The following is a 116,790-nucleotide window of genomic DNA, read 5'->3' as shown; positions in this document are numbered from 1 at the left end:
GTCACTAGATATAGTTTGTAATAGTATGTTTGTTCTCGTGGGCATAGAATGATATTGGTCTTCGGGAAGTATTTGCAGTCACACGTACATACGTACATATCCATAGAGTATGATTATTGTACTGAAAACGACAAGCATAATATTGCTTTACTACAAAGAAATTGCTGTAAAACTCTCTTAGAAAGTTAAGAGGAATTAGATTCTATCGTAAGTTATAGCTAAGCATCTTCCTTTCGTTCAAAGGAAAGATCAAATGAAACATAGGGTTTAGGAGACGTTTCGATTGATAACAAGAGCATCTATTGACTTCAAAAATCAAATGCAAAACGACACATCAAATGTTGATGCATATAATTCATGTGAGATTATCGGAGAGGGAATATTTTAGCACCCTCCCATGAATTTTGGACTTTGATTTTGTGTCTCCCTAAGAACTTAGTTCATGCAATTGTCCCACGGATTATCAATTATGTCATAATTTTCTGTTAGATTCACACACGACTAATTTTAAGAGCATGTACATAAAGTTTTATCGCCACCAAGCATTGTCCCCGATTTTAGCCTTGGAAATCTTGTTAAGTAGAAAATACTAGAGGGAAGATTTTAAGATATGGGATATGGTGAAGGTGAATCAAAACAAGTCCTAGCTATGATCCATGGTTTCACGAAATTATTACTTCAGAGAGTAAAGGAACCAGAGGGCACATTTCACCCCAGTAAAATAAAAATAATGGTCCGTAAAGTTGATAAGTACTTTCTTGTAACGATTTAATACACGAGATTCCTATAGAGGCCTTTGGAACCCAGAAGACACCCAAAAAACACAAACTTTCTTGTAACGAAAATAACATTATTTTGCTATCTCGATTAATAATACAACAATATGTGAAAATGTTGTACTCCCTTTAACACGAAAAGTCTCTGTCCAAAACAGAGCCACTTCTTCACACCCAACCAATAATTAAACCCCACTACAATAGGCGCAGGCCAGAGTAGCTATCCTAAATTAATGACGAAATTAAATTAACTCTTTTTAAAATTACAAAAGAAATTTTTCTAAAAGAAAATCATACAAGAAGCTACCACCATCATAAATATCTCTGTCACTGTCACTCTGCTACTTTTCATTTTCATCGAGCCTCCCTCCACCGACTTTTCCAATTTCTCCGACTTGTATGGATACGTGCACGCATCGTAACCTGCCACCCAATTTTTCCACTTTTTTATTATTAAAAAAGAGAGAAGAAAAAAAATTAATTTTGCTAGTTTCAAGATGTCGATAAATAAATTAAAAATCAGGGAAAGCTTACTGGGATCAGTGGTGGTGATGAATCCAGTGTGCTTGAAGTCACAATTGTAATCCTGCGGCCCCACCGACTGGTAATAAGCGTTCATGACGTAAGCTGCGTGCGACCTCACGGTATTGGGCTGAAAGCAGGGCCCACCTTTTTGTATCGCCTTGCAGTCCACTCCGCTGCTGCACACGTAATCTATGTTTGCCTGCAACGCCGCATCAGAAACGTTCGATCTGGGCACGCACCACCTCTTCTCCGACGATGACGGTGCTCTTGCTCCATCGGACGCGGGACCCGATGCACCACCAGATGTGGGTCCGGGCGCCCCCCAGAGCTTGGTCCGGATGCCACGCCAGATGTAGGACCCGCTGCCTAAAATAAATAATTAACGAATGGTCATTATACATAAACAACAACGACAGCGATGACAGGTGAGCTTATGTCGTAGGCATTGTCAGAGCTCAGAAGCACAAACGCGGAAGCCGAATGATCCATTGAGTTAAGACAGAGCATACGACCTCCACCACGTGTCAAAAAACTATTGGCAGCACATGCGAATCAGAATAACTCTTCGATTCTTACCCGCAAAAAGACCAAAAACATTACTAAAATTACCGATTTACCTGTTGGTTTCGCAAAATGCCCACGTCGTAAACCGGGTTCAAGTCGGGCTTGAACAACCCGTAATTCCGCTCCGAAGTCGTGGGTTTCAGATTCTCATTGAACAGCGAGAAGATGTAAGTATCGAACGTCCGGTTCGGCATCAACGGCGTGCCTTTTCCCGAGCTCACGTGCCGCACGAGGTTCCCGTTATACGACGCCGCATTGTCCACATTGACATCGGGCTGGGTCGGGTCGCCCGCGGAGGGCCACCCGGTTTCCGCCACCACGATGTCCACGTCCTCGTACCCGACCTTCTTCATCGCCGAGAAAACCGCGTCCATCTGCGCGTCGAACATGTTGGTGTAGTTCATCCCCGTGGCGTTGTCGAAAACGCCTGCGTTTGGCTTGAAGAGCGCGTAGTTCAAAGTCTCGGGTACGAATCCGAAAAACGGGTACGGGTTGATCAAAAACGGGGATTTGGTCTGGCGGTGAAACTCGAGCATCGGAGTGAAAACGACTCGGTCGTAGCCGGTTCGGAATCGGCCCTGACTCGGTGGACCCGTGTTGGGTGCTAGTATGCCCAGAGAGTGAGGTGTCCCGACCTGGACGGTGGAGATATTAGCCAGCTGGAGAGCCTCTTGGAGAGACTTCATGGAGGGAAGCAGATGCGCGATGAGGTCCTTGTCCGACGTGGCGAGGATTTCGTTGCCGACGGCGATCCGGTTGATGATCGTGCGGGGGTGGAACGGCAGAATGTTAGCGGACACCCAAGCCTGAGCCGCGGAGAGCTTGGCGAGGGCTGGAACGTCTCCGTTTCCGACTGTGACGGTGACGGCGATCTTGGTGTCGGCGAAGGCGCGGAGCATGTCGGGGTTGGCGTCGAAGATTTTGACGCGGTCGATGGTGGTTTTGGTCTTGAGGAAGGTCGCGACCTGGGAGGGCGGCGGGAGGTTATCAGCTATGGTGCCGTAGTTGACGCCGATGGAGTAAGCGGCAGCTCCCATGACGTGGCAGGCGGAGACGAGGAGGAAGAGGAGGAGGAGCTTGGGCGGTGCGGTTGCAGAGGATATTTGCTCCATGTCTCTGATGCAGAGAATCTGAAAGGAGCGAGAGCTAGAGAACACCAGAGAGCATATGTTGAAAGTTGAAACTCGGAAGAAAGGTCTGTGTGTGGGGCCCGCTTAGTATGCTTTGCTTTATGAGTTGATAGGAACAGTTTTGGATTGTCCACAATCAGGTCAAGACTCAAGAGGGAGAGTTGATGAGCGGAGAGACGTGGGGGTAGTGGGGTCAATTCACAACTGCATATGTATTGGTTTGTTTGAAATTTTTGGTTTTTGTTTGCGGATCTTGTCAGTTTTGGCAAAGGTCCATCTGTATTCCATTAACTGGTTGTGATTATCATTTTAGCCCCAACAAAATATTTTTTGGGCAGGAAAAGAAAAAGGTTATAATTAGATCTTTTGGATTATATCTTACCTTGTGAAGTTTAATAGTGTTCTTATTTTAACCAAACAAAAAAGGGATTTTGATAATTTCATGTATGGGGAATAATGAATTGTAACGTACAAGATTTTAAAGGTTAAATCTTTTGGTAATGAAAATCATGTTAGTTTTATACCAAAAGTAGCTTTTACAGCTACAAATGGCACCATAAGTGCCTGATTAATTCACATGGGGGAAATTACAAACGTCATCAATTTACAGCTTATCTTAGGAATTTTCTATTGAGTTTGCTCACAAAAATCTGTGTAATTCACATGTTCATCACACACAAATTTTGGTATTTTGTTTTTTCTGCTTATACACTAAACTTTTGAATCAAGTTTCAACCTATTTCGTTAGGGGCTTTGATCTACCCGTGTAGGCTAGCATAGGCAGAATGACCAGCCCCCAAAAATGGTGAAGGCCAACCCGAGCAAGGAGTGGGCTCCATCAGTCTAGACAAGCCCTTAGGCAAGACTTGTCTGGACTGCTGTCTGACAAGCTGACCTAATCTTGACGTCATTGCGAGGTCAACATCCAATTTAAATAACAACAAAATAGAAAGAAAAATAAAATAAAAATTTTAGAAATATTTTTAATAAATACCTAGCCATATTCTTCACTTCCTACACCAAAACTTTATACAAATTCTTCTCCTCATAACTCATGTGAATAGTAATTGCTCTTGGGTTGCTGTGGCAATGGCGGAAAATCAACAAAAAAATTGCAAGGGCAGACACTATTTACATGAATAGTAGAAGCCATTGCAAAAGGCTTGTTGTGTTTCCACTCATTGCTATGGCAAAAGGCAAATACTATTCACTTAAATTTTATTTTTTTTTACTTAAACGATTAATTTGGAGAAGATTTTCGGTTTCCACATTTCAATATTTATTATAAAATTCATATCTAGTAATTCAAATGAATTTTTGGGATAAGATTTTTGATTGCCACGTGTCCATATTTATTATAAAATTCACCTCTCAAATTTTAGATAAGATTTTTTGGTTGCCACGTGTCGATATTTATTATAAAATACAAATCTCATATTTCAGATAAAATTTTCACTCTTTAAAATCGCGTCATCTGCCATCTCTATATTTTAAATCCATTTATAAAACCAGAGACTTAACTCAGACCTCTCACACCATATCCTTCTCTATCCTTTCATTTATCAAATTTTAAATTTCATAGTCCACTCTCAATGTCGAATATGAGGAGATGCTTGGAAAGACAAGAGCGATAAATTAAAGAAGGAAGGAGCAGACGAGCTGAAGAAGAAAGGGAGGAGGAATAAGATGATGAACAAGTTGCCATAGGAGTGGGTATTCTCCCAATAGGCCTCGGCTCCTTTTGGATTGGTGAGTCTTGATTCATCGGGAAATCTAAAGGCGAATCCAATGCCATTGAATCATGGAGCGGCATCTCGTTCAACACAACGGTCGGACCAATGGGAATAATTTTGAATCTCGTGCTTCGAATGTTGTACCTCGTTTTTGCCAACGCATCTCTCCATTTCTCCAACTCTTTATTCAAAATTTTCCACCTACTAAACAAGTCGTTTCCGTACGACCGAAACCCGATCTTTCACAAAATTCGGCATGAATTTTTCTCAACATATGAGAGAACTTCATCTCATAGCCCGTGTTCGGACCAACTTGGACCCAACACTCACACAACAAACCATCTTCCATAGTTGTCCATGCCCCTCTAGCTTCGATGGAAGATGCCATTTGTATTTCAATGCAAATGAAATTTAGAAAGTGAAGAAAATTTGGTGTGGAAAGTAAATTATATTGGAAGAAGGAAAAAATGTATGAAGATTTGATGTTGAAAGTGAAGAATATTAGTTGGTATTTATAAAAATAAAAATAAAAAATTAGAATTTTTTTGTTTTTTTTTTAAATTTTGATTTTTTAACCAAAAAAGGCAACTATTGGATTGGTGGACAAAAAATGATCGAACAACCTAGGACTTGCCACGTGGCTTCTAGCTGTTGGCGGAAATCAAGGTTGACACCCACCTGGCGTCATCGCACGGAAGTTTAATTTTTTTTTTACCATTGGCACATGCACCAAATTGGGTTTAAAAAAAATTTTTTTGAATCCAGCCACTGACGTTATGCTAGCATCAAGCTCTGACATTAGCAGCCCCCAAGCACGAGCACAGGCTCATTTTGTCTTCAGGCTTGCCCTGTTTGCTGGGACACACCTCCTGCCCGGGCCACACCTGTGCGCTGGAACGTCGAAATGGGCTTGGGCCACCTCCTACCCGGCCCAAACCCAGCCACTAGAAATGCTCTAACTCAAGCGGTTAAAAATATAAACTGGGCTGATCCGAACAAGTTTAACCCGTCCCCTTTCATCATGGGTGGGCAAAACTACCTTCCGATTCCGAGTTCCTAAAATGTTCAGCTAATTCTAATTCCGAAGAGAGGCAAGGCAACAAGAAACCGCAGGACAGTAATGTCTCTAACGAACGAAGCTTTGCTACTCATTCAGAAAATGGTGAAGAGCCCGCCACTAAAAGCCTTCTCAATTTTCAACTCCTCCACTCTCCAAGGCTTCCAACACACCCACCAATCCATATCCTTCATTCTCCACCGCCTTCTCTCCTCCAACATGCCAACACACGCCCAGTCTATCATTCTTCAAGTGCTCTCTGGTCGACTTTCTTCCCCATTCTTCACTCCCTCCTCTCTCCTCCACCATTTAACTCAACCCCACTTGAGCTCTAACCCTCTCTGTAGTTATCTGTTTGAAACTATCATCAATGCCCATGTTCAATCTCAGTTGCCAGAGCAAGCCCTTTACTTTTTGAAGCAGATGGTTGACCAGGGCCTCGTTCCCAGATCAAACACTTTTAATAATCTGTTGGGTTTTCTTGTTAAGTCAAAAGATTTTGGAAAAGCTTGGTGGATTTTCAATGAGTTTAAGGGTAGGGTTGAGTTGGATGTGTATAGTTTTGGGATAATGATAAAAAGTTGCTGCGAAGCTGGTGATTTGGATAGAGGTTTCGAGCTTTTGGTTCAATTGGAGGAAATGGGTCTGTCTCCGAATGTTGTTATATTCTCTACTTTGATTGATGGGTGTTGTAAGAATGGTGATTTAGAGAGGGCAAAGAAGATGTTTGGTAAAATGGAGGAGCTTGGTTTGGTTGCTAACCAGTACACATATACTTCGTTGATTGATGGGCTTTTCAAGAAAGGCCATAAAAAAGATGGGTTCGAGCTCTATGACAAGATGAAAAGTAATGGGGTTGTTCCTAATGTATGCACTTATAATTGTTTGATTAATGAGCGTTGCAATGATGGGAAAATGAGCAGAGCTTTGGAACTGTTCGATGAAATGCGTGAGAGAGGAGTGGCCTGCAATGTTGTAGCATACAACACCGTAATTAGCGGATTGTGCAGGGAAATCAGGATGTGGGAAGCTGAGAAGTTTTTAAATCAGATGATAAGGGAAGGTATTAGTCCAAACACAGTTACTTTTAACACACTAATTAATGGGTTTTGTAACCTAGGAAAGTTGGACAAGGCTTTGAGTTTATTTGATCAGTTAAAGTCAAATGGACAATCACCATCTTTGGTGACTTATAATGTTTTGATTCAAGGCTTTGCTAGAGCCCAAAATTCTGCAGGAGTTGCTGATTTAGTGAGAGAGATGAACGACAGAGGTGTTTGTCCTTCTAAAGTGACGTGTACAATTTTAATCGATGCCTTAGTTCGATCTGGTGACATGGAAAGAGCATTTCAGATATTCTTTTCCATGGAGAAGGCCGGTATGGTGCCCGATACTCACACCTATGGTGTCTTAATCCATGGATTATGCATGAAAGGCAATATGAAGGAAGCATCGAAGCTGTTCAAATCAATGAGTGACACTAATTTGGAGCCAAATGATGTCATATATAATATGATGATTCATGGTTACTGCAAAGAGGGTAGCTCTTACAGGGCACTGAGGTTGCTCAAAGAAATGAGAAAGAATCGAATGATTCCCAATGTGGCTAGCTACAGTTCCACCATTGTAGTGCTTTGTAATGATGGGAAGTGGGAGGAGGCTGAGTTTCTGCTTAAAGAGATGATAGAGTCAGATTTAAGACCATCAGTTTCTTTGTATAACATACTTTCTAAAGCGAAAGGTAATAGTACTGGTGAAGTTATGAATGTTTGAATGTGAATGAGAATCCCAATTTCTAAAACTTTCCATAAGATGGAATCGTATGTCTCGTTCATAAGACCCGGACACCTTGTTTGGTGACCCGGACAAGACCCATATGCATTGACTAAAGAGCTCCCTTGAGGTACAAGAAGTCTCACAGCTGTACAGCTTCATACTCCAATATCTTGCCTCACCCAGTAAGGATCTCAGTCTCAAAATTTCTTCTTTTTTTTTTTTTTTGGCTGAACAATTACATTGTTGTTCATGAGGTTCTGTATATCCCCTTTTTTTATGGGTTTGCATTTTTCTTCAGAGTTTGGCCTTTAGGTGCACTCTGTCAGTTAACTTAGGTTTCTCTCTCTAGGTAGTAGTAATTCCAAAAGGATGAAAGTTAATGGAAATATATGACCATAATACACATTGTTTGCCCTCTCTGTATTGCTCAAGTTTGTTTTTGCATAATATACATTCAAAGATACATATCTCTGTCATTTTTTTTCTGTTGTAATACATTTTTTGTCCATTTTTTTATTGCTCAAGTGTATGTAGTAGAAATATACATTGTAATTCAGGACGAATCGAAGCTAAAATTCTTTCTATTTGGGAATTGATGTCAGTTAAAAATTGTAGTTGGATGAAAGCCATAGGCCTTGTGCAAGAAAATCAGAACTTGAATACTTGGAATGCAATTTCATATTTCTCGTTGGCTACTAACATAATGCAAGAGGGGATTTACTTCTAAAGGTACGAGTAATATTGATAGTTACATGCTCTGTGTTTGTAACATCAAAAGTAATCAACTGAGAATTACAGAAATCCCCCTAATTAAGATACATTTTGAGCAGGAGCACGGCAAAGAGGACAGTTGCTTTCCGTTATGGCTAGCCATTGATCAATGCAGGACGTGTGATACGAATGTTACAAATAGCAAGCAACCGACACTCTTGCCCCTCCCTAAACTCCTCCAAACAAATTACACACTCAGGACTAGTAGTAACAGTATATGTGAAGAGGATTGACGCCTGCTGCGGCGGCTATACTGCAGCAATATTACGACCAAGATTTGACAGCGGTCGACCTGCTTCGAGATCATCGTGCCGTGCATCATCACTCGGAAAATGATCATTGGGCGTGCGGTCTTTGCAACAAAAAAAGAAGATCATGATTGTGAGGGGGCCTCCCATGGCGAGGGCAAGGGTTTAATAGACATCATCAAAAGCAGGCATGATGTCTATACGAGAGAGAGAGAGAGAGAGAATTATTGAAGAGCTTGTTTAGCTTAATTAATTAGGTTATTATGTACAAGCTTTCAGAAACAAGAATGAGTTTCTTTTAATTTCAGAAACAAGAAGTTTTTAAATCCAATTAGAATCAGAATTGTAGAGGTTTCTAACTGTAACCGAAAACAACGGCGGGGTTATTTGCCCGTCCATAAACTGTGCTTTTAATTATAAACATATAATTTCACTTTTCACCCAAAATCAGGTTATTTTATCTAATTTACGAGAAAAGAGAATCAAACCTGAGTGCAAGGGCGCGGACTCACTAACCTGATCAACTGGTTTAATCCACATATTTTAAAATTTTAGGATTTAATTGTCAGGTTATTTTAAATTCTAATTATCAAGTTTTGGGGGTAACATAAGATGACTATAGAAAATTGCATGAAATCGATTACTGTAGCTCAAAAATACAATAACAATAATATTTTGTTGAGACTGAATAAGGGAAATACTTTCAAATCCTACCACTATAATTATTCTAGCAAATAATCCCATTATATTAATATCATGTCATATTTCGACATCAAACTGTCCTGTATAGTCTTAATATTCATAAATAAAATACCAATATTCAAGGGAAAAGGGGCTAAAATTCTTTCTATCTGGGAATTTCTTTTTTTAGCACAAGCTATAGTCTAAATTACAAAGAGAAATGAGGTTTCTCATACACACTACAAAAGTATCATGGATGGATGATTCGAACCTTATACTACTGGTGTGCAAGTTTTGGGAATTGATGAGTTAAAACTTGCTTGCAGTTGGATGAAAAACCATAGGCGCTGTGCAAAGAAAATCAGAATTTCAAAACTTTCAATGCTATTCCATATTTTTATTTGGCTGCTAACATAATGCAAGAGTACATGACTGTGATTGAAATATTCTATCTATGATAAGAGCTTTGAACATCACAAGTACATAACTAAGATATATTTTGAACAGGAGCACGGCAAAGGGGACAGTTAGGGCCCGTTCGGTAATGTTTTTAGAGCCTGTTTTCTGTTTTTGTTTCCTGTTTTTCACAAAAACACGTTCCATCGTTTTCGTTTTCCCTCACAAAACGTTTTCTGAAAACAAATCTGACTTTGTGAACAAAAGTTGAAAATGAAAAAAAGTTGTTTTCAGTGATTTCATTTTCAGTGTTTTCCGAAGACACAAGAATGCATCCCATCAACAACTCTAGCTCTCTCTCTTGACAACCGATAAACCCACCAACAGGAACAACACCCATCTTCTCTGACCCAAAATAAACAGATCTGCAAATTAAGAAAAAAAAATACAGAGGAAGAAGAAGAAAAAAACAGAGACAAGAAGAAGAACCACTACATACCCAACTCAACCACCATCATCACCCAATCAAACCATCACAACCATTAATTAGTGGATCAAGAGAGAGAGAGAGAGAGATGGGTGGGTGTAGATTCATGCCATGGAAGGAAGGAGGAGTGGGTGTAGCCTGGGAAGGAAAGGAAGGAGAAAAGAGGAAGAAAAGGAGAAAAAAGAAACGGCCTGGGGAAGGAAAGGAAGAAGAAAAGGGGAAGAAAGTAGGAAAGAGGAAGAAAAAGAGAAAAAAGAAGCAGCCATGTGAAGGAAAAGAAGAAGAAAAGAGGAGGAAAGAGAGAAAAGAAGAAAAAGAAGAAAAAAAAAAGAAAAAAAGGAGATAAGATAGTTTTTTAGCTTAAATTTTTTTCATTGTTTACAATAATTTTAGCCTCTAAAAATATCAGATTACTAAAATTTTGAACAGGAGCACGGCAAAGGGGACAGTTAGTTTTCCTTTTGGCTAGCCACTGATCAATGCAGAACTTGTGATACGAATGCTTACAACTAGCAAACAACCGACATTTCTGCCCCTCCATAACATCTTCCAAGCAAATTGCACAGTCAGTTCCAGTAGTACCAGTATACGTGAAGACGGTTGAGGCCTGCGGTCGACCTGCTTCAAGATCAACATGACATGCATTATGACTCCGAAAAGAACCATCCCGGGTGCGGTCTGGCCCGCAAAAACCAATGATAATGAGGATTAGAAACACGATGATGAGAGGCATTGGAAAATCAAAAGCAGACATGATGTCTATACGAGAGAGAGAGAGAGAGAGAGAGAGAGAGAGAGATTTGAAAAGCTTGTTTACCTTAATCAACTAGGTTATTATGTATACGCTTTCAGAAACAAGAATGAGGTTCTTTTAATTTGAGGAGGCTATAAGCTACTACTGGCGACAATATATTTATAAGAAGTTTTAAAACCAAATTAGAATAGGAATTGGAGAGGCTTAATTAGTCCCCCCGTACTTATCATACATGGTTTCTAACTGTGACCGAAAAAAAGAAAAGAGGGTTTCTAATTTCGAAGAAGAAGAAGAAGCGTGGGCAAGAAGTTTCCAAAACCAAAATTGCACAGGGTTTGTATAGATAAAGACAAATCACCTTTATAACGGTGGGGTTGTTTGCCCGTCCTTCATTAAAAACATATATAATTTAACTTTTTACCCAAAAGTAAGTTATTCTAAGATATTTTTGTTTTTTTGAAATATAAGCGATAGTCTAAATTATTTTACATTAATCCAATTTATGGAAATGGAGAATCGAATTCGGGTGTAAGAGGAGTTTTGTATTCAGGGTAACTTGGTTGTAAATCTTCTGCATGTGGAAGAAAAATGGGAAATACTTTCAAATAGTACAACTAGTTTGGAAAAAAAAAAAAATCTATTATTATTTTAGCAAATAGTCCCATTATAGATATGATTTTATATTTCGATGACAACTAGTCCGACGTAGTTTTGCTTTGCATAAATAAGTATCAATATATTTTGTTGATTTACTATGGCAATTTGAGAACTTTGCAGGTGAGTAGACTCCCATTGACACATAAAAAAAGCCATCATACACTTCTCAATATACAAATTCTTACTTACGTTCATTAGTGGATGACATTTTTTAAAGTGCCAATAACAATTTCCCTTTGGTGAATATAACCTTTCGATATACAAATTCTTACTTACGTTTATTAGTGGATGACATTTTTTAAAGTGCCAATAACAATTTCCCTTTGGTGAATATAACCGAGTACATCATGAGTTCATAATTTCTCACAGAATTGAGTTGTAGATCACCTTCGGAAATTAAACGGCATCAGCGAAAAAAGACATTCAGAAGGACTCACCTTCGGAAATTAAATCGGCCAAAAAACACAATCACAAGGCGGCTACCTACATTTTTTGGGAAAATTCATTAGTTTTGGTTTCTGCTAATCTTTGTTGATGCGAAAAAATAGTGTTCTTTAGCGTTGCCCACTTCTTTACAAGGATGAAAGAGAGTGCTTACTAAAACATAAAAATCACATATGCCTATTGAATGAACTGTCAAACACAAAATTCTGAAGGGAACAGATATACATAGACATGAGTTACATGTAAAGAGAGAATTAACGGAGAGATGTTATATGTACTCCAAAATATGCTTACACCTCCATAAACTTGCAAACGAGCGCAAGTAGCTTAATGACTATTTTGGAGTGCCAATAACATTACTTAGAAAGAAAGAAAAACTTGATCAAGAGCAAATATAAGACAGTTTTGAATAGCTCTGTACCCAAAATGACTAAATACCAAAAAGCAATGTAGACTAGATCCGCTGTCATATGATATGAGTCCGTATGATTCAAAAGATTCCAAAAAGATCAGTAGGGAGGAAGTATGGAGAAAGATGATCTAATATTGGTCAGTGTAGTCTGTTGGCAAAAAGAATAACCATTTTTCGTGGTGCATCCTCGTGATATGGAAAGAGGGTTCAAAATATTTTCAATGAGAATGATCAATATTTTCGGGATGTGGCAGATGTGAATGCAGCTGCCCATTCTTGTGTAGTAGATTCAGGCACCTCTTTGTTACCAATAAAGGGTGTCCAGGACCCTGCAGAAGAGTCTGTAAGAACCCATACAACGTTCTCAGGCACATTGACAAAATCAAAGTTCAAAGCAGAACTCTTCGGCTTTGTGCTAGACTTCTTTTGTTTATGGCTTCCAGAACCCTCTACAGACTGACAGAAATAAGGTAAATGGAAAAAAACATCAGTAAGAAAAATAAAAGAAAACCTTTAACCACTGTTGGCCAAATAAGAAGTCATTTTTTACTCACTGTTTTGTCACCACTGGCATTCTCTGTTGTTTTCTTCCTTTTAATTGTTCCTGTTTCCAGAAAGTAAAGAACTTCTACCTTTGACCGAAACCGGCGGCCTGAAACTGGATCAACGTAATACTGGGCAAAACAGAGGATTTAAACCTTGCTCAGACTTGATTGCTGCAAAAGCAATCTTCAATGTTCTTATATTTTTGGGATTTTATTCATTTAAACGGAACTGATGCAAAGAACAGAACTGTAAAAAAAAAATTTGAAGATCAAGTAGCAATTAAAAATACAAGCATCTTATGCCACTTGCAAAAAATCTTTCACACAAAAAATAAGTGCAGTTTCTTTGTATAAAATCAATTGTTGAACTCTACCATTCCATTTAGTTGTTGAAACAAAACTTGCACACAGGGAAAACTAATCCACAGGACATAAGTCTTCTTCCTTTCTGGTTTCCCTACCCTTTGTCTTTCCTGGTAAATCTGACATGTAGCTCACTTATACCTTGAAGGTTTTCTTGAAAAAATGTTGTACATGCATTGGACAATTGTTTTTGTTCATGAGCCAGTGACTGGCGAAATTTGAACTACAGGGACACAAACTTGGGAATTTTCTCCCTTCTAATCATACTTCCCTAAAAAGATGCAGATTAGGGAAATCAATGGGGGAGTCCTAATGATGTTATACGTCAGTTAACTCTTTAGAAGCAGGATCAATTACACTTTTGCATAACTAACGTGTTCTGCACCACTTAATAACTTTTTGTTGGACCTTATTTTCCAGATCCAACCGTTGTAAGAGTACCCACCATGTATGTCAAACAGAGCATCTATACTAAATTTTTAACCTTCTTCATGGAATAGTTGCCGATCTTGCATCGAACAGAAACAATACGTGTGTGATAAGAAAATTATATCTACAGGTTAAATTGGGGAAACAAGATCCTATCACATGCTAATAACTGGTGCAAAATTCTATATATTTTACACTAGTGTCAACTGATCTTCTCCCCTCCCACTTTTATTAATACGTATTTGTTTTTGCAAGGAGTTGTACACCACTTCCTATATCAGCGCCACAAGTAATGTGACTTTTTGGGCAGTGGGTATTGATATACTTATCAATTACTAAAATAGCACCAAAACACCTTGGGGAAGAAAAACTATTAGACTTTTAATGTCAGTAATTACTAAGACATGATCCTGACCTTATACAAAATATTCATTCCAAATGCTATAACGAGTGCAGGGCACCATTTTCACTCACTCTTATTCAACAGAATGCACGGACCCCTCTATACAGCATTTAAATTTTTTTTCTTCCAACCATCGCAAACAGTGTCACTAGGACTGATTAAAATAAGACCTTGTGAACAGAACGGAAATAATGTTTTGAAAGCTCTGATTGTCCAAGAAATGCTAATTAGTAGCTTGAACCAGTAGGTGATTATTTTACCCCTAACCAAATTAAAAACAGAGAAAAGTGTTTCCTTTGGATAAAGCATAATAGCGTTATGCAACTGGGTTGAATTCCAAAACAAAGAATTTGTCCAAAAACAGTTGGTTTTCGGAAAGCAAACCACCAAAGAGTCCAAAGTGTGCGAGAAGCATTCTTGGCAGTGCAAACATCACATAAATGATACCCAAAATAGGATAACACTAATGTTTATAACTTCTTAGGAGTTTTAGACGAACTTGAAAGAACAACACTAAGCTTAAAGATAATGGATATGAAGATTTTCTTCACCAATTTACTGTTCTTTACAGCTACAAACTACATTGCGTACCCTGGAGCAGATTTGCAGAATAACCACTTTAGTGTGTGTGCAAAATAGGATGAAAGGTCATCAACCTTTAACCCTTGCAACAATATGGTAAAAGCATACCATCTTTAACACAAAAATAATTAGCTATCTAATATAAACCATAAATACCAAACCCTACACCCTAAACTGAAGTCGTTTTGGTTATTTACAAAATATCAGCTCAAAAATAAATAAGTGGATCCTATTTATTTTGTTTGACAATACGTTATTTAATACTTTTTTTTCTTCTCATAATGGGAGACAAAAATGGGTTTAAAACAGAGAATCTAATCAAATCTTATAGTTCCTTCTCTTCCTTCATTTCTTTCACAGAGTGACCAAAACGAGCATTAATCATCAACAAACCAACACTTACTAACATAAGAAATTTCTATTTCTGAGCTCATAGAAAATCTAACAATAATCTGTAAAACCGAAACTTACCCTATCTGTACTCCCAGCTGTTGCACCAGAGGCCCGAACTCTTTCTTCTACGGACCAACCTTGCGGCAACCAGTTCTCCAGAGGCTCCACAAACCCTTTTCGCTTGACTCGCCCGGCCCCACCATCTGGATTCTCCATACCCGACCCGGACGTAGCTGGCTCTGCACATTTCGATTGCTCAGGCGCTCTTCGGGGCTTTTGGGCTTCTTTTACGTTTTGACCATTGGAGGTTCTGGTGGTGGCGTCGATGAAGGAGCCCGGTCGGAGGAGAGGATCAGGGGGTATATCGGAGTTTAGGGTTCCAGCGCGATAGTCAGGATAGTTTGGGCGCCGATCGGGCGTGCTCCGAGTCCGGTTCAGATTTTGACCCGACGATTCGCGGACTGACATTGAGTGTCTGTATCTGAGGTCCTACTCTGTTGGACTGTTAGCTCTGTGTTGGTATAATGGGACAGGAGTTCGGATTGCAGGCTGGGCCGGGTCAAGTTTCAAATCAAGTCGGGCTAAGTTCGTGGGGCTTTTTGATGATTCGATTTCAAATGGGCTGAAAAAGGAGAGTCGGGCCGAATCCCTCGGTTCCCGATCAAATTTGAGGCTTTCGTACCCAACGCTTTTTATTTTTCCTATTTTTAAAATATTTTTTTAATGATTTTTCTCTTAAGTTTGACCTAAATAAATAAGTATTGCATAATGAGTAATTTCATTGTGCAACGAGAACCACCACATGAAATTAGGCATGAGATTTTTAACCATTAAAATGCAAAACTATTATGACTCTACTTCACTAACAAGATATTGTTTGCTTTTGGTCTAAGCTCTCATGGTTTTGTTTATGGACTCAAGCTTATACTATCTTGCTAGGAAGTCAAATACCCACATATATATATATATATATGAAACTTCACATTTCCCTCCCCAAGTGATGTGAGATTTTATATTGATCTTGCCATTTCTCATCTTACATCTTTTAGGGCTCACAGGTCTTACGATCCACCTTCCATGGGGACCAACATCCAGTGTTTTCGCTGGCACACTTCCTGTTAAGTCTAGCTTTGATATCATTTTGTCACGACCCTTATTCACTAGTAAGATATTGTCTGTTTTGGGTATGGCCCTCATGGTTTTGTTCCCTGGCTCAAGCTTATGCTATCTTGCCCAAAAGGCCTCTTGCTAGGAAGTACGTAGGGAGGAAAGGCCCAGGGGTGGACATGTGCTCTCAAATTTTCTTTGCGACAATGGTCTTACTAAAACCTTAGTGTGTATATTTAATAAAGAACATTTCCTTTGATTTTTTGCTAGTATTGATGATAAGTAGATAGTTAATGTTACATGCAAAATAATATAGTATAACAAATTTAAATTGGGAATTTTGTATCAAGTAAAAAGTATATTTCAATATATAAGGTGCCCTATGTATGAAAATTTTCTGGCTCCGCCACTGCAAGTGCTGAAGGAAACATTAAAATCCTAGTTATATTTAGCCACAAAGATAAGGTTACAAATAACCTCTAGGCAACGGAAGCTTTAAAATTAAATCTTTGAGCTTTAACATAACCAACCCCAAGTATCTTAAAGGCTTGGATTAGATTGTTCCTCTCCTAGACATTCTAGACTAAGAGAAAAAGAGAGTAGAAGTTTTACCCTTGAAGCAGTACTCAAGGTTGACATCCTTTAAGTTGATCACCTTATGGAAGACCTTTTTTATTCACCAAGTCACCAATGGAGGTGATCACTAACTTTTCCACTCCAAGAAAGATGGAGGATATGATGCAACTTAGGAAGGAGATTATGCTAGTGCTCACTTCCTAGGGTGGCCGATTTTGGCTAAGTGGGATGAGCTTGATGGTGGTCTAACTCCTCTCTTAAAATTAGTTAAAAAATACTTATATAGACTTGCAAGAAGTAGACCGAATTCCCTCTATGTAAAACAGGTCATGGGGTCTCTATTGGGCCTCTTGGGCTTATGTGGTCATCCAACTATGCCCACATGTCTTAACTAACCCAATGGGCCTTGAACTTGATGTTATAGTTTAGGCCCAAAGTACCATTTTCCCGCATTCTCTTAATTAATTCAATCTCTATTAAATTAATAAGTCTATGCACATCATATTTATTTCCTTTCATCTATCCTTATCGGTATACGATCCATTAGGTTCTAATCTGTAAGGTAGTGAGCGATTCAAAACTCTTTATTGATCGATTGTATATTAAAACTCCCTTTTAATTCTCTCTTTATGAGAACTAGATTATATCTTGTTTTCAGGGCTTCCATAAACCGTGAGTGATGTCTAGCAATATTTCATGGTTGTCTAAGCCAATATAGAATAGGGTTGTGAACATATTCAATTGAAATTACCATGTAGTACAGTTTTTCTCTAAAACAATGCTCTTGATCATGCTATTGGGGCATGTACTTCACGTCAAGCTCATAATGTGATTTATAGTCTCATGTGATTCATTAAAGCATGATCACAATCTCTATTATTGATCTAGCTCGTTGCTTTGACAAAGGACTTCTGAATCACATCTTCTGAGCATTATCCTCATTTACTGAAGGTATAGATCCCTTGTTGTATATTCACATGTCTCCATGAATTGATCATGAACCCTAGTCATATCTTTGGGTTATGCCCAGAGGAACACAACGATTCAACATGGTTAAGTGCCCACAACGCTTCTATGACATAACTCGTGGTGCCTCAGGTTAAGGAATTTACGTTATTCCGACTTGAGAGATCATGATTCACATGTAAGTAAAACTTTCATTCAAGTTCTCTCTGTTGATTGTGTTCAATGAACTCATTCTCAATTGAACACTCATATACTTATCTTAGTGTCTCCACACGAATGACTTGAGACCAGTCATCCTCATGATTAAGCAGATATAGTGAATGATGGTCTTTGCGGATTATCAATACTCAGTTGATTGTCATATGACCACAAACTCTTTAGGATGTGGACATGGTACAGAAAGGTCTCCTGAACTTAACTTCTTTAAGTCACTTTCTATGTCTCACGATCCATGAACTTGTTGGTTAAGTAAATAACTAAGACTATTACTCAAAACAATATCATGCCTTTAATTAATTAAGTGGAAATATCCTTAGAGTTTACATCTCATGATTGGCTCTAAGGCATGCTTCTAACAAGTGCTCACACATATATGACACTTCACATTTCCCTCTCCGAATGACGTGGGATTGCTCACTAATCTTACCCATTCTCCCCTTGCGTCCTTCAGGTCAACTACAACATTGATCGTCATGTTAGGTCGATGCTAAGACTCAACTTATCTTAGACCTAAAAATCATCTAAGAGATAACCGCAAAATTTTGAATGATTGGAGGTCAACAGCTAATTGTTCGTAGTTGGTGTAATTTATATACGTGTGTTATAGGAAACGATTTATCATGCTTGTTGTTGAAAAGTTTGTGCTTTTAGACATTGGCGCCTCAGCAGTTATGTATATGAGACAAAATGACTTTGAGACAGACACGTTTCAATTAAGATGCTTAATACATATGTTATCAAGTTGAACAAGTGATTTTGAAACCAGAGTCTGACATATGAAATAGATAATCAACACGGTTTTTATTAGATCAAATGTCTTGAGTAAATCTCAATGAAATTGACACACCCATTAGATATAGATAAAGATATAGCCAAAAGACGTAACATCCAAAATGGATCTTGGTGATGGGAAAATGCACCATATAAGATCTACTAAGAAATTAGTATGATAGCAAAGTGAAACCCCTTATTTTCTTTTTATGCACAAGAGCTAAGCTATAATCAACCCCATCCTTATATACAAATAATGATTGAGGGATCTTAACAAAGGAAAATGACGCCAGATAAGATCTACCAATAATACATCCCAAACACTGAGTGAAGCCTACTATAGTCAAGCCAGAATTGACACATCATTATATATCGCTGAGGGTGGACCCGAGAGTGGTAGGTAAAGTCCAGAAAAAACGCCAGATAAGATTTATCAAAACGCCAAATACCATATGACATGTGCCCCTACTTTTACCAAATTGTCCTTCTGGAGTCCTCGGTTGTATCTATAAAACTGACCTAAGCTATTCGCTAGTATGTGTGCAAACTCGCCGTAAGCTAATTACTGTAGAGTGTTCTAGGGCATTTCTACCAATTAGGTATTTGCTTCCATTGAGAGAGAGAGAAAGAAAAAAAGAAAATGGTGAACTCATCACATGCATCTGAAGGCCAAATGATGAACGAAGGAGGTATGATTATCAATAACCCTAAATTTTGATAATTTTTGTAATTATTTTTTACCTAATTTCGAGCTTTGATAGCGTTAATCGAGAGATTTCTCTTTAATGTATTTTCCTATGTAAATCATGATGAAGCATCTTGATCTTTTGCTTTTCATATTGTCTTAATTAAGGAAATGATTGAATATACATATATTTGATGTGTTTCGTATATTAGAAAATCAGAGGGAACATTTTTTCATTTCTTAAGCCCAAGGTATTTTTCATTTGATTTCTTTGCTTGTGCATGTTTTTCAAAAGCCCACAAATTGATAGGATGGACAGCCATGAGTTAGGACACAATCTACATGCCTACAAATTAATTTGAAAATGGTATAGTAAGTTTGACACACCCAATTTGTCTTATGGCACTCCAAATTCATTTGTATAATTCTTATACATAGTGAGAGTGGGGTGTGCCAAAAGTTAATATGATAGTGTAAAGTTGAAAGGAAAATAAGATATGTAGTTTTTTTAGGGCCCGTTTGATAACCATTTCAATTTTAGTTTGTAGTTTTTATTTTTTGTGCAGAGTATAGAGGATAAAATAGGGAGAATGAGAGTGAAGATGAGATTGAGAGGGAAGATGAGAGCGGAGGAGGGAGGAAGAAGTAACAAAAGTGAAAACAAAACTAAAAACTAAAATCTATTTGAAATTGTTTTCACTTTTACTACTCTTCCCTCCCATCCTCTCCTCTTATCATCTCTCTCAATCTCATCTTCACTCTCATTTTCCTCTATATTCTACCATAAAAAATAAAAAACTAAAAACTAAAACCTAAAATTGAATTGGTTATCAAACGGGCTCTTAATGAATAGTACTCTTTTTTTCTTTATACCATACCCCAAAAAAATTATTATTATTTTATAATTTTCCCTTATTTTATTTTTCCAATACTGGTTTATAAAGAAGTATATATATTATGTGATTTGTTGTACTTGATGCATTGTATGTAGCCTTACTGTATCTACATTAGTACACATTAGCAGTTTATATGCAAACGAATATAACAGTCCATACATATAGAAGGCACAAAAAGATGGAAATATTTTTTAGGTAATTATCTATCACATATTTTCATGTCAATAGTATAAACCGTCCATAGGCCATGGACCACCCAAGATTATATGACAAGTAATCAAAAGACTTAACCATTTTTTCCTTTTTCATTATTCCATTACTTGTTATACTTGTTACATTGCGTGTACAACGTGCCATACATGGAAGAGATTTTTTATGTTTAAGGTAATTATTTATCACCTTTTTTTTTTCTGCCAATTGTGTAAATTGTCAATTGTCTTTGAACCAACCTAACATGATGTGGCTAATGAAAACGTATAGACCTACATTTTTGTTGTATAAAAGGTATAGCACTACCTTCACTAACACACACACATTAGAAACTTTTCTATCACTTTCCTTCACTTTTCTAAGTTTTTTTCTTGAGCAAATTGAAGTCCGTATAAAGCTCTTGTAAGAAAATGAAGGATGATGATGATGATGATCTTATTGACTATGATGTTTGGACTTGCTGAACTCCAGTGTGCAGTGGCGTGTCATCTCCCAACCGAGCTCAATCAACTCAACAAGCTATACCGCAGCCAATAGAAGCTCAAATTGTAGTTGGTCGCTTTGACCTAAATTCATTGCCTGAGGAACGAGACGACCAACTAATGGCGGTGGCTTTTTATCAAGATCAACCACCATCCGCAACGGATCAAGATCAACCACCACCTGTGACTGATGAACATCAACCATCAACTGTGGTTGATCAACATCAGCCACCAGTTGTGGCAGATCAAGATCAACCAAGACCGAAACGCCATCGGGGAAGATTTAGAAACTCTGGTTCGAGACCAATCGAGGTTGAATGGCCTGACTGGTTGCCTTCTACGTGGAAGTTCATTGCCACAAAACGCAAACGTGGTAGGACTAAGAATATGATTGACAAGGTAATGAAACAAGTACTAGTACTCTTCTGATATTTTATAATCAATATATGTAATTGCTTTCATAAATGGACCAAAACTAACATTGGTCATGCCTTAACTTCTCTTGCAGCTGTATATAAGCCCGGAAGGACACCAGTTTCGGTCCAAGAAGCAAGTTCTCGATTGGATTAGAAGAAGTCATGTTGAAAATGATAACTTGTAATCAGAGGGTGTATAGCTTAGAAACAGACTATTTTCAGATTAATGCAGTGTTCATCTCCTGATCTGAGTTAACTCCTTAAGTTGGGATGTAATTGATTTCTTTTGTTGGTGCTTGCCTTCTAGCTTTTACTCAGACTGATCTTGTACCCTTGTATATTTTGTTGTTGAAATTGTACCCTTGTATCTTAGATTTTCTCTTTCAATTACATAACAAGGCTTTTCAATTTCTTTCCAGCAAACTTAATCTCAAGGTCAACTTCTGTGATTCTCACAGAAAAAATAAATATTTTTAATATGAATTCAAAGTGTGTGGCTATTAATACGGATGAAGAAAGCTTCTAACCTGTCTTAATATACTTTGTGCTTGTGAGCGAAGTATCACAATTATTTTTCTATTTGCCAAAATTTTTACACTGAGTCACTGAGTACAGATGGTCATGCAAGTGAGTGATACGGTGATGTGGATGGTGAGTGGTGCGCTTAGATCTAGACTTCTTCGAAGCAATTGTGGCTGAAGAAAGAACAAATCACGGCCATAGGTTCTCCTACCTCAGGAACGAGACCTTCTGGGTGTTAATCATAACAAAAACAAATTCGGCGAATAAATTAGGAGGCTCTCATAGAGTCATGGTGGTGCTCTCACAGAGTTATGGTGGTCAAAATGGTGGTCCAAGAATCTTGCTAGAGAAACAAGAACTGGGGTGATATACTAAATGAGCGGATAAAATTGGATGATGCACATGATCTTCGAAGAACAAAGATTGGTGATATCACTACTTGAAAGGCCTAAGAAAAATACATGAAAATTTTCAAGGAATGCTTTGGCAGCATGTTGGGTAGGTTTGTTTTTGAGTTCAGTGTTGTGTCTTTGTGAATGAAGTTTTCTCTATTTATAGGGAATGGTTGCCGCCCTAGAAAGAACCCCACTTCACGAGGAAAAACTCATGTGACTTGAAGACTTGGTCCAATGAGAATGAGTGGTGGTTGTCTACGGAAGTGGAATAGACACAGAGAGACATGCCTAGGGAAGTGAAGAGGCCTAGGGAAGTGGAATAGACACACATAGGCATGCCTAATGATAAGAATAACAAAAAAGGCTCCTCCTGCAGCCTTCTTTTCTTCATCAAAATTATTTTTATAATAAAAAACTAATGGATTGTCACAATCGTACAACAAATATATAATGTAAGTGCCTTATCAGTCGATTGACCAAAAAGAAAAATTAATTTGTCAGTCCCCAAAAAAAAAAACCAAGAGCTCTGATTTTCAATTTTAGCTATTAATCACGGTTAAAGAGAAGATGGGCAGAAAATTCTTCGTCAGTGGCAACTGGAAATGCGTATGTCTGTTATTTTATGATTCCTACTGTTGGATTTGATTCTGTGATTAAGCTGTAATTTTTGGTTTTTTTTTTCCTTTTTTCTTTTGTTGCAGAATGGAACAACTGCAGAGGTGAAGAAGATTGTCACCACTTTGAATGAAGCTGAAGTCCCTTCAGAAGATATTGTGGGTAAGTTTTAGACTTTAATTTGTTCTTGTAATCATTTACATTTCTTCACATAAAGTAATTGTACTTTCTTAACAAGGGATAGCTTTTTTAGTTGTATACTATATATTGTTGTTTTTTAAGCTCATGGTGTTGTGCAAGTATTTCAATGTTTGATTTAGTTGTGCTTTCCTTTTATTGCAGAGGTTGTTGAGAGCCCTCCATTTGGGTTTCTTGCTTTTGTGAAAAGTTTATTGCGGTCTGATTTCCATGTTGCGGCACAGAACTGTTGGGTTCGCAAAGGTGGTGCTTTTACGGAGAGGTTAGGTATGTTTGTATTAAACTGCTAGGCATGAAGTTTAGCGAACGAGTAATTGTTCACAAAATGACCAGTTTCTTGTTTGCTCAGTGCGGAGATGCTGGTAAATTTGGGCATTCCGTGGGTCATTGTTGGTCATTCTGAAAGAAGACTTATTCTAAATGAGTCCACGCAGTTTGTTGGTGACAAGGTTGCTTATGCACTTTCTCAAGGCTTAAAAGTTATTGCTTGTGTTGGGGAGACTCTTGAGCAACGAGAATCAGGATCGACAGTGGCTGTTGTTGCTGCACAAACAAAAGCAATCGCAAGTACTTGTTTGACACTGACAAAGCAAGATTCTCATATGTTCTTTGTTTTAGTAGTAGTTTATTTTTTATTTTTTGGTGATGTGCCCAGGTATTCGTTTTGTGATGATTTGAAGGATTTACATTGTCTGAATTTTCCTTGTCAGTGTCAAACTAGACAATGTAAATCCTTCAAGCTTTATACTTCTGTCTGGGTTTAAAGTTTGAAGGATTTACATTGTCTGAATTTTCCTTTTTCGCTTTTTCCTGATTGGTATGTGTACTAGCTGACTCCTGACTAACCCTTTCTTTTCTTTCAGAATGAGTATCAAGCTGGGAGAACATTGTTTTGACTTAGGAACCAATTTGGGCAATTGGAACTCGGAAGGTTGCAAGCCCTGCTCAGACTCAGGAAGTGTGGGATGGGTGAAGCATTGTATTGTTATGTCTTATATGGTTTCTTGTTTCAATGAAAGTTATCTTGTTTGTTCTTGTGAGTAAGCTGTAGCCTGGGTCTTGTGCAGTTATTTTTTTCTGAATAGTTACGACTTGTAGGAAAGTGAATTCGAACTTGGGACTTCCTCTTTAGAAGAGATGTGTGACACTTGTGCTTAAATTTGAAATTTATAGTAAAGGTATATGCATAGAGCAATCTTACAATTGAGAAAGTGACCGCTATAACATTGTCTCCTTTCCTAAGCTCAGTTAAATAGTTATTTCATGCGCCTTTCATTCTTCTATAAGGTGATAAATGGTCTTTTTTTCTTTCTACCTTATCTCAGTTACCTGTCTAGTTTCCCTTCAACTTCGGTCACTGATTCTTTTATGCTCATTTTTCTTTGATTAGCCGGAGTTCATCAAGTCAGCTACAGTAGTGAAGAAGAATGTCCGCCGTTGGAAACAAAGTTGGATTTAATATGCAACATTTATATACTTCTTTGAGCTATGAGAAGTGATTGGAATAGTCATCGCCAGAACGCGGATGACATTCAACGATTGATGTAGTAGAAACTGCACTTGCATATTAATAGTTGACAGTCATTCACGCCCAGGTTCATGGGCAACTATACCTAGCATATTTCTTCATTTAGATGTAGCTTGTTGAGCCATAATGTAATAATATACTGTTGCCAGCAAGGTCTTAAATATCGATAGTTTCGGAAATATCGGTGGTTCAAAAACACGGAAATATCGATGGAAATATCGGGAAAATATCGATATTAATAAAAATTGGATAAAAACCACGGAAATTGTGATAAATACATGGAAATTTTTAATGAAACTTTAGAAGAAGTTTATTTAGTCAATCATCTATTATTTTGACACAAAAAATTGGAAGGAAATGCATTGCATAGTGGTTTGAGTGATTTAAGTTGATTATATTGCGAGCTAACAAATTCTGTAACTTAGAAAATATGTAGTAATTAATGAAGAGAATTAAACACCCTCATAGTAATTTATTTATAATTTTTTAGTACAATATTTTACACTTTATAAATTGCATGGTAAAATACATGTGTAACCTTATTTCACATTATTCATTGGATATGGTACACGTTTTATATTTATTATTTATCAAAAATTGAAAAATAATTAAACCAACTTGACTTTTCATGAAAATTAGGCACTTTACCATACTTAAAAAATAATAGTGAAGACTGAAAATTAACTAAGAACATAAATAAATTTATCAAAGGAAGAATTAAGTAGTAAACAAAGAAAATAATTATAGAGATTTAAGTAATTAAGCAACAATTTGAAAGGGAATTTAGTAATGTAAGTACTTATAATGAATAATAAAATAATCAATAACATTAAATGGATTAAATAGAAAAGAAATAAATTATAAGGACATTTTAGAAAAAGTAAAAGGAGAGAGAAAAATTTTAAAAGAAGCAAAAATGGACAAAAATGCCCTTATTTATTTTTAGATTTCTAAGGAATCCAATACATTTGCATGTCTTTGATTTGTTGATTAAAGCTTTGGCTTTTTAGTGAAATTTTTTATGTCTAAAACCTAAAAAACCTTAAATTATATTAAGTAATTAAGTAACTGATCAACAATATAAAACAATAAGTAATTATGTTAATTTCTATTTTGAGAAACAGCTTGCATGTATTATAAAATATAAATACATATTCTATAGCTTATTATCACAAAGTGAATGCCAGCGTGGTGGTTAAAGTGGCTATAGGTTTCGGAATTGAGAGGGATTCAAATCCCCCTATGCCCGCATAAATATCAATTTTTCATACTGTGGTTGCCAGTATGCCACTCAAAAGAAAATTAAAAAAATATAGGCTACCATACAAAATATTAATATTAAAGGGTCTGATGCTCGACAATCAAACCCTACTCTCATCATTTTCAAGATCATCTTTAACCAACATAATATTCCTTCTGCGGGTGAGCTTTCTTTTTTTGGGTTAGATTAAACTTTTTATGACTCTTCTTCTATGCCTTTTATTCCAAATCCCCTTTCCGGATTGAACTCCAAAGTAATTAAAATAGAGTAGCTCAAAGTTGGAAGGAAATCGAGCAATAAAGGAAAATTCCAATTAAATGTCAATTATGGTGCTAGGAAAGGGGTGCATTTTTGCTCATCACCTTAACTCTAGGTGTACCCTCACCACCCCTCACACATGTCCATGGGTTTAACTATGGTTACTTTTTTATTTTTTATTTATTTGATAACATTATTATGAGAGAGAAACAATATTTCAATAAGATTTTTCCTGATTTACCCTTATTAACCTTGCAAACTTTCCACTTTTCTAAATTAATTAACAACTACCCAAATAAACTTTTCACTTTTCACGGCTCATAATTTTAAAAGTTGTGTATATGATCCAGAGATTGTTGAAGAATTTGAATCAAGTTGGGAAGCTTTACTTGATGATTATGGATTGAGAGGAAATAGTTGGCTAGAAAGAATATACGCATTGCATGAGAAATGGGCACAAGTTTATGGGCGAGACCACTTTTGTGCAGGTATAAAAACATAGAAATCCTATTCTTTTAAGTTTTTATTTTGTGAAATATGATTAATTCATGTTAAATTTTTTTCTAGGTATGACAACAACACAAAGAAGTGAAAGCATAAACGCATTTTTGAAAAAGTTTTTTTCTCGAAACATGGTCTCATAATTGGCAATGGGGTTAGCAACGTGGGTCTTAAGGTATTGGGGTTGTGCTCACATGAAAAAAGTGCATGAAAAGCATCTATGAGCCGTGAAAAGTGGAAAGTTTATTTGGGTAGTTGTTAATTAATTTAGAAAAGTGGAAAGTTTGCTAGGTTAATAAGGGTAAATCAGGAAAAATCTTATTGAAGTATTGTTTCTCTCTCATAATAATGTTATCAAATAAATAAAAAATAAAAAATAAACCATAGTTAAACCCATGGACATGTGTCAACTCTAGAGTTAAGGTGGTGAGCAAATGCACCCTTAGGAAAGAAGAAAGGCATATTGTTGGGATTTTCTAATTGATTGAGGAAGTTTGAAGCAATTATTTGTCTGTCAAGATTTGTATTTAATTTTATATTTAATTTTATATTTTGAAGAATAAGTTATTTATTATGATATTAATTTTCCTAATATGATTTTAGCTATGATTTTTATTATTTTCTTGTTAGTTAAGTTTATGAATATTCTAGAACCTAGGTTTCCTACGGTTTTAGGGTTTCTTTGTTTTTTATTTAAGGCAAAACTCATGGTGTTGTATTTGGCAGTTTATCATCTTATTTTCAATTAATATTTTTTAGGTTTACTCAATTTCTCTAGTGGATTCCAATTTGTTGGTGGATTCCAACATTGTTACTTGTAAGCCTCGTTTGGTTCATGGGAAAGGAGACTTTGGGAATGGGAATTCAATTGCTTTCCCATGTTTGGTAAGTCTAGGCATGAAAAATTGTTACCTGGCACATGGGAAAGTAGGGGGGAAAGTGAAGCCTCCTATTAACTTGAGTTTTGTTTTCCCTTCTCACGAGAAAGTTTAGGAAAATAAGCCAACATTCAATGCACAATTTTCATGACTATTTTGTCCTTATGAACAATTTAGAATTACAATGTATCATTAAATGCATTCTTTTTTTATTTGATTTAATATGGGTATAATTGGAAAATTATACAAACTTTGTTTTCCATTCATACTCAAAACAAACATGGGAAAGGAAACAAAGTGAAATCTCTTGGTTACTTTCCCGACATTACCAAACGTGGGAAAGGAATCTTTCATTCCCATTCCTTGGGAAAATGACATGGGAAGTGATTTCCCCTCAAATCCATTCCGTGAACCAAACGGGTAGGGTTGTCATTCGATCTCTTTATCCTTTATATATGGCTGAGTGAGTCGAGATTGAGCCTTTATGCTAAATCTTTAATAGTTTTCAATAAATAAACACAATATAATATAAGTTACAAAAGTAGAGAATGCACACATGATTAGGTAGACCAATGTGCTATATGTAGATCCAATCACACTGCCCCAATTATCAAACAAAGCACATATCACTAAGCAGAGAAGACTACAATTACTCATTTTAAGCCCAAAAAAATTGTCGACAATTGCACTTGGATTGGAAATAATGAGTGTAGTTCAATTAGGAAGTGGTGTAGGCCAACGTTTGAGAGAAAGCGGGAAGGCATTTGCCCAATGATGGAACTCACCACCAATTACAACTGTTGGCCTGATTCTCTCTCGTGAACGAAGTTCTTGTACGAAAGTTGCATGCTACAATATCTCCACTGAAATTTACATACAAAATATCCTCGTCGTTTGGGTCAAAAGCCCGCACCCTATTCGCACCACCCTCCTGCCTTTGCCTGCCATTTAGCAATGTCTGGATTTTTCGCAACCATTTCGTTCAAGTTAAGCTTTTTTATCAAACACCATTTCATCAATCTGCCAGCAATTCCATCCGCCTTCTGATCATCTTCTTCTTCGACTTATTTCAACTCCCAAACACACAAAATGCCACTTTCGTAAGGATCCTCCATTTCATAATGGCACATCCGCAGACGCCCCTGGCACACACCTAGGCACTCAAAACTTTTATAATGTTGTATTCGGGCTTATGAAATTGAACGAAACGACATAATTCATTGTTGACGACAATGTCACCAGTAGTAGCACCGGTTGAAATATTGTTGTTTGTGTTGTTGAACGGATCCACCCCAATAAGAATGCCACCATAACACAACCAGTACAACATTCCATTGTAAGTAATGCCTGCAGTACAAGCACATAAAGTAAAATTAAATTCTCAAGAGCTCGATATAAGTGACTCTCTCCATTCACCAGTCTCAGAAGAGTAGATTTCCATTGTGAACTCCAAGCAATTCTCTTGATCGCACGACCCTGTACCTATACTCAGCATTAAGCTTGATGTTATTAGAACTTGTTCGATTATCGACGAGTTCCTCATGGTTATAGTAGGGATGGTTGCACGTGAATCCCCTTATGAACTTGAGGAGTGGGAGGAAGAGCAATCCATTGCCTGGTGTATGGATTGCAAATGTAGTAATCTCGTTCGAAAGTGGTTGAGCACAAGATTAAGTCATTATATGTCCCTAACATGCGTGGCTCTATTTGTGTGATAAAAACAAGGAAGGAAACTGAGAGATAAATTGCATGATTTGCACTTGGTCAGAAGCGCAGCCATGACAAAATATTCCCAAATCAGATACCGTCCATATATCATATTATTGGTTTTGGAATAGAATAATATCGCATCCATATCAGCGTCTCTTTCAACCAATACATCATCAGTTGGGCATTTTTGCAGAGATACAAAGTGGAGGACAAAGTAAGGATCTGAGATTAGAGCAAGCCAATGTCTGGACACACACTTGCACTGAAAAATGATTTTACTGTAAGGAAGTCGACAAAGGATTTCAACCAACAGATGCTGAGGAAGATCATCAATATTCATATTTAGTTTACTATAACTTCCTCTGGTTGCAGATTCGTGATCGCAGTGAAAACATGTTGGAGACTAAAAAAAAAAATCAAGACTTAGAGCTCGGATTGGGAGTGATTCAAAAGAGAGTAAGTCAAGACTTAAATAGTAGAATCCGATAGGAAATTAGAAGGGGAAACAAAAAATTTGAATAGGAAACTACTTATTAGGTCACAATGATTATATAGCGAAAAACAGTTGTTTGCTTGTGATCCACGGCTTTGACTTTTAAACCCCAAATAAAGGCAAGGTTTGACTAAATAGACCATGAATCCCAACCCAAGAAAACATACAATGGGCTGGCCCGTATTGTACAAAATCAGAATATTATGGACTGGGCTGATACTGGATAGGCTCAACCCGACCCGATTCCTAAGTGCACGATGCATCTTCTTGTACCGGCACAGGCACAGTCTAGAACAGTGGAACTACAAATATATAAAATAAAATAAAAAGCAAGAGCCTTGATTTTCAATTTGAGCTGTTAATCAAGTTAAAGAGAAGATGGGCAGAAAATTCTTCGTCGGTGGCAACTGGAAATGCGTATGTCCCTGTTATTTTATGATTCCTACAACGTTGATTTGTTTTGGTGGGTTTTGATCGATGTCGCGTTTGTAAAGATATTTCAATTCATATTTGATTATTGACAGCAGACCAGCCCATTAGTATTGGAAATTCCCAGTACTAAGTTTGTGTGAATTGTCTGAAGAACAGTGGCTTTGGAGTTGATGAGTATCAGATTGAGTTGTGATTTTTGGGTTTCTTTTGTTGCAGAATGGAACGACTGCAGAGGTGAAGAAGATTGTTACCACATTGAATGAAGCTGAAGTCCCTTCAGAAGATATTGTGGGTAAGCATTTAGACTTCAGTTTTTGCTCAACTTGTTGTTTTAGTCATTTACAGTTCTTCACATGAAGTAATTGGTACTTTCTTAACAAGAGGTAGCTTTATTGTTTTATAATTTTTGTAAAGCTCATATTTTTGTGCAAATATTTCAATGTTTGATTTAGTTGTGCTTTCCTTTTACTGCAGAGGTTGTTGTGAGCCCTCCATTTGTGTTTCTTGCTTTTGTGAAGAGTTTGTTGCGGTCTGATTTCCATGTTGCGGCACAGAATTGTTGGGTTCGCAAAGGTGGTGCTTTTACCGGAGAGGTTAGGTATGTTTGTATCTAATTATCAACAATCCTGTCTATTGTTAAACTGCTAGGCATGAAGTTTGGAGAACAAGTAATTGTTTACAAAATGACCAGTTTCTTGTTTGCTCAGTGCGGAGATGCTGGTGAATTTGGGCATTCCATGGGTCATTCTCGGTCATTCTGAAAGAAGACTTATTCTAAATGAGTCCAATGAGGTAACAAGCGATCCAGTTTGATCTTTATTTCTTCACTTTCTTTGGTTGACTATCTTGACACAATCAATTATTGTTCTTGCGGTTCTCTTTGTCCATGCAGTTTGTGGCGACAAGGTTGCTTATGCACTTTCTCAAGGCTTAAAAGTTATTGCTTGTGTCGGGGAGACTCTTGAGCAACGAGAATCAGGATCGACAGTGGCTGTTGTTGCTGCACAAACAAAAGCAATCGCAGGTACTTCTTTGCCACTGACAAAGCAACATGTTCATTATTTGGTACCCTATGTTCTTCGTCGTATTATATTTTATTTTTTGTTTCTTTTTTGGGGTGTGCCAAGGCATTCCTATTGTACTGATTTGGTTCTAGGATCTCCAGATTATATTTCTGCCTGGTTTTAAAGTTTGCAGGATTCTCCAGACTTTTCCTTTTTCATTATTTTCCTGATTGGGATGTGTACCAGCTGACTAGCCCTTTCTTTTCTTTCAGAAAAAGTATCGAGCTGGGAGAACATTGTTTTGGCGTATGAACCAGTTTGGGCAATTGGGACTGGGAAGGTTGCAAGCCCTGCTCAGGCTCAGGAAGTAAGTGTGGGATGGGTGAAGCATTGTTATATCTTATTCTTAAAAGTTAAATGTTTTATTGTTTCAATGAAAGTTATCTTTTGTTTGATCAGGTAATGTAAATGTAGTGGGGAACATTTTCATGACTTCTTTTACAGTTGCTCACTTTCTTATTGTGATGTCTATGATAGTAGAGCTTAATTTGTATATTGTCTTCTCTGTACTTTTCAATATTTTTTTATTGAGGAACAAATGAATAATGGAATATTTTCTACTGGGGAACAAATGAACATTTTACGTTATGAGTTTACTCATGTGTGATAGCATTTGTAACCTTGTCTCCACTACGCAGCTCAGTGAAACAGTTGTGTTTCATGCGTGTGGCCTTCTTCTATATTTCATTAAGTTTTTGTATGAACAGTCTCATTTCTCATGAGTAGTTGTTAGTTTCCTTGTTACTATGTCAAGTTAGTTAAAGAGGTTTTATTAACAGGTCCATTTTGAGTTGAGAAAATGGCTTCATGACAATGTTGGTGCTGAAGTCGCTGCATCAACCAGAATTATTTATGGAGGTACACTTCAACTTTTAGTCATGAATACCATATGTGTCCTATATTTCTTTGATTTGGACAGAGCATAAATTTACGGACTAATCATCAAACAAAGCAAGTTATGTGCAAGTGTTAAGCCAAGTGTTAAGCCTTCATGACTTATCTTGTTATGAGTGAGAAACATAGCATGCATGTGGGGGTGGGGTGGTTTGCTATTGCAGTGGCTTCTGCCAGTAGTCTGGTTGTCTAAGTTGAGTCAACCGATTAGTTGGAATCTGAAATATATTGGTCTCCAAAAAAACAAAATATTTAATCCAAGCTCAAACCAGAACCAACCTTTTGTTAGTTGAGTTGCATCAACTATTGGTCTGAGATTCACTAAAGATGCATCCTTTCCGATTCTGAGTTGAGTGCTTATACTTCTGTCTTTAGTTCTACATGAATATGGAATACGGAACATAATCTAGTTCCAATTGAACATTATAATACCAATCATAGAGAGGAGAGAATCATCTTACATGATACCCTGGTTGTGTAAACTTATGTTTTAATCACATGTATCGCCTTTAGGTTCTGTAAATGGAGCAAACTGCAAGGAATTGGCAACACAGCCAGATGTGGATGGATTTTTAGTTGGCGGAGCTTCCCTTAAGGTGATAAATGAATATTCTTCTTTCTGGCTTGTCTCAGTTATCTGTCTGGTTTCTCTTCAACTTCGGTCACTGATTCTTTTATGCTCATTTTCTTTGATTAGCCGGAGTTCATCGACATCATCAAGTCAGCTACAGTGAAGAAGAATGATTGAGGTCAGAGAATGTCCATCTAGCTTGTTGCCAAACTCGAGTTATAAACTTCTGTTGTTAATACTTGTCAAAAAAGACTTGTACTGTATTATTACTTGCCAAAAAAATCCTTGTAGTTGTGTTGCCCAGCACATTCTCGATGTAATAAGTAAGAATTCCTTGGTACTGAGTTTACTTTCAATTAAGTGGAAATATGATTGTGAATTTGATAAGTCAAGTGGGGTTTCTCTTATTTTCTCTTTTTCTCCTTCTGATAAGTCAAGTGGTTGTTTGGTTCCTGGCTGAGGTCTAAAGAGAGTCATATTTGATATAAATTTTAAATTCAATTCTTTCTTGTTTCTCCCACTTTTCTTTTTCGCCTTTTTCTTCAAATCTTCAACCACTTTCGTCTCTCGTTTATTTTTATCTAAAAAAATTATTAATATTTTTGCACCCTCAATTAGTGGGTGCTGAAAGTGTAGAAGGCATTCTTTTCCGCCTCTTTTGTCAGAAATTAAAAAACCCTTGTCTTCTACCTCATCGGCATGGTTGGCCACTCCATGAGGCATGGCTATTTCAGCAGAGGTATGGGAGGCAAGTGTCATGCACATCGCATCCAGACACCTTTCTTTCTGTTTCTCATTTTTGGGTTGGAAATAGCAAGTGTCAAATGGAATTGTTCTGTTACTGCTCTGTTACTGCTATCCGAAGTCTAGTACCAGAGAAATCTCATATGATGGATGACGTTCAACAGTTGATGTAATGGAATCTGTACTTGCATCAACAGCTGAAGGTCATTCACGCTGAAGTGTTTGTGGGCAACCATACCTAGCATATTTCTTGATTTGTATATAGCTTGTTGAGCCATATATGCATATAAATATACTGTTGCCAGTATGCCACCCAAAAGAAAATTTAAAAAACTTAGGCTGCCATACAAAGTATTAAAGTAAGGGTTTGATGCTCGACAATCATACTCTACTTTCATTTTCAAGATTATCTTTGACCAACACAATATTCCTACATTTCCAGGTGAGCTTTCTTTTTCTTTTTATTTTTTTGGGTTAGATAAAACTTTTATGCCTTATTTATTTTATTTTTTTTAAAAAAAAAAATCCCCTTTCCAGATTGAAGTCTACTCTAGAGTCTACACTGAACTCTTTTCTTTTTCTTTTTTTTGAAAGAAAAAAAATTTAATAGAAGCATGATTAGGCATGACTTATATTAGACCAGTGTGCTATATGTTGGTCCAATCACACTGGACCAATTATCAAACAAAGTAGGCGTATCAACATTTTTCTGACAACCAATGAACCATAGTTTTTCATCAAAATGCACTTATTAAATGGATTACAAATTTATTTGATTCAATTCAATCTCTGTGCTTCATGTCAATGCCATTGACCTAATGGTGCATTATGTGGGTTGACCTGTGGTCATTTCTTTTATAATAATTCATTTAGAGATAAGATCGACCAGTACACCATTTACTAAGGTCTCAAAAAGATTCGTTTCAAGCAAAACTATCAAAGGTCGTGGCTCATTGCCGGTCGCATGAATAATGACTTTTGCAACACTGCAAAATAGCATAGACTGACTATTATTGTTCAAAATATTATGAGTTGTGATAACAACAGTTGCGTCTATGAATATAATGCAGCACCATTCAACACTCTCATTAATTGCATTACACATCAAACGTATGCTGCATGCACGACTGATGTTGCCATTTAATAAACCGTCAAATAGGCTGTTTATCGTAATTATTTACAAGAATATAGGTTTATGTATTTGTGTACTGTAATTTACATATACAATACATTATTGAAGACTTTTATGTCGTAAGTCTTATATGATTATCCTGTTTATATGTTGATTATCATGCTAAAGTCAATATCTTAGCACCACCACCAACCCCTATCTGCTTAGACCAACAAAAGGTACTAAAAGGAAAGCACATGGAATTGAAAGTGTTTGTTTGTTCCACTAGTTTGGTAGATCCCCATGTAGCAACTTCTTTGTTGGCTAATCACTAAAGCTGTGCCCTGGGTGTAAGCAAAAGATAACAATCACTAAGCTCAGATTAGTCTCTTTTTGCTTATTTGTTTTAACAACCAAGCAACAAAGGAAAAGCCCCGCAGTCCTTTTTCCACAAAACTCTCCCTCACAGAAAAAGTCAAGGAGCAGTTTGTAACATGTTTTGATAACTTGCAGTAACTTTCGACACAGTCAACATAGTTACCTCCTTTTTTGGGTTAACAAGTAATGACATAACTGCCTGCGTAATCTTGTAACATTTTTTTTTAGTACAAGAGATAACTTAAACCACAAGAAATGGATTTTTAACACACACATACACAATTAAGATGTTACTTGATTTTGAATCTAAGACTTTTGGTTTGCACGTCAATATCTTTTTTCACTGAGCTAGACCCCGTTGACCATAATCTTGTAACTTAAGATGTTCTTAGAAGAAGAAAAAAATTAAACAACTATTATTAGTGATGGCAAGTTGGAAACTATAACAAGACAATGATTTAGAATTAAAAAAGAAAGGGGTTAGTGGGTAACACCTTTTATGAAGCATGATCGTATTTAGTTTAGCTAATGGTGGGTACTAGGTTTATTGAAGCATAAATAATAGTTTAATTAGCTCGTACACAAAAAACTAAGGCACACTTTAGATCCTCCTTGAACAAATACAATTTCATATACATGCCCACTTAAAATAATGCTATGAGAATGTACGGAATCTGACCCTTGAACCCGTCAATCTCGTTTACGAGTTTACAAAATTGGCACCAACTTTGACAACTTCACATTCTTAACATTATTACGGTACATTATGATAATGGTGAAGAGCACCACTTGGGTGTAACGCATCATTCACCGTGTTTTGATTAACGGGTTTTTATCATACACATGTCATATTGGAGATTATTTAGATTTATTTTTATAAAAAATCAATTAAATTGGAGATCATTTATAAATCCATATGTGTCGGCTTTAGTAAGAATTAAAATCCTCATGATGAATTGTTCATTTAATTAATGATCTTCAATTTGATTGATTTCTTTTTTCAAATATGATCGTTAAACGATGGTTTAGAGAATGAACTACCCTGACTATAACATGTGTATAATAAATATTCGTTATTATATAATGTATCATTTTCATTCATCTCTATTAATTTAGGGTGCTTACTTTAACACACTCATTTTATAGAACTCATTTTTTTTTACCTCCAAATAATTTTCATAACTTAATACTTTTCCAACCTCGGATATGCTTTCTTATTACTCTTCTAATTTGGCACGCAAAACCTAAATTTAGTTTTTTTTTTTTTTAAACCAAAAAAGGCCTAAATTTTTCGACACCGTTTCAGACACGGGTGGCTCGGCTCTCAAGGCTTATACACGGCTGGCTCCCTCCCTCCCGCCAGCCGGCTTCTGGGCCATGCTCCATATTCGCGGTGTTATGTTTGCCACTTGGCAAACATGCCTCCGGTGGGTCCCAATTCAAGACTTTTTGTGCGAAATCCGAACGATGTGGTGGGACGATCACAGCTAAGATTTGCTGGGCATGTAGCATGTGAATGCGATAAAAGCAAAATCATGATGACAAGTGTGAAAAAAGTATGCATAACCAACGGCTGTGATTTGATCAGAGAAATCGGGACTTCAAATCGGGATTATGATTACGTTTACTACAAATGGAATGACGCCATATTTGGCCACGGAAAAGTTCAATTTTGGAGCAACCTAAAATTGCAAAATTGGTTTGGTACGTGTCTCTGCCTCACGGGATGTTTGGTCTCCAAGTCGGGAAGAGAAAAAGGAGGGCAAGGGCTCTTCCGACCTCAAATTTGGCAGTTTTTGCCACCAACTTGGAATTTCTTGCTTTCTAACGACATCAATGTCAGCGGCCATCCATGTACACATGCTAAATTCTTTTAAAGTAACAACTTTTTATCAATAAGTCATCAAACCAACTATGTGATGAAAGAGATATATACACAGTCACACGACGAATCATGCATTTTGTTTTTGCCTCGTAGGCCAAATTGCTATTTATATAAGGTTATATTCTTAATAGATACTATTCCTATTCGGCTCGCTTTTGTATAATTTACGTTCTTAAAACTTGTCCACAAATTTGTGCAGTGTGAAAACATGCCCATACTTAATTAGCCTTATGTGGGTTGGCTAATGTGTATGCATCAAACACATATGGATGCCGTACTGAAGGTTTTTTATTATGAGTGGTCAAGAGGATTGCTCGCCAGAGTCGCCCTCCAAGATTTTCATGTGGGTGAAGAAAAACCAATAAAGCTTAGAATACAACAACATTTTTCCCCCCTACCTCATGGTACATAAGTACATGTATGGTTGGGAGCTGCATGCCTCTGGTGCCATAAAATTTCAGATTTGAATTAGCAAAAGAAAAGGAAAAAAAAATGGAGTCACGCAATTATGATGATCTCCAGCACTTTACAGCCAAGTTATGTACTGTTTGCTTGATTGGATCACATTCTCGTGTGTGATTATTCCAATCAAAGTTGGTTCTGTTTTGTGTCTTGTGTGGTTTTTGTTTTGTGTTTTGGTAAGCGAGGTAGATGTTTTTTAACTTTTGATCATGCACGGTGTGTCTCACAATTATCACAAGAGATCCAATGAGTGAGGGCAATGTTCACAGGAGAACTTTCCACAATTAGCAAAGAGCATCCACTTTTTCCCGGTTAGATTAGATGGGGTAATTAGAACCACAAGGCTGATGATTAGAAAACCATGTACATGTGAGAGAGAGAGAGAGAGAGAGAGAGATTACATGATTCCAAGAACCAACGTATGGCATGGGCTCATACTTTAAAAAGTTGTGGCATAAGATTTACAGTGATTTCCTCATCATGTGTTAAATTAATCACTAACCACTTATTATAAGAAAAACTTTGTTCAGATAATCAGAGTTACTATTGCACTCTATAGAAGTAATCATAAATTCTTTTAGGACAAAACTTCCCTCCTTACTTTCTATTGTGACTTAAACACAAAGTGACATGTTTCCTTTCTGTTTTTTGATCAAAACAGAAATATTTTTTTTTCCCCTTGGTAACATGATCCAGTATTGGAAAAACCTTCATGAAGAAACTATGTCTCCAATTGTTGTATGTGGAAACTTTGGTTGTAAATGGATTATTAAAGTTAGAGTTGGAAAGGGGCCACAAAGACTTAAAGTTTTGACTAAGGAAGGATATTTTATTTTATTTTTAAATGGTTGAGAAAAATCAAAGTTGAAACAAAAAAAAATGGGAATTTTGTTTTTAGTTTTAGTTTTAGTTTTGGTAAAAAACTAGGTGTTCAATAAAAGTGAAAAAAAGAAGAAAGAATTATTTGAACAACTAAGAAAGAGAGGGCATTTGTTACTTTGTGATTGAGCCACAATAGAGGGTAACGAGTAGTTTCTCTTTATGAGTAAGCATGGAAGTACTATCCTTTTTTTAAGTGCAAATTTTGAAGATAGTTAGAAAAATCTATGTTTTTCTTATATATATATATATATAAAAAAGGTTCTTGCAAATTTTCCATGCAATGACTTTAAAATGTTCCCTTGGAGCCTTTCCTTAATTTAAGTTAGTTACTAACTAACTATTGTTAGAAAAACGTTATATCCATGGATATTTCAGTATAAAAAAGCAACTGTAATCATCACTTTTAATGGATAGAGACCAAACATAATTAAATAAACATAAACCCAACTTGTATATCCTACGTAGGACCCTATATTGATTTAACAAGTAATGGTATGTGTTGCCCACTTGAACTAAGTAATTAATCTTCAAACGTTAATTAATGTTATAGTATTTCATTTATTTTCAATACGAAATCTTATTTATTATGCGGTATCAGTTGATGTGTAAGATGTAATAAGGTAATGTTCTAATGATTGTGTATTTTTACGGGATAAGATATCCGTTAATTCCTACGTGTGCAAAGAAGGCTGGATTGAATCTAAATTAGAGAAAGAAAAGTAAACAAAAACTTGAATGGCTAAATGTAATTGCAGAGTCCAGAGCTGCTAAAAAGCCTAAAGCTAGCCAAGCCATCACTCATCTCATGCATAGAAGATTGGGCTCTTTGGAAACCAAATCCAACGGCTAAGAAAGGTAGCAGATAGCGAGAAGGCTTATCTGCTGTCTGACTTCACCGAATGAATGTAGAGCGAGAGAGATAGAGAGAGAGCGAAACCAAAAACCAGAGAGATACTAGTACAAAACGTTGAGCTGAAGAGCGGGACCAGCCCGCCATTAATGCAGTACTACCCACCTTCCTTCTCAGCCAACCCTCTCTCCATTTTAAGCATCAAACTCAAACGAAAAAAAGCTTAGTCAACTTGCTCTCCGCTGGGAAAGTTCTTTCTTTGAGCATCGTGGCCATTCGACCAACGCTAAAAGCATAAACCCATCTCACTCTTTCTTTGTCTCTCTGTGATTAGATTTTAGTTTTGGAAGAAAAGAGGTTGGTTTTCGGATTTCCTTTATGTTTGTGTTTATTTTCTGTTTAGATTTAGAAAGTATGGTTTTTTTTTTCGTTTAAAGAAAACTAAATTTAAGTTACAGTTAAAAAAACCAATCAAATTTGGGAAGTTTATCTTTTGTGGATGATACCCAACTTATTTTTTTGTTTGGTTTCCATTGAAAAGTTTCTGCTTTTACTCTAGATCTGTCTGGTTTCACTGTTCAATTTTGAAGTTCATTTCAAGTGTAGTCCGCTGATGCAATCTCTGATCTGCAGGCAGAGAATTCAGAAAAGGCGGTTGGTTTTCTAGGGTTGGTGTTCATGGGGGTCTGTTTAAGCGCGCGAATCAAAGCTGAGAGCCCTTGTAATACAGGTATATAGACTTCAAGGCTTCTAATTATAACCCATGTGGCTGTACTTTTTTGTTTGTGTAGCTCCAACCATTAGTGTAAGTTGATCTTAGGAAATTTTATGGTTTAAATTTTACTCTCTCTCTCTCTCTCTCTCTCTCTCTCTCTCTCTCTCTGGTGCGAGGGCAAATTGTGGTTGAGCTGTGTGTTGGGAGTTTTATCTAATTATAGGGTGCTCAGCTGGAAGTTGTTGATTTACTTGGTGGGTGTGGTTTCCTGGGAACACTAACCTCATTTTGATTCCGACCCTGTTTTGGAAATTAGATTACCTCGAATGGTATTTATTTTCCCATGTTTACTATGCTCTTAAAGAGTCTCTTTGGTTTACTTCAAGTTGCAACCAAACTTTAATAAAATACAGCCAGACAAAGAGAGGGGAAGTTAGAATTCCTTTAACTTCTCACTATTTTTTTTAGCAAATATGGTGCAAAGGATTGAGTTAAGCGTGAATGGGCAATCTTATTCATACCTTGGTGGTGACTGTAAATTGATTTACACTTCACATTTACATGTGCAGGTGTGAATTCAAAAATCGTCAGCACTGATGGGAATCTCAGCACAAGCAGCAAGGTCTCATCATTTTCAGCGCCTCCAACTCCTCGGAGTGAGGGAGAGATCTTGCAGTCTTCCAATTTGAAGAGCTTTAGTTTTAACGACCTCAAAATGGCCACCAGGAATTTCCGTCCTGATAGTGTGTTAGGAGAAGGTGGCTTTGGTTCAGTTTTTAAGGGGTGGATTGATGAAAACTCATTTACTGCTGCAAAGCCTGGGACTGGTATAGTTTTGGCTGTGAAACGGCTTAACCAAGAAAGTTTTCAGGGTCACAGAGAGTGGTTGGTGAGTTATTTTCTCCTGATTATTTGATGCGCATCGTCATACTTGATTCTTTGATCTTATGCTTTTAAGCAGAACCTCTTAAACATTCACTTAAGGTAGAGTTAGCTTACAACAACCTAGGCATGGATGCTTTGAGTTTCAACAAATTATCTTATGGGCGTTGGTGCTCTTAAGTGCCTACTAGAAAATCTTTTGAGTTTAGCAATTTGAAGATAAATGTTTACTCCTTTTCTGTTCAAGATTGACTTATTGTGTGCTTTTATTTGGGTTTATAGGCAGAAGTGAATTATCTTGGACAATTCCATCATCCTAATCTCGTGAAACTAATTGGCTTTTGCTTGGAGGATGAACACCGGCTTTTGGTGTATGAATTCATGCCTCGAGGCAGCTTGGAAAATCATTTGTTCAGGAGTAAGTTCTTTCAGTGAAAGCTCTGGATACCTTTGAAACAAGATGGTTTGAATTATTTATGTATTGAAAATTTAAACCGCTACTGTACCAGGGGGCTCTTATTTTCAACCTCTGTCTTGGAACCTCCGGATGAAAGTTGCCCTTGGTGCTGCAAAGGGGCTTGCTTTTCTTCATAGTTCTGAAACAAAAGTGATATACCGAGACTTCAAGACGTCAAATATCCTGCTTGATTCGGTATGTGACTACTGAAGGTGTTCAATACAATGTTATGATTACATTTTTATTCAATGGATTCTGGAGATCTTTTGACTTCACTGAGAGCTTCCCTGAGTATTTCCTTCATGTGTGATATAATTCCAGAACTACAATGCAAAACTTTCCGATTTTGGTTTGGCCAAGGATGGGCCAACAGGTGATAAAAGCCATGTCTCTACTAGGGTGATGGGGACCTATGGATATGCAGCACCAGAATATCTAGCCACAGGTATTGTAAATTTTATATTAATTTATAGTCCAAAACTGATTGGGAATCTTTAGTCATCTGTTTTCGTCATCTTTTTCCAGTTGCTTTTGACCATTCAACTTAGAATCTTTGCCATGTTCTTTGATTCATTATTCTTCATTTCCATATGCTAAAATTGACGCCTGTATCTCTTAATGATTCCATCTTTCACTAACTGAAGGTCATCTAACTGCCAAGAGCGATATTTATAGTTTTGGAGTCGTTTTATTGGAGATGTTATCTGGCCGGAGAGCAGTTGACAAGAATCGACCATCCGGGAACATAATCTAGTTGAGTGGGCTAAACCCTTCCTGGCAAACAAGCGTAAGATCTTTCGCATCATAGATAACCGTCTAGAAGGTCAGTATTCAATGGATGGAGCTTATAAGGCAGCTAGCCTTGCGTCACGGTGCCTATCCACAGAATCCAAGCTCAGGCCAAACATGGATGAGGTTGTAACAGCACTGGAACAACTGCAAGACAATGGAAGCGGTCAAGGCAATGCAAGCAATGGGCAGAGGATGCGCAGACGAAGTGCAGATGATGCTATCAAAGCAAAGCGTGCAGCAGCAGATGCTAACAAGGCAGCTAACGAGTCAAGAAATACTGTCGCTTATCCTCGGCCCTCTGCTTCCCCTCTTTATGCTTAAGAATGGAGTAAAAGAAAATGGCAAAAGCTGCAATATAGAAATGTTTGCCCAGTGACTGTACAGTTTATCCTGGCAAATGTTATTCAAATTTCAACCCTCCCTTTGACAAATTATTAGGTGAGCTTGTAAAATGAGCAATGCCACGATGTTGTGTCTTCTGAATCACCAAATTGTAACAGTAGCTTCGAAAAGTAGGGATGGAAGTGCTTTTGTATGACTAAATGTCCATTTTTCTCCTGCACAGGGTTGCATATGGTTTTATTTTTTGACCCTTTCTTTTATTATAGGTGGGTTTGTTTGGCGTCCTACCGGTGTGTGTTGTATTATGTCTCTGTTTCTTCCCCAGGAGGAAAGGGAAATAAATTGATGAGCCTTTTAATATTTGTTAAATTGCGAAGAGTTGTCAAAATAAGCACAACGTCCGTTGGATAGAGAGATTATATAAATTAAAAATTTGGAAAAAAAAACCCCCAATGCATGGTTAAATTGCTTGATTTGATGATTAACGCCACAAATTTGTGAGAAGAAAAAGAAGCAATGCATGGATTTCAAATGGACTCATCAAATCCAATGTAGTCCAAATTCTTTCTTATACATATACATAATTTGAATGGCCAAGAATTCTATAGTGAGGGTATTATATATAGTCCATAGATGAGGTCTTATTTATTAATCGTTAGATCAAGCTAACTAATTTGATCCAAACGGTTGTGAAATAGGACATCACCTAAAGGTCATATATAAGCCCTCACTATAGAATGGCAATCCCTACTAGCTGGTGATTTCTTGGGCTTAGTTAGGCCCAAAGACATTCTCTCTTATCTATACTGATTTAGGGCATTCGGCCCTCTTATGTATCCAAAAGAAATTGAAACCAAACAATCAAAGATAGTAGTGCTAAAAATTGTCGCTCTCTCACGCGCATGAGTAATACCTAACCGTTCGTGCATGCACGAATGGGTGATTTTCAGCCTTTCATGCATTGTGCGACCCACTTACATGGACGGTTAAGAGACCTAGAACCCATTTTGTGATGTGAGCTCATCTTTATTTTGAATTCTTCTTTGATTGTGCGCGACAAGTCACATCTAACACCCTACCAAAAACTCTTACATCTCCCACTAAGCAGAAATTATAAATATCGCCACATCTGCTTGTACTTTGTAAACCTAAATAACAGAACATTTTGGATTACAAAACACATTTAACATTGGATTGCCTCTATTCACGCTCATCACTAGGACGGTGATACTCATTACAGGGGAGAGAACATGAATTTGCGCCCCATTTTGTGTAATACAGAAAAGGATGCATGCCTCTAAAGTGCAGCCTCCTTTACAAATTATATTTACAACCATCTGGCAAAAAAGAAAAAAATGGAGAAGAACCTCATACCTCTATTAGTTTTGAAGAACAAGCATCTATTTTCTTCAATGTGAAGGTAGAAATGCACCCATCTTTCATTTCCGACAGGGAGCAAAGCAAATTGATGAAGCTTTTTTTTTCTTTTTTTTTTCTTCTGCCATAAACTTGGCTAATGGCTTAATCACCAAGTTCTTATCAACCCAGGGGTCCAGTTTCTCCAATCTAGCTTCCCAATAGATTTGTTTCTAAAGTTTACCATTTCTCTTATATCGAAAACCCTTTTTTTGTTTCCTTGTTTGGTAGTCTCGATCTCGGTCTCCTCCACAGTTTCTTCCTTCGCTTCTTCAGTTTCAATAACAGGTTCATGGACAACCTCATCTTGAGATGACAGCTCATCTATGATACTTCCTAAAACCACAACCACCTCACTCATTTTTGGGCGAGACTTTGGTTGTTTTGATAGACACCTGTTAGCTAATGATGCAAGTTTTTGAGCTGATTTGATACAATACTGTCCTTCAAGCCGAGGGTCCACAATGAGGTGGAATTTCTTTGAGTCTGAAACATAAGGCCTGACCCATTCCAAAAGCTTCTGCTCACTCCGTGGCAAATTTCTCTCCACCGCCCTCCTTCCTGTGATGAGCTCAAAGAGAACCACTCCAAAGCTCCATACATCACTTTTGGCAGTCAACCTCCCTGTTTGTACATATTCCGGCGCCGCATATCCTATGGTGCCCACAACCTATAAAAATGAATATTCATTGTAAGTAATGCACTGCGCATAATAGCAGACTTACAATCCGCAAAAAAAACACAAGCAAAGAAGTCAGAAGTTATCATTAATAGGTTCCATTTCAAAAGAGGGCCTATAATATTCAGACAACTATTTACTTTTTTCCAATGACTTTGTGATTGTGTCCCAACATGTTAAGATGATGATATGCCCAAATAAACTGTAAAAAGATAAACCTTCTCTGCTCAAAAGATAATACAACTTACAGATGTAGAAACATGACTTGTTCCCTGTGGAGGTCCCTGCCTTGCCAGTCCAAAGTCCGAAAGCTTTGCATTGAAGTCCTCATCTAGCAGAATGTTTGACGGTTTAAAATCGCGGAATATTAGCTGCACCAATTATAAGGCAGATCCAAATCATATTGACTAGCGAGCAGTTGAGAAAGTAACCTAAAGAAAATATAGGCCACCGAATATGAGAAAAGTGGCAGAGGCATTTACTTGAAGATATAATCTGTTATTAAAAAAAAAATCAGTAAATTTAAGTACACAAGGGAACAAGGGAAAAGACTACAGACAATTGATCTATATCTGTACTTTAGATAATGAAAACGTGAGCATAAATATGTATACGATCCAAACATGGAAACAAAATTCAGCGGCAATTTTGTTAAAACATACAAGAAGGTACCTGAAAATCCATTTCTTCATGCAGATATGCCAATCCACGTGCTGCGTCTTGAGCAATTTTTAATCTTGTCATCCATGGGAGAGATGATGGAAATCGAACCAATAGATGGTCCTCCAAGCTTTTATTATGCATAAGTTCATAAACCAGAAGCCGTTGAATCCCCCTTTCATCATCTTCTGCACAGTATCCCACTAACTTAACAAGATTTGGGTGCTTGACAACGCCCAATAAGTTTACTTCATTAATCCACTCCTTATGACCCTGAACACTAGAATGAAAAATAGCGTAAACCTCAAAAAACTTGGACAACTACAATTCCAAACATAAAACATGTAAAGTAAAACTGCATCTGGAACTAGCCACTAATCAGATTCTCCTATGAGCAAAACATACTTGTAAATCTATACACGGTTAGTTAGTACAGAATCTATGCTCTAACAAGCTTTACACTTTAACGTCATATTCCTTTCTAGAACAGTTGTTTATTGTTGAAATATGCCATTTCCCAGCCTGTATTCAAGCAATGTAACTGAGATGACACCACAAATCCACCTTATCTAGAATTCAAGCAAACTTTTCCACCCCAACCCCACAAACTAACAAAAAACTAAAACTAAAAAGAACCAAGAAAGCAATAGTCCCAGAAAAAGCAGAAAGTGAACACTGAACAAGATTGATTCCCAAACAGTTGAAATGAAAGGCTTCAGCAATTCAAAAAAAGTTCTAAAATTGCTTCATAAAACTCTGTAAAATAATAATCCAAAGCAACACTTCGATTGTTCGAGTCAATAAAAATCGAAAACTTTCACAAACACATAATTTTTTTTTTACAATAACAAAGCCAAAAGTTCAAATTTCAATATAAAGAAAAAAAAAGGATCAAGGGGCATGCCTGGAAGCCATTACGATTCAACTGTTTGATAGCAACGTCCATTTTAGTGGCATCGTCGTCAGAGCCCTTGACGATCCCTCTGTAAACGCACCCAAACCCTCCTTCCCCAATCAGCAGGGCCCTACTGAACCCTCTGCTCGCCGACTTGAGCTCCGAGAACTTGAACACCCTCAGATCATTGGCTCGCCGCAGGCTCAGCAACTCCTGGAAGGCGACCGAGTCGGACAGGTCCCTCGAGTCCAAGTCGAACTCAGACCGCCGAGTGGTGTCGTAGCTGCTGGAGGCCACGCTGAGTGAACGCGCCCACGACACCTTCGACGCCGCCCGACAAACGACGCCGGGTTCCTCGTCGTCCCGCCTCTCCCCATTAGTGAAATGGAAGCACTTCATCTGCCCCAAAAAGTCTGAACGAACTTCCCAAGTCGCAGAGAGAGATAAAGAGAGAGAGTCAAGAGAGAGGGGCTTGGAATTGGATCACAAGTCACAAATTCACAACGACGAAGTTGGAAATATTTTTTATATATATGTTATTTTTCTTCAGAACAGAAAAAGAAAGTAGGAAATAGTTTTTGTCTTTGTATTAAGCAAAATTAGGCGGCGATTTTGTTGTGAAAAAGGCAGAAGCAAACAAAAAAGTCGGTAGTTTTTCTTGTTTTTTTTGGTAAACTTTGTGTTTCATTTTCAAATAAGGGAAATATTGGAAGCAAAATAGTTGACACCATTGAGTTTTAAGTTGTCAAGCCAAACTTTATTTATTGTCACTCAATTGTACAGCATACTTACCTTTTTTAATTATATGAATTGTATAGTTACTTAATGTCCCGATATCTTGGATTACAGGGGTTTAAGAGATTATGGTCACCTACCGTTGGATGTTAATTTAAGACCCCTGTAGTCCAAGAGATCGGTATTGTAGTTACTTATTGCATAAATATACTAACACCTCTTGAGGTTTTCGATGTTTTTACAAAATTTCTTGAGGTTTCAAAATTTACTCGAACGCCCTCTTAGGTTTCATATTGTTTTCACAAAATTTATTTTCGTTGATTGCTCGTCCAAAAATTGATGATTTCATTACCAAAAAAAAAGGTATGTAAATGACAAAATTAACCTTAATGAATGAATGTGCAATCTACTTTCAAAGGTTAACTTTGTCATTTGGAGAATTTTTTTTTTTTATAAAATTACTAAATTTAGATGAAAAATCAATGAAAAGATTTTGTGAAAATAATTTAAAAAAGGGGTGTTCAATCTACTTTCAAATTCTGAAAAATTCTGAATTTTTTTAAATAAAAAAATTATGTATTTTTTCCCTATAAATACCTAACTATTTTATTCACTTTCTACACCAAATCTTCATAAAAACTCATCTCCTTCCAATATTTTTAACTTTCCACATCAAAATCTTGGCAATGAGGTAAAAAAAAAATCTGTTTTTTTCAATTTAATGTCTTTTTATATATATATTTCTTGCATTTCCAATTTCTTTTTTTTTAATAGATTAGTCAAGGCAAAACCAAAATGTTATTCAAAATTTTATCCAAAAATTTTATTTGAAAATTTTATTCGAAAAATGTTATCTTAAATTTTAAATGAAAATTTTATAATAAATAGTGACACGTGACAAGAAAATATAATCTAAAAAGCTTATCAAAATTAATAGTTTAAAGTATAAACAAATAGGAAATAAAGTACAATGAAAGTAACTTGCTAGACTTTTCAAGGGGTGACACTATTCACGTGTAATTTTTGCCTTAGACTTAGCCTTGTGGGTGGAGATGCTCTAAGAGGCTTTGTGAAAAGCCCCAAAATCTTAGGGGAGTGTTAGTGTAAATAACACTAAATATAATAATTATACGCAAGAGGCTTGTAGTTCAAGTGATTAATAATAATTATTTTAAGACCCGACATCTTCAATTTGAATTTGTGTCTCTAATATCGCTTGCATAAAAATATTTATACAAATTATCTTTTATTATTGCCAAAAAGGAGTACAATAACACAAAAAATAAACACACAATGTCCAAGATAAAGAATCTACAAACTCAAATTCATGGTGTTACATAATAATAGTTGTAATCCTGGTGTCAAGAGACAAGAAAAACTCGGAAGCTTTCTAGCTGAATGATCAACACACTTCAAATTAAAATCGAAATAGAAAATTAAAACTAATGATCATTTATTTGAGAGGGATCTAATTTTTAATTTGTTTTGATGCAGTCTCAGGTTCAAATTTCATAACTGGGGATTGTTAAATAAGAAAAAAGAAAAGAAAAGAAGATTAAAATGGTGGTATGTTTTCGAGAATAATATAGTGTGTGTGTGTGTAAGCTATACAATGATTTTTATCTCTCCTTTTTTTTTTTTGTGTTTTGTGTTTTGTTTTGTTTTTTTTGGTTTTTTGTGTTTTGGAATTGAAAGCCCAATCGAGGGCCCATTGTTGCTTTTGTGGGACGAGTCAGAGTGGATCACGAGCGACTGCAGACTTTGTTGCTTAGTACGATATTGGTGGGCCCGAGTGGCCGTTGAGGGGCAAAAGAGGAATTTTACGTGTCTGCTCTATTTGTCTTTTTGATTGGGTCAAGTTGATTGGTCACCTCTAAGTCTAACCACGTCATTGTCCTCAAACTTGTCAAGCTGTCCATTCCTTCTAGAAATGTATGCCAGCCAATGACCAAACCATATTATTTCCGTTTACAATATAAGCATAAATTCATCTTTATTTTATTTTCATACCATGGATGGATGCGTCTCAACGACACTATCACAACCCTAGATTTGTGTGTTCGTGTATCAGCTACTTAAGCGGAACCGACTGACGCTAACATAATATTTAAATTAATAATCACATAACATATAGTATGTTGTATGCTGTATGAGGAATGCTAATGACATTTTATTTTGTAATTTCTATTTTTTATTTCCATTTTGGAGGTCATCTTTCAAGAATCATTCACGTTAAAAATCAACCGAGTCATTTAGTCATTTGATTAACGATGTGATAATTCAATGTATAATCAAACAACTGGTTGGTTTATTTATTTGATAACTAAATGATTTATAATTTAGTTATATTTTTTTATTAAATAACATTGCACAACAAGTACATAAATAAATACAACTATAATATTCCTCATTTTAAACTTGTCCGTTTGTATCGTGTACCATTATCGATTATACCTTCTACAAAATCACCAAATTACTAGATCAAGATTGCTTATATCACAATATTCTACTAGAAATTCCATGATCAGTTTCATCTTGCTTAAAGTTTACGAGTAGCAAAAGTAAAAAATGTGTTTAGGTAATAATAATGATGCGCAAAAGAGTTGTGTGGGGGGAAAATTCACAAGCAACAAAGTTAACTGTAAATCATTAGAGGGGGACAATACAAGCTTCGTAAGCAACAATTACAATTATAGACTTGTGTAAAGGAAAACAACAAAACAGGGGAGTTGCGCCAAATACAAGGTAAAAAAAGAAACATTTATAATGTACCGCAATGATAATGTAGTCTTCAGTCTTCCTTCCCAGCATTACAAGCAACAGCCCACATTAACCCGAATTAAAAAAATGGCCTCGTTTGATTCGCGGATTGAACTTCTTAAGAATAAACTTTCCAAAACGCTACTACAATAAACCCATTCACCATTAGTCATTCAATCCTATTTACATCCATTGTTTAAAGAGCTAAAAGAGAAATGAAATATTCTATACGCTATTTATAGGAGCCTTGATATATTATATACCAAATATTCGAACTGTGCAAGCTTGTTGTTCTAGATGACGTGCTAAACCCACTCTCTCAATCAATGTTGAAAGTTGATATTTCTTCTCATATCAGTTGAGTTTCTGATGGAGTATTTTCCAAGTTATACGCAAAGTTTGTTCTAACTTTTTCTACAAGAACTGTCTGGATACACATGGGCTTGAATTTGTATTTATTTTTTTTTTTTTGTGTGTATGAGTCATGATTTTATTTTATTTTAAATGCGGCCTGGGTCATGATTTGTGAATGTTTAATCTCGCGAAATTATAATATTAATATCCTTTTTGTATGCACGAGTAATAATATTGAGATCGCCTTACTCATGGGTTGCGTTTGGCTCATGGAAAATGAGGTTTAGGGATGAGAAATCAATTGGTTTCGCATATTTGGTAAGTTCATGCATGAAAAATGATTGCATGACACATAAGAAAATAGAGGGGAAAATGTAACCCTCCTCTCCCTTGTCCAGTGTTGAGAAAGGAATATTCACATTTCCATTTTGTTACATCTTTTATGTTTATGCTTTGTACCCCTTGGTTTATTGGCTAAAATATATTTTTGGTCACTGTCAAATTGATAAGTGTATTGAGAAAAATAGTTCTCTGATATATTGATAGAGCCAAAGTGGCTTGATATATATACAAATTTTGCATAGATTTACAAGGAAACAAAAATGCTTGGAGCCTACGCTAAGTCTGTACAAACTAGGAAAGCAAATTGACTCCGTCAGCAATTTAATGACAATTTTTGAAAATTTTCTCTAATTGGCTTCAATCACAACTAAAAACTTGTCTAAGCTCATAAATACATGTTGTGCATCTCGCAACATCTAAGCCATCTTAGTTATCTAACCGTCTAAAACATGACACATCATTTGTTTAAAATTGTTTTTCTTTTCTATGAGGAAAATTGTTTAAAAATAATACTTGTTTTATTGTTTAAATATAAATAAAAATACAAACAAAAAACCAAGCTAGAGGTGAGGGGGGCTGCCACAAAGTGAGAGCGGATTGTACGGCGGCTTGGGTGGGGGTGTTTGGGTAGGCGTGGCGGAGACATTGGTGGTAGTTTTTTGGTTCTTTTAATTTTGGATTTTATGAATTTTAATTGAATTTTTAAGTTATTAGATTTTGTTTTATTTATTTATTTATTTAAAGTTTAATGATATGTCATCTCTCAAGCAGTTAGATTTTGCGAAATGTGGGTAAATGCGCAATATGTAAATGTAGAGGCTAGGAATCCCTAGTGTTGATTCAAACAAGAAATTAAAGAAATCCCAAACTTGGAGTTAAAATAATTTTTCTCATAAACCAAATGCATTTTAAACGTTAAGTTGGAATCTGAAATGGCACTGTTCATCCGGTCCAATTCAGATATGGATATAACATTATCCAATCATTAAAAACAAATGTCAAGTATCGTAAATTATTCAAAACTTGCGTACAAATTTATTATTTACGCGTGCACATGGTGTCGCCTTTAGAGACTTGGTCACTTGGAATTGGAGTGGGTGGAGTATTTGTCAAACCAACCATCTTATAATTCTTTCTAAGTTGCAGAGAGGATAAATTCCGGCTTCTCAAAGTCACATGGAATTTCCAGTGATGACCCCATAATAAATTCTTCTTATTTATTTTATTGCATTTCCGATCCAATTTAATATACAATAGTGGAACAGCTCAGGTATAAATGAGTATCAGGAACAAGAAGAGTCAAATTGAAAACCTTCGAGAGGGCCTATGTCACTAGCTGAGTTATAACTTATCTTTCATTGACATGGTAAAACAATTGTTTGCTTTCATCATTTGAATGTGTTTATAATTTTTATTTTATCGGTCTGAGTGAGAGATGTCACATTGTTTACAACACATCCAAATCCACAGTTTGATTCTTTCATGCCTAGAGGTACTTTTTCTCATCCAAATCCATCGTTTGTTTATAAAACTGTGCTTACAAAACTAACCCAAAAGTACTTAAAGACATTCATGCGCTTCAGTACAAGTAATACCGTGAGAAAAGAATCAAACACAAGACTTAGAATTACTCTTAAAACCTAAAAATGAAACTTGTTACATCTCGCTTGAACCATCATGACTTCAATACCTGATATTTTTTATAAAAAAAACACAGATTGCAATCTACCACTCGCTAGAGTAAGAGCAGTTTTGCTTAGTACTGCAAATTCTTAAATTGTTATCTTCTTACAATTAATTAATGATCATTCAAAGACAAATATTAAAGCATAGCTTAATTGGTTTGTTCTTTTTTTGAGAAAATCAATAGTATTTTATTGAAAAAACATAATAAAGTACAAAGCAACCATAGTGCTAAATATGAGTACAACATCTCCAAGGACAAAACACAAAAACAAGTTGGTTTGATACGGAGAGAATTACACTTAAACATAAAAATGCTTTAAACTTCGATTTGGCAGACAAAAGCACTTGTACTCAGATTTACAATACAGATCCATTACATAACAACAAAAACTCCGAATTCGTATCAAAAAGTAAAATACAAATTTCAGCAAAACTCCTAAATAGTTTTTGAGAATTATTAGACTACACTAAACAAAGAACACAAGAACACAACTCCCCATCCTCTTCGACAAACTAAAAAGACTCGTAGTGTCATACCGGCTAAACCCTATCCAACACAAATAGCCAACTTTCAATTTTGTAGCTCCAAATTCAGAACTGGAGCAAAACCTTGTGTGTGTGGATCAAGCAACAACTACATCATGCGACTATTGACATATCCCGACCTAAATTCCACTTTAGAATATGAGCTGAACCATATGCGTGTCCTCCATGCACAGGGTTTGGCTCAGATTCCAAAGTGGAATTTGGGTAGGGTCCTGTCAACTATAGTAATTTGTAGTGACTGCTTCAACAAAACAATAAAACAAAAGAAGTTGGGTCAGCAACTACCACAACCCTTTCATCCCAGTGATAGCAAAACCAGCCACACAATCAAATAAAAGATTCATCTACAACATAAAGCCACCAAGAACCTACAAAAAACACATTAAAAAAAACAAACAAATTCCAAGATCCAAACAGACCTGGGCAAGAGGACCCAAGATCCAAATGGATATGGACTCCAAAAGTCTCCCAAAAAAATGAGGGAGGGAAGACTGGATGAGGGAGAGGAAAGAGAAGGGTAAGGAGGGAGGCAGAGAGAAGAGAGGAGAAGGAAAGGGGTGAGAAGTCACCGATTCCTAAAGGGGGCGGCTGCTGCTATACTAGGGTTTTTTTCTCTCTACCAATGGCGGACCCAATAATTTTTCTAGGAAGTAGCTAAATTTTTTTTCCGGGGAGATCTTTTATAACCATGAATTTTTGGGCTAATTAATATTATATGATAGGATTATATATTTTTTATATAAAATATGGTAGGATTTCTGTGGATAGAAGAAAATAAAATTTGATTTTGGTGACTAGGATAGGACTGAATTCTAAAAGATAAGTGAGCTAATATTTAATTATAGTGGATACTGTTGTACAATAAAGACTAAAGTACAAAACTAGCACGAGCTAAAGCCTAGTTGAGCCCCTTCATAGGTCCGCCCTTGCTCTCCACAGACTCCATAGAGAAGAAAGAAAAAAGGTCTTAGCTTAATTGGATTCTTTATTTCTAATTAACTTCACCTTTCCATCATCATTATAACTATGTATAGCCGATGGGCTCACCTCTATCAGAACTATAGCTAGTATAAAGAAAGCTTGATCCTATAACATTATAGTTACTATACCTAAAAGTCATTTTGCTCCATGTCAGTAAAGATTGATCAATGATCCCAAATCTCTAATATTAGAGCTCCATAGATATTTTCCACTTAGAAAAAAATTACGAGTGATTGTAACACGTATTATATGAATATAATAAGAACAAGCAAAACCCTCATTATATATAACATAAGTAAATTAATAGTAGTAACTATAACAATGTTATGGTCACACTAAAAAATTTATCTCCTGCATAAAACTTCCTAATGTATAATTAATAAACCAAATTAAGGGTTTCATGCAATTAAGTGATGAGCATTAAGAGGTAGCCATAGCGTAGGCTATGACGTGATTCATTACCATCTGTAAGCTATTGCAGACCTGGTGACAGCTTCATGAATCATGAGCTGCTCGACGTGTCTAATCACGAGATCTGATCTTTTTCTGATCCACTTCCTCTCTCTCTCTCTCTCTCGCTTCAATATCTTTCAGTTTCCACGCTGCCCTCCAATCGTTCTCTCTGCCCCCAAAAAGCGAAAAAAAAAACCAAGTACTTTTTTTCCAGCTTCCAGATCGACATATATACCATCGGGGCCACCCAAGATTCGGATGTAGCCACCGCCACACACCTTCGCAAAGCCCTGATTTTCTTTGACCATAGCGAGAGAGATAGAGAGAGGCTTTGAAAATTGAAGTGAGATACAGAAAGCAGAAAAACTTATTTGTAACGAGAATAATATTGTTTTATTATTTTAATTAATAATATAATGATACGTGAAAAAATTATTTTATATGTCATTGTATTATTGCTGTTACATGAAAGTCTTTTTTGAAAGAAAGAGATTCCTGGGGCTGGGGATTTATGAAGCCCTAGCTATAGATTTAGACTTTAGAGCTTGCAATAATGACTGATCTATAACTAGTACATAGTACAATATTAACACGGGTTCTGTTCCACATTTTGAACACAACAACTACAAAGTCCACCACCCAGCAGCTTTTGCCTTTTTTCTTTAAAATTGATCACTAGCTTTTGCATTAATTCTACAGCTCTGAGACTCGTGCGTCTGAAACTGAAACTAACAATCAAAGAAGAAATAGCTAGCTAGCTGCAAGTTCTTGATGACTCTAAATTTCATAATGAAATTGTAAATCCCAGTGGGAACTCTTTTTTGGTCAGTGATGAATGCGAGGGCTTACCTGTTGCTCTCTCAGCCTTACAAATACCATGCTTATTGTGATCAGAGGGCTATAGCTTCTCCTTTCAACCTCTCAGTCTCAGGCCATCACCTATCTGATTTGAGTGTACTTGCTCATACCCAGTCATATACATGCATGCGGTTCAAACAAACCCATCAAAATGGATCATAATGTATACCGACCTACAAGCCTATTTTATAGCTACTGTAAAACAAAGGCACATGAACCAAATGAATAAAATAAAAATAAAAATTAGACAAGTAAAACTCAAATAGTAATTAAATAAAAAAATATAAGACTAATGTCTAATTAATGGTAGACCGTGTTAATTAACCATATAATATGTGAGAAATTATGTGTATAACGATAATAAGCCTTATCACTTGATTGAAAAAAATTAATCTTAATAATTGATGTAACAAGACTCGATATGTCACATAGTGTGATAATTTAATATTAAATATTTACACGATAAATTAGAGCGATTCAAAACCAATTGATAATGAGTAGTATACGTCCATGATGTTGGATGATACAGACTCCCAAGTCTCAACAAACGGATCATCATCAATTGGTAATAAGTCCATATATCAACCACATAAACTAAGGATTTTTACGACCCAATTTCGATCAAGACAACCCCAATAAATAATTAAAAAACTATAAATAAAAAAGAAAAGAAAATGATTGTCGCATTTAAATGACAAAGCTTAGTTAACACAAACTTGGTATTTTACATTATTAATGAAATATAATTAATAGTAATATGTCGAGGATGAAACAATATATATGAAAGCTTTATAGGGCAGCAGGGTCACGAACTTCAAAGAAGGAGCGATTCTTGACAACAATGTCATACATATGGAGGGCCTTGAAGTTGGCAAAGTTTGTGGGGAGCGAGATGAGGTCGGCTGAGCTTTCAGACCGGTGGAACTGCAGGAGGTCGGGCCGGAGCGAGTTGGGGTAGCGAGTCCAGCCGAGTTCAGTGAGTCGCTGCTCGAGTTCTGAGTAGGAGCGAATGACCTGGTTGGCTGGGAGGTAGACCAAGACCCGTGGTCGAGCCCCCGGCGCCGTGGCTGTGCCGGGATAGGGCGGCTCTTTTTGCTCGAAAGACTCCCTCGTCGGGTTCGTGATCAGCCGAGCGACGCCGTTTTTGTCGAATATCCACACCCCGGACATGCTGAGTTTGCAGAGATGTATACAGTATATGGAGATGGAAGACAATGTGGTTGTGGTGATGAGAGTGAAGGTTTTTGAAGTTTGGAGGACGAAAAGGACACTTGAGTGAGAGCGATCAAAGTTGTGGGTTGATAACTCGAGTATGTAAAGTGTGGTTATGTCTTTGTTATGGAAAGTATGCCAAATCCTATTCTACTTATAGCCCAAGAACAAACAATAATAAATACCCGGTCCCTTCAATTGAAGGTTCCCTCATATAAATATATTTAAGAGTGTTTTTCGAAATCCACTCTACATTGTATTTCAATAATACGAGACTTTGAAAGCCGTTGAGACATGTAATCGTGACCCGTAGAATCGAAGAAGACAATGTTACAAGACAAAACTCTTACCTGATATTGATGTGTCAACATATTTTTGCGCTTTCCAAATCTTTTGCAAAATGTGTGTATAAACTCTTGGACCACCAAAAAGTACAATTTTGTGAGCTATAATCGTAGGACTCTCTGATGTTTTGAACTCAATATGAATGAATTGTTTTGATTATTCAAACCCAAAACAGATAATCATGATATGAATTGGAAAATTAAAATGTTTTATGTATTTTATGCATGTGGGTTATTTGTTACTTGTTAAACTAATTTATTTCTTGTGACGCTTTTCTCATTTATGAAGAGTTACAATCATCAACACTAGCAATGGAGTATTTGGCCATATATGGCTATATGGGTAAGTAATTATAAAATTTTGTATATCAACAAGAGTCTTTTTATTTATTTATTTATTCAAGATTTCTGTTTCTGAAGAGTTATCTAAGTCTTTTTCTTGTTATGAATGTATCTAAAAAGGTTTAAATAATCCAAACAGCCCAATTAGTCATTGAAGACTCAAAATAAAATAAAATAAATCAATTATGGGAAATGTTGTGACCCTTTCAAAAGATCACAGAGCTCAGTCATGGCACGTTACACAGATAACAATGTATGAGTCATATTTATATTGCATGCATTGATACACTTTCATGCTAATGTTAGTGACTCCAACTCCATTTTTTTTTAATTTTAATAAATGCGATATTAGAGAATGGAGATTCGAACACATGACCTCATATGCAAAGGTAAATGCTCAGCTCTTAAACACTTAAGGTGCAAGTCCCATGCGACTACAAGTCGATCTTTACGATTTACTATTGAGTTAATTTTATACAAATTTATAAATAAACCCAATCCTAGACATGTATTTATAAAAAAACTCAAGCACTATTTAAACATAGAAACACACCCAAAATCAACCATAAAGTCAACTTTTTGGGTGTGTTTATAAATAGGTTTTGAGTGTGTGTAATGATGGGTTTTGGGCGTGTTTATATGTTTAAATAGTGCTTGGGTTTTTTTATAATTTCAACTCCCATTTTGGGTGTTTTAGTTAAACTCGGCTAGAAAAATGCCTAATTGGGTGAGAGTATAAGGCCCACACCCATTCAACAAGGTCCAAACAGAACCAGTTAATTAAGACATGTTACATCATTTAAGGGTATGTTTATTAATCATGAATTGGGATAACACATGAATCATAGTATTTAGGAATCAGGTTAAGCATGAATATGAGTCAAGCATTTCAATTAAGTTGTTTACTAACTGTCATGAATCAAAATGAAAACAAAACTGATTCTTATTCAAACCGTTTACTATTGTTAAGAATCAAAATCGTTCAAATAAAATGGCAGGAACATTATTATTATTATTATTATTATTATTTTAGTTTTTTGGTGTTTCACAAAATATATAAGGGCAATTTGGGTACAAAACTGTCCATTCCTATTCATCGATACCCAATTTCTACCTCCCTCATTCGGAATGCAATTGCCCTTATATCAAGCAAAAAAACTTATGGGCTCCATATCAGGGACGGACCTAGAAATCTTACATCATAGGGTTATAGTGCAAAAGTTCGAAAAAAAATTTCCGATCAAAATAGCATTAGAAATGAAACGTTCATTCATAATTCACATTTTAAAAAAACAACATTACAAGCTACAATTGTCCACGACGATGTTTCATATTTTGAAAACGTAGCATTATAGCTTGATTTTTAATACAAGCAAAAGCATCATTCTCAACGTAAACAAGCAAATTATCACTCAACTATTGATCTCCCATTTCGTTTCGAAGTAATAACTCACATCAATTAAAGAAAACACCAAATTTATACCAATTAAAAAAAAAAATCATAAATGAAACATCCAATAAATTAAAACAAAATAATAAAATAATAATTTCAATTTTATTAATTTAGGCTTAGAGTTAGAATTTACTTGAATTATGAGGTGGTGGACGTGGCGGCAACAATGGAGGAGATGAGGGTTAAAGGTTTTTTTGGGGAGGGGAGAGATTGGGGATTTAGAGTTCAGGACAAAAGAATTGGGGTTTTGGGAGTTGCTGGGATGGGTGGAGGGGTTTTAGAATAGCTATGGCTGTTTTTTAATATAAATTTATAAAGACTTGACTAAAACAACGTCATTTTGGCTAGGTCATTTAAAAAAATTCTCTGGCTAAAACAACGTCGTTTTGGCTAGTTTATTTTAAAAAACTCACTGGGCCAAAATGACGCTCGTTTTGCCAACGTTTAAAAAGAAAAAGAAAAAGAAGCGCAGCGCTTCTTCTTCTTCCTCGTGCAACAGCCATTTCGTTCAGGCCAAACAAGAAGCAAGTGAAGGGCATCCATGGATTCGCGTAGTCAGCTTAAGGGGACCTTCAAGCTTATCTCCATGGAGTCCATAGGGTCGTTTGACCCTACTGACCCCATTGTGGGTCTGTCTCTGCTTCATATCAATTTTCATTCATAATATGCAAGTAAACAAAGAAGTGGTCAGGAATGGGAATGACTTCTATTTCTCTCATTCCCGTAAACATGTCCTAATAGTAATTAATTCATAAAGTTTTGTCATGCTTGAGTTTCGATCTAGCTCTTCCTAAATAGTTACCGTTGCTGTTTTCTCGGTTCCAAATATAGCTTGTTCAACCACATCAAGGCCCTTGATCAAAGGGACAATTCCCCTTCTGAATTGCAAAACTTATATTTGAACTTGATTATATTAGAGGAACTCTTGCCCTCCATATTGCTTAGCTTGCTGCCACAACTCGAAATCAGAGCCAAGCCATACTTTTTTTTTGGTCGACCAAGACAGACATCAAAATAAAAGGAAAGCATTACTAAATGTACCTACCTTTATGTATTAGCAGTAATGCAGCAGCCATATAATAGCCTATAGCCCAACCAACTTTTGTTATTATTCAATTGTAGATACTAAGATGTTAACTTATGCTCTAATAATAGAGACATTAATATTAGGACATCGATATGTGATAAATTCTTGTTTGCAGTTTAGAGTGGCTCAAAATGAAAACAAATGAAACACTGTCACATCAGTTAATTCTAATGGTTAAATTTAATTTTGATGTATTTGTTAATTCTAATGGTCAAACTATTATGAAATTTCATCATTTGATCAGAAAATGATAAACTCTTCTATATAGGAGCTCGTCGGATATGTTTTCGTAGAACAAGGGATTTACATGAGTCATGGAGGAAGGAAATTCCAATATTTTATTTGATAGTAGCAAAGGTAGCTGTATTGTTCCTTAGAGATTTCAACTGATCCTTCAAAATGTTATTCATTGAAGCAACATTTTGAGAATATAAATTTTCGATTTCAACATAGGCTACATCAGAAAATTAAATAAATCAAATCAAAGTTGTTGTTTTGGTAAACAAAAAGTCTTTGCAAAAGACATCAGTTTTAAATTTCATGATCTTTTTACACATGGTAACTTAGAATGAGTTCCATAATAAGAAATTTACAAAACAAACTGTTCTCAATCATGTTAATGTGGTTTTATTATCCAATTTTCCAGCCAAGCCATTTTCTTCACTGCTGTTAGTCCCGTACACCTGCCAATTGGCACATCCATTCTCTAGTTTCCACGTGTCCTCCGTAGCCTACAAGATCAGCCCACACAAAGCGTATCTAACACGAACCCCCAACGCCTCTACGTTTCTCTAAACCTCCACACTCGCTATTATTAGAAACATCTGACCCTACGATCAAGTAGCCACTGAAATAGAACGCAACCGCTCGCAAGTAGAGATTATCATTCTACACTCGCGACTGCGTTTCCTAAAATGGTGAAAACAAAAAAAATCGAAAACGAGAGAAAATTAAGAATGGATGTTTTTCAGGAACGAAGCAAAAATAGTGTGTTGAAGTTGCAGAGCGAGCGAGTCTCCTCATTCGCTATGTCCCCTCTCTCTAAAATTCCAGAATCTTCTCACTCTTTCTCTCTCTAAAAACCTAGACCCCATTTCTCTTTCACAGTCTCTTGCTTTTCTTCGTCGCCTGGTTTTCAACTCGCCACGGCGTCGTTTCCGCTGGTTTTCTCTCTCAAAGTCTGTTGACGTCGTTTCTTCGGCGGTCTCATATTTGAGAGCTGCGGTTAGGGTTTCGAAACTCTGATTCCGAGAAAGCGAGGTACGGATTTTGATCTTAATGCAACTTTTTTTGTGTGGCTCGGTTTGGTTTCCCAAGGAAGACAGGTTGGCTCTCTGTATTTTTGAGCAACCAAACAGGGGATTAGCTAAAGAAATTTTTGGTTTTGTGTATTGATTATTGTGCTTATGCTATTTTTATTGTTTACAATTACACTGGAGTGTTTGATTGCTGAGAAAATGTTGTGGAAACAAAAGGAAAATGAAAGTTTTGAGTGTTGTGCTGTATACTGCTTGCTACGGAGGTTTTGTCTTAAATCTAACCCCTAAACATCTTAAAATAAACATCCTGACACATATCCATGGAAATGAATAAACTTCCCCCTGCAAATGTTATATTAATCAATTATATATATATATATATATATATATTTGGTCAAGATCTATTTTAAATAGTAATTCCATTTTAAAACCAATAACTTATAAATTTGTAAACAGTCTATATAAATTTATCTATTACATGCTTCTCTTGTATCTCAGAATATAATTTAACGTTTCTAGACATGCATACATAGCCTTCATTAAATCTACTAAAACCATATAGATTTGTCATTTGTGTATATGCATCCTTATAACATCCGTTTCCAAACAATTAGATCTTGGTTTTCAAACATTGAAAGATATACCAATAGCACTTGCAAAACTAAAATACTCTGTTTCCTTTTGACTTTGGTTCTAAACAAGCATAAATCTTGTGCAGAGTACATCAGTGGGGCATTCATTGAATTAATGATGCACCTTTCTCTTGATTATTCATTGAATTCTGACCTATTATTAGTACTTAATCACATTTCCATGCTAATAGATAAATACTTTCTATTATAATTATTAAAAAATTTCAATTCATTGAATTATTCAAGAATATCAAGAGGTTGACTTAAATGACTACAATTCCTTTTATGCATGGGTGTTTCTGCATTGAGGTTGTAAAATATAAATAATTGCAGCCAATGACACAAATCTGTGGCCTGCTCTTTTTGCTGCAAGAGCAATATCTTCAACTTGTAAAACGCGTTATCCCTTATCTCAAGCTCGATACTTTTTGTACCTTATTGCCTTGTTTAGTTGCTTGAAGTGAAGAGCTGAAATGAAATTAGAAGTTTAATCGCAGATATTATTTCTGCATTGCAGGTTTGAGATGTCTCACAGATCAAAAGAAGAAAAGGGGTATAGCCGGTCTGAATTAGAAGACTATGTGGACGAGTATTACTATCAGTTAAAGAAAGGTAGTGTTAAGGTTAAAAATTCTGATTCAACTTATAGATGCCCATTTTGTGATGGGAAGAGGAGACATGATTACCGACTAAAGGAGCTTTCACGACATGCGTATGACATTGGCAGAGACAGCAAGGGTTTAAAAGAAAAATCAAAGCACTTGGCTTTGGAGAGGTATATAGACAGATATCTTTATGTGAAGAGTCGGTTAGAATCTGCACCCAAGATTGAAAGCCCTAAACACTCGCAGAGACGGACTAAGGTGGTGGCTGTAGTGGGCTCCTCCCAAATCAGAGAAAAGTCTATTCATTCTGAAACTCCAGCCCACTCCCAGCTTCTTCCCAGCTTCTTCCCAGCCCCCACTCTCCCCACCCCAAAGGCACAACCCACAACAGGTTCTAAGGCTGGTTCCACCCTTGCTACACGGGAGGACGACCAATGGTTTGTATGGCCTCCAATGGGCATTTTGGCAAATGTTAAAACTGAACTAAAGGATGGAAGACATGTTGGGGAAAGTGGTTCCAAACTTAAAACTGACTTGGCAAGTAAAGGTTTTAACCCTTTGAGGGTTCATCCTTTATGGACATACAGGGGTCACTCCGGGTTTGCAATTGTTGAATTTGAGAAAAGCTGGGAAGGTTTCCATAATGCAAAGTCCTTTGACAAGAGTTTTGAAGTTGATCACCGTGGAAAAGGGGACTATAATGTAACGAGGAATCGAGGAGATAACTTGTATGGATGGGTTGCTCGGGATGATGATTACAATTTGAGAAGCACTGTGGGTGATTATCTTCGTAAGAATGGAGATTTGAAAACTGTTTCTGCTCAACAAGAAGAAGAACATATGAAAAATTCAAAGCTAGTTACCACTCTAACTAGCACCTTAGTTATAAAGAATTCACATCTAAAGGAGATGGAAAGAAAATGTCGTACCACTGACGATGCTTTAAACAAGTTGGAGTCTGAAAAGGAAGATATTCTCAAAGCTTGCAATGAAAGTATGCTTTCTCCAACTTTATATAATGGGTGTACGTCAAATTTATTATTTTATTCCCAGTTTCATTTGTGTGTGTTTGCTTACATTATATTTCAATTTATGTGTTTAGAAAGAGAAAAAATGCAAAAAATTGCTCATGACCAATTGGCAAAGATATGCTTAGACCACCAGAAAACCGCATTGGAGTTGGAAGCTACAAAAAAAGAGCTTGAGGACCGTGAGAAACAACTGCAACAACGCCGTGCACAAAATGATAGTGAGAGAAGGAAAATCTGTCATGAAAGGAAAATGGTAATCTTATTGTTTCCATCATAAACTTAGGCTCTGTTTGTATATTGTAGAGATATATCACTGGCATTAACTTCTGGGTTGCATTTGATACTTGTTCAGAGCCATTTTAAACGTGACGTGGGTTGTAAATTGGTGCACTAACATTGGAATTAGAATTTTAGAAGGATAAGAGAGAACCAATAGAATAAGATCAACGAGTTAGAACATTACATTAAGTTTCCTTTTACATTTTTCTGCTGCCCAACTTATTTGATATTTCACTAGGCAAGTCAGAAACTCTTGTCCTATGCGCTTCTGGTTTGAGTTGGTAAGGTACATTGAGGATGTACAAAGTTGACCTTGTATTCTAGTTTAAATTTTGTGTAACTCTTCCTTGATTTTCTATATTTTCTATATTTTCGAAGTCAGGCATCATAGTTATCTTTAGATTTTCTGGTTCTCTTCTTTGTCGAATCTAGTGTCCAAAATCTCATTAGGTGTGATATTCCTGGAAATTATTATTTAGTGTAGGCTTATAGAGTTTTTGTTTTGGTTATTTTCTAGAATGAGATGGCTACCTTGGAGCAAAAGAAGGCTGACGAAAAGATGTTACGGTTAGCAGAAGAACAAAAGGTTTGTTTCCATTATTTATTTGAGACTTTAAGAGTTGGATGCATGAGTATCTGAAATTGTGTTTACTGATTGGATGGAAATTGCAGAGAGAAAAGGAGAAACTTCACAAGAGAATCATTGAGTTGGAAAAGCAGCTTGATGCCAAACAGGTACTGGAGCTTGAGATAGAGCGAATGAGAGGTGCTTTAAAGGTGATGAACCACATGGATGAGGATGAGGATTTGGAAGCCAGGAAGAAGATGACTGAAATTAAAGAGAAGTTACAGGAGAAGGAGGAGGAGTTTACTGATGTAGAGGAACTTTATAAGACACTTGTTGTTATGGAGCGGAGGAATAATGATGAAGTGCAGGAGGCTCGTAAGGAAGTAATCAATGTATGTACTTTTTTTTTGTTTGGTTTGAGTCTTGGGGGGTTTATTGAATTATATCTCTCTAATTTGGCTTCTCATTCTTTTTTCTTAATATTATTTTCTAAACTCTCTCCCTAAATTTGTATAGAATTAATGTTTGATGAAACTGCTCTGCCTTAATAAGTTATAGCCTCTGGACCATATTTGATGATTTTGGTGCTACACATTGAGTTTGAATCACATGTATATATTACCATGTTGAAAGATAAGGTGGTGGAAACTAGTGAGATGATCATATAGTTCCCCAAATACAACCTGTTGTTCTTAATGAAGGATGCTGGTTTATGGGGTTTCGGAGGCATTGATTTCTTATTTAAACTAGAATGTAACTTTAGCAATGTGGCTTAATTTTTGATCGTGATCCTTTCTTACTGTGTGGTTTATTGATCAGTAATTCTTCCTTATCATTGTGGTTGTTCATCCTTGCTTATCAATGTGATAGCGTTTTAGTCGTGTTGTCGGAGCTTAAATTTTGTTCTTTGCAGGAACTGCGGGGTTCAAGCAGCCGTGCTTCCATTGGCGTGAAGATAATGGGAGATCTTGATGAAAAACCATTCCAAACTGCAACCAAGAAGAAATATTCTGAAGAAGAAGCAGATGTGAAGGCAGTGGAGGTATGTTCTCTGTGGCAGGAGCATCTTAGGGATCCAAGTTGGTATCCTTTCAGGATTATCACGGATAAAGAAGGAAAGACCAAGGTATATGTTCAACTTCAAGCAATTTCTGTGTTTCAATAGAATACCATGGTTGGTGACACTGGCACCAATTTAACTTATATTGAGTGAGCATGGTTTCAGTTAAAGAAATGGTCATGTCTCTGTCCCTGCAAATTTGAGCACCTGAGGTTTTATTAAAAACATATCCATGTGGTCCATCCTGTGAAATTGCAATCTGCATGTTAATTTTCTTCTCCCCATCCTCTGCTCAATCCTGTAGTATAGCAACATTTCTTCTTGAAGGTTTCTAGCATCACAACGTGAGATTGTGCTTTATCTCATATACTAGATCCTATATCACAGTGAGCTTGTACCCTAAGCTTCTAATTTGTCTGTTGGACTGCCCCTTTCACTGAGTTCTACCCCCCACAAGATTGTCATTTTTTTGTTCCATTTTTCTTGCTATTGCTTCGTTGTAGTTAAATTCTTCTAGTTTTGATCCACATCTTAGTTTCCTCTTAATTGGGTTATATTGGATGTGAGTACAGGAAATTATTAATGAAGAAGATGACAAATTGAAGGCTTTAAAAAATGAGCTGGGTGATGAAGTGTACGAGAAGGTGACAACTGCTATGAAGGAATTGAATGAGTATAATGCCAGTGGTCGGTATACAATACCTGAGCTGTGGAACTTCAAAGAAGGGAGGAAGGCATTGTTGGAAGAGGGAGTAGTGTTTTTGCTAAACAAGTGGAAGCTGCTTAGAAGACGGAAAAGATAAACAAGGCAAGTACTTAAAATGTTACTTCATATGGAGCTTTCTGCTTAAGAGATATTTGAACTCTTTCAAGGTTACGAATGGACGATCAGTTACATTATTAAACTTAATGTTGATAAGGATTCCCTTATAATTGTCACCACAGTTTGCCTAAATATTCCAATCAATTTGAACTCGTAAATACGCCATGAAGACAGTATGCTGACCAAACTTGGTACTAAAGAATCTATAGCATCATGTGTAGCATGTAGTTTAATTGTTGCAATTTTTGTTCTTATACAATGGTTTATTTCCTTATGTGCTTTTTGCAGGCATTTTGGAATATGGATGGGGGTGCTCAAAGAACTTCTTTTAAAAGTGTCAACTAGCTGCTGTTAATGTTCTTTGCTATTGCTTGTCTGTTGTCTTATTGATAGATTGAGTATTAAGAATATAGTTTTAGCATCTGATGCAACAGTTTGATTGAGGGCCGATTAAATTTGACTTTATATTTCCTAACTAGTATTAGTTGTTAGAAGTTGGAACACACTATTGTGCATGGCAACATTTGGTTGCGGCTTGACCAAACAATTTTGTCTCTTAGCTTTCAACAAAGAAAATGGAGATGCTATAGAGTTGTTTTCATCTTATATCTGGATCAATGGCTGCTTATCTATCTCTGTTCTTGGTAGTTTTGATGGGCCTCTCTCTCTCAACCCATTGGCAATTGGTTTTGGGTTGGGCACTCGCATTCTAATATGGTATTAGAGCATGATCGTTTATGTGTGAAGTCCAGTGGCCATATGAGCTGTTGTATCACTGGCATTAACTTCTGGGTTGCATATGATACTTGTTCAGAGTCGGTTTAAACTTTAAACGTGACGAGAGTTGTAAATTGGTGTGCTAATATTGGAATTTGAATGTTAGAAGGATAAGAGAGAACCAAGAGAATGTTAAAACATTTACTTGAATGTTAGATTGAGGGCAGATTTAAACTTGACTCTTATTTTTCGTGGTCACATTTGGTTCCTGCTTCACCACAGAAACAGCAGATTGATTAATCCGATTGTTACCATTTAAATGCTTGTCCTCCTCTTCGGTACTAGTGGTTGCTTTGGCAGTTTAGGGATTATCTAGTTGCTTATTTTTTGGTTGGTTCGCTGAAAATATTTTCTCTCAACTTTCAACAAGGAAAATGGAAAACCTATGGATGATATAGAGTTGGTTCATCCATCTCTATTCTTGGATTGTTGATGGGCCTCTCCACTTATTGCCAATTGGTTTTGGATAGGGCACTCACATTTTAATATGGTATCAAACCATGATTGTTTATGTGTGAAGCCCAATGGCCATACATACTCAACATTACCTAATTAAATTGTTCACATAATAAGCTTGGAATTTTGTCACACAAACTTCCTTCGTGATATCATGTGTAAATTAAACTAAATACTTTGTGATATTTCAATTAAGTTCTACTATTTCATTGTTTACATTGGAGCAATAACAACTAGATCAACTAAAACACACCAAATAAATAAAATAATAATAAAAAAAAAATCCTCAGGCATTTCTCCCTCCCTCAGCCGGCGGCCATTCATTCTAATTATCTCTTTGTTTCTATTTTTATTTTTAAATTATTGCAAATCCTGTCCACTAGGTTATACATCAGTTTATACGTTGAAGCCTTTGCTATGAAACAAGAGTTACCTTGGGCAGCAAGATTAAAGATTTTGCAGGTGCTAAGACGCTTGTACAAATCATCACTAAGCAAGGTGTTGTACCATGGAGCTTACGATCACTTCCAGAAGATATCTGGCGATTTCTTGAAATTTCAATTTTGTGACTATCAAACATGTTTATAGAAAAGCTAATATGGTTACTGATTAGTTAGTTAAAAAAGGGGCACGTCTATAACAATTCATCTATTTGGTTTAGTAATTTCCCTGTGGATGTAATTACTAGAGTCTATTTTGATATGTATGGTAAGATCCCAAGGGGATCTCATCTGTAATGTATTTCTGTTTAAAAAAAAAAAAAAAAGGTTTAAAGACCTTAAAAATATATTAAGAATAAAAAATAGAGCAAACACTTCATAAATAAAAGAAAACCATTCAATTCCATCGACTTCTTGGGGTACGGCCAGTACCCCTGCTCGTTGACGCGTGTTTCTAATTTTCCAATCTGCCGGTTCTTCGTGTCTTTCATAAAACTACTTAATCAGAAGAACAAAAATATCAACGAAACACTACTTTTCTTTATCGGTCTATATATTTCCAATCTTTTCATCTTCCTTCCATAAAAAGAAAAAGGAAAAAAATATTTTCATCTTCCTAAAACCCCAAGGTCTGTGTTCTGTTGTCTGGGGGCATCCATAGAGAGAGCACTTGCTAAAGAGTAAGGACTATCTCTCCTTTGCATGTTGATGATTATGTGTGTGCAGTTTTTATTGTTGAAAGTGAAATGCATTGTTTGGTTGCTAAGAAAAAGTGGTAAAATAATTCAAATGCAATATGGTTTTGGGACCTGCAGTTAAAAAGATTGCAGTGGTGGAACTTAATTTCCACCCTTTTGCTTTGTTGGGGAACATGAAAGACAAGGCCTTTATCTGCATGCACCTTGTTTTCTTGTTTGGTTGATTTGAAGAGGTAGGATTGAAGTTGAATCTTAGTTTTTTTTTTGTGTTCCTTTTTCCCTTCGGTATTGCAGGTTTGAAATGTTTCAAGTTTCAGAAGAAATGAATATTGGTGAGTCTGAGTTTTGTCTTGATCTTTATGTTTCCTTTGCCTTTGAAGGGGCATGCAGGATTAGCTTACTTTAATTTTTATGTCATGTTTGATAAATAGCAAAGTTGAAACAAAATGTGCGTGACCACCTGGAGAAGGTATTCTTGGAGCAGGATAAAGCCTTAGCCAAATCTGAAGTTCAAAAGAATGATAATAAGAAAAAGCTTGAGCATATTGAGGCACAGAAGAAAGAGCTCATGAAAAAGCTTGAGCAGAGTGAAGCCAAGAAGAATGAACTACAGGAAAAGCATGCGCGAAGTGAAGCCCAGAAGAAGGAGCTTCAGAAAAAGCATGAGCAGAGTGAAGCCCAGAAGAAAGAGCTTCAGAAAAAGCATGAGCAGAGTGAGGCTCAGAAGAAAGAGCTTCAGAAAAAGCATGAGCAAAGTGAGTCTCAGAAGAAAGAGCTTCAGAAAAAGCATGAGCAGAGTGAGGCTCAGAAGAAAGAGCTTCAGAAAAAGTTTGAGCAGAGTGAATCGCACAATAAAGATCTTCAGAAAAAGCTTGATCACAGTGAAGCTCAGAAGAAAGAGCTTCAGAAAAAGCTTGAGCAAATTGAAGCACAAAATAATGGGCTTCAATTTCGTAAGCAGCGTGAGATACAACTAATGAAACAAATGGTATTATCATTTTCTCAACTTAAAACCAATTAACTTATCTTTTGATTGCTTAGTCCTCTCCTTTGGTAATCTACTGACCAGAATATGATCGGCTTAGATGTTATTGTCAATTATTATTTAATATGAGTTAATGCTGTGCCTTTTTCTCTCAGTATGGGGAAACTGTCTTAGAGAAAAGGATGACTGATGAAAAGATGATAGAGAAAAAGGTTTGTTTTCCCTCTATTGTAAAAAGTAAGAGATTTGTTTAAGTCAATCATATATAAATGAGTTTTGTAAATTTCGGTTTGGTGATTTTATGGCAACGGCAGAAAGAAAATGAGAAACTTCATAGGAAAATAATTGAATTGGAAAAGTTGTGTGATCAAGACAAGGATCAAGCTGAGGTTAAGGATGTCAAGCAGGGAAAAACAGATGAGGATGCTGAGGATGAGGATGAGGACCGAGAGCAGGATCAGAATGAGGTTAACGATGATGAGGATGATGAGGATGAGGATGAGGACCAAGAGCAGGATCAGGATGAGGTTAACGATGATGATGGGAATGAGAAGATGAAGGAAATTCGAAAAAAGTTAAAGAAGACGGAAGAGGAGTTGGAATATGCTGAAGCTCATAACCATAAACTTATTGCAAAGGAGTCTGAATTAGAGGAGGCTCGTAAGGAGTTAATCTATGTATGTATATCAAGGATTTTGAATTTCTGTGCATGTCTTTCATTAATTCTATTATTTTAAGGGTAATGATTTCCCCACTCCAATTTTATCCACTTACACTCCTTTTTTAGTTATAAAATGGAGTGCAAGTGGATAAAATTGGAGTGGGGAAATCACCACTCTATTTTAAATACAAGAAGTTTACACTATGCAAGTACATTTGTCAACACCCCAATGTTTGCTTAAAGTTATACATATCTGGTATCTGTTATTTAGTTTCTTCTTGTTAATTTATTTTAAAGATTATTTTCTAAAATAGTTACCCTTACGTTATATGATCCAGTGTAGGCTTAAACTTTAAATGCCTTCACATATTAGAGCTCATTGACTATATTTTGAAGTCTTCAAATCTGGATATACAATGGCGTTGGTCTTTAATCTTGTTAAATTAAATCACATGTGTATTAACATCTTCTGTTGATAGAAAGATCATGTGTAACCAGTAGATAGATGACCTATGTACGCTGTCCCACCTACAATTTTGTTGCACTACTAGAGTTTTAGGTTTACATAAAATTGCGTAGACATCAGCAAAATAAAAATGTGATGCTGTTATAAATTTAGGATACACTAGCAAAAGGTGCCCGCGCGATGCTGCGGGTTTTAAAATTGCGTGAAATGTGTATAAAGCGATGAAAATAGGCCGGGAACATCTCAACTACCCAGTTGCCAAAATACTCAGGGTCTACCAACATGTTCAAATATTGTAATCATCTAAACCTATCATTACAACAACAAATTACCACCAACTAATTGCCAATTGATGCCATTAGCTAATTCCTATGCTCTATTCATAAAACTTAAAACAATTAATTGAAATTTCAGCCTAGAAACTCACCCCTTACTTAACAGAACTGAAAACACCAACCAAACCGCTCTATCCAAAGCAACGAAAGACCACCTGCAACATATCAAAAGAAAACATGGTTTTAAAAAAAAGAAGAAGAAAAAGGAAGAAAAAACAGAAAAATCGGAGAAGAAATTAGCTTGAGTATTTCATGCATGCACAATCTTTTCATTAAACCAAAAAATTAGCTTGACCAAAATCTGTAAGGAAAGAAACCACTCAAGACTACCCAAATTAGAAACCACTCAAGACTACCCAAATTAATGTGTTTTGGGTAAAGAAAAACATTGTAAAGGCATAGGAAAAGGGCTGTTTAAATGATTCTAGATGCATTTGAAACAAAGAGTATATGATCAAAAAGCTAGTGGCCTAAACAATCAAAAGTTACCTATGCAAAAGTCACCCTAAACAATCGAAATCCCAAAACAACTATCTCTGCATTGTCGTTGTCATCAAAGATTTGAAAATTCTATCTCGTAACCCTACACCACCAAAAACACAGAATCAATACTAAACTCAAAGAATAAGAACTAAAATTAATAGAGAAAATTGAACTTGATTTGAAGGTTACCAATATGTCGTGATGTATAAATACCTCAGCTTTTATATAGCATTAGGGATTACCCAAGAACCTGAAATCAAATTAAAGAAATAAATGAAGCGAAATTTGTAAAAAATAAATCAAAAATAAAAATACCCAGAGCAAGACAGCAAGACAGAGAATGAGAGAGACACAAAGTCCAACACAAATCAGTGGCCAGTGTGGAAACTAAAGCAAAATTTGGAAGCTGAAAGACTCCCCACAAACATAGACTAAAAACTTGGATCCGAAGAGAGGTTCGGTAATGCTTGTAGTAAAAGCTTAGCCAGAACGAAAAAGCAAAAGAAATGGATAACAAAATCACCCAAAGAGAAAGAGAAATAATATTTTCTGTAAAAATGGTGTTCTAGAACAAAATTAGAGTGTTAGCTAAGAATATCCAGAAATTAAAGTGAAATCATATAAGGATGCCAAAAAAAACAAACGCAATTTAAGTAAGCGAAACCAGAGATGGAGAGAAGGAAATTTGCTAATTTGTTTTAATTTGCTAACAATATCCAGAGAGAGAGAGAGAGAGAGAGAGAGAGAGATTAATCCCCGAAAAATAATTAAAAAAAGCAGAAAATCAAAATGGATGAAAACCATTTGGTGAACCAAAAACAAAACCAAAATATGAGAGAGAGAGAGATTCATATCATTGACATCAAACCCATCAAATCTAAATGCTTTTTTTATTGGTGCTCTGGAGAAACAACATATATAATCAAAGAAATTCCATTAGGATCCAAAAATTAGAGATAGTAAACATATCAAACCTAAATGCTTTCAACATTGAACCAAAAAGAGGAAGCATGGTCTAATGTATGAGAAATCCGAATATCACAACAAAACACAGATTCAAAGAACAACAACATTGAGCAAGCATATTGATGAGTACTTCATCGACCCTTAAGCTACATATTTTTGGGAAAAATCACAGCTAATAAGTAACAACAACATTGAGATTCAGAGTGATTAACTGGCATTTAGAAACCCTAATCCACTACTGAAATTAGCTAAACACAAAACAACAACAGACCACGAAATCAACATAGGGGTAATAGTCCGTATGTTACCTAAATTCTTTCTTTATGAAACTGTTGAAATATGAAACTGTAAATTTCCTTATACTCACTACATTGGGGTTGGCTTAACCAACAAAGTAGAAAAAGGAATGCTACCCAGTGATAAAAAATATGTTCAATTATTAGGGGGAAAAAATGGATAATGGGAAAAGTTAAAACAAATGAAATAGATTCTCCAAAAAGGGAAATGCCAGGCCAACAAAAATTGAACTTAAAATGCATGTTCTAAGTAGTTAGCAGGAAGACCCAAAAACAACCAAACTAATGTGAACTTTCGACTTTAGCAAGTAAGATGGACAAAATTGAAGAATTAAGAGCTGCAACAACTGTACATCTCATATAAAAAAAATCAGAACAGATAAAAACCATTTGGTGAACCAAAAACAAAACCAAAATGAGACAGAGATTCATACCATTGACATCAGATTCTTGTATTAATTACTCTAGTTCTTTTTCTTTCAATCTTCCTCCCTGTAACAACAAACCAAAGTCAATTTCTGATTTACTTCTCAATTTTCAACATGACGAATGAATAAACCAACTTAGAAAACCAAAAGAACCTTAAAACCAACAATTTTTTTCCTTGAAAACAATGAAGACCAAAGAGAGTCGAAGGGGAAGTTGCAATTTTCAAGAAGGATGAGATTAGAACGCAAGAAAGGATGCGAAGAGCAGATGAGATGAGATGAATTCGCAGGGGGTGAGATCTGAAAATAAGCTATGCAGGCTTACCTTGAAAGTACCCATGTCTGAGAATTAGAGAAGACGACTATGATCTCTGAGGACTCTCTCTCTCTCTCGCACCTCTTCAACATTAAATATAAATCTTTGCTTGTCAAAGAATAGCAACACTAAAGGAGATGTATCCTGCGTATCCATTCCAGTCCCTAGCAGCTGCAAAGAGTAGAAGCATGACCAAATTATTAGCCCAAGAAAAGGAAAAAAAACAATAGAACCAAACTCTGCATTCTGAAATTAGGATATACAAACTTTTTTAGTTTTGAATAAGTCTCCATTCAACGCAAAAATCAGCAAAAATCTGCTTGGTAAATCAAACCCATAAACAAAAAAATTATGAATTTTAACTCTTCTGAATTCTTTCTCTTCATCACTAATGTCCACAAACAGAATTCCAATTTAGAAGTTTTCAAATCCCACATATATTTCCTAAACCAGTCTTCTTCAAGTCAACTATGCTAAAACATTGCAATCAATTCCTAGAATCACACTCCCAAATTTTCTTTCCCCTACGAAAACAAAAATTATCAAATTCAGATCCCTAGTCCCATAAACCAGTATAAGAACGAATTTGAATTAAAACCCTGTAGTAAAAGAACGAACATATCTTTAAACAGAGCTATCAAATAGCAGCACATCCTGCTTACCAAAACAGAGCTATCCTAAACCCTATAACAAAAGAACCAGCATATTCAAATACCGATTTCAGGGTTTACCAACTAATTTTTAATAACCAAACAGAAAACCTTACCAAAAGCAATCATATAGTATTTTAATAACTAAATTGTTTAACCTGATTTCATGAAAATAATAACACAATCAAATCAATTTTAGTATTTGGATAAAATTTGCAAATCAATAACACAGACCCACTATGAGGAAAAATTAGGGATTTGGACTTTTAGGGCAGCAAATTAAAACAGGTCTCATAGTTTAATCAAATAAGATCCAAGATATTAGTAACAACAAAAATGAAAAAGAAGGGCAACAAAAATCGAATGGAAAGATGAAGCAAAATTTACTTATAGATCAGTGAGAGAAAGAGGCTGAAACAGAGAGAAAGCTGGAGTTTGATCTGAAGAAGAAGACCAACACACACCACTCCTATAAAGTCGAAGCCTCCAGATAATCGTTCGCAACGGAGGAGAGAAAGGAAGAGAGAAGAGAGAGAGAGAGGGCTGCAATGAAGGGAATGAGGTTTTCCTTCTCTCAACGACTCCAACGACAATAATTGAATGATCTATTTTGATCACACAGCATAAAAACATAATTAACAATCCGAATCAAGCATGTGGGCGAAGAAATTATCTCATAGTTCCTTAAAAAAAAAAACAGCCATATACCACAACCTTACCAACTGAAAAAGACAATTGTCGCAGAGCCTCAATGAATGGCATGGATTCACTGTTACCTAACAATAAAGAAAATAGTTAGCACTTGCATATAAACACAAAAAAAGAACAATGAGTCATATAACATGTATATGTTTTAACTATCGCTTACCCACAGTCGCACCCAATTCTATAATATAAAAATATGCAGAGCGCTCTTTTCCATCGACAGGAATGAGAGAAACTGATTCAATCCAGGTCTTAATGGCATTGATGTGTGGAACAACCTAAATCGAGTCAAACATGGCTGGAAGAGAATGAAAACCTGGAGAAGTAAATCAAGCCTGCAAGCCAAATAAATGAGGCTTTAAATGCAGCTCCTAACCTTTTCTGTCATACACATGAATTAATCAAACCAAACAGTCATATCAATTAATCAACAAATCATTTTTTTAGACAAATGAACAAACAGTGGGAGGAAAAGAAGTCCATCACAAAATTTAAGCAACAAATCAAATAATCATATATAGTCACTTAATCCAACAATCATTATCCAGACATAAAATCATCAATATTAATCCAATCCAATAAATCATTATCCACCAAAAAAAAAAAAATCATTAACATTCATCCAATAACTCATTATAAAAATTTCATTTAAATATTAACGTTCAAAATATATAAGAAGTTGTTTGTTTATGGACATGAAGAAAGTAATGGGATTTTTTGTGTGGCGTACACGTTATTTCATATGCGTTCTATTAAATTGTAGGAGTTATTACAAATTGCAATAAATTTCAAGCAAAAATCAGATAAACAAACTATCAATCTGATAAGCATACACGATTAATGAGGGAATAAGCATTCAGAACGAATGGTGTTGTTTAAACATAAATATACCTTTAATTGAATGCGGTGAATTTTCTAAATGTAGATGAAATACCAAAATTATGGCAAATGGCAAGGGTTAGATTGTATAATTTACAATAAGAGTTTATTAATAAGACTTTGTTAACAGTGAGATATTAATGTTCAAGCAAATACACAATTCATGTATATCCAGTTATTGTTTAAGTTGAAATAGTATAAAAAACTGATTTTCTCACCATTGCATCAACCGAGACACATTGCAAACCAGCAAGTTGATCATCAAATCTGAACACCTTTGTTCTCCAGGTTTTGGACACACATTCTAATTTTCACACTGGATTGAAAGCAGTGCAAATTGTGGATCGGAACAATGTTCATTGTGCCATCAATCTGAAGAAAAAACATATATGCCATTCGTTAGTATAAAGATGCATAAAAAATTATTCCATAAAATAGAGGAATGTTTAATCATGTATGAATAGAAGCTGAAACCTGAGAGTAAATTTTGAAGAACATCTTTGTACACTATGTTTTTAGTGTATTTATTTGGCACTTCGTTATTATTATCTATTATGATTTTGAGGCCTTCTCTAGACGTAGCTCTAGATAACGCGACATAAAGCTGCCCATGACTGAAAACAGGTTGGGGAAGATATAACCCAACTTGTTTTAAAGATTGACCTTGACTTTTGTTTATTGTCATAGCATAGCATGGTCTAATTGGGAATTGGCGCCTTTTAAAAATGAAAGGCCATTTGTTTTCTGTTGCTGAAAGAACGATCCTAGGTATAAACACTTTGTGGCCAATGTGGCTACCAGTGAGTATTTTTGCTTCAATAACTCTATCAACCATTTGGGTCACAACTAATCTTGTTCCATTACATAAACCTGAAGATTGATTTAGGTTTCTCAATAACATTATAGGCATGCCTATTTTTAAAGTCAAACTATGTTCAGGCAAACCATTGAATTCAAGTTGATTGAGAAATTCTGTGGGATAGATCATACAAAGGTTTTCAAAATTGGTTGATGATGAACATAAAGAATCTGAGCTCAAATAAATGCGTTTTTCTCCAGGCAATAAGTCTATTGCGTAATTATTTATCTCTCACAGTAGAATTCCTAGTCTGTAACAATGGCTCGTTCCCTTAAATAAGCAAAATCGGCAAAATTTTTGTCGAAATCTGGGTAAGTTGCCAAAAAAATTGATTGAATAGGATCTATGTTTGATTGAATGAGTAAATCTTGAGGAATTTCAATCCAAGGTGCCTCTTCATCATTTGGATCGTCAATATCAATTATTTGGCCATTTCCAATTTGAAGAATCCAGGCAGCAAACTCACTTATTTTCTGTTTTTCTTCACTGTTCAACCCTTTTTTTGATAGCCTCATGTTTTCTTTTAAACATAATATTTTAAAATAAGGCCATAAGTAAGAGCTATTAAGAGAGGCGTCTATGATTTCTTCTCTTGTTCCTCCTGGAATAACTGGTAATATTTGTCTAAAATCACCACCTAGTAAAAAAGGCTTGCCACCAAATGGAGCATTTTGATGTGATAAAATATCACGAAGTGATTTATCTAATGCTTCAAAACAATGTTTATGATTCATAGGAGCTTCATCCCAAACAATTAGTTCAGCCTTTTGAATCAATCTAGCAAGATGAGTTGTTTTTTTAATCTGACATGTTGAGGAATTGGTAACAATTAAGGGAATCTTAAATCTTGAGTGAGCTGTTCTACCACCTGGCAATAATAATGACGCTATTCCTGATGAAGCAACAGCTAAAACAATTTGCCTTCAGATCTAATTTTACTTATTATAGTATGCCACAAAAAAGTTTTTCCAGTTCCTCCATGGCCATGAACAAAAAAAAGGTCTGGTTTTTTTTCATTCACAGCATTAATCACAGAATCATATACATCTCTTTGGCCTTTGTTTAGCTGTGTTATCAAAATTGAGTGTTCTTTTGCTAAATGATGAACATCATAATTTAACTCTTCTCTTAGCAATTTAATTCTAATTTCTGACATTTTATGTTCATCAGGCATTGGAAGATAATGATCTTTTAAAGAGCTAGATGATGTGTTAAAAAGTTGTTCTAATTCAAACAAAAGCGAATTTTTTAATTCAGATTCTGACAAAATAAGATTTGGCATTAGAAAAGCTTTCTGTAGTTTGTACAAAATGTCATCACACATATTTTGCCAATAAGTATCAAAAAGCAATTGAGGATTTCCTACATCACAAAACAAAATGATTGTAACAAACAATTGTCTTAGTTGAGAACATGAGGCTGTGTCCACAGCATTTGCTAAGGCCTCAATCCATTCTTTATCATCTCCTAACAAACCAAGGCATTTGCATGCAGCCTGATATGACGGATGTATGATTCCATCAATAGTTTTGATGTGATCAAAATTTAAGGCACCTTTTTGCAAATTCAAAAGCATTCTCAAGTAATACAATTCACCAGATGTAGGATGTACATAGGCAATTCTACCTATTGATCTCCTTTGTTTCCTAGGTTTCCAAATTTTGTTGCGAGAATCCCATACAAATTTTGTAGGGAATTCTGCATAAGTCAATGTTCGCGCTTCAGGAAACATTTGGTTTGCTTTAAACCAACTTGTTAGCATAGTATCTTCAATACCCTTTTGGCTAACAATTGATTCAAGTGATTGATCACCATTGAAAACAACATTTTGTTCTAAAGGCAAATGTATGGATAATCGTTCAACAGCAGGCTCTCTAGAATGAATAGGGTATTGAAACAATCTCCAAACGGCTTCATATGGAGATATGTATCTACAATTAAGATAAGCTAATATCTCATCCTCTGGCTTGTCTTGAAAAACTACTCTAGCTCTATCTGAACCTTTGTTTATGTATTTAAACAGATATTTTATAAGCATTGATTGCAACATGATTCAACATTTATGTGAGCGTTGTATCTCAATAATAGTTCTGAATTGTAAGGCACCACAAAGCTATTGTCAACCTTTATTCCATTTTTTAACACAAATTTTGTTGGATCTTCACGGCGCCTATATGTGGGAAAACCATTTTTTTCAAAAACTGATTCACTCTTGTATTGTTTGGGAAAAGATTTAGAACACATACCTCGCCGCATGCATGGAGAATTACGATTGATTTCTCCGCACGGACCGTGGATCATGAATTGGTTTACAACGTCATAAAGCATAGGATCCACATCCTTGTCTGGTAATTCAGCACAAATGATAGAATCTATATCTACTGCTGAGAAGCATTTATAACCTTCTTTCAACCAAACCAACATATGACAATGAGGCAATCCCCTTTTTTGGAACTCGATCGTGCAAATTTCTGTTTGTGATGAGGGCAACAAATACACACAAAAACCTAATAAGTTTTATTATCATTAAAAAAATATGTATATATATATATATATATCTTAGAAATTGAGGATAGCAGAAATTATGAGTTTGTAAAATTCACCTGCCTCAACTTCTCCAAAAACTTTTCCTGATTTGATATAATTGATCATATCATCAAGCTTCATTTTAAACACTCTAGAAATTAGATCAGGTCTATCCTCTCCTTTGTATCCAGGTTTGTTGTCAAGTTCTCTAACAATTTCAGGCCATTTGACATTGCATGTGAAAGTTATAAACAAATCAGGATTACCATAATGCCTACAAATTGCCATAGCATCTTGATAGTTATTAAGCATGTATCTAGTACTTCCAGTATATGAGCTAGGCAATATCACTTTTTGTCCCACATTATTGGCATCACTATCACCCTTTGAAATTGCATCATAAATACCTTTATAAATCTCACTTCTCAAATTTGTTTGATTTTTTCTAATGTAATCCAATCGATCTTCTTCAAGTGTTGCATAAGAATCTACTAAAAACTGTTGGAACAATCTTCCACCTTTTAACAATGTATCCAATAAAGGTCCTCTTTCCTGAATCTGGTAAGCTATGAAAGCTCTCATAGGCACCCTTCCTCTTTTGGGGTCATGACCTTTGTAATCATTGCTCCATTTTAAATCAGGTCTATAACCATCTTCGCCATAAGGGAAAAGAATAGGATATTGCAAAGACATGAACTTTGGATTTAATTTTGTGATTCGTTTCAACTCTCCAGCTTTCAACTCTATAACAATATCTCTATTCGAATCAAAAAGGCCTATATCTCCCACAACCAAACCACCAATTTCATCACATGTCGGTTGTTCATATTGTTTACTATCATCTGCTTGTCGGCCCAACAATCTCAGTTTTAAAGAAGTTAGACAACCCCTTTCGAATTTATCCCTGACTGTTCGAAAAAGTTTTACCAATTCATTTGATTCATCAAACATCTTAATCAAACCTTGAACAATGTCTTCATCAAGCTTTTCATTCCTTTCTTTACAATTAACAGCATTAAGGCGATTCATTGTTTCATTATGGGTGTCATATATGTAAAGCTGAGCAAATTTTGGACATTCACCTTCAAGGGGTAACAAAGAACCCATTAAATGATGAACTTGACCACTAATTTTAAAAATGTAAGGACCTGGTCCACTGTTAATTGAGTGATCAACTTTGGCTCCCATTGAAGTAAATGCAAACATAGAATTATAGGCCCTGATATTCTCTCTAAACAGCAAACTTTTTGGGCCTTTACTCGGATCAAGTAAATTTTCTAAAAAAGGAGGTGTTGGCTTTGAAATCGGAAGTTTGATCTTTCCTTGTTGACAACAAAGAGTAAAAAGAGGCTCATTGGCTGCATTTGCTTTTTTAACAGATTCTTTGAACCAAAAAAGTGCACCACAATAAATGCACTTATAATTTTTATCTCCCAAATCCACATACTGTTCCATCATTCCTACAAAGAAAGGAAACATAGAACAGGGCAAAAAGAGAAAAAAATAAGACAAATGTATGCCATGAGTAATATAAAGATAGGGTTTAAAATAAATATTTAACAGAGGAAAAAACGCACTTTGCCTCTTCCTCTGATAAAATGCTTGACCCCTATTCATCTGATCAGAAATGTCAAATGAAATCTCTTCTCTGGTTGTTTGACTTGTGCTAGCTTGCTGCACTATGAAAGCTCTATTGGAAACTCTGGTTCCAGAAATTTTTTTGGCTTGATGCTTATGCTTAGTATTAGTGCAACAAACATTTTCATGACAGAGTTGTGCACCACTCGAAGTGGTAGAAATATGGGTTTCCTGTGTTCTCAGCCTTTTTCTGGTTTTTGCAATCCTTTTAGACATGATATCCAAAAATTACAAATTCCAACCAACAGATCGATAGCTGGGAAGGGAAAAAAAAAATGCATGAGTTAACTTATAATATTTTTATTACATCTATAGCCTAATCAAGCAAAATGGACACACACCAACAGTACTACAGCTATAAAAATAAGATTTTTCAAACAACACAACATCTGAAAACAAATTAAACACAATTTCTGCAGCCTAACCAAGCAAACCAGATATACGCAAGAACATCATAACCACAGAAATAACAATTTTCAAATGAAACAATATCCAAAAACCAATTTTCTACAGTTGATATGCATGACTTCTTCAGAAGACGAATAGAAAACTGACCTGTTGCCTAACAACAATGGGAAGAGCTATCAAACAGTCGAAAACGCAGTTAAGACAACACCTATAACAAACGCAAACGAAAAAATGAAATCAAGGAATAATCAAAAGAGCAAAAAATAAAAACATACAGATTCTGTTTGTGATTATGGTTTCAAAGCACATGACTTATATATACATTCTGATTAATATATATATATATATATACACACATACATGCTCTAAATAAAATGTAAGAAAAACCGAAGTAACAACACATTAAAAGCAGCAACTTCTAAGCTAATTACTTTTGAAAATTTCAAACTTTCATATATATATATATATATGTATAGAGAGAGAGAGAGAGAGAGAGAGAGAGAGAGAGAGAGAGAGAGAGAGAGAGAGAAATTACCCATGCAAAAGCCAAGGTTCTCGCCAAGATCAGCAACAAAAATTGTATCTGTCAATTACAACCAAGGTCAAAAAATCGTAGGCAAAGATATTGACACATGGTGTATCCTTAATTATATAACTGATCTGTTATATTTGAGTATCCTATTAACTCTAAAAAGTTAGTGATAAAGTTGGTGATTTAGTTTGTTAGATTATAGATTTCTTGATTAGTAAGAATGAGCAGCCTGAGACTATGAATTACATATAGTCTCAGCTAGCTTTCATAAAATCTTTAAGAGAGGTATCACTCAGCCAAAAGAAAAGTAGATACCTTTAATCAATAGTGAGCAATGAAATTATGCCTTTTTTTTTCTAAGCAAATTAGTTGAAAATAAAATATCAGAAGCAAGATTGGTCTCTAGGGATTTCAATTATCATCACATCTTATACTTCGGGTTCAAGCATGGCATAAACAGTAATTGAGAACAAAAACAAAGATTTTATTGACACTTAACCAATGAGATATTCCTAGCATACATTAAACCTAACTATTTTGCACATCAATAGACTTGAAAATCAAATATGAAAAGCAACATTGGTCATGCTTTTATGCATCAACTTTTGGTTCATTAGTTCATTAGCTTTAATATACCAACCTTTGGTCAAAACTAATTACTCAGTTTTTTTTTTTTGACATCATTCATTATAATTGATTAATGAATTAATACGTTTGTTTTTATGAATTTGCATATTATTCACATATAATTCATGGAATCTAATTAACCAATTTGTGCATTTTCTTAAATTGGATCGAAGTTTTATTATAATTGATGCAACAAAGGAAAAAAAAGGAAAAAAAGGTTATCAACAATTACTCATTTATCAACAGAGATTCTAAGAAATTATCTTCTTGTTTATCAACCAATTCAATCAAAAGCAACAATCAAAGGCTGAGATAGCTAGAATACCTCAGTTGTAATGATTCAAAATGAAAAACATAGAGAATAAACTCAGCAAGCAACAAAATCCCAGAAACACGGTGCCTAAAAAAATTATACTAATAGAATCAACAACAATTTTCCATTTTTTCCTGTAAAGTGAAAAACAGAGAATTTCAAAAACTCATTACAGAATCCTCATTCATAATCTCACTTATCTTGTTAAGTATTAGTGTCATCCGCCAATGCACATTACAAAATTTTGGTTCACAAAAAAAAGAAAAAAAAAAGGAATAATAGATGCGAAGTTCATTAATTTGATTTAAAAAATACTAAACTTTGAACATGTCCGGTTCATAACCATAGTCAAATGTTTAATATAACATATACTCAATTCATCAATTCAATGAAAAATCAATCATACCACTTATCTAAATCATAATTTCAATGGAAAATGCCTTTATACAAACACAATTTAGAGTAATCCATCAACAGCTGATGAATTGATTGTTTTTGTTGGGGGACAAAAGCAAGTGTTTCTAAAACAGAGAATAAAAACATAAAAGTTTTTGAATCTTAGATTCCCTTTTTTACTTTTTGTTCCTTTTCATCTGTTTTCCCACAAAGCACAGGAATATTATTTGGTATCCATTACTATCATTTATCATAGACTACAACTAAACAATGGCTATGAAATGCCAGCAAAAAATTAGATATAAAAGAAAAAGAAGCCAAATACACAAAAAATTTCACACACATTCAATCACAAAAGAACCGTAAAATACGTGGCACCAATAAACACTATGACTCAAACGAATCAAAATTAAGATAAAAATTAAAATGTCCAAGAGCTATAGAGAAAATCTCACCAAATCCAACATGTTAATAATTTCTTTTCCTTAAACACAGAAATAGAAAAGAAAAGAAAAAAGGGGGAAAAACAGTTCCACCTTTCCTTCCATTTCCTATATTAACCATTTTCAGTTTTGAAAAAAGTTGGGAATCCCATTGCTCTGCTAGTGATTCAAAATAAGAAAATTAAAGAAAACATAGGAAAAGATTGAATGTCAAGACGAAGAGTGTGTTAAGAAGACATACAAAATTCCCAAGATTCACAGGTATTGCATTTGGAATTTCCCTTTTCCACCACCAAATGTCCGTTTGTGTGTTGGCTCTCTACTCTATCATTCAATCTACCAAAGTTTCTCCTTTTTTTCTTCTTCTTTTTTTTTTTTTTTACAATAAACAAAAGAAAACCATGCTCAAGAAAATTTAATAATAAACTTTTTAAAGCAAGACGAACAAAAAATAGAGCATGAAAGATGTGTCTATATGGTGGATGTACTAATATGATATGGAAGTCAAATAAGAAGGAAAAAAATACCCAGGAATCCAATAACAGTAGCAGATCAATTGAAATATTATAAAGTGATTCTTTAGTTCTAACTTTTGTAAACAAAACAATAGCTAATGTATATGGATCCTCAATTGAAAACAAAACTAAAGATAAAATTCAGAGTAAAAACAACAGCAAAAGCGTACATATCAAATTACAACCTTGTAATCCAGAGGCTTTCTTTACTTGTACAAAAACTCTATAAACTAAACAATGTGGAAATCAAAAAACAAAAAAAGAAAGCCCAATTGTCAAAACACTCAAAGGATTCACCAACATGCTCAGATATTGTAAACATCTAAATCTATCACTACAACAACAAATTAACACCAACCAATTGTCAATTGATGACTTAAAACAATTAATTGCATTTTCAGCCTAGAAACTCACCTCTTGCTTAACAGAACTGAAAACACCAATCAAACTGCTCTATCCAAAGCAACAAAAGAACTCCTGCAAAATATCAAAGAAAACACGGTTTAAAAAAATAAAAAAATCAAAACAGAAAAATTGGAAAAGAAAACGCATGTATATATATGAATCAATCAAAATGAAAACAACATGAATTAACAAAAGAGAAATTACCTGAACAACAAAAACCATAAATCAAACACAACCTAAAACAATTATAAATAAATAAATAACAAAAACCAGAAATTAAACACAACCCAAAACACAACAAAAACCAGAAATTACCTGAACAACAAAAAGGAAGAACGATGGAATGAAAGAGGAAGAAACGATGAGAGAGATGAAGAGATTTCGGAGCAGCGGAGGACAGAAAGGAAGAGAGAAGAGAGAGCGATGAAGGAGAAGAGGTTCTCCTCCTCTCACTCAGCGACTCCAACGAAGAAAAGAGAGGATGAGATAAAACGGAGAACGATGGAATGAAAGAGGAAGAAACGATCAGAAAGATGAAGAAATTTCGGAGCAGCGGAGGACAGAAAGGAAGAGAGGAGAGAGCGATGAAGGAGAAGAGGTTTTCCTCCTCTCACTCAGCGACTCAAACGAAGAAAAGAGAAGGGCTAGAGGACAAAAAGGCCAATTCACTGTCCATAAGTCAGCTCAAGGAAGCTGACCATCTCTTAAGCGGGGGCAAAACCGCCATTTTACTATTGCTAAGCTACAGTCTAGGAACAGTGAAATCCTGAACTCAGTTTTAGTATATATATAATTTTTTTTTCTCTCGTCTGATCTCTAACACACTCCAGATATAATTGGTTGGGGGATTGATCAATCTATAGCTATATGACTTCTTTGCTATAGCTTAATTGTGAATAATGATGTTTTCTTGTCAATGTGATAATCCTCGTCATTTTTTTGCAGGGATGGGATTCAGCAAGTCGTGCTTTTGTTGGCGTGAAGAGAATGGGAGAGCTTGAAAGCAAACCATTTCAAACTGCATGCAAGAGAAAATATCCTATGGATGAAGCAGATGACCAGGCAGCGGCACTATGTTCTCTGTGGGAGAGTTATCTTAGGGATTCTTGCTGGAAACCATTCAAAAGTACAAGGGTAGCCTTTTGTCAACAACCGAAGGTATATATTTAATTAATACAGCACTATCAGACCAATAATAGCGTACCATTTTTGGTGAGTTCATTTGTGTTGCTCTTCTCTTGATACACTAGTTTGTAACTTTCATGTGTACATGTGCTTTCAAATAAAGAAATATCCATGTTATGTTTCCTGCAAATAGAAGCACAGTTTTTGTTAAAGATATATCCATGCGGTCAGTCCTGTGACTTGCAGTCTTCATGTTTCTTTTCTGCTCATTTTGTTAACTTTATTCTCTTCTCGCACTGCTCACTCTATAGCCTTTGATCTTGAAGGCTTATGCTTCTGAAGCATGTACTAGGTCTTGTATAACAGGGAGCTTGTTTTGTCTGTCGGAACATTGAGTCCAGAGTCTGTGGAATATGCAGTTTATCCACATTAAGATTGTCATGATTTTGGCCCATCATTCTCTTGCCATAAATTTCTTGTACATGATTAATGTCATCCAGAACTTCTCATCTCCCATCTGCCTTTCTAACTGGATTATATTGGATTTGAGTGTACAGATAACTATTGATGAGGGAGATGAAAAACTGAAAAAATTAAAGGACGAGTTTGGTGATGAAGTCTACAATGCTGTGATAACTGCCTTGCTGGAATCGAAAGAGTATAATAGTCACCATTGGAGGTGTACAGCATCAGAATTATGGAACTTTAAACAAGGGAGGAGAGCATCATTAAAAGAGGGTGTCTCGTATTTACTGAAGCAGTTGAAACTGCAGAAAAGGAGAAGATCAAGCTGAAGGTATGTATTAAAATGTACTTTCTATATAGAAATATCAGATACAGCTTTCAACTTGCGGGTAACTCTTACTAGAATTGTTTCAAGTTTCTTTCGAAATGTTTGGTAACATAGAATTGGTTAGGCTTATGTTTAGTTACATATTAAAAATTAATGTTTGCAAGGTCAAAATTGAACTTGGCTAAATAATTATTAAGACCAATAAACTTGTTATTTCTTTTACGCAGGTTTACTTTTATTCCATAATCTGACCTGAATATGCTTTTTGGTAGGCATTGTGGAAAGAAGATGGAATGCTTAAAGAGCTTTGGTTACTGTCAAGAGTCAACTGGCTGCTTCTTAATGTTCATATTCTATTGTGCTCATCTGTCATGTGATGAATAGATTGAAACTTAAGAATTTTCTTTTGGCATCAGATGTTGTGAGAGACTTGTATGTATAGGGATCAAGTCAAGCAGTGGACCTCTTTACTTTTGCATTTTTTGTTTAGTTTTATATCTGCGCTTCTTCTTCTAAACCTCACCCATCTAGCAACCAATGACCTAAATGAAAAAGGTTAGCTTTTAGTATAAATGTGATTATTTCACACGAAGCATTCTATCCTAAACAATCTACCTCTAGCACAGAAATTGTCAAGATTTTTGTAGTTGCATAATGTTCATGCTTAACTAAACACTGTCTCTCAATTCCATGAACAAAAATACAGTTTTTCCGTAGAAAGGGCCCCCTCATACTGGCTTTTAAAGCTAACACGTTCGAAAAGAATGAGGGTTCAATTCTCAATAAAACAACAATCAGATTAGATTCCAGGCCGGAGATATAGCAAAAGCAAGTTAAAACTTCTGGGAATTTTATAAAGTTGTTTAGTAGAAAATGAAGAGTTAGTGACAAATAAATTATAGGAACAAAACAAAATACCCATTATCTTTGGTAGCTTTAACCTAAATTCCAGACTTTTCATTAGTACCCAAGTTTTTGCTTTGTTTCCATAGCCCTAGTAATGTTGGAATCCCACATCGGTGGAGTGAAAGAAAACAAATGGGTTTAAATAGAATTACCACACTCTAATTAATACCGAGACATTTTGTGATAAAAACCCCACACCTGACAGATTGGGCGGGTGGTAAAGTGGGGATAGTATCGGTGTTGTTAGAGTGGGACCCAACGTGCAGATCCAAATTTTCAACAAGTAATCATTCTGAACTGTTAGGAAGATACATAAGACTGGCTTCTACACTGAAGAAGTGTTTGTGTGGCCTTGTAGCCATTCTGGCAAACATTAAAACTGAATTTAAAAATGGGAAACAAGTTAGGGAAAGTGGTTCCAAACTTAGTCCACTCCCATCAAGTTTCCTACACTTGCTTTTCACTTATTTGATATTCAATTAGACCTTGAAGTGGTTCAAATTTAGCCTGCATTTCTCTCTCTTCTTTTGTCTAGTTCTCTCCTTTTGCCAATCTTCTGTCTAATTTGATAGAAGTATTCTTGGCAGTTAGTATATACTGTTCGGTGATAGAGTTCTTTTCTCTTTCAGAATGAGAAGGCTACCTCAATGCAAAAGAAGGCTGACAAAAGTCTGCTATGGTTGGCAGAACACATGGTTTGCTTTCCCATAACTCTCTGTTTTTTGTTATCACTTGTGACTTTGGTGAATGAATCTTTGAAATTTCATCTTAGTGATTGAGTTTCGATTGCAGAGAGAAAAGGAGAAACTAAACAAGTTGCAAAAGCAGCTGGATGTCAAAGTCACTGGAGCTGGAGATAAAGCGTCTGAGAGGTGCTTTTAAAGTGATGACGAAGATGGATGAAATTCAAGATAAGTTAAGGGAGAAGGAGGAGGAGTTGACGATGCTGAAGAACTTTATAGAGCATTCATTGTTGAGGAGCGGAAGGAATAATGATGAACTGCAGGATGCTTGTTAGGAGTTAATCAGTGTATGTATATTTGTGTTTTTTGTATCTCTCTTTAACTTCTGCAGAATTAAGTTATTTATTATAACTGAAGTGCCTTGAAAAATTAGTCTCTTGACCATGTTTGTTGATTTAGCCAATCTTGAAAACAGAGGTTTGAATGTCACCAAAATGCTAATAAGAGTGCCACTTACTAAATGATTTTGCGTTGTTTGGTGTTTGAGATTGTGATGCACCATGACCATAAAAAAAAGTAAAGAAGATAGTGCTGCACAACATATATGCCATTTTAATTCTAAATACAAGAGCGGTTAATTTTTACTTAAAAGATGAATTAGCATGTGGGAATAATAGAATTCATTTTGAAATATGGGACCTTCTTCAATAATTCTAGAGGCGCCAACTCGTTTTCTAGAGACGCCAACTCGTATCGAAATTTTTTCAAATCCTAAATGAGGTAGCAAGATTTCATTCGTTTGTACTTGGACTCACTGTGAATCGCCATGTTTAGTAAAAAGAAGAAGAGTCATTAATAAATAAATTTTCCTTAATAGGTTTTTAAGGATATGGATGAAGAACTGGCTGGCCAGACTTATATAAGAATAGTACACAGAATAGAGAAGAAGTGGGTTTAGCTTCGCCAAAGTCCAAATCTGAATTGTTAATTCTAAAACGGTAAGCATTTTTTTACCACAAAACCAATTGCTGTGTAGTGTATTGCAAGTGGGTTTTCCTGCTGCTTTCTTGAAAGGGCTATTTGTTTTTCTGGGCAGCCAAACAGAAGATTTTCCAAGGACATTCTGGTTTTGCATATTGATGATTTTGCTTGTACATGGTTTATGCTGTTAGCAAAATGAAATACATTGTTTGGTTGTTAAGAAAAGTCAGATGAATAGAAAAATCAATGCTAGTGTTTTGAGTCATGTATCTCTTATGGTCTTGGACAAATTTGATTTAGTTGGGAACCTTTTCTTTATTTGTTTGACCAAAACAGTTATGGAAGATTCGTCCTTTTGTCTTTGTATTTCTCTTTGTATTTTTTTATTTTTCTAGCTTATATGATTGTTTAGTTACATTTTAGAAATTGGATTGAATTTGAATCTTTGATTATTTCTTTTCCTTTTTGTATTGCAGGTTTGAGTCTTTGAGATGTCTGAAAGTTCAGATCAAGTTGATTGTTGCAATGGTAAGTTTGAATTTTGTCTTCATTAAGGGTTAAAATTTCTGAGTTTCTGTTTAAAAAATTTCCTTTGAAAAGGGCTGCAAGATTACTAAATTTCATTTTCCTATTCAATGAACGTGCTTTAAATTTGAATGTTCTGTTTTCTGTTTTATTCTTCCGGTATCTTACTTTATTTTCCATTCTATGTTGTTAAAATAGCAAATCGGCTGAAAAATACTCATCCCTTGCGCGACCACCATGAGAAGGCACTCTTGGAGGAGGACAAAGCCTTGGCAGAGTTTGATGCTCAGTGCATAGATGTTAAGAAAGAGCTTGAGCCGAGTGAAGCTCCAAAGAAAGAACTTAGCAAAGAGCTGGAGCAGAGTGGAGCTCAAAAGAAAAAGCTTAAGAAAAAGACACAACTTCAAAAGCAGTTGCCACAAATGGTATTCTTAATGCCCTCCACTTCAAATAAATTAACTTGGGTTGAAGTTTCTTTTACATTGTTCTTGTTCAACTTATTTGATTTTCTTAGAATATCAACGATTCATGGGACTCCGCTGTCCTACTTGCTTGGTTCTGGTTAAGGTTGTACAATGTTGTCTTGAACATTTAAGTAACTCTTCCTTGCTAACTATCTTTTAGTTCTCCCTTTTGCTAATCTAGTGGCAGAATTTATGGTTGTACCACTGTCTGCACACGTATGGTATTTATTCGATATACGCTGTCGTATTTGGCAATTATTAGTAAATTGGGAACTGATTTAGTGCCTTTTTTAAAATGGTGCCTTAACAATTTATATTGACACTCATTTTTCTGAACAGGGTGACGAAACAGAAGGAGGCTCTAATGAGCCTGCCACAGAACCTGGCAGTCTGATTCTTGATGCAAGCACTGCCTATTTTTCGGAGGTCTGCCGTTAAACACTTGGTTAAGAATACAGGAAACAATCTCTGTAGGATTGTTAGGTATTATCTCAGACTGATCTTTATTTCTGAACAGGACAAACTAGCTGAAGGCAATGGGAAGAACCTTATCCCAGAGCCAATTCCTTCTCAAACTCTTGAAGAAGTAAACTCCTCTCCTTCAGTTTTCTTAAAGATTATTATACTCCCAACTTAAACTAACCATTATATACATGTTATCAGGCTGCGGTCCCTGAACAAGCTACTATCTCTGAAGAAGATCGATTGCTGCTCCTACTTTCGTCCACTAAACAGCTTCTTCAACTTCGAGATGAACCGCAGGCCTCAAATGCAGCAGAGTTAGCCAAACAAACTCTCAGGACTTGGCTTTCCAGAGACCTAGAAACGATTTCCCCTCATGAAAACTTTGGAGAGCTAAAGGAGGCTCTGGAAGTCCTCCATGCTCAGAACCTGCTCCCTGAAGAACTGCTAAGGATGCTTCACAAAATGTTCATTGGCCATTTTGGTTTTGATGCTCATATTGCTGAAAAAATCAAAGAGAAACAAGAACTGCATGACTACACAATGTTCTTGACTGATCATGAACAAGACCTGGCTAAGATCAAACATGGAGTAGAGATATGCCAAGCCTGTGAAGCTGAGCTGGTGGAATATGACTTGAAACTCGGCAGGGTCAAGGCAGAATTGGCTGCATTGGAACAAGGAAGAGCCGGACTTATTAAGAAAATTCAGGGAGTGATGGGAGGCGTGGAGCCTATCAAGAGGAAATTAGAACAAGAATCTTCTCAAGCTGATCAAGTCAGGGCTAAAAGATTTAAGCTAGTAGTTAAGGCAGAGTGTATTAACGCTCTGTGGTTGGCCATTAGGAAGGCTATGAACAATTATTTTAGCTTCTAAACATATCAGCCATAACTGCTGCCATTTTATGAACACAAATGCCATCAAATATTATATGGCCAAGAAAACTGGACCTTCATCCATGTTTGCTTTGCAATACATAATTTTAGTCCTAGCTTATTTTCTTTTTCTTCAAATGGATTAATCCTTAGTAATTAAATAAAATCCTAAAAATTAAGCAAAGGGTTCAATACTTAAAATTGAAGTACCAAGAACTAAGGGATCGTTTGGTACGGCGTATTGTAATTGTAACAACCCAAACTTAAAATTAATATTTAACTATTAATTTATTAGAGGAAAAGACTAAAATGCCCTTAGAATATTTTATTGAGGAAAAGATTGACTTTTTGACCGAGAAAGAATTTGACCGTTTCACTTACACCGTTGCGTAGAGCGCGACGAAGCGATCCGTAGACACGTAGTGGACTCGAATTGGAATTATGCAAAAACTAATACACTAGCCATTTTAGCTCCGCCATCACGCCTATGCTTGACAGAACTTTTAGCGGTTTCTCCTCCTCCGCCACCAATCCAAGGTATGAATTTCTAGGTATTTTTCATGATCTAGCTGATGGTTGAGTAGGATTTGAGGAATTTCTAGCGTGAGAGGGTTAATTTAACCTAGGATTCCTTTGAGATCACGGTTTCAGCCACTTCCGGCCACTTTTTGGGGTAGGTCCAAGAACAAAAGTGGTTCCAAATAGGTGTTTTACCTAGGATAGAGTGAGCCTTGACTTACGAGGTGGGGATCACCAGTTTTAGAATGACCTCCTAGCCTCACGAGATTTCGGAACTTTTTCGGATATCGCTTAGAGAACGGATCTCGCCTAGTATGCGATTTCCGGGTTCAATACATTTGAACCGTTGGATTGTAGTTAATTCCAAGTATGTTAATCTAGACTTTATCGTATGGTATTTGACAGATCGTAAAATGGTGTGATACTCTAGAAATGTGAGTGAAGTGAAAGGAGTGCAGTGCAGCCACGAATCGATGACATTTTGGTCATTTTTCATGACTCTTGGATTGGCTTGGCTTGTCATAAGTGGATAACACTTGTACTGCGTTTGATATATGTTTTGATTGGACTAGAACTAATTTTTTTTTACTTTTCTCTCTCTCTCTCTCTCTCTTTACTCTTCTTCCTCTTTGCTTCTCTTTCTTCTTCTTCTTCTCCATCCTCTCTCCTCTTCTTCTTTTACTTTCTCTTATCTTTCTATCTTATTCCTCTTCTATTATGTCTTCTCCTTTTTTTTTTTTGGTTATTCCTCTTCTATTCTGTCTTTTCCTCCTCCTTTTATTTTCTTCGAAATTTTTCTCTTCTTCCTCTTCTATTCTGTCTTCTCCTTCTCCTCTTTTTTTGTTGTTGAAAATTTTCTCTTTTCTCTTCTCTTCCTCTTCTATTATGTCTTCTCTTTCTTGGGTGGTTGTTGTTGGTGGTCGTGTTTGGTGGTTGTAGCCTGGTGGTCATGTCCGTGGTTATGGCTGATGGTCGTGGCTCGCTTAGGGTTCAGATTGTTGTGGGGTTGGTTGCTCGTTGCTTGGGTCGGGATTGTTAGTCCCTCATCTCTAGACGGGTTTCACTAAAACACCTAAGGAGGTGTTTTTGGTGATCCCACTTAAAATTAGAACCGGGTAAAACAAATACGGGATAAAATCTTAGCCAAACCAGTCCATGCATATGCACGATGTAACAACCTTATCAAAAAAAAAAAAAAAATTGCACGATGTAACAAACACGCCTCATATGAAAAGAAAAAAAAGAGAGTAATTGAAATAGATGACATGTGATAAGTTGTCATGTGATGTTCCACGTAAGTTGGCATTAGAAAACTGGTGTATAAGTTGGTGCTCGTAATATAAAAAAATAGAGACTATAATTGTAGATGCTTTAAGTTGGACCTAATATAAGTGTAATTGACACTTAAAACGAAGAGACATGTTCTTGAAAAATGGCTTGAAATTAGCCAGCCAGCTCCCAATTAATGGCATTTTGACCAATAATTGGCCTAGCACGCTGAAAGAAAAATGCATTAAACCCATAAGGCCCCGTTTGGTTCATGGGAAAGGAGACTTGGGGATGGGAAATCAATTGTTTTCCCATGTTTGGTAAGTCCATGCATGGGAAATCATTGCCTGACACATGGGAAAGTAAGGGGGAAAGTTATACCTTCCTCCCAACTTGGGTTTTGTTTTCTCTCATCATGGGAAAGTTTGGGAAAATGAGCCAACACTAAATACACATTTTTCATGACTATTTTGTCCCCATTAATAATTTAGAATTACAATATATCATTAAATACATTTTTTTATTTGATTTAATATGGGTATAATTGAAAAATTATACAAACTTTATTTTTTATTCATACTCAAAACAAACATGGGAAAGGAAATAAGGTGATACTTCCAGTTACTTTCCCAACATTACCAAACGTGGGAAATGAATCTTTCATTTCCCATCCCTTGGGAAATAATATGGGAATTGATTTCCCATCAAATCTATTCCGTGAACCAAACGGAGCCTCAGTGCTATGATGACCAAAAATAAATCTATCTTTTGCTTGTTTGCCCAATAGATGAATGTTGATAAAATAGCTTTGTCCTTGCTTGCGTACCCTGCACGCTAGGGGCTTGTTTGGTAGGCCTCACTGGACTAGACTGGGTTATATAACACTTGAAACCTATGTTTGGTCAGAAGGAGGACTAAGTTAAGTGGGATTGTATAGGAGAATAGTAAAAAAAACACCTCACTCGCTATTCTAATATTGCGAGGCTGAAAAGGGGCTTGCAAAATAACACCCACTATATATAGAACAAGCGAGTCTTGAGTCCTCTTTCTCTCTCGTTTCCTTCAGCATCGCCTCTCCTTTCTCTCTCTTGTTTCCTACTAAGGCAAGTTTTCTGGCCTTCTCTAGAGATGACCCATAACTCCTTTGCCAGCCTCCATAACTTCTGGCCTTCTCTGGAGATGACCCACTCCGACTCCAAGGCCAGCCTTCACCACAGTCAGATCCTTGGCTTGAATCAAACACCTGAACGCCATAGCCTCCACCATAGCCTCCCTCCACCGTCACCACCCAATCTATCGAACCGTAACAGCCACCACCGACCTAATTGAACAAATCGAGAGTTATTGTGGTGGTTTGAATCAATGTTTTCAAAAGCGAGGCGTATAGGCGAGGTGTTTTTAGTAGCGCTATGCGAGGCGTAAGCCTTTTGAATATTAATTTATTTTAATAAGAAATTTTTTTGAATAATACAATACAATTAAATTGTACAATTAATTTTTATTGAACCATAACAATCTTTTAAATATAATTAAATATTTGGTAAGGATAGAAATTAGGGTTGTACTATACAATATACACATATATATATATATAATTCCATGTGTTAATATATTAATTTAGAAAAAAAAAAAAGGTAAGTAGAAAACGGCTGGAAATAGAAAAGGAAGGAATATTGGATGAAGGGAAGTAACAAGTGCGGGGAAAAAGGGAAGCGAAAAAAACAAACAAACAAACTTGCGTGGTTTTTTTTTAAGAACACTCCAAGGGAAACGACGTCGTTTCACTTTAAGTTTTTTAAACACTTCAATCGAAACGACGTCGTTTCGTTAGAAAAAACCTATAAAAAAGACGTCTTCCTCATCATCTTCCTCGCAGAGCCACACCAAATTTGCGAAGCTGAAAATTTCTTCGCTTCAGTGTCAGATCTCGCGCCTTGCTCCGCCTGCAACGCCTGTAACGCCTCCTCACGCCTTCCCAGCACTAAAGCGTGCAACTCACGAAATAGCCGACAGCCTCACTTGAAAGCATGCCTTTGAAAACATTGGTTTGAATTATGTGTTTCAGTGTGATTTTGTTGCTGTTTTCACATGGGTTATATAAAACCAAGCAGCACTAGCACTTATGGGAGGAGAGGATTTATGAAGAGAGATGAGAGAGTGAAAAAATAGGGGACGCATGTGGGTGGTAGGGAGTCTGAGTTGGGAGAAGAAAAGTCGAGAAGAAGGTGGAAGGAAAAGTGTGCTAACTTTTTTGTTTTTTGATAATCTTGTTTTAATTAAACATTAGTTTCAGATAATTTTAGGTTTCCTTTTATAATAAACATTAAAATATTAATGAAAAAATAAATACAAATTTATAAATAAACCCAATCCTAGACATGTATTTATAAAAAAACCCAAGCACTATTTAAACATAGAAACACACTCAAAATCAACCCCAAAGTCAACATTTTGGGTGTGTTTATAAATGGGTTTTGAGTGTGTGTAATGATGGGTTTTGGGTGTGTTTATAAAGTGTTTTGGGTATTGGGTTTTTTTATAATTTCAACCTCTATTTTGGGTGTTTTAGTGAAACTCCCAAAAATAAAAGTTGAAAAGAAATGACACTTCATTGTTTATTTTATTCTCATATCCTACTACAATCTGTATTTATTTTGGGGAAAAAAAATTGTATGTATAATAAAAAAAACTATTATTAGATGCATACTTGTTCAGTTTATCAATTAACCAATAAAATTCAACTTTTTTTTCTCTATCATTTTCACTTATTATTAAAGATAATTCTAGATTTTTTTCTCTATTTTGGGACTACCTAAGCTAAAACCTTTTTTTTTTCTTTTTTGAAAATACCCAAGCTAAATCTTGGGCCTTAAAAAGATGGACTTTTTTTTTTGTTTTTTTTCTTATAATTTTCTTTGGTAATTCGTATTTATATTTATACATCACAACAACACCTAATAAAATTTGGTGTCTACCTGAGTAATTAGAAATAATTTAAAAATATATATTTTTTAGTCCGACACAGCACCAAATATAGGTCTTCACTATTTTTACAATTCAGCTTTTTAGTCCAATGCAATACCAAACGTAGGTCGATACCTAATCCAGTTTAGGCCAATCCGAGCTAATCCAAGACAGTCCAGTCCATGACAATTCGTCGTATCAAACGACCCCTAGTAGTAACCGGTTTTGTGTGAATATCACTTCTAGCCACCAATTTTCCGAACTAGTTCGGTGTTCGGTCTTTCTCCGTAAATTTGTAAATAATTATTACTCTGAAAAAGGCTGCACCTGTTGCCTTGGAGTTTTGTAGAAATCAGAGAAAAAGAAGAAAACATAACACAAGTTTAACGAGGTTTGGCAATTTTGAGCCTACGTCCCTCACCAATGGAGTTTGAGATTCTTATTCATCATATGGATATCAGTACAACAGGTTGCATATATAGACAAGCCTTTTACGGTCTTTAGAAGCAATAAAGGCTTTTACAGTACCAAGACAATACAGATACAGCTGTTGGAAGATGAAGAGTTTCCAGCAGCTGTAAGAAGACGAGGAGTTTCCAAGGAAAATAATTGAACTCGTAAACCTGTTTTCACTTGCAAATTTTAATCTGAAAAGCTAAATACAGATACAAAGAAAAGGTTTTTTTCCCCCTTTGACAAAGAAATAAAAGAGAAGTACGTTCAAGACAAGAAAAGCTGAGTGCAAGAAAGAAAAGGGAGAAGGTAGCAAAGAGATTCTGGTTCGCTTACATGTTTCTGTATGACGATCTTGTATGGTTTCTTATTGTTCAAAAATGAAATTTATTGTTTCGCTGAGAAAATGTCAGAAAAATAAGAGATTAGTTGTAGTGCTCTCAGTCCTGTATGTCTGGGTTCCTTATTTCCTTGTTCAGTTGTTTTGGAGACGGGGTTTAATTTTGATCTTTTTTTTTTCTCTCCTTACAGCACTTCAGAAGAAATGGATATTGGTGAGTTTGAGTTTTGTCTTAACTAATTCTAAGATCTATACGGTAAGCAACAATACGTTTCTTACACAAAATCAATTGTCTTGGAAGTGGGTTTTGCTGCTGCTTTCTCAAAAGGGCTATTTGAGCTTGTGATTCAAATTACTTCTGTAAGTGGGCAAAGTTGGGGTTTTGTTTTTCTGGGAAGCCAACAGAAGATTTTCTGAGGACATTCTGGTTTGCATATTGATGATTTTGCCTGTACGTTATGTTAACAAAATGAAATACATTGTTTGGTTGCTGAGAAAACATTTATGAAAGAATCGTGGTGGATTCCTAAATTTCTTTTCCTAATCAAAGAATGATCTTTAAATTTGGTTTTACTGCATTCAGTTTTATTCTTCTAGTAATTTCCTTTATTTTCCATTTTATTATGTTGTCAAAATAGCAAGATGGCGGCAAGATATTCATCACCTGCGTGACGACTTTGAGAAGGCATTCTTAGAGGAGGACAAAGCCTTGACCAAGTTTGATGTTCACTGGAAAGATATTAAGAAAGATATTAGCAAAGTGCTGGAGCAGAGTGAAGATCAAAACAAAAGGAAACATCTTGAAAAGCAGTTACAAAAAATGGTATTCTTAATGTTCTCAACTATAAGAACATGAGCTGGATTAAACACATATTTACAGCTTTCAGGGACTTCTTTGTTGATGCATTTTTATCTCAGTTCAAATATGAGTTGGATTTCAAATATGAGTTGGATTTCATTTCAATGCATTGTCATTGGTATCCAAACCTTCTCTTGAAGTTTCTTTTATATTGTTCTTGTTCAACTTATTTGATTTTCATAGAATATCAACGATTCATGGGACACCGCTGTCCTACTTGGATTCTGGTTAAGGTTGTACATTAATGTTGTCTTTTGAAGATTTAAGTAGCTCTTCCTTGCTAACTATCTTTTAGTTTTCCCTTTTGCTAATCTAGTGGCAGAATTTATTGTTCGATATACCCTGTCATATTTGTCAATTATTATTAAATTAGGAACTCATTTAGTGCCTTCTTTAAAATGGTACCTTAGCATTTTATATCGACAATCATTGTCAGGGTAAGGAACCAGAAAGAGGGTTTAATGAACCTGCCGCAGAACCTGGCAGTCTGATTCTTGATGGAAGCGTCGTCTCTTCTTTGGAGGTCTGCCATTAAACACTTTGTTAAGAATACCGGCGATTGATGGTAAACAATCTCTTTAGAGTTTTTAGGACAATTATCTTAGACTGATCTTTATTTCTGGGCAGGACATACAGGACATACTAGGTCTAGGGAACGGGGAGAACCTTATCCCAGAGCCAAGTCCATCTCAAACTCCTGAAGAAGTAAATTCTTCTCCACTTTTATTTATGATTATTATATACTCCAACTTAAACTTACCATTATCTACTTGTTATCAGGCTGCTGGCCCTGAAAGCGTGCAAGCCACAACAGGGCAGGAGATAGGCATCCCAACCAATGAGATCTTCGAGCCTATCACTGCACCCGAACGAGCCACTGATACTAATTACGGCCAAAAGGTCCCTGAACAAGCTACTATCTCTGAAGAAGATCGAGTGCTGCTCCAACTTTCTTCTGCCAAACAGCTTCTTCAACTTTGGGATGAAACACATGCCTCAAATGCAGCAAAGCAAGCCGAACAAACTCTCAGGACTTGGCTTTCCAGAGACCTGGAAACTTTTTCTGCTGAAGAAAACTTTGGAGAGCTAAAGGAGGCTCTGGAAGTCCTGCATGCTCAGAACCTGCTCCCTGAACAACTGCTAAACAGGCTTCGCAAAATGTTCAACTACTTTGATGCTCATATTGCTGAAAACATCCAAGAGAAACAAGAACTCCACGACTGCACAAGGTTCTTGAGTGATCATGAACAAGACCTGGTTAAGATCAAACATGGAGTAGAGATATGTCAAGCCTGTGAAGCTGAGCTGGAGGATTATGACTCAAAAATTGGCAGGGTAAAGGCAGAATTGGCAGCACTGGAACAAGGAAGAGCCGGAGTCATGAAGAAAATTCAGGGAGTGATGGGAGGTGTGGAGCCTGTGAAGAGGAAATTAGAACAAGAGTCTTCTCAAGCTGATCAAGTCAGGGCTAAACGATTTAGGCTAGAAATTAAGGTAGGTAGGATTAACGGTCTGTGGTTAGCCATTAGGAAGGCTGTAAACAATTATTTTAACTTCTAAACATGAGCTATAACTCTGGCCATTTTATGAACACAAATGCTATCAAATATTATATGGCCAAGAAAACTTGACCTTCATCCATGTTTCCTTGCAATACATAATTTTAGTCCTAGCTCATTTACTCAGTGATTGAAAGTACTGTGAGCAACTGCGCATACAAGAAGGGAGTTGGGACCAACAACATTAGTTCCCCTTAAGAATAAAGAATTACAAGTAAACAAAAAGAGTATGAGAGTTTTGTTTAATTTATCTGCCTTTGTTTATACAAGATTAGATGAAAATGCTGTTTCGTATTTGATGGTATGGCTAGTACTTGCAAAGGTGATTATGAATCACAAAAATGTATACTTCCCAAAACAAAAGGCTACTAATATTTTCATGCAACAGGCAAGATCCGACCAACGGAGACAAATTAATGAAATGTTTTTTGGTAAAAAGGTTTTTATTGGACCAACTGGTTACGGAAAATAATCCAGTAATTGTTGAATGGGTAAATAGAAACTCGTGGTCGCAGGCTATGGTGTTGGCTTTAGACCCCAAAGATGAGGATATCTTACATGTACGTATGGGTATATTGTAGCATGCAACTTCCGTACAAGAGGTTCGTTCATCAACACGCTATCCGATTTTGATCAAACCAACAATAGAGGGAGGCCCAAAAGTGCTCATGCGAAAGCATACTCATTTTCACGCTGTTGGCCGACACCAGTTCCTAAACCGTTTCCTCATCATGTATTGGTTGAAAGAGACACTGATATGGATGCGATATTATTCTCTTGCAAAACCAATAATCCGGTAAACAGTCGCTATCCGATTTGGGAATCTTTTTTCATGGTTGCGCTTCCCAGTGGGTGCAAATCACTCAATTTACCTCTGAGTTTCCTTCCTTGTTTTGATCAAACCAGACAAATACAGTCATATGTGTTGGGGATGATGACAGAAAAGAAAGAGGAGAAGAATTTCAGAATTATCAGAGAAAGATAAATGGAGAAGACTAGAGAATTCTGAGTTTTGATTTCAATCAACTAACTCTTACAAAGCAAAGCCCACTCTTATGTAAACAGATCACAGAGGGGCTTAACCGACTAACCACACATCTTAGTTGTCTAACTAATACACGTGCTAAGTACCAAACTTGTAACAAACTTACTGACTTGCTAATCATAGTTAACATACTAACCATAGTTAACATTTTCCCTACTTAGGTAACTCTCTTAACCTAAGTTAACATTTTCCCTACTTAGGTAACTCTCTTAACCTAAGATGAGCACAATGCTGTGAGAAGATAGGACCATATAGACCCTTTGTAAATACATCAGCAAGTTGTTCATCTGTCGAAACATACTGAACCAGCAAATCCTTCTTCTGCACTCGCTCCCTTACAAAATGGAAATCAATGTCCAAGTGTTTAATTCTGGAATGATATACTGGATTTGAGCTAAGAGCCAACGTAGACAAATTATCACAATATGCAACTGGAGGATCAGGCAGATACTACTTCAAATCTTTTAAAACCTGCCGAATCCAAGCCAAATCAGCAGTAGTATTGGCTAGAGCCCTATACCATGCCTCTGTAGAACTTCTTGAAACAGAGCCTTGTTTCTTTGACTGCCAAGATATAGGATTGTTGCCCAAAAATATCACAAAACCTGTTGTAGACCTGCGAGTGTTGATGTCTCCTGCCCAGTTAGCATCACTATATGCAGAGAGATGCATATCACCAGCTGTAAAACTCAGGCCATATTCTAAAGTACCTTGCATATATTTGAGAATCCTTTTCACCAAATGCCAATGAAGATCAGTAGGTTGAGTCATGTATTGACACACAGAGTTAACAGAGTAAGCAAGGTCTGGTCTTGTAAAAGTCAAATATTGAAGAGCCCCTACAATGCTCCTAAACAATGTTGGATCAGTTAACACTTCACCAGACTCTTTTAACACCTGTGTATGTGGTTTACATGGAGTTGAGCAAGATCGACAAGAGTGCATCCCAGCTTTGTGGAGCAACTCTTTAGCATATTTGGACTGATTAACAACAATATCACCATTGGAGGCATAAGATACTTGCAAGCCGAGAAAGAATTTAAGCTTACCCAAGTCCTTCATTTCAAATACAAAACTTAACTCATCAATCACTAGCTGAACCATCTTCTCATTAGAACCTGTGAGAATAATACCATCAACGTAGAGTAAGAGGATCACAACCTCTGAGTCTGAATGTCTAACAAAAAGACTATGATCAAACTGGGAAGCTTGAAAACCTATAGCTGGTAAGTATCCAGTGAATTTGGCATTCCAAGCCCTTGGAGCTTGCTTCAAACCATACAATGATTTCTTAAGCTTACATACAAAATCAGGATAACGTGGATCTGCAAACCCTTGTGGCTGTTTCATAAACACTTCTTCTTCCAATTCGCCATGTAAAAAGGCGTTCTTAACATCAAGTTGTCTTAATTGTCATTTATTCATTGCAGCTAGACTCAGTATTAACCTGACAGTGGTGTAACGCACTACAGGACTGAAAGTTTCACTAAAATCCAAGCCTTGCTCTTGACTAAATCCCTGAGCAACCAACGAGCTTTATGCCTAGCTATAGAACCATCAGAATTCCTCTTTATCTTATAAATCCACTTACTATCAACAATGTTTTTATTTCCAGTATTAGGAACCAAACTCCAAGTACCTTGCATATGCAAGGCATCAATCTCTTCTTGCATGGCCTGTTTCCATTGTGGAGAAAACGAGGCTACCTTTATAGCTTACAGGTTCATCTAATTCAATATGAGCATTCAAACATGTATAATACCCCACATAGTTGGGAAATTGTTTCTTATGTACTATGCCATCCTTAAGTCTAGTATACATGGGATGAGTATTAATAGGACCAATAGGTAAACAATCAAATGAGGATGTACCTGAAGATGAATGCTCAGGAGGAGGTAAAACTGGCAGGTGATGATCACCTAAAAGGGGATGATGCACCTCTGGAACAAGAACTGAATCTGAACCACCTAATGGTTGCGCAACCGAAGATGCAGAAGTAGAAGATGATGTTGAAGGAGTTATTGATGTGATTGTGGTAGCCCGAGGTGTAACTTCTTGCAAAGGCAAAGGAAAAAAGAATAGGTGGCATTGCTTCTTGGGATTCAGAAACAGCATCGTTGAATTGAGCAGTAATGACTTGAAAGGCCAAACAGATTCATCATGAATCACATGTCTGGAGATGATAAATTTGTCATTGGCGATATCATAACACAAAACACCTTTATACCCTGAAGAATAACCCAAAAATACACATTGAATGGTTTGAGGTTGAAACTTATGCACATTATAAGATCTAAGATATGGATATACAACAGTGCTAAATATTCTTAAAGACTGTAACTCTGGTTGCTTGCTATACAATCGAAAATAAGGAGCTTGATGCTTTAAGAACTGACTTGGCATTCTATTTATTAAGTAGACTGCATGTGCATGAGAATGATACCAAAACTGTCCAGGCATATTAGCTGCAGTCAAAAGAGTCAGAGCAGTCTCTACAACATGTTTGTTTTTCCTCTCAGCCATACCATTCTACTATGGTGTGTATGGACATGTAATCTGATGCAGAATATCATGAGTGGCAAGGAAGTCAGTAAATGTTTTGCTAATATACTCGCCACCACCATAACTCTGAAAATGCTGAATTTTAGCATTCGGTTGAGTGTGAACCAAAGCAAAGAATTTGAGAAACTTGGAGAACACCTCAGATTTATTAAAAAGGGGATATATCCATACAAAGCCAGTACACTCATCTAAGAAGAGTACAATATATCGAAAGCCATGAATGGATTTAAAATGAGAAGGCCCCTAGACATCTATGTATCTTAGAAAAAGGAATATCTGACTTAACATTAACACTAGAAAAGGGCAGCTTGTGCATCTTTCCTTGAAGACATGAAGGACACAAATCAAACTATGCATCTTCTGAAACAACCATGTTGGAATCTTTAAGCATAAGCTTCACCACCTCATTTGTTGGATGACCCAATCTCTGATGCCATGTAGTAGAACTCACACGCTGACCAAGATATGCTGTTGGACTGGAAAACTAGAACCGGGCAGATGAAACTTTACAAGGAATGGGATATAAGCCATTATGGCTAGAGCCCTTTAGAAGAATTGCCTTTGTTGTCTTGTCCTGTATACAGAAACCAGCAGAATCAAAGCTTATGATACAATGATTATCTTTGCATAACTGATTCACAGATAAAAGATTTGCAGAGAGCTTGGGAACATGAAAAACAGAAGGCATTTTAAGAGAAATAGAAGCACAAGACAAAGCAGTAGTGCCAATATTTGTTATATTCAGACCTTCACCATTCCCCATGGTCACTTGATCAATGGAATCACAGGGGGTAACATCGTGTAGAGTAGAGACATCAGCAACCATATGATGGGAAGCTCCACTATCTGCAATCCAAACATGATATGTCGTCTCTTGTCTCGAATGAGTTGTCATTGGAGCATAAGCATGTGTAGGCATATAAGAACTGTAAGCTGCCATAGCAGAGATAGTGGATGGAGGAGCTTGACCTTGATAGACATAATTTGAGCGATGAAAGCAATCCAAAGCACCAATTTGGCAAGCAATAATTGACCCAAAAATCTTAGAACTGTCATCACCATGACGAGATAACAATTCACGGCAGTATGGCCACGTTTGCCACAAATCTGGCATGCTGGAACAACAGAAAATTTAGAAGAAGAGTCCCCAAATCTTGCTTGAGCACTAGAAAACCCGCCATGAAAATTGGAACTTAGGTACAGAGTCTGTGAAAACCGACCACGTCCAGAGGCAAAACCTCTACCATTACCAGAAGAAAAACCACGACCATTGCCAGAGAAAGATTGAGAACCAGAGACTCTATTATGAAAACCAGAAGCATCATGAGAACCCATATAGGCAACAGACGGAGTGAGAAGTAAACCCATACCAGTAGAAGAAGAACCAGGATGCTGCAACACCTAACCATGAGAAGAGGTAGAAGACATATACAGAGCATGATGAGTATGAATCCGAGCTTCTGCAGTCTGTTCCGCAGCAAGCAATTGAGCACGAAAATCTTTCAGGGAGATCAACGAGTCACGAGCAATGAGAACTGTCTTAATAATGTCATACTCCGAAGGCAACCCATTTAATACGGTGATCATAAAATCATCATATGAAATTGGGACCCCAGCAGAAGCCAATTTATCACGAATGTGTTTAAGCTGAAGAAGAAACCGTTCAATGGAGTCAGCACCTTTCGAGCAGTCTGCAGCTCGGTTTTGAGATGATTAATCCGAGCTCGTGATATAGTAGCATAGCGGTGAGAAAGTTGACGCCATTCCTTACGAGCGGTCTTGTTGCCAATGACATATTCTAATGCCTCATTAGAGAGAATGACAATTAGAAAACTCAAGAAAGACTTATCAATACGCAACCAATCCCTATAAGCTGCCGTGACCTCTGAAGTAACGCCAATTTCATCAAGAATCGCAAATTTGGGGGAAGGAATAAGCGAGCCATCAAAATGGCCAAAAAGATCATAGCCTTGGAGCAGAGATTCAATCTGAAAACTCCACTTAAGAAAGTTTTCATCACCAAGACGAATGGTAACCATACCCAAGATACCTTCAACCTTGATTGATGAAGACGACGCCATGAGAAGTAGTAAATCCCGAAGTGCAGCAAATCCCTAAATTCAAGAAATCCCTAATCGTAGAACGAAATGAAGATTTGAAGAATGAAAGAATGAATTGAAGAGTCGAAGAACAAATTGAAGAGATTTGAAGAAAGAAAGAACGAATTGAAGAGTTGAAGAACAAACTGAAGAATTGAAGAATGGAAGAACAAACGAAAGAATTGAAGCAGAATTTGACGAAGAGAAGAATTGAAGAGCAGAAGCAAGAGGATCAAGCGTGAGCGATGCTGGCTCTTGATACCATGATGACAGAAAAGAAAGAAGAGAAGAATTTCAGAAATATCAGAGAAAGATAAATGGAGAAGACTAGAGAATTCTGAGTTTTGATTTCAATCAACTAACTCTTACAAAGCAAAGCCCACTCTTATGTAAACAGATCACAGAGGGGCTTAACGACTAACCACACAGCTTAGCTGTCTAACTAATACACGTGCTAAGTACCAGACTTGTAACAAACTTACTGACTTGCTAATCATAGTTAACATACTAACCATAGTGAACAGGGGACATATAATGACTTAATCTTGTGCTGCGCTGAGGATAGTCATTTTGCACTTGATTACTACATCTGCAATCCATACACCAAGCAATGGACTGCTCTTCCTCCCACCTCTCGAGTTCATCGGGGACCAGTACTAGCAGGATTCACGTGCGACCATCCCTATTATTACTGTGAGGAACTTGTTGGTAACCGAACAAGTTCTAATAACATCAAGCTTAATGCTGAGTACAAGTACATGGTCGTGCGAATTCCTGCAGTTCAAAAGAATTGTTTGGAGTTCACAGTGGAAATCTACTCTTCTGAGACTAGTGAATGAAGAGAGTCAGTTATATCAAGCTCTCGAGGATTTAGTTTTGCTTCTCACTCTCGAACTCCAGGCGTTGCGTACAATGGAATGGTATACTGGTTGGGTTTAGGTGGCCTTCTTATTGGGGTGGATCCGTTCAACAACATTAACCGCACTATTTTGACCGGTGCTAGTGCTAATACTACTGGTGATATTGTCGTCAACAACAAATTATGTCGTTTCGTTCAATTCCATAAGCCCGAATACAACATTGAACGTGTTGAGTGCCTAGGTGTGTGTGAAGGCCGTCTGCGAATGTGCCATTTTGATCTGGAGGATCCCTACCAAAGTGGCATTGTGTGTGTTTGGGAGCTAAAAGAAGTTGAAGAAGAAGATGATCAGAAGGCGGATGGAATTGCAGGCAGATTGATGATGTTTATACCATATTTGACCAAGCAACTAGAAGCAACTTTAGGCAAAGCAAAGAGTCCCACATTGGAATATTACAAGAAGTGAAGGCTCCCCCTCACCTATAAAAGGAGACCACTCCTCCCCTTAGAAAAGGATCCTTGGGCTGGGCTTGGTCTTTAATCATGACCTTCCCTTTTCTTACATTTAAATTTGGGTCCAACCTCATGTACCAATGTAAATACACAATATTATAATAATGAGAATATATTTCTCCGTGGACGTAGCCCATTCATTAAGGGTGAACCACGTATATCTTGTCTTCTGTATGTTTATCGCTTGCTCAAATCCTCACACACTTGGTGAAGGTCCCCACCTTCACTCATCATCCATCCCACCTCATCACTAAGTTGGCCTCAAAAGTGCCGAACCATTTTTGAGCGTCAATAGATGAAATGGCGTTTGATTAAAAAGGTTAACCTGAAGGAAATATTGGTTGCGGAAAATTCTGACTTGCTCGATGGCAGGCAATGTCGAAAAGGACGGTGCTTTGCCAGGGTAAGGGCTTTTGACACAAACGATGAGGATATTTTGTATATAGAATTGGAAGGAGATATTGTAACATGCAACTTTCGTACAAGAACTTCGTTCGTTCGAGAGAGAATCAGGACAAGAGATGGAATTGATGATGAGTTGACAAAGGCCTTCCCGCTTTTGCTCCCACGTTGGCCCACACCACTTCCTAATTAAACGACTAATTATTTCCTAACCAAGTGCACACAATATTATTATTAATTTTTTTTTTTGGGGCTTAAAATTTCATTGTAGTCTTTTCTGTTTAGTGATCTTTATAAAGAAAAAAAAATGTGGTCTTATATTATTGGGTATCATGTAGAGTCAGAACAAGTACTCTATGTATTTAAATATTAGAATTATACTAAACTTTTATGATTTTGGTATATCAGTGTGCTCTTGTGACTATTGCATTTCTCATTTTGTTTCGTTCTTACTTTTTTATTTTTTTATTTTTTTAACCTTGCGTTAACTTTTTCTGCATTTTGAAATCCTTACGGGAGAAGAGATTTAAACTCGAGACATCGATTCTTTTAACATTAGAAAAGAAAACTTTCACTAAACTAGTAGCTAGTTGGTTAATTTATTCTATCATTAAGCACATATATAAGTATAACGAAAAAAAAATTGTGCATTGTTGTGAATACTATTGAAATAAAAATTCAATTCTAACTGCACTTGTGTACACAATACAAAAAATGTGGCAAGAGACTGAAAGGCGAAATTTACGTATTCTTTCGCTTGACATATACATGTACTAATAGGTTAACCAAAAAGAATATTATGCTTTGGAATCTGAAGAGAACATTAACCAAAAAGTAATGGGCTCCCTAAACCACTTTTTTAGACAAATTTTAGAGAGAATTGGAAAAATACAACTCCAACCATGCTCCATATCAGATTCCGAGCCTTTGCATTTACAAAGTACGCATTTACCCACATTTCGCAACATCTGGATCGGCCAAGCAATCCTATGCTTATAAATTAGCCACATCAGCTAGGATAAATTTTTATTTTTATTTATTCCAAATTGACATCTCTCTCTCTCTCTCTCTCTCTCCTTTTGATCTTTTCATCCGAGCTTGAAAAACCAGAGTCAAGACAAAAATCTCCATAATTTAAGAAAGGCTTATTATCACAAAACGTCCTTAAGGTTTACGAAACTATCAGATTGCATCCTTAATATTTTTTTGTGTCACTTATGGTCCTCAAGGTTAGTATGTGCAATCACAAATGGTCTCTGCCGTTAGGTTCTGTCAAAAACTTTGTTAATTTGCTAACGTGGCATACATATATATCACAAAACATCCCTGAGGTTTACACACTTATCACAAATGGTCCATACGAATTTTTAAAAATTTTTAATTTAAAAATTTATCTGATATTTGAATGTTTAAAAAATAAATAAATAATTAACTCGAAATTTAATTAATTAATTAAGTTTAATTAAATAGTGCTGCTATTTCCACCGACCCGTCCTATTTCTCACCCATCTTATATTCCCACTCACCATATAAATTTTAAAAAACACAATCCTATTTTTCCACCAACCAATATTCCTAAAATACCCTTTATTATTACCTCATTTCCTCTCTCCTTTTATTCTCTCTCTCTCTCTCTCACGGCCCACACATCTCTTTCTCATTTTTGTTGTATCTTATTTTTCATCTCTCATGCTCCATCTCTCTCTCTATGTCTCTCATGTTTACTATACATCTCTCTTTACCTCAACAGAAACCACACCATCTCTCAAATCAAACTTCCCCCGGTACGGCAAGACCTTGTTCTTCTTCATCAAATATTCCACCATGTATTTCACACTCTTCATCACATCTTCATGTAAAATACCCCCCACCAAATTACTACATTCCTAAAAAACCAACGACCAATTAACCCCCAAAGCCTTCTTCACCTTCTCATGCCTCAAAAAATCCTCAGCCAAATTGGTTTTGTAAGGAATGTTCTTTGTGTAATCAACAGAGCCCAAATCATAGAATTGTTGATTCATCCTCAGGTTTTCAGATTCTTAATTTGTTTAAGGGAAAAGAATCAGAGTCTAAGAAATACTCATCTCCTAGTGCTTTAAGTAATCGTAAAGATCTTAGAAATTTTGTTCAAAAAGGATTTCCTTACTTTTTCGCCAAAATCGTTCTCTTCAACATCCATTGTCTTGTTATTTTTCTGAGCGCTGAAAAGTCATAAGAGGAATCATGAGCAAGGAGTCTAGTTTTCTTATGTTTTTTTTTTCTTTCTATCAAACGATAGGTGAGAACTTGAGAAGTCTATGATTTGTTTTTTTTCTTTTTCTTTCTTTTTCCTTAAGTCATTTGAAGTCATTTTACAATAGGGTTAAATTTATCTTTAAAAGTTTAAAGATAAGGTGGATGAAAATAACAACACTCTAATTTAAATTACATAACCCAAGAGGCCCAATGCCCATCTTTTGATTAATTATATATATATATATATTAATTAACCATTGATCCAAAGGCTAAAACCTACAAGCCACTCAATCTGGCCACTTGCATAGTCCAATCCAAACTATTATATTTTCAAGAGTAAGGCTTACGATGACCTTCAAGGAACTCTAGTTTTCAATGTGAAACTAATTTCAATTTAAACATGTTTGCAATGCCTTGCAAAAATAATTCAAAAATAATTAATTGTTAATTGGGTTTAATTTAAATCACAAAGCCCAGGAGGTCCAAGGCCCATCTTTTGATTAATTAAATATTATATATATATATATTAATTAACCATTGACCCAACTAATTAGGCATTGACCCAAAGACCAAAACCCATAAGCCATTCAATTGGGCTACTTGCATAGCTCAATCCAAACTATTCTATTTCCAAGAGTAATGTTTATTAACACCTTTAAGAAACTCTAGTTTTCAATGTAGAACTAATTTCAACTCAAACATGTTTGCAATGGCTTGTAAAAACCAACAATGATCACCTTCTTCTTCTTCTACTTCTTTCAACTCCCAAACACACACAATATTAATGCCACTTTCGCAGGGATCATCCAGATCGAAATGGCACATCCCAAACTCACTCTCTCTGAACTCATGGGCCGTTGGAGACCCGTGTCCCTTAGAGAATGGATAGCAATCAGCCAACATTTCGCTGTACAACAAAAATCGTGGCCATTAATGCCTACGGGTAGCGGGAAATCTCAATTTTACTTTCAATCAACCCACTAGATACCCATTTTCGTGTTCATAAAAAGCCAATGTGAAACATTATAAAGTCTAAATCTAATTTATTTGGTAGAATGTTTAAATATCATAAGATAAAACCGCAAATTGTCGTCAGTTGCACTTGGATTGGAAATAATGAGTCTAGTTTAATTAGGAAGTGGTGTAGGCCAACGTGGGAGCGAAAGTGGGAAGGCCTTCGTCAACTCATTAAAAGACATGGTATCTCTTGGACTGATTCTCCCTCGAACAAATGCAGTTCTTTTCCGCAAGTTGAATGTCACAATATCTCCACCCAAATCTAGATACAAAATATCCTCATCGTTTGTGTCAAAAGCCCGCACCTTGGCAAAGCACCATCCTATCGTCCCCTCTGCCCAACATTCATCAATTTGTGGATTTTCAGCAACTAATTCCTTCAGGTCAACCCTTTTTATCAAACACCATTTCATCAATCTGCTTGCAATTCCATCCGCCTGCTGATCATCTTCTTCTTCAACTTCTTTCAACTCCCAAACACACACAATGCCACTTCTGCGGGGATCGTCCAGATCAAAATGGCACATCCGCAGACGCCCTCGACACAGACCTAGGCACTCAACACGTTCAATGTTGTATTCGGGCTTATGGAATTGAACGAAACGACATAATTCGTTGTTGACGACAATGTCACCAGTAATATTAGCACCTGTCGAAATACTGTTGTTTATGTTGTTGAACGGATCCACCCCAATAAGAAGGCCACCAAAAACCAACCAGCACACCATTCCATTGTAAGCAACGCCTGGAGTACAAGAGTGGCAAGTAAAACTAAATCCTCGGGAGCTCGATATAACTGACTCTCTCCATTCTCCAGTCTCAGAAGAGAAGATTTCCACCGTGAATTCCAAGAAATTATGCTCAACTACAGGTGCAGGAATTCGCACCACCCTGTACCTGTACTCAAGCTTCTTGTTGGAAGTACTTGTCCGATCATCCATCATTTCCTCACGGTTATAGTAGTGATGGTCACACGTGAATCCCGTTAGTACTGATTCCAGATGAACACGAGGGGTGGGAGGAAGAGCAATCCATTGCTTGGTGTATGGATTGCAGATGGAGTAATCACGTGCAAATCCATCCTCTACGCAGCACAAGATTAAGTCATTATATGTCCCCAACACATATGACTCGATTTGTCTGGTTTGATCAAAACAAGGAAGGAAACTGAGAGATAAACTGCGTGATTTGCACCCGCTCGGAAGCGCAGCCATGATGAAAGATTCCCAAATCGGATAGATTCTGTTTATTGGATTATCGGTTTTGGAAAAGAATAACATCACATTCATATCAGTGTATCTTTCAACCAATACATCATCATCACGAGGAAACGGTTTAGGAACTGTTGTCGGCCAAGATGGGCGTGAAAATGAGTAGGCTTCCGCGTCATAACGACTCCAATCATTTTTGGGCCTCCTTCTAAGTCTCTTGAACGAAGTTCGTGTACGGAAGTCGCATGCTACAATATCTCCATCCAGAGCTACATATAAGATATTCTCATATTTTGGGTCTAAAGCCAACACCCTAGTCCGCCGCAATGCGTATATACTAATTACTGGATTATTCTCCGTAACCAGTTGCTCCCACGAAAACCTTTTTATCAAAAACCATTTCATTAATTTGCCCCCTTGCGACTGCTCTTGTACTTCTTTCCACTCCCAAACACTCCGAGTCTTGCCAGTCCCTGAGTAGCACATCCGTAAACGCCCTTGGCACACGCTTAGACACTGAAGACATATATCAGTGTCTTCGGGTGCAAAAGCAGGCTTATCAAATGCAGTGAAACGACAGAATTGATTCTCAAAAATATAAGCACAAGTACTACCACTAGTACTAGTGGTCTTAGGGTTGTTGTTGAAGGGATCCAAGGCCATAAGAATTCCACCATTAGCAGACCAATACAACATTCCTTTGTAGGCAAGCATTACCGGATTGATGTCATCAAAGTTAAGGAAGTCTTGGGGGCATTGTATAACTGACTGTGTCCATTCACCAGTCTCCGATGAGAAGATCTCCACCCTGAACTGCAAGGGATTCTGTCCACGCTGACGAATTCGGTTCACAACTCTGTACCTATACTCAGAATTAAGCTCGATGCCAGCATTTGTACTAGTTATACGATCACCGTCCAGCTCCTTGCAGTTATAGTAGGCACCGTCGCATATGAATCCCGTTTTTGCTACAGCTCGATGAACTCTTGGCGCTGGAGGAAGAGCAACCCATTGCTTGGTGTATGGATTACAGATGTAGTAATCACGTGAAAGACCATCCTCTGGGCAGCACAAGATTAAGTCATTATACGTCGCGCACACAGCTAGCCGACCAAAGCCAGGGACGAAACTAAGAAAGAACTTGTGGGTCCTGAACCCAGACGAAAGTGCGGACATGTTAACAAATTCCTTATCTTGTTTATTTCGTTTGGTTGTCTCAAAAAATAATGTGTCCTCAGCTGTACCTTTTCGCACAGAGAGAAAGCAGAGGACAAAATAAGAATTCGAGATTAGAGCAGACCAACGTTTGGACACACACTTACATTGAAAAACGATTTTAATGCGAGGAAGTCGACAAAGGATTTCAACCAACAGATGTTGAGGAAGATCATCAATATTCATCTTTAGTTCACTATTGCTTCCTTTGGTAGCAGATTCGCCTATAAGGATGCGCAGTGGAAACGTCTTGGAGAACTAAAAATTTTCAATACGATATAAAGGAGGGTCCGGAGGGAAAACGGAGGGACTGAGAGGAAAGAGGATGAGAGGGGAACGGGAGGCCAAAGTGGGCGGCGGCTGGGATTTCTTTCCTTAGGGTTTTCTACCATTGAGGGAGAGTAAGTTTTGCTTTATATATTACATTTAAAAATAGTTAGCATTAATTAAAAGTTTAAAATAATCTTTAGGAGCCCTTGAAAGTCTCCCTATTTTAGAAAGTGGATCGGGATTCTGTGCTAAAATAGGAAAGTATCTCATAATTGTACAATAATTTATTACTTATATAAAAATAGGAAAGTAAATCCCTTAATTAATGAAGGAAGTAAATCTCCTTGATTAATTAGGAGACTCACGTCAACATCCTGAGTCTCTACATTTAGAATTTACACATTTACTTGCATTTCGCAACATCTGAATCGTCTAACCAATCCAATGTTTATAACTTGGCCATGTTAGATAAGGTAATTTATGGTACATTTTTAAAAAAATTTAAATGATGGTAACTTGATGCCGTTACTCTTATCTCTCTCCTCTCAAACAAGGGAGTTTCACTAAAACACTAAAAATGGGGGCTGAAATTATAAAAAAATCCAACACCTAAAACACTTTATAAACACACCCAAAACTCATCATTGCACACACTCAAAACCCATTTATAAGCACACCCAAAAAATACAATTGTTGATTTTGGAGTTGATTTTGGGTGTGTTTCTATGTTTAAATAGTATTTGAATTTTTTTATAAATATATGTCTAGAATTAGGTTTATTTATAAATTTGTACTCAAACAACTCTGTCCTCCCCATTTCTCCTCAAACTCCTCCTCGACTTTGAGAGTCGACCTGAAGCTTCTTGGACGTTCCATGTTTTTTCTGATGTTATGTCGTTTGTTCTATCTAGTGTTATGTCCGCATATGTACCTTTGTTTGTATACCTTCGACCCAAAAAAAAAAAAAAGAACTGTTCATTTTTCTTTGTTAGTCCAGCCTTTTGGGCTTTGTGTGTTTTCGTTGGTTTTGCCTTTGGGATTAATGAATCCTATCTTTGACCAAAAAAACGTATCTTTCCTCTTTTGCCTACTATCTCATCTTTCTGATTTGTTTTTCACACGTAGCTATTGCAAGCGATTGTTTCATATTTCTGGAAGAAGAAAAAAACATTTACAACCACTGCAGCATATCAATATTCTTCTAATTGATAGCTTTTAAATACCAAGATACTGCTCGAATTGATTCTTCAAGCACATGAATTTTGATCCACATAATTTCTTAAAGGCTTATTATCACAAAACGTTCCTAAGGTTTACGAAACTATCATATGCATCTTTAATGTTTTTTTTTGTCATTCGTGGTTCTTAAAGTTGGTATGCATGATCACAAATGGTCATTGCCGTTAGGTTCCATAAAAAACTTCATTAGTTTACTAACGTGACATATATGTATATTACAAAACATCTTTGAGGTTCACACACCTATCACAAATTGTCCTTACGAAATTTTTTAATTTTTTAAATTTAAAATTCATAAAAATTTTGTTTTCTTTTTAAAATTTTATGAATTATAATTATTTTAAAATATATATTAAATTTTAAATACATGTGACACTATATTATTGTAGTTGTGGGCTCCATATATATGACACATCAACAAACTAATGAAGTTTTAAAAAAATAATTTAAAATTCATAAAATTTAAAAATGAAAAAAACTAAAGGTTTAGAGTTCATAAATGGTCCTTAAGATTAAAATCTTTCTATAAATGGTTTTTTCATTTATAAATAATTTTAAATTTTGTCTGATACTTGTTCAACAAGTATCAACCACTCTATATAAACAGGAGCCTTGGTTCTTTAAAAAAATATAATAATAATCAAATAGTAGATAACATTCAAAGTCATCATTCCTATTTATAGCATGAGAGAAACACACAGATTTCGTTGGAAATCAAAGCCCTAGTGCTATGACTTTGATTTTAGATAGTTGTAACTTGGTGGAGCAGACGCTTGCAGAACTACAAACATTGAGTAGGGGTGAAATTCTGTTTCAAGAACATTGCCTATCTGAAAGAACAGTCAGTTTTATTTTACTGTTTTGTTTAACTTCGTTATTTTATTTATTATTTAATTTAACTGTTAAATTAAATTATTAGTGTAATACTAATTGTTGTTCACACTGGCGGATCCACAGAGGAGCAAAGAGGTGCAGCTGCACCTCTCCTTGCCGGAAACTTCCTGGGGATGTCAGAATTTGCCCCTTCGTTATTGCCCACCAATTGTTCGACTAAATGCCTCAAAGACGTTGTTTTGTTTGCTGCTGTGTGAGACTCTAAATATTTACCTTAGATTGTTGGGCTCGATCTCACGAGCATGTAGGAGAAAACGGTTCATCAATCGGAGCTCCACAACCAAAGTTATGAATTTTCGAAGTTCTTCTAGAATTAAAGTTAGAGTTGCAGAGGCTCTTCGAGGAAGAAGAAAGACTCTGCTTCTCACTTTTGATTTTTTTTTAAATGGTCCAATAGCAAGCTGACACATGTCCATTTCTAATTGGCCTAACTTAAAAAATTCATTTAAAACTCATATGTGTGTCAAAAAATTCACAAAAAATTACCCAGAACTTTTAATCACGTGTACTTTTATCTCTGACCTCCAAATCACATGTGCTTTTGGTTAGATTAATTGGTATTAATTTTGGTTAGATTAATTGGTATTGACTTTTGTTAGATTAATTAAGTAATTGACATGGATTTTGTTCATATTTGATATGAATTTTGGTAAACTAATTGTGTCACTGACATGAATTTTGTTCATATTAATTGATATTCCATACAGACTGTAATCAATTAGTAATACACGTAAAATTCTTATTTGTTTTAATTACAAATAACATTAGTATTGTTAAAATTCTAAGGGCATTTGGTTGTCTAAATTAATTTTGAATTTTTAGCCTTTTTTTTTAACACACTACATGGATATTAGACTTGAACCTTGGACCTTGCTCGAGTCCTTTGCGATTTTTAGTCTTTTAAATCTTGCACCTTCCCTGAAAAATTCCTGGATCCGTCACTGGTTGTTCATTCAACAATCAGCAGGTGGAGGGAGCTGCATGCGGATTGAAGAAATTATATATATACTAAACGGCAATCCATCTAAACACTGTTCTTAAGCGCAATGTAATGACAGAAATGCCCCTCCTTTTACCGTTGTTTTCAGTTCTGTTTTCTCTTTAGCACAGTGAATTTCCGAAAATGCCCTCCACTAAACCTTTTCTGCTCTTCCCTTTTTGCCCCTGTCCTTTACTAAATTTTTCCTTATGTTCCCTTTTTGCCCCTCTCTGTGGATGCTAACTCTCCCCACTGTTTATACTAAATTTTAGTGGCTGATTTATATATTACTATATTAGCATTGATGAGCATGTCATTCTTTATTATTACTTTACTGAAAACATCATCACTTGCTCTATGCTATGCATAGTAGCGTGCCTAATTAACTTCATAGTGTTGTTTTTGGTTGCTCTCGCTGATTTGGCTAATTAATTTTTCCATTTATCTACACTAACATTTGCTATTTTCTAAATTTATACCAACATAGTTAAAATCCCTGCAGAAGACAAGAAAGACCATAAACCACTTCTTCAGTAGAGCTAACAAGAGATAGATCCCCTTTCAACAAACATCAAGGCAGAAAAATCCCCTTCCCACACCAGTAGCATATATGCAAGGACACGTACAAATTCTTTTGAACAAAAAGCAGCTCAAATTGTTGATATTTTGATTGCTGCTTGATTTAATAAAATATGTCCAATATTTTAAGATGACAAGCAACATATAAAACATTTTATTAGTCTTTATTTTGTAACTTAAACTTACTACATATTTTCATAACTTTGTACATTTGTCAGACAGTTTTAAAACCCGCAGCATGACGCGGACACCTTTACTAGTGATGTTTAATACACAAATACTCGCATATTATTGAATAAAAATAAAATATATTAAAATATTTAAACACTAATAGTTGACTAAGTAAGCAATAACTAAAGCATAAGTGGGTTAGCCCCGACCTAGCCGCTGCGAAGAAACTTGAGCTCCCCCAGGACCAGATCGACCGGCTCCGTCGGCTCAGTGTGGCCTTGCCTTCGTGGTGACATGGAAGAGGGCTCGCCTGGAGCTTTCCTTCAAAACTATCGGATGACCGAAAGAAGCAGACTCTCAACGGAGCCAGCTGCTGACTGTGAGATGACTCATGAACAGCCGCCAACGACTCCTACTGAACTAGCCCAGGTACCAAATCCCTCTACGTTCTCGTGTAGTTTCAAGGATAAACTAATGAACAAGATGAGCATGGCAAAGAATTTTGGGGTTGACGTGAATTCTTTGGAGGCCGACTATGATGATTTGAATGACGAGGAGGATGTTGTGACTTCTTGCGAAGAGCGTGGGCCGGGTATCCAGTTCTCTAAGAAAGCTATGACTCGTTTATGTGAGCCTTGGCAGCATGCGCTCATAATCAAGCTCCTTGGCAGACCACACACCTACAATTTTCTTCATGCCCGATTACAACAGAAATGGAATCTGAAGGGGGGATGGAAATTAATTGACCTTGTCAACGATTACTTTGTTGTCAAATTTGACTTGGAGGAAGATCTTAACTCTGTACTTACAGGAGGGCCTTGGATAATCTCAGGTCAGTATCTAGTGATGCAAAAGTGGCGACCTGGGTTCTGCCTAGCAACTGCCCATATTACTAGGATGGTAGATTGGATCTGAGTGTCAGCTATTCAATTAGAATGTTTTGATACATGGGCTTTAAAACGGATTAGAAACTTGTTAGGGAAACTGCTAAAAATTGACGGCCTCACCACTGCTCAGAACAGGGGAAAATTTGCCAGATTATGTGTGGAACTTGATCTGACCAAACCCTTAGATGCCTTTGTTCAGATTAACCACGTTTGGTACAACATTGAGTATGAGGGCCTCCCAGAAATTTGCTACTTGTGTGGGCACTATGGACATAAGAAAAGAGGCTTGTAGCCTT

The 116,790-nt window shown here is 36.2% G+C and overlaps 15 protein-coding genes, 2 long non-coding RNA genes and 2 pseudogenes across 48 annotated transcripts; 9 read left to right on the top strand and 10 right to left on the bottom strand.

Moving 5' to 3' along the window:
* Window positions 1-829: 829 nt before the first annotated feature.
* On the bottom strand, window positions 830-3,126 carry LOC103323380 (Glycosyl hydrolase superfamily protein). Its single transcript, XM_008225376.3, is given in 4 exon segments — window positions 830-1,199; window positions 1,311-1,622; window positions 1,625-1,667; window positions 1,919-3,126. Coding segments are annotated over 4 exon segments (1,557 nt in total). The 5' UTR covers window positions 2,978-3,126; the 3' UTR covers window positions 830-1,056.
* Window positions 3,127-5,776: 2,650 nt separating this feature from the next.
* LOC103323389 (Pentatricopeptide repeat (PPR-like) superfamily protein) lies at window positions 5,777-8,911 on the top strand. Of its 4 annotated transcripts, XM_089044112.1 has the most exons (4): window positions 5,777-6,848; window positions 6,996-7,743; window positions 8,164-8,290; window positions 8,392-8,911. In XM_089044112.1, the coding sequence occupies exons 1-2, from the start codon at window positions 5,849-5,851 to the stop codon at window positions 7,556-7,558; spliced, it is 1,563 nt and encodes a 520-aa protein (XP_088900238.1). In that variant the 5' UTR covers window positions 5,777-5,848; the 3' UTR covers window positions 7,559-7,743; window positions 8,164-8,290; window positions 8,392-8,911. The 4 variants fall into 4 exon arrangements, with proteins under 4 accessions (XP_088900238.1, XP_088900237.1, XP_088900236.1 ...); XM_089044111.1 differs by having other exon boundaries at window positions 5,778-7,743; window positions 8,177-8,290; XM_089044110.1 differs by having other exon boundaries at window positions 5,778-7,743.
* Window positions 8,463-10,476, bottom strand: LOC148921441 (uncharacterized). Its single transcript, XR_016123289.1, has 2 exons — window positions 9,533-10,476; window positions 8,463-8,684 (listed from the first exon to the last, which is right to left on the bottom strand). It is a non-coding gene; the product is annotated as an uncharacterized LOC148921441 (long non-coding RNA).
* A 1,677-nt stretch (window positions 10,477-12,153) lies between these two features.
* LOC103323398 (methyl-CpG-binding domain-containing protein 5-like) lies at window positions 12,154-15,632 on the bottom strand. Its single transcript, XM_008225400.2, has 3 exons — window positions 15,205-15,632; window positions 12,966-13,085; window positions 12,154-12,867 (listed from the first exon to the last, which is right to left on the bottom strand). Exons 1-3 carry the CDS (start codon window positions 15,592-15,594, stop codon window positions 12,643-12,645), a joined length of 735 nt encoding a protein of 244 aa, XP_008223622.2. The 5' UTR covers window positions 15,595-15,632; the 3' UTR covers window positions 12,154-12,642.
* Window positions 15,633-22,876: 7,244 nt separating this feature from the next.
* On the top strand, window positions 22,877-23,550 carry LOC103324118 (triosephosphate isomerase, cytosolic-like). Its single transcript, XM_089048833.1, has 4 exons — window positions 22,877-22,977; window positions 23,073-23,148; window positions 23,329-23,451; window positions 23,534-23,550. The coding sequence occupies exons 1-4, from the start codon at window positions 22,939-22,941 to the stop codon at window positions 23,548-23,550; spliced, it is 255 nt and encodes an 84-aa protein (XP_088904959.1). The 5' UTR covers window positions 22,877-22,938.
* A 4,774-nt stretch (window positions 23,551-28,324) lies between these two features.
* LOC148921440 (uncharacterized) lies at window positions 28,325-29,660 on the bottom strand (annotated as a pseudogene).
* Window positions 29,661-30,102: 442 nt separating this feature from the next.
* Window positions 30,103-33,166, top strand: LOC103323408 (triosephosphate isomerase, cytosolic). Its single transcript, XM_089055012.1, has 9 exons — window positions 30,103-30,230; window positions 30,462-30,537; window positions 30,720-30,843; window positions 30,953-31,052; window positions 31,152-31,269; window positions 31,522-31,616; window positions 32,089-32,167; window positions 32,717-32,799; window positions 32,901-33,166. The coding sequence occupies exons 1-9, from the start codon at window positions 30,192-30,194 to the stop codon at window positions 32,949-32,951; spliced, it is 765 nt and encodes a 254-aa protein (XP_088911138.1). The 5' UTR covers window positions 30,103-30,191; the 3' UTR covers window positions 32,952-33,166.
* A 5,925-nt stretch (window positions 33,167-39,091) lies between these two features.
* PK1B (protein kinase 1B) lies at window positions 39,092-42,559 on the top strand. The gene is given in 8 exon segments (XM_008225415.3): window positions 39,092-39,443; window positions 39,720-39,816; window positions 40,371-40,690; window positions 40,966-41,101; window positions 41,193-41,335; window positions 41,462-41,585; window positions 41,785-41,877; window positions 41,880-42,559. Coding segments are annotated over 7 exon segments (1,242 nt in total). The 5' UTR covers window positions 39,092-39,443; window positions 39,720-39,764; the 3' UTR covers window positions 42,254-42,559.
* An 878-nt stretch (window positions 42,560-43,437) lies between these two features.
* LOC103323469 (Protein kinase superfamily protein) lies at window positions 43,438-46,480 on the bottom strand. 3 transcript variants are annotated; one of them, XM_008225467.3, is made up of 5 exons: window positions 45,934-46,480; window positions 45,042-45,302; window positions 44,801-44,864; window positions 44,618-44,700; window positions 43,438-44,360 (listed from the first exon to the last, which is right to left on the bottom strand). In XM_008225467.3, the coding sequence occupies exons 1-5, from the start codon at window positions 46,321-46,323 to the stop codon at window positions 43,800-43,802; spliced, it is 1,359 nt and encodes a 452-aa protein (XP_008223689.2). In that variant the 5' UTR covers window positions 46,324-46,480; the 3' UTR covers window positions 43,438-43,799. The 3 variants fall into 3 exon arrangements, with proteins under 3 accessions (XP_008223689.2, XP_008223696.2, XP_088911066.1); XM_008225474.3 differs by lacking the exon at window positions 44,801-44,864 and having other exon boundaries at window positions 44,618-44,740; window positions 45,934-46,475; XM_089054940.1 differs by lacking the exon at window positions 44,801-44,864 and having other exon boundaries at window positions 44,618-44,740; window positions 45,042-45,309; window positions 45,934-46,077.
* An 8,697-nt stretch (window positions 46,481-55,177) lies between these two features.
* LOC148921439 (flowering-promoting factor 1-like protein 1) lies at window positions 55,178-55,935 on the bottom strand. The gene has a single exon (XM_089055006.1). The coding sequence runs from the start codon at window positions 55,807-55,809 to the stop codon at window positions 55,429-55,431; it is 381 nt and encodes a 126-aa protein (XP_088911132.1). The 5' UTR covers window positions 55,810-55,935; the 3' UTR covers window positions 55,178-55,428.
* Window positions 55,936-60,057: 4,122 nt separating this feature from the next.
* FDM4 (XH/XS domain-containing protein) lies at window positions 60,058-65,940 on the top strand. The gene is made up of 8 exons (XM_008225459.2): window positions 60,058-60,337; window positions 61,486-62,567; window positions 62,676-62,857; window positions 63,401-63,469; window positions 63,556-63,843; window positions 64,365-64,577; window positions 65,084-65,319; window positions 65,623-65,940. Exons 2-7 carry the CDS (start codon window positions 61,493-61,495, stop codon window positions 65,312-65,314), a joined length of 2,058 nt encoding a protein of 685 aa, XP_008223681.2. The 5' UTR covers window positions 60,058-60,337; window positions 61,486-61,492; the 3' UTR covers window positions 65,315-65,319; window positions 65,623-65,940.
* A 1,610-nt stretch (window positions 65,941-67,550) lies between these two features.
* Window positions 67,551-85,933, top strand: LOC103323448 (uncharacterized). 2 transcript variants are annotated; one of them, XM_089054916.1, is made up of 8 exons: window positions 67,551-67,687; window positions 68,000-68,037; window positions 68,137-68,693; window positions 68,846-68,902; window positions 69,005-69,367; window positions 84,483-84,695; window positions 85,220-85,458; window positions 85,683-85,933. In XM_089054916.1, exons 2-7 carry the CDS (start codon window positions 68,007-68,009, stop codon window positions 85,454-85,456), a joined length of 1,458 nt encoding a protein of 485 aa, XP_088911042.1. In that variant the 5' UTR covers window positions 67,551-67,687; window positions 68,000-68,006; the 3' UTR covers window positions 85,457-85,458; window positions 85,683-85,933. The 2 variants fall into 2 exon arrangements, with proteins under 2 accessions (XP_088911042.1, XP_008223671.2); XM_008225449.2 differs by having other exon boundaries at window positions 67,552-67,687; window positions 85,728-85,933.
* On the bottom strand, window positions 69,976-84,326 carry LOC103344060 (uncharacterized). Of its 18 annotated transcripts, none has more exons than XM_089054883.1 (15): window positions 83,853-84,317; window positions 83,547-83,609; window positions 80,842-80,889; window positions 80,454-80,514; window positions 78,338-80,154; window positions 77,981-78,205; window positions 75,094-75,247; window positions 74,160-74,331; window positions 74,006-74,067; window positions 73,679-73,896; window positions 72,651-72,812; window positions 72,332-72,389; window positions 70,825-70,885; window positions 70,642-70,735; window positions 69,976-70,307 (listed from the first exon to the last, which is right to left on the bottom strand). In XM_089054883.1, the coding sequence occupies exons 5-7, from the start codon at window positions 80,112-80,114 to the stop codon at window positions 75,243-75,245; spliced, it is 2,007 nt and encodes a 668-aa protein (XP_088911009.1). In that variant the 5' UTR covers window positions 80,115-80,154; window positions 80,454-80,514; window positions 80,842-80,889; window positions 83,547-83,609; window positions 83,853-84,317; the 3' UTR covers window positions 69,976-70,307; window positions 70,642-70,735; window positions 70,825-70,885; window positions 72,332-72,389; window positions 72,651-72,812; window positions 73,679-73,896; window positions 74,006-74,067; window positions 74,160-74,331; window positions 75,094-75,242. The 18 variants fall into 18 exon arrangements, 17 of the variants coding, with proteins under 17 accessions (XP_088911009.1, XP_088911006.1, XP_088911018.1 ...); XM_089054880.1 differs by having other exon boundaries at window positions 74,011-74,067; XM_089054892.1 differs by having other exon boundaries at window positions 70,849-70,885; window positions 74,011-74,067.
* Window positions 75,267-75,952, bottom strand: LOC148921438 (uncharacterized; the record flags this gene model as incomplete). Its single annotated transcript, XM_089044158.1, has 1 exon — window positions 75,267-75,952. A coding segment is annotated over exon 1 (597 nt), but the record flags the coding sequence as incomplete, so codon positions are not given.
* LOC148921437 (uncharacterized) lies at window positions 76,677-77,973 on the bottom strand (annotated as a pseudogene).
* Window positions 85,934-86,984: 1,051 nt separating the features above from the next.
* Window positions 86,985-90,463, top strand: LOC148921436 (uncharacterized). Of its 3 annotated transcripts, XM_089054996.1 has the most exons (8): window positions 86,985-87,056; window positions 87,154-87,391; window positions 87,922-88,042; window positions 88,502-88,553; window positions 88,749-88,975; window positions 89,354-89,440; window positions 89,532-89,600; window positions 89,678-90,463. In XM_089054996.1, the coding sequence occupies exons 4-8, from the start codon at window positions 88,517-88,519 to the stop codon at window positions 90,350-90,352; spliced, it is 1,095 nt and encodes a 364-aa protein (XP_088911122.1). In that variant the 5' UTR covers window positions 86,985-87,056; window positions 87,154-87,391; window positions 87,922-88,042; window positions 88,502-88,516; the 3' UTR covers window positions 90,353-90,463. The 3 variants fall into 3 exon arrangements, with proteins under 3 accessions (XP_088911122.1, XP_088911115.1, XP_088911120.1); XM_089054989.1 differs by lacking the exon at window positions 87,922-88,042 and having other exon boundaries at window positions 89,678-90,462; XM_089054994.1 differs by lacking the exons at window positions 86,985-87,056; window positions 87,922-88,042 and having other exon boundaries at window positions 87,076-87,391; window positions 89,678-90,462.
* Window positions 90,464-95,650: 5,187 nt separating this feature from the next.
* Window positions 95,651-98,392, top strand: LOC103323441 (uncharacterized). Of its 7 annotated transcripts, none has more exons than XM_089054973.1 (6): window positions 95,651-95,865; window positions 96,088-96,110; window positions 96,535-96,719; window positions 97,192-97,278; window positions 97,383-97,460; window positions 97,536-98,392. In XM_089054973.1, exons 2-6 carry the CDS (start codon window positions 96,101-96,103, stop codon window positions 98,313-98,315), a joined length of 1,140 nt encoding a protein of 379 aa, XP_088911099.1. In that variant the 5' UTR covers window positions 95,651-95,865; window positions 96,088-96,100; the 3' UTR covers window positions 98,316-98,392. The 7 variants fall into 7 exon arrangements, with proteins under 7 accessions (XP_088911099.1, XP_088911109.1, XP_088911104.1 ...); XM_089054983.1 differs by having other exon boundaries at window positions 96,088-96,152; XM_089054978.1 differs by having other exon boundaries at window positions 96,088-96,256.
* A 10,584-nt stretch (window positions 98,393-108,976) lies between these two features.
* Window positions 108,977-111,874, bottom strand: LOC103323432 (uncharacterized). Its single transcript, XM_008225431.3, has one exon. The coding sequence runs from the start codon at window positions 111,659-111,661 to the stop codon at window positions 109,160-109,162; it is 2,502 nt and encodes an 833-aa protein (XP_008223653.3). The 5' UTR covers window positions 111,662-111,874; the 3' UTR covers window positions 108,977-109,159.
* Window positions 111,875-113,632: 1,758 nt separating this feature from the next.
* On the top strand, window positions 113,633-114,333 carry LOC148921435 (uncharacterized). The gene is made up of 2 exons (XR_016128106.1): window positions 113,633-113,825; window positions 113,942-114,333. It is a non-coding gene; the product is annotated as an uncharacterized LOC148921435 (long non-coding RNA).
* The last annotated feature ends 2,457 nt before the right edge of the window (window positions 114,334-116,790 follow it).

This window comes from Prunus mume, linkage group LG1, assembly GCF_029339155.1.
Source record: "Prunus mume cultivar Tortuosa linkage group LG1, ASM2933915v1, whole genome shotgun sequence".
Classification (NCBI taxonomy): domain Eukaryota; kingdom Viridiplantae; phylum Streptophyta; class Magnoliopsida; order Rosales; family Rosaceae; genus Prunus; species Prunus mume.
The sequence above is the reverse complement of the archived record's forward strand: the minus strand, read 5'-3'. Positions and strand labels throughout refer to the sequence as shown.

Excerpts from the sequence above, each read along its gene's own strand:
- FDM4 (XM_008225459.2), top strand. The coding sequence starts at position 61,493 with ATGTCTCACAGATCAAAAGAAGAAAAGGGGTATAGCCGGTCTGAATTA. Across the intron at positions 62,568-62,675 it reads TCTCAAAGCTTGCAATGAAA|AAAGAGAAAAAATGCAAAAA; the intron begins GTATGCTTTCTC and ends TTATGTGTTTAG. Across the intron at positions 63,470-63,555 it reads GGTTAGCAGAAGAACAAAAG|AGAGAAAAGGAGAAACTTCA; the intron begins GTTTGTTTCCAT and ends TGGAAATTGCAG.
- LOC103324118 (XM_089048833.1), top strand. The coding sequence starts at position 22,939 with ATGGGCAGAAAATTCTTCGTCAGTGGCAACTGGAAATGC. Across the intron at positions 22,978-23,072 it reads TCAGTGGCAACTGGAAATGC|AATGGAACAACTGCAGAGGT; the intron begins GTATGTCTGTTA and ends CTTTTGTTGCAG. Across the intron at positions 23,149-23,328 it reads CCCTTCAGAAGATATTGTGG|AGGTTGTTGAGAGCCCTCCA; the intron begins GTAAGTTTTAGA and ends CTTTTATTGCAG.
- LOC103323389 (XM_008225388.3), top strand. The coding sequence starts at position 5,849 with ATGTCTCTAACGAACGAAGCTTTGCTACTCATTCAGAAAATGGTGAAG.
- LOC148921436 (XM_089054996.1), top strand. The coding sequence starts at position 88,517 with ATGTCTGAAAGTTCAGATCAAGTTGATTGTTGCAATG. Across the intron at positions 88,554-88,748 it reads TCAAGTTGATTGTTGCAATG|CAAATCGGCTGAAAAATACT; the intron begins GTAAGTTTGAAT and ends TTGTTAAAATAG. Across the intron at positions 89,441-89,531 it reads GCACTGCCTATTTTTCGGAG|GACAAACTAGCTGAAGGCAA; the intron begins GTCTGCCGTTAA and ends ATTTCTGAACAG.
- LOC103323469 (XM_008225467.3), bottom strand. The coding sequence starts at position 46,323 with ATGAAGTGCTTCCATTTCACTAATGGGGAGAGGCGGGACGACGAGGAA. Across the intron at positions 44,701-44,800 it reads GTGGCCTATATTTTCTTTAG|ATGAGGACTTCAATGCAAAG; the intron begins GTTACTTTCTCA and ends ACATTCTGCTAG. Across the intron at positions 44,361-44,617 it reads CAAGTCATGTTTCTACATCT|GTTGTGGGCACCATAGGATA; the intron begins GTAAGTTGTATT and ends TCATTTTTATAG.
- LOC148921439 (XM_089055006.1), bottom strand. The coding sequence starts at position 55,809 with ATGTCCGGGGTGTGGATATTCGACAAAAACGGCGTCGCTCGGCTGATC.
- LOC103323408 (XM_089055012.1), top strand. The coding sequence starts at position 30,192 with ATGGGCAGAAAATTCTTCGTCGGTGGCAACTGGAAATGC. Across the intron at positions 30,538-30,719 it reads CCCTTCAGAAGATATTGTGG|AGGTTGTTGTGAGCCCTCCA; the intron begins GTAAGCATTTAG and ends CTTTTACTGCAG. Across the intron at positions 32,800-32,900 it reads TTGGCGGAGCTTCCCTTAAG|CCGGAGTTCATCGACATCAT; the intron begins GTGATAAATGAA and ends TTCTTTGATTAG.
- LOC103323432 (XM_008225431.3), bottom strand. The coding sequence starts at position 111,661 with ATGAATATTGATGATCTTCCTCAACATCTGTTGGTTGAAATCCTTTGT.
- LOC103323448 (XM_089054916.1), top strand. The coding sequence starts at position 68,007 with ATGTTTCAAGTTTCAGAAGAAATGAATATTG. Across the intron at positions 68,038-68,136 it reads TTCAGAAGAAATGAATATTG|CAAAGTTGAAACAAAATGTG; the intron begins GTGAGTCTGAGT and ends TTTGATAAATAG. Across the intron at positions 68,903-69,004 it reads AAAAGATGATAGAGAAAAAG|AAAGAAAATGAGAAACTTCA; the intron begins GTTTGTTTTCCC and ends TGGCAACGGCAG.
- LOC103323441 (XM_089054966.1), top strand. Across the intron at positions 96,720-97,191 it reads AAAAGCAGTTACAAAAAATG|GGTAAGGAACCAGAAAGAGG; the intron begins GTATTCTTAATG and ends AATCATTGTCAG. Across the intron at positions 97,461-97,535 it reads CATCTCAAACTCCTGAAGAA|GCTGCTGGCCCTGAAAGCGT; the intron begins GTAAATTCTTCT and ends ACTTGTTATCAG.
- LOC103323398 (XM_008225400.2), bottom strand. The coding sequence starts at position 15,594 with ATGTCAGTCCGCGAATCGTCGGGTCAAAATCTGAACCGGACTCGGAGC. Across the intron at positions 13,086-15,204 it reads CAGCTGGGAGTACAGATAGG|TATTACGTTGATCCAGTTTC; the intron begins GTAAGTTTCGGT and ends TGTTTTGCCCAG. Across the intron at positions 12,868-12,965 it reads ATGCCAGTGGTGACAAAACA|TCTGTAGAGGGTTCTGGAAG; the intron begins GTGAGTAAAAAA and ends TATTTCTGTCAG.
- LOC103344060 (XM_089054874.1), bottom strand. The coding sequence starts at position 80,114 with ATGTCTAAAAGGATTGCAAAAACCAGAAAAAGGCTGAGAACACAGGAA. Across the intron at positions 78,206-78,337 it reads TTTTGGAGAAGTTGAGGCAG|AAATTTGCACGATCGAGTTC; the intron begins GTGAATTTTACA and ends CATCACAAACAG. Across the intron at positions 70,886-77,980 it reads TTCTCCATGCATGCGGCGAG|GTTCTTGGGTAATCCCTAAT; the intron begins GTATGTGTTCTA and ends ATTTGATTTCAG.